The 139,211-nt window shown below is 43.4% G+C and overlaps 16 protein-coding genes and 2 long non-coding RNA genes across 23 annotated transcripts; 6 read left to right on the top strand and 12 right to left on the bottom strand.

Moving 5' to 3' along the window:
* Window positions 1–1,762: 1,762 nt before the first annotated feature.
* LOC4349245 (aspartic proteinase nepenthesin-1) lies at window positions 1,763–3,138 on the bottom strand. The gene has a single exon (XM_015757651.3). The coding sequence runs from the start codon at window positions 3,072–3,074 to the stop codon at window positions 1,890–1,892; it is 1,185 nt and encodes a 394-aa protein (XP_015613137.1). The 5' UTR covers window positions 3,075–3,138; the 3' UTR covers window positions 1,763–1,889.
* Window positions 3,139–11,953: 8,815 nt separating this feature from the next.
* Window positions 11,954–19,279, top strand: LOC4349244 (uncharacterized). The gene is made up of 7 exons (XM_015758860.3): window positions 11,954–12,329; window positions 13,085–13,831; window positions 14,471–15,628; window positions 15,751–16,078; window positions 16,729–16,984; window positions 17,075–17,255; window positions 17,672–19,279. The coding sequence occupies exons 1-7, from the start codon at window positions 12,057–12,059 to the stop codon at window positions 19,031–19,033; spliced, it is 4,305 nt and encodes a 1,434-aa protein (XP_015614346.1). The 5' UTR covers window positions 11,954–12,056; the 3' UTR covers window positions 19,034–19,279.
* A 317-nt stretch (window positions 19,280–19,596) lies between these two features.
* Window positions 19,597–23,438, bottom strand: LOC4349243 (tobamovirus multiplication protein 3). Its single transcript, XM_015758861.3, has 11 exons — window positions 23,117–23,438; window positions 22,775–22,865; window positions 22,619–22,671; window positions 22,440–22,532; window positions 22,282–22,353; window positions 21,588–21,660; window positions 21,159–21,204; window positions 20,610–20,673; window positions 20,472–20,525; window positions 20,306–20,383; window positions 19,597–19,922 (listed from the first exon to the last, which is right to left on the bottom strand). Exons 1-11 carry the CDS (start codon window positions 23,282–23,284, stop codon window positions 19,830–19,832), a joined length of 885 nt encoding a protein of 294 aa, XP_015614347.1. The 5' UTR covers window positions 23,285–23,438; the 3' UTR covers window positions 19,597–19,829.
* Window positions 23,439–24,079: 641 nt separating this feature from the next.
* On the bottom strand, window positions 24,080–25,019 carry LOC107277257 (heavy metal-associated isoprenylated plant protein 30). The gene is made up of 2 exons (XM_015758240.3): window positions 24,668–25,019; window positions 24,080–24,553 (listed from the first exon to the last, which is right to left on the bottom strand). Exons 1-2 carry the CDS (start codon window positions 24,900–24,902, stop codon window positions 24,231–24,233), a joined length of 558 nt encoding a protein of 185 aa, XP_015613726.2. The 5' UTR covers window positions 24,903–25,019; the 3' UTR covers window positions 24,080–24,230.
* A 401-nt stretch (window positions 25,020–25,420) lies between these two features.
* On the top strand, window positions 25,421–30,402 carry LOC4349242 (uncharacterized). 5 transcript variants are annotated; one of them, XM_015758977.3, is made up of 6 exons: window positions 25,421–25,766; window positions 26,713–28,283; window positions 28,548–28,646; window positions 28,748–28,919; window positions 29,012–29,995; window positions 30,099–30,402. In XM_015758977.3, the coding sequence occupies exons 1-6, from the start codon at window positions 25,472–25,474 to the stop codon at window positions 30,134–30,136; spliced, it is 3,159 nt and encodes a 1,052-aa protein (XP_015614463.1). In that variant the 5' UTR covers window positions 25,421–25,471; the 3' UTR covers window positions 30,137–30,402. The 5 variants fall into 5 exon arrangements, with proteins under 5 accessions (XP_015614463.1, XP_015614462.1, XP_066160829.1 ...); XM_015758976.3 differs by having other exon boundaries at window positions 30,092–30,402; XM_066304732.1 differs by lacking the exon at window positions 28,548–28,646 and having other exon boundaries at window positions 30,092–30,402.
* A 12,635-nt stretch (window positions 30,403–43,037) lies between these two features.
* Window positions 43,038–44,396, top strand: LOC107278273 (putative B3 domain-containing protein Os10g0537100). The gene has a single exon (XM_015758366.3). It carries the CDS (start codon window positions 43,159–43,161, stop codon window positions 44,095–44,097), a length of 939 nt encoding a protein of 312 aa, XP_015613852.1. The 5' UTR covers window positions 43,038–43,158; the 3' UTR covers window positions 44,098–44,396.
* Window positions 44,397–57,988: 13,592 nt separating this feature from the next.
* On the bottom strand, window positions 57,989–60,340 carry LOC4349240 (peroxidase 5). Its single transcript, XM_015757672.3, has 3 exons — window positions 59,800–60,340; window positions 59,511–59,699; window positions 57,989–58,833 (listed from the first exon to the last, which is right to left on the bottom strand). The coding sequence occupies exons 1-3, from the start codon at window positions 60,031–60,033 to the stop codon at window positions 58,240–58,242; spliced, it is 1,017 nt and encodes a 338-aa protein (XP_015613158.1). The 5' UTR covers window positions 60,034–60,340; the 3' UTR covers window positions 57,989–58,239.
* A 2,935-nt stretch (window positions 60,341–63,275) lies between these two features.
* On the bottom strand, window positions 63,276–64,738 carry LOC136351114 (peroxidase 5-like). The gene is made up of 3 exons (XM_015757606.3): window positions 64,397–64,738; window positions 64,141–64,329; window positions 63,276–64,037 (listed from the first exon to the last, which is right to left on the bottom strand). Exons 1-3 carry the CDS (start codon window positions 64,616–64,618, stop codon window positions 63,492–63,494), a joined length of 957 nt encoding a protein of 318 aa, XP_015613092.1. The 5' UTR covers window positions 64,619–64,738; the 3' UTR covers window positions 63,276–63,491.
* A 376-nt stretch (window positions 64,739–65,114) lies between these two features.
* LOC4349239 (protein CURVATURE THYLAKOID 1B, chloroplastic) lies at window positions 65,115–66,820 on the bottom strand. The gene is made up of 6 exons (XM_015757607.3): window positions 66,399–66,820; window positions 66,186–66,295; window positions 66,023–66,109; window positions 65,851–65,913; window positions 65,437–65,474; window positions 65,115–65,342 (listed from the first exon to the last, which is right to left on the bottom strand). Exons 1-6 carry the CDS (start codon window positions 66,562–66,564, stop codon window positions 65,288–65,290), a joined length of 519 nt encoding a protein of 172 aa, XP_015613093.1. The 5' UTR covers window positions 66,565–66,820; the 3' UTR covers window positions 65,115–65,287.
* Window positions 66,821–68,212: 1,392 nt separating this feature from the next.
* On the bottom strand, window positions 68,213–74,335 carry LOC4349238 (flavanone 3-dioxygenase 2-like). Its single transcript, XM_015758985.3, has 4 exons — window positions 73,590–74,335; window positions 73,246–73,493; window positions 69,420–69,744; window positions 68,213–68,851 (listed from the first exon to the last, which is right to left on the bottom strand). The coding sequence occupies exons 1-4, from the start codon at window positions 73,800–73,802 to the stop codon at window positions 68,609–68,611; spliced, it is 1,029 nt and encodes a 342-aa protein (XP_015614471.1). The 5' UTR covers window positions 73,803–74,335; the 3' UTR covers window positions 68,213–68,608.
* Window positions 74,336–86,526: 12,191 nt separating this feature from the next.
* Window positions 86,527–97,182, bottom strand: LOC4349237 (MADS-box transcription factor 56-like). The gene is made up of 8 exons (NM_001404063.1): window positions 96,970–97,182; window positions 96,560–96,855; window positions 89,827–89,905; window positions 88,039–88,100; window positions 87,840–87,939; window positions 87,661–87,702; window positions 87,504–87,545; window positions 86,527–87,191 (listed from the first exon to the last, which is right to left on the bottom strand). The coding sequence occupies exons 2-8, from the start codon at window positions 96,742–96,744 to the stop codon at window positions 87,000–87,002; spliced, it is 702 nt and encodes a 233-aa protein (NP_001390992.1). The 5' UTR covers window positions 96,745–96,855; window positions 96,970–97,182; the 3' UTR covers window positions 86,527–86,999.
* Window positions 97,183–109,004: 11,822 nt separating this feature from the next.
* Window positions 109,005–112,270, top strand: LOC4349236 (SUMO-conjugating enzyme SCE1). The gene is made up of 5 exons (NM_001425710.1): window positions 109,005–109,183; window positions 109,277–109,360; window positions 111,533–111,685; window positions 111,761–111,874; window positions 111,961–112,270. Exons 1-5 carry the CDS (start codon window positions 109,115–109,117, stop codon window positions 112,021–112,023), a joined length of 483 nt encoding a protein of 160 aa, NP_001412639.1. The 5' UTR covers window positions 109,005–109,114; the 3' UTR covers window positions 112,024–112,270.
* On the bottom strand, window positions 110,033–111,047 carry LOC136353753 (uncharacterized). Its single transcript, XR_010737161.1, has 2 exons — window positions 110,733–111,047; window positions 110,033–110,624 (listed from the first exon to the last, which is right to left on the bottom strand). It is a non-coding gene; the product is annotated as an uncharacterized lncRNA (long non-coding RNA).
* Window positions 112,271–112,558: 288 nt separating the features above from the next.
* On the bottom strand, window positions 112,559–114,102 carry LOC107277540 (putative expansin-A30). Its single transcript, XM_015759070.3, has 2 exons — window positions 113,879–114,102; window positions 112,559–113,454 (listed from the first exon to the last, which is right to left on the bottom strand). Exons 1-2 carry the CDS (start codon window positions 114,039–114,041, stop codon window positions 112,817–112,819), a joined length of 801 nt encoding a protein of 266 aa, XP_015614556.1. The 5' UTR covers window positions 114,042–114,102; the 3' UTR covers window positions 112,559–112,816.
* LOC136353752 (uncharacterized) lies at window positions 113,345–114,485 on the top strand. Its single transcript, XR_010737160.1, has 2 exons — window positions 113,345–113,472; window positions 113,846–114,485. It is a non-coding gene; the product is annotated as an uncharacterized lncRNA (long non-coding RNA).
* Window positions 114,486–115,140: 655 nt separating this feature from the next.
* Window positions 115,141–117,482, bottom strand: LOC4349235 (uncharacterized). Its single transcript, NM_001425709.1, has 8 exons — window positions 117,037–117,482; window positions 116,919–116,940; window positions 116,750–116,806; window positions 116,365–116,446; window positions 116,152–116,247; window positions 115,761–115,885; window positions 115,648–115,666; window positions 115,141–115,552 (listed from the first exon to the last, which is right to left on the bottom strand). The coding sequence occupies exons 1-8, from the start codon at window positions 117,137–117,139 to the stop codon at window positions 115,406–115,408; spliced, it is 651 nt and encodes a 216-aa protein (NP_001412638.1). The 5' UTR covers window positions 117,140–117,482; the 3' UTR covers window positions 115,141–115,405.
* A 3,817-nt stretch (window positions 117,483–121,299) lies between these two features.
* LOC4349234 (uncharacterized) lies at window positions 121,300–122,890 on the top strand. Of its 2 annotated transcripts, XM_015757832.3 has the most exons (3): window positions 121,300–121,783; window positions 121,873–122,138; window positions 122,555–122,890. In XM_015757832.3, the coding sequence occupies exons 1-3, from the start codon at window positions 121,435–121,437 to the stop codon at window positions 122,597–122,599; spliced, it is 660 nt and encodes a 219-aa protein (XP_015613318.1). In that variant the 5' UTR covers window positions 121,300–121,434; the 3' UTR covers window positions 122,600–122,890. The 2 variants fall into 2 exon arrangements, with proteins under 2 accessions (XP_015613318.1, XP_066161082.1); XM_066304985.1 differs by lacking the exon at window positions 122,555–122,890 and having other exon boundaries at window positions 121,873–122,356.
* A 12,545-nt stretch (window positions 122,891–135,435) lies between these two features.
* LOC107279194 (uncharacterized) lies at window positions 135,436–136,992 on the bottom strand. Its single transcript, XM_026021009.2, has 4 exons — window positions 136,897–136,992; window positions 136,485–136,767; window positions 136,268–136,386; window positions 135,436–135,638 (listed from the first exon to the last, which is right to left on the bottom strand). The coding sequence occupies exons 1-4, from the start codon at window positions 136,957–136,959 to the stop codon at window positions 135,624–135,626; spliced, it is 480 nt and encodes a 159-aa protein (XP_025876794.1). The 5' UTR covers window positions 136,960–136,992; the 3' UTR covers window positions 135,436–135,623.
* Window positions 136,993–139,211: the final 2,219 nt, after the last annotated feature.

The raw sequence follows: 139,211 nt of genomic DNA, 5'->3' as shown, positions 1-139,211 counted from the left end.
TAAAATTATGTTGTCATTGTAATATATTTAAATAATATAATGAGAAAACATATATGCTATTATATGAGAGAAAATATAATGATGCTAGCCCGCGCAAATTGCGCGGGCCACCATGCTAGTTCTGATAGTGAGAATAAAAACCGTTCATGGTGAGAATAAAAACCGTTCATGGTGAGAATAAAAACCGTTCATGAGTGGATTTTACTGTAACCATTGATAAATTGATAAAAACAAATAAAATTGGATCAATCTATCTTCTCAAAATTTAAAATTCAGTTTGATCTTTTTAATTAACCAAAAGAAACCTAGCAATTTGTGTTTTCGTCACATGCATGGATCTTTATAGAATATGTGTTGAGCACGTAACGTGGCAACTTTTGGTTGGCTACATAGTAGAAGTTTCTTTAGCAGTACTGACCACCTGTTCGCATAGATCGCGCCTCAACCATGTAGCTAGGACATTCTATCTCAAAAACCATTGACAACGACTGCACCATATCGGTGTCATTCTTCTCTAAAAAAAATACCGGTGTCATTCACACTATAAAGGTTCAATTATGCACATAAGTATCATTCAGACATCACTGATGTTGTTACATCCGAATGAATAATATTTTCTTCAGTTTAACCGTTCTCTAGTAAAAACTGTATATAGCTTTATAATTTTTTTATTAAATAAACCTTTCAGCCATGTCGCCAACCGTACCTTTGACCATGGCTAGGCAATAGTTTTTAATTTTACCATACTACGGTGGGTGATAGATATAGCAACGGCTTCTTGTCATGCCATTGTATTAGACATATTGGATTAGTATTGTAAAGACAAAATGAGAGTGTTCCATTCAAAAGGTTTTAGATTTGACAAAAGCTTATTATAAATATTATTGGAACAGGTTAAATGAAAAATGTTATATTTTTGGAGGTGAATTTTACGCGGTTTTCGGCGATTACCACGGTAACGCCCCCTCCCCCCCCCCCTAAAAAACTAAAAAGGATAAGAGCAGCCATGGAAACATGAGCTGTGGATATACATAGAATAGTAAGTTAGAGGATTTATTTTCTTTGGACTTGCGGTTACCACATTTACCCTGATCTGCTGGCTTCATGTTTGGTCTAGTCTACTTCATCTACTACCCCATTCAGTCTAAAATTAATAAATATAGTACAAGATGTGATACATTATAACATTATTATGAATTTAGTATGTTTAAATTCGTAGTACTTAAGAACCTATCTAGATTCGTACTATCAGAATTTATCACATTTTAGCGAAGTTTGTTTATTTTTAATGGAGCGAATACGTGGTTAGTTAGTGCGAGTGTGGTAGTACGTGTGAAGCGGCTTCTGGTGGAAAAAGTCGTCTCCAGCACGTGATCCAGAAATGCAAGGTGGATTAAGCATAAATGTTGCTGTTTTAGAGTTCCACTTGTCATATTTGGTGATTAATTTGGTATATCAGTTCAGTCGTCGTAACTCGTAATCCATGACTATTGACTAATTAGATTTCTTAGCAATGCCTCCCAACAATTGATCGACTTGAAGCTACCGTTCTGATTTAATTTCAGAGTGTTTTGCTAAGATAACTGAAGAGGCATGCAGTTTGTTTCTGAAGCTGTAAGACGAAACTTGGTTGATGAACCACATTTTTTTTTGAAAGAAAAACTGTAGGAGAGCATCCTAATTCCTACAGTGGTTGATGAACCATTAAAGTATTAAACATGGAACAGAGATTGAAATCGAAGTAGGCCAGATCGCCACAGAATAATAATAAGAATGGAGTATTATTTTCACCAACATGAGCATGCTGCAGCTCATGCCGCAAGGCTGCGTTATTCAGAAGTACACATACATATGAAGAAAGTAATTAAGTAGCAGCAGCCATTGATTAGCTAGGAGAGTTTAGTGCAGTCTGCAGGCTCGAAGGAGAGCGTCTCCTTGTCGAGGTCGAAGAGGAAATGGATGTTCTCCTGCTGCAAGCTTCCCAGCAAGCTCAGCTCCGTCGTCGAGTTCAGCCGCGCCGAGCTCAGCATGGCGAGGCACACCGTGCCGTTCTTGTAGTCGAGCAGGTAGTTCGTCGCCGGCACCGTCATGGCGGCGCCGCCCCGGAACGTGAACACGAGGTCCGGCGCCGCGCCGCTCGCCCCCGATTTCGGGAAGCAGAGGTCGAACGGCTCCACCGGCGTCGCCATCGGCGGTGCGCCGACGGCGACCGTCACCGCCTTCTTGACGGCCTGGTAAGCGCCGTCGACGAGGAAGCTGATCGGCGAGAAGGTGTCGAGCAGGACGGTGCTGCCGCTCGGCGGCAGCGGGATCATCGCGTCGCCGGCCTTCAGCCCTTCGAGTTGGACCTTGTAGTAGTTGCTCAGGTCATTGCCGTTGCCGGAGATGTTGACGAACGGCGTCGAGGCGGCCTTGCCGCCGCCGGCGAGCTTCGCGGAGGAGCCGAGGAACAGCGCGCTGTTCTTCCCGGCGTCGTGCGGCGCCAGGCAGTAGGAGAACGCGGCGACGCCCGTCTGGGTGACTAGCGACCACGGCGTCCTCCCTAGCCCGACGATCCCGGAAGGCCCGCCCATGGTGTCGATGTCGCTCGCCACGACGCACCCGAACGCGAGGCTCGCCTTGGCCGTCCCGACGGCGAAGGTGTCGGTGCCGACCTTGCCGCCGGTGTCCCCGGCATTGGTGGACGCCTCGTACGCGCACACGTTGCCGGAGCAGTTGCGGACGTCGCTCGGGATGGACTCGCAGAGCGGGGTGCCGCACGGCTCCGCCCGGTAGGTGTTCGACGCGGTCGGGTCGAACAGTGGCGTGCCCTGCTCGAAGCAGCGGCCGCACTGCTTGCACTGCGTCCAGACGAGCTCCCCGGCGAGGTCGATGACCGCCGACGCCGGCTGCGGCGGCGTGCCGATGGTGAAGTTCGCGACGTAGTTCATTGCCTGGGTCCAGTGGATGGGCACGACGGCGCCTCCCTCCGTCGCGGCGTCGGCGAGGAGGCGGCCGTGCACGCGGAACGCGGCGGCGCGCGCCGTGACAGAGATGAAGCACAGCACCAGCAGCGTTGCCACTGGCCTTCCCATGATTATGGCTACTGTTAGTTTAGTATCAACCAGCGATGCTAATGAGGGATTGATGCTTGATTATGATCGAAGTTGATGAGTAGCTAGGTTTATATAGGGACAGTAGCTGCAGCTGATTGGTTTGCATGGACGAACCACGAGAACATAGGACTGAATAAATTGATGTTAACTTCTGGGTGTGTTCGGGAGGAGGGGTTGCCTCCCGGCACATAAAACGGAACATGCATTATTGCACGATTAATTAAGTATTAACTATTGAAACAACTTTCGTATAAAAATAGTTAATACTTTTTTAAAACAACTTTCGCATAGAAATTTTTTTAAAAAAAAACACACCATTGAATAATTTGAAAAGCGTGCGTACCAAAAACGAAAGATGTGAATTAGGAAAAATGAGATAAGAACTCATAATCGTTAATAAGTGAGCACGAAATAACTGTGAAATGGATGAGACACTTGAGCCTTCATGGAGTCGTTGATTCTCTATATAAATATACTATATCTCCAATGGATCAAGTTTAATATATTGACGGCAATGTGCTTATTCAGCAACGTGGAATTTATATGTTCAGCAATGTGGCCCACCGTTGATTGGCTGGAGAGGTGAAGAAATTCAGTGCGTACGTTGTACTTACGACCTGTTCGCAGAGCAAACGTGGCCCTGTTGCTGCTAGGAGTTCCATTCAAACACAAACGTCACCGATCGATACAGTTACCTACAACGGTGAGGATAACATTACATTTTGAACCTTTAATTCTCTAGTAAAAATTAATAAACCTAGTCAAGAGCCATCTATGGTCTATAGCTGGCGTTGCCGTTTTTGGGACTAGTTGGGAGTGTAGCGTGGCTCGGCCCCTTCCCGCTGCTTGGAGTTTGTATTTAGCCGCCGTAGTTTTTTAAGCTTCAGCTTCTTATTTTGCTTTTTTTCCCCTTCCCTTTACGTAAGCCGGTCTGGCTGATTGTGTCATGTAACTATAACTCTTTTCTTCTAATATATTGATGTGCAATCTTTTTACGCGTTCGCGAAAAAATAAACCTGCTGGGATGGCCTGAAGTCCCCAGTCAAGCAGACCGTCTCCGACATGTTCGCGGCATCCACTTTCTTCGTGCCGGGAAATGGTGAGTCTATGCTCTTCTGGTCCGACCAATGGATCGATGGCCGCTCGGTGGCGTCCTTGGCTCCAGATCTCCTCTTCGTTGTTCCCCAGCGTCTTCCAGGTTCACGCACGGTTGCTTCTGGTCTGGCGAACAACTCCTATGTCTCTGACATCCGCGGTGCCCTCACTGTCCCAGTCATCTCCCAGTTTCTCCTTATTTGGGATGCGGTGCTTCACGTACAGCTCTCACCGGGTGTCGAGAATCGTCTCATTTGGTGTTGGACGTATGACCAGCGCTACTCTGCGCGTTCGGCATACCAGGCTTTCTTCCATGGCCAGCATTCATTTGCCTGAGCTGATCTTCTCTAGCACGTAAAGGGTCCTGCTAAATGCAGGTTCTTCCTTTGGTTTGCATTCCAACAGCGTTGTTGGACGACTGATCTCCTCCAGAAGCATGGCATCGATAGTCACTCGGCCTGCCCTTTTTGCACTCAGGATCTTGAGACGGCGAACCACATCCTCCTCGACTATGTGTTTGCTCAGTAGGTCTGGCTCTGTGTGCTGTCGCCTCCTAGCTGGGATGCCCTCTCTCCCCCGTGGCAGCTGGTTCTAGGACTGGTGGCCGTCCTTCAGGGCCTGCTAACCTGAGCATCTCCGCGCTAGCTTCGACTTCCTGGTGCTCCTGGTCTCTTGGCAGCTGTGGAAGGAACTGAACTCTAGGTTTTTCGACTTTGTGTTCTCTTCGGTCTCAGTGGTTCTGGAGTCCATCCACTCAGGAGGGCCATCTATAGTCTTTAGCTGGCGTTGCCGTTTTTAGGGACTTGTTAGGAGTGTAACGTGGCTCGGCCCCTTCCCGCTGCTTGGAGTTTGTATTTAGCCGCCGTAGTTTTTTAAGCTCCAGCTTCTTATTTTGCTTTTTCCCCCTTCCCTTTACATAAGTCGGTCTGACTGATTGCGTCATGTAACTATAAATTTTTTCTTCTAATATATTGACGCGCAATCCTTTTGCGCGTTCGCGAAAAAATAAACCTAGGCATACAATTCATGATTTTAAGAAACAAAAACTCATAACCACCATTTTGTCTATTCAAATAATTGTGTCAACAACGTGTGACAGGCGCAGTAGCGGTTTCCTGCAATGCCATGTTACCAGATTTCTATACTTCCTCCGTCCTAAATTATAGGGTCTATATTTTTTTTAAACAGACTTTAATAACTCATTTTGATCATTAATTTATTCCATGTTATGCTCCCAACAAATATGAAATTAGCATGACATTAAAATTCTTTTAAAATATGAATATAGTGATATAATTAACATGCATAATACTGGTTAGTATGATTATTAATCAAGAGTTACCAAGTTTGATTTTCTTTTAAAAAGATAGTGCCTTATAATTTGGACAAAGGGAGTACTATAGCATATGGCATCGCCAAAATATACTCCCTCAGCAAGAAAAAATGTTAATTTTAAGGATGAATATAATCTAGATATACCTGTATATTCATCTCTATAATTATTTTTTTTTACTGAGGGAGTATGTATATATAACTAAAAATCGCCCTGTATCGATGTTAACTCAATTCAACTCGTTGATCAAGCTGGCAGATCAGATCAAGCATGACTATTTGTCAGTCAAGTTCACTTTGTTGATCCCCGGCCTCAACTAAAAAAAACAAAAAAAAAGTTCAGTTGTTGACATTACGCAGGAAGTTTAACCAACGAAAGGGTGAGGAAGTTCATGACGTACGGTTTCACATGATCGATTGATCGATGCAAAAAAAAAGACGCAGGCTATCATGATATACCCATGCAGTAAACAACGCGTATCGGTCGGCGACGACTCGGCGCGGTACGTAGGAGTATATGCGAGGCATTTCCCGGCAGGTAGCACATGCGTAAGCATGCACGATCTGGTCGTCGTCATACGCGGCTACTGGCTAGGGGTGGCAATTTGCAGACAGTAAATGCGGGGGCGCATGCGGGGATAAGAGTTGACCCAAGAGGCCCCGAAGTCACGAGTTAAAGCATCTCCAACAGCCTTTTTAACTGGATATATGGTGAAGCTATCTGGCTGTCCAAAACACTTCCTCCTTTGGTCTAAACTTGTCAAGCCAAAGTCACTAGCTAACGGTGGGCCCCACGTGCATTTCTCCTCCCAAAACAATGGGCCCACGTGCTTTTGCCCCTACCTCTGCTGTCATGCCCCGAACTAGCCCCGAGCGAGACTAGCCCGTGACGCTCCAAATTAACCTGTTAATCGATACCAGTCCCAGGAAACAGTGCTGGTACCACAGGAAGACAGAATATCACAGCAACAGAGGTCTCTTTATTATAGAGTAGGAGTACAGTCATGTTGGGCTGCGGACAGATCCCGAGCTCTCAACTGCATTACAAAAGGGAAGCGGAAGCCAAGACTTGGACCAAACTTCACAGGCGCGACTTGGGAACTAGGCCGAAACCCTAAAACTCATCGTAGCCGGCTTGCTCCTGGAAGAACTCCTCATCAGCGGGATCCGCTTCATCTTCTTCAGCAACTGGGGGGGATTATTTATATAAAGCAAGGGTGAGTACGGGAGTACTCAGCAAGCCATGGGAAATAAGTGTTTAATGCAGGCTTCAAGGAAAGACTGTTATTTTTGCAATTGATTTTATTTGAACTCTTTTATGAAAAACCACTAAGTGAGTGCTTCTCAAACGACACGGATGAGACAGTGCGTCTCGTCCGGTCGGAGTATGTGCAATGTATCAGTCTTTTGAATTGATTCAAGGTTGGTACCCGGCCAACAACTTTCAAACGGCCACCCGGGCCAACAACTTTTAAACGGCCACCCGGGCCTAGCTGATCTCATCAGCTGCAGATTTTCTAAACATCGATCCCTTTTCCACAACAGCAATTTCACAAGACAATAGTCAAACAAAACTACGCTAGGAATCACCTCACATCTGCCCATGACCGTGGGCACGGCTGTTCGAACAGTTTGTTAACCTCTGCAGAGGGGGTACACTTTACCCACACGACATTACTAACCCGGATCACCCAGCCCGTGGGGATCAGCCACGTCGGGAGACCTCCAAGCTTTCATGACAAGGCATTTCCAAAGACAACACAGGTTTACCATATGCCGACGAGAGGGGTCCCAGACCAACAACAGGTTAGGTCCCAGACCATACTATGCCAGGAAGCCCAGGGGTCCTCCCCGACACCACCCCGACGAATCCACATGTCTCTCGGCATCAAGGCTCCCCCGATAAGCTAGTTACTCAGCCAGGGGTGTCCCATTCCACCCATGTGGTCGTACTTGTCTTATGTTCGGATGAAATTCCAAGGAAACGGTCCTTAGTGCAAGAGCGGGAAACCGTACACCCGGTACGTTCCCCGGTCCGCGGTGTTTGAAATTCATTTAGTTCGCAAGCACCGACCCAGGTGTCGGGTTTTCCAAGTCTTTTGTAAAACCCAAGTTTTACCCGAGAAGTTACTCAGATTTTAAGTTTGAAGGCGACCGTCGATACTCGCATAGAGTGCACGAATATCGAGGCGCAACTAGGTGGTTACAAGGGAACATGATATAACAATTAACAATGGAAGGATCAAATGCAACAAATTAGGTAGGTCCGCCAATCTGCCTTGCAGACGGGACAAACAGACTAAGTGCAATCCTATCAATGCATAATATTTTTCAAGCAACATAATTAAGTTCAAATATAGGCTCAAGATGTTCAAAGGTGGCTTGCCTTGCTCAAGATCTTGAGCTTGATCCTCGAAATCCTCGCACTGCCGGTCTTCGGGCTCCGAAACTACACGCAAAACGGGACAACTCAACAAACGGCGAAAATAAAGCCCTATTAATGACCTCTAAGCGTGCCATTAGATAGATCTCGAGATTTGAGGAATTTTGGAAGTTGAACGGAGTCAAACGGATTTACAGTTGGGAAGATATTGAATTTCTAAGATTATTGGATTTTTGGTCTAAAGGAAAAAGGATTTAATTAAACCCTTTTGGAAAAAGAAAAGGAAGAGGGAGGGGAAGTAGACTTCCCTCGGGCGGCTAGGGCGCGGCCCGAGAGAAAAGGGGCGGCTCGGCCGAGTTAAATGGGCCGGCCGGCCCAAGAGGACACGGCCCAATAGGGCGCGGGGAGGGGAGAGAGAGGCCGCCGGTGGACCGAGTCCATCTTGCGTGGTCCGGGGTGGGACCTGCTTGTCAGCGGCTCGGCTCACCGTGCGGAGGGAGCACGCGGCGCGGCGCTAGGGTGTGGAGCGGGGCGCGGTGCATGCGCGTGGTTCGCGGTGGACGCGGATGCGGCGGGCCCACACGCAGCCTCACGGCTCGCGGTGGACCGCGCCCGCGAGCGGGGCCGGAGGGAGCGGCTGACCGGGGTCGGCTCGACCCGGTCTTGGCCGAGCTGGCGCCGACGTGGCGCCTACGTGGCAGCCACGCGGGCCGGTGGGAGGTTGAAGAAGACGCCGGCCGGAACGGACGGCGGACGGCGGTGGCGAGCGGCGGAGCGAAACACGGCGATCTAGGCGAAAGCGAGTACACCGGGAAGTTGCGCGGGACGAGGGGAGTCGACCAAACGGCTCGGATTTGCCGGGGGATGCTCGACGGCGGCGGATTGCGGCGGCGGCAACCGGCGGCGGAAGAAGGGGGAAACGGTGACGAGGTCACGAGGGGCCGATTCCCGGCGGCGAGAGCATCTACGCGGCTATGGGAGTCCGATGCTAGCGTTGGATTGGGCGGAGCGGCGCCGAGCGAGGCCGGCGACGAGCGGCGCTTCCGAGCTCGGGCGGCGACGGTGGCGAGCACACGACGAGCGACGGCAGCCGTCGAGGCGGCGCCAGCTAGCTACGGGGAGGCTACTAATGCTACTACCCGAGTCTAAGGGGAGGAGATGGAGCGAAGAGGGAGAACGGGGAGTTGCGCTACCGTGCGGGCGGGCGCAGTGACGAGAGCCGACGGTGCGAAACGTGATCGTTTCGGCCTCGGGCCGAGGAAGAGGAAGATGAGGGCGCGCCCGGAGTCCCCTTCCGCGTCATCGCTCGTGTTGGCTCCTCCGACACGCGCGACGACAAACGGCGACGGTGAACAGAGCACGGGAGGCGGCGACAATGGAGTGGAGGCGATGGGACAACGAGAGGAGAAGAGAGGGAGGGCGCCTGGGCTTTATAGGATGGCAATGTCGGTTTGGGAGAGGGGAACCGACTTTGGACGGTCAAGCCAGCGAGCTGGCGCTCCGGCTAGCGGCCAAATCGGCGACAGGGCGGAGGGAGGATGACGCCGGCGGGAGGAAAAGGGGAAAAGGAGGGAGAGAAAGGGGGCTTGCCCCTTGCCTCTTTGGGAAAAGGAGGAGGGGAGCGGGGGCGACACGGTAGAGGGAGGAGGAGCTCTGCCTCCGTCCCTTGGAGACTAGCGCGTGGAGTGGCGGGGGCCGGGCGATGACGACGGCGATGACGGCGGGGGCGGTGTGGAGCGAAGCGGCGACACGGGCGACAGGCGCGGCAGGCGCTGACGGCGGCAGCGACCAGGCGGTCGGCCACCACGGCGTGCGCGCGCGGGAAGCAACGGGCGGCGCGGCGATTTGAGCGGCGCGGCTCGGGCACGCGTGCTGGCTCGCGGGGCTGAGCGGCTGCGCGGCTGCAGGCGCGGCAGGGCAGCGGGGCCGGATGACGCAGACGGCGCAGGCGCGGCACGGGCGGCGACCACGCGGGCGCGCGCGCGCGAACAACGGCGCGCGGGGGCCGATTTCGCGGGCGGGGTGCTCGCCAGGGATGGAGGCGGGGAGGGGGGGAGCGACGGGAGGGAGGAGGCGCTCGGCGTGGTTCGGGCACGCGCGGGCAGAGCGAGGGAGAGAGAGAGAGAGAGACGGGAAGGGAGATGGGCCGAGAGGGATTCGGCCCATCGAACCCGGGGGAGGCGAAATAGACTTTTGCGGAGGGATTAATTTGGAAGGATTTGGATTCGGGATTGAATTCGATGATAGATCGGGGATTTGAGATCTGAGATGGCACGGACACTAGACCACAAGCAAAGAAACAGCTTTCGCAAATAGGGTTTTTAAGAGATAGTTTTCCCGCTAGGCGCCACGACGGAACGGGCGCTACATCTGCTTTTCTTCACAGTTCTCTCTCTCGTATCCGTCGTCGTTCATTGCTGCCCGCCGGCTCGGTGGCTCGCTGCTGTTTGCTGGCCCTGCCGGCCATCGCCTCCCCTGCCAGCCGCCGCCACCTCTGCTGGCCGCTGTCGCCTTCCTTCTTCAACGTCGGCCATCGGCGCAACTCGACAAGGAGGGCGACGGAGCCGGTGTGCACCATCGACGGCAAGGGAGGGAGGGCGCGACGGTGAGGGAGGCTAGCAAGGAGTTGATCCCGTCATCGCCTCATGTGCTCGTAGTCGTCTAGCGTCGGCCATCGTCGCGTGAAACAGCAGTGGCGCCGCCGGCTCCCCATCCACTCGCCCCCTAGCCTTGAGCCGCCGCCTCCTCATGCACTGGTTGGGAAGAGGGCCGTCGGGTGGGTGGGGATGGGGAAGGGGAAAGATGTGGACTGTGGAGAAAGAGAAGGGAAGAAGAAGGTAGATATTGGCATGTGGGATCCACTGCCAGATTGGAGACCCCCCGGCGCTGCTACCCCTATTCAACATGTACATACGGTAATATGATGAACAATACTCTTGTGCGATCTGAATCTTTGTTATTCAATCTAATGATGGTTAGAGCAAGATTAATAATGAAGTAAGCAGCAGGCTATAATTTTCATCCGCATCAGATAGAGATAATTTACCGTCTCTAAGGTACTACTATAATAGCTAACTGCAATAGCACGATCAAAATTTTTATTTTACTCATGTTAATCTCTCTCCTATGCTTTCTTCCTTGTTCCTATTCGTTGGGCCCACATTGCTGCGTTGAATGCGTTGGAGTAGTAGAGTTCACTACCCGCTATTAGTCCATCTTAAAACCAATATATATATAATAAATTAACTATATTATTGTTTCTATATTTTCTTCTCACTATCTCTCTCACCTACTGTATTTAAAGTATTTGTCCTGAAGCACGTGTTAGCTAGATTTTGCATTAGAGCCAACACCTTTTATTTTTGGTTGTTTCACTATTTCGTATAAATTTATAGTCAGTTTATAGCTCGTTATTATTTTTGCTCTTAGTCACCCACACATCTCTCTTCTTAAGTTCTCTCTCTTCCATCTCGACAAAAATCTAACTTGGCAATTGCTATCATCGACTGATGTAATAATCCTATTACACTTGCTCCTATATGAATGCAAAAGTTGCATTTATACTGCCATGTGTTTGTGATCTCAATTCAAGTCTGTGTTTGGCAGCTGAGTTTCCCAGCTCATCTTTTTTTTTACATGCATGTTTTTCAAATAGTAAAACACGAATATCAGGGAAGGATCTAATATTAAAAAATTATAAGGGGTGAGACTTCAAACCCAGGTCGTCTAGCCCACCATCTTATTGAGCTAGCTGGAAGACCTCTGGGCGTTTCTCGTTTTTTAAATAGTTAAACTGTTAAAAGAAAGTTAATACTTGATTAATTAGGTGCTTCTTGTACGGTAGGTTATTTCCCAACTGCAAGGAACGAACTCAGCCGAGTAGCCGACCAAACCGGCTGAGCTGAGCTGAGCTGAGCTTGTGCCGGTACTACGCGTCACTGGAGCTAGCTAGCCTGTCCGAATCACGGCCGCCCAACCGTTGGATGCAGCCGTGCAGGGGGACAGATCGATCCATACTTTATTATACTCCAATAGGATAAAAAAATCCACCAAACAAAAAAAAATCCACTAAAACCTACTCCAATTTAGCCCCCAAATCTGACCCACCAATCGCGAGGCGGCGATTCCTTCCTCTCCCGGTCGCCGGCGAAATGCGGCGCCGCGGCGGCGGAGACTGGGGGCGCGAGGCGGATCCCGCGGAGCCCTCCTCCTCCCACGCGTTCGACGGCGGCAGGGACGGCGACGACGATGACGGCGGCGGCGGGTGGCACCAGGCGGCGATGAAGGCGGGGGCGGGGAAGGGGTCGTCGTCGTCGTCGTCGTCGGGGGACTCGCTGTGGCAGTGGCGGAGCCAGGGGCTGTCCGAGGTGGTGCTCTCGTGGTCGGTGGACCAAATCCTCAACAAGGACCTGCTCCGCGACAAGGTGACGCCACCACCTCCGCTGGCTCGCGACATCCGCAGCCTCCTCCTCCTCCTCCTCTTCCTCTCGAATTCGCACCGGTGGCACTCGCGTGAGTGGCCATTGAGCGGCGTGGATCTGACGAAATGCGTGTCAATTTCGCGTCATCGATTGGGTGGGACTTGGGGCCGTTTTTTTTTTCCCTCTCTTGTGATGGGGCCATTTTTGGGTTCACGCATCGCGAATGAGTGGTTAATTTTGTGTAGAACCGGTAATTGCGCGTAATAAGCGAAGTATTGGGTGGCTGCAAATCTGCAATCGTACCACTGATGCGCTTGTTGAAGTTTATTGTGCTTATTATTAGTGAAATAATGGGTGGCGCTGCAAATCGTACCACTGGTGCGCTTTGGAGTTTGTGCTTTCCAGTTTCTGGTAGAGCACACTAGAAGCACTAGCCCTTTTTTTTTGAATCTGTGCCAAGTGATTCACTGTTTATGCTTTGTCTGGTAGTATCTGAATTGTACTTACCTAGATGGCTGGAGTAGATTTCAGATTTACCTTCTGCTTGTGTAGTGCTATGGAGACAACCTACACCCCCTTTTTAGCCAGAGTAGAATGATTGCAGTTGAAATGCCATAAATCAAAATGTTAACTACACTAAGAATGGAACTAAGGAATTAGCATGACTGCTCTTATGTTGCTTAACTCCTCTGTGAACTCATTTTGCCTATTGCCATAAAAAGAGGCTGTGGATTCATGGAATGTATGTGTCGTCGCAGGTGGCTAAGATCCCAGAAACATTCAGCAGCATGGAGCAGTACATGACATCATTTTTCGGTCCACTTTTGGAGGAAGTCAGGGGTGACATGTGTTCAAGCATGGAGGACATTTCCAAAGCTCCATATGCAAGTGTTCTGTCTGTCAATGCAATGAGGAAGGGGAAAGGATCATATGAGATCAAGCTTGACAAATGGAGGGGGGTGTCTCATGGTTGTGCGATAGAAGGTTATAAGCCTAAAGCGGCAGATTTGCTACTGATTTCAGAAACGAGACCGGCAAATCAATCTGATATTCTCAAACAGTCTAAATCCTGTGTCATTGTATGGGTTGGTAAGGTCCAGGGTAATAAGATGACAGTCAAGGCATCACGGAGGATGGAGACAGGGGTTCATGGAGATGAACGACAACAAATGGGCATGAACAGGTATGACAAGTTGTATGCGGAAGGTTTTGACAAGTCTTGGGAAATGCTGGACCAAGAAGCAGTTGCTCCAGAATCTAGCAACTCATTTATGCATGAAAATGGGCGTAAAGAACATTCAAAAGTTCGAAAGTGCTTTGAGAAGTGTAGTGATCTGCAAGAACAGAATGAGATGGGGACATGTGGAAATTCATCGAAGCGATGGTCCTTCTGTGCTACCTACCTGACTAATATGATAACATATGATCGTGTTTGGGTTGTGCTCCGAAGGGGTTTGACAATGGATTCAAAAATTGTTCTCAGTATGTTTGGCAAAAAAAAAAAAGTAAGTTTTTCAGTTACAATGCTTCCTTCCATGACTAGTTTGCAGTGAACTGAAAGATTTCCATGTGAAGAATTAAATGTGCAGGCGATATGCTTTTGATAGTCAAGTTTAATGCTTTTACTGTAATATATCTTTTAAAACATATGTATGTCGTTTTTATTTACTTTCAAACAATTAACCTATATATTTTACCCCATAAACTTGTATACTCATTGGCATTGCAATTAATACACCCTGATAGTACTCATATGCCATTTTAGAATTTTGTTAAAGATTACTTCTCAGATCATGCCCTATTCAGACTATTTTTAAATTCTTGATTAAACTCAACTTCTTGTATTTACTGTTGACCAATTAGTCTCTTCCTAAAGTTTACAATTCATGTTCTTGTGTGTACCTCATCCATATCACTGTGTTGCCAACTTGATATTGAGCCTTATATCGATATTATCATTTTTAAGAGAATTTTTTTATTATGAGCAGTTAGCGCATTCTTAATGTAAAATATGAATGTAAATGAAATGTATGCTTCTTCATGCTGTTCCAGACTCTGGTACTTTCTCTGTTCATGTCTTTATGCACTGTTGCACGTCTTTTTTCATTTTCCTATTGATCACTGAGGTTTTCGAATTAATGTAGGCTACAGGGCATTGTAAGTACTGCGGAAGTGAAACACACGACAAAATCAAGGATTATCTCTGCAATTTTAAGCTGAATGACTCGCAGCTTGATGCAGTAGCAAGTTGTATTTCGGCAAGTGAATGCTGTCATAACTCTTCGGTGGGGCTAATATGGGGCCCTCCTGGGACAGGTAAAACTACAACAGTTTCGGTGATGCTACACATGCTTTTGATGAAGGAGCAGAGAATTCTTGCATGTGCTCCAACCAACATGGCTGTCTTGCAAGTGGCATCTCGTCTTATTGAGCTGATTCAGGACTTCTCTTCAAGTCATTGTTATTCATTTGGTGACATTGTCTTATTTGGTAACAAGGACCGTCTGCACATCGGAAAGGAGTTGTCAAAAGTATATTTGGATGATCGTGTCCATAAGCTGCTGAGGTATTTCAAACGAGAAGATGGTTGGAAGGCACGTGTGGATTCTGTCATGAAATTCCTTATGAATTGCATTTCTCGTTACCAAATGTCCCTAGATATACAGCAGGCAAGCAGTGATGGATGCAATCTTACCTTTAAGAAGTATTTCACAAGTAAATTCAGCACATTAGTAAAAGAATTAGCAAGGTGTATTGATACATTCTTTGATCATCTTCCAACTGATTCCCTGGGCAGGAATTTGGACAGGATGATGTTTGCCAAAAGTTTGTTAGATAAATTGCAACAACTGCTGTGTGCAGATGATGTCTCTGATGAGCTTCTTTTCACAATTTTCAAGCCTTCCGATGAACCTATTGACTCTTTTGATAGCCATGACCAGACAGATGATGCAACTGTTGATCTTCATGACCATGATATCTCCCTAGATGACCCTTTGGAGATAAAGTCTCTTTGTATCAAAACCCTGATGGATCTTTCAAAAATGCGGCTTCCTTGTGAAGACAATGAGAGTTCGATTCGGGACTTATGCTTGAAACGAGCGAAACTGGTATTCTGCACTGCTTCTAGTTCATTTGAGTTGTTCAGGTTGCAAAACGTGATGCCTATAAGCATCTTGGTTATTGATGAGGCAGCACAACTAAAAGAATGCGAAGCACTGGTTCCTCTCTTGCTCCCAGGGATAGAGCACATTCTGCTGATTGGAGATGAAAACCAATTATCATCATTGGTAAAGAGTAAGGTATGCCATTGGTATGGGATAATATACATGGACATGTTCTCTTTTATTATGAGTATATTGTTGCCAATAATTATTCTGACTTCTATAGCTTTGCTCATACTGTCTCCTTACTGCTACTCTAGATTGCTAAAGATGCTGACTTTGGCCGAAGTCTCTATGAGAGATTGTGTACAATGGGTTATAGAAAGCATTTGCTGGAAGTACAATATAGGATGCACCCTGGCATCAACAAATTTCCAAATGCCAACTTTTATGATAACCGAATTTCTGATGGTCCCAGTGTCCAACAGGAAGACTATATGAAGAGTTATCTCCCTGGCCCTATTTATGGTGCTTATTCATTCATTCATATTGAAAACGATATGGAAATGCTTGATGAACTTGGCCAGAGTTCCAAAAATATGGTTGAGGTTGCTGTAGCGACCAATATTGTTGAAAGACTTGCAAAAGGTACATCTAAGGGCTAAGGCCTCAGTTTTCACATAGTTGTTGAAAGAAATAAGTTTAAATATGGCTTGCCACATAGATAACCTGCTTGCTGTTGTTTGATAAGCTGCTGACTTGCTCAATATATTTTATTAGAGCTTCGACACTAGCTATTATATAAACTTTTAAGATGGTTTCCTACATACATAATTTCAAGGCTGTCTGTACACATTTCCATCAGCACCAGTGTTTTCTTCTTTGAACAGTCTGTTGATAATGGAAATAGGTTGAGAATAACACAATAAATAAATGCGATATTTTTTTTTTGCTTTCCTTTGGTATTGTGCTGGACATATGATGAAAATAGGTGTCGGGTGACCATGTCCTATCCATCAGAATCAAAATGTTGGATATTCCATGATGCTAAGTGTTCAAGGAAACATGCATATATGAAGTTTGATTTTTTTTTTTTGCAACTAATTTAAAGCCATACATGAAATACGAGTAACATGCTTAGTTGGTTAGTTTCATACTTTGCATTTGTTTGGGTGAAATTCTTTCTATTTTGATAATAAGAATATTCTGAAAATGATACTTTTATGAACTTGATTTAACCATGCCTCTGGATTGGATAAAGCTAACAAATGTTTGTATGGTTCCCAAAACTATTGTAGAGTGCTCTGAGAAGAGGCAGCGAACCAGCCTTGGTGTGATATCTCCATATACTGCCCAAGTAATTGCATTGCAAGAAAGACTTGGAAAACAGTTCAAGAATCATGAGTTTCTGTCTGTTACAGTAAAATCCATTGATGGATTTCAAGGTGGAGAGGAGGACATAATATTGATTTCAACCGTTAGGTCCAACAAAAATGGCAAAGTAGGATTCCTCTCGGATGCTGGGAGAATTAATGTGGCTCTGACAAGAGCAAAGTATGTTGTCTTAATTTAGTAACAGATTAATTTCAATTCAATATTTCCACTGCTTGTAATTTCAAAAGCTTACTATTTTCTTGGCCTCAGGTATTGCCTTTGGATCCTTGGAAATGGAGCCACTTTGCTGGCAAGCAATTCAATATGGGCAGAATTAGTCCATGACTCAAAACGACGTGGATGTTTCTTTAATGCCCTTGACGACAAGAATTTAGCAGAAATAATTATGCATGCAACCAAGGAGGGAGAGCAGAGGAACCAAAGAGAACAGGTAATAAAGTGGAACATTTTCTTTTGTCGGAAGGTAGGACTTATCATGTTTATTAGGGACATATGGTTACTAAAAGCTTGCGATGGTTCCCTCCAACACATATGGGTGAGGAGAGACTGTCCTGCTGCTCCTGGTGAAGCAATGCAGGCCTTGAAGTGTGCTGGGTGTGGTGCCAGTAGCAAATACTTTCTGATCTTGTTAGAACCTGTTCTTTGTGACCCCAATTTCCTAAAAGCTAATTATTTTGTTGTTTCTAGTCCTTTATTCAGTCACATGAGCAGTTCATGTTATTTAGGAATAATGTCCTTTATACACCTTTGGCAATTGGAGCTGTTAATAAGATTAACATGCTGACATATTTCTTGCAAAAAGTTCTCTTATTTTGAAATCCTTACAATTATTTGTTTACTTGTCAGAGGAGTGCCCACAATGCAAATCGATGGTCATCAGGGTCATCGAGGCATGACATAATTGCTGCTGGCAACAGTCGACCAATGAGATGGAGTCACTTTCCAGGTTCTGGAAACACAAGGAGAAGCAATGGCCACGATTCACGACTAAATGTGTGTCACACAAAAGAGGACATGCATAGAACACACTTTCAGCAACGCAAGTCCTATAGTGGTGACTATTCACAAGTTGCTCCTCCTAATCAATATTGGCACAATGGCAACAGACCATCCCGTGGCAGTTATGGTTATCTGGAAGTGTTTAGAGAACATCCAAATCATCATTCTGGTCAGGACTCACGTACTAGAAGTTATCATGAAACCATGTGCAGTACTCCTCAAACAGGCAATGGGAGGTTTCCTTATTCTGGATCAATTCAGAGGGAGAAATCACAGAGGCAAACTAGTATCCTTGGTGAACGGCAACCTTTAGGAGGTGACGGCAATAAAGGATTTCAGGATGGGACTTCTGGTTATCCATGCCGGCGCAATTCTTCTCAAATTAGGCCAAATACATATGAAGCCGGTGCTCCTGAACTTCAAAGTATGAATAAGCACAGGGAGTTCAGTAGTTATCCACAACAAGCACCATATAGGACTTTTGGTGGTCGGGGTAGAGGGAGACCTACATATCATGGTAGAGGTAGGGGAGGATGGTATGAACGGACCAATAACCATTGGATGGAAGAACCTCATCAGGTGCAGAATGCCACCTGTAACATGCCAGTTACTATGCAGCAAGGGATGAAAAGAAACTGGTGCGAAGCAGAAGCATCAGATTCACCCCAGCAGGTCAATGCAAAAATAAGATCCGAAAGTGCAGATCGACCTCATTTGCATGACGAACATGGAGGTTATGGAACTGCATCTCACCAACTGCCTGCAATTAAGCCCGAAGATGTTTCCGAGCAGCAGTGTGAGATGAAAACAGACAGCTATAAGGCAGAAGCATCAGAATCACCAAATGACAGCACAAGAGTAAGGCCTGAAAGTGTAGAGCAACCTTATTGTCAGGCACAGGGTGACAGTTCTGGAGCTGCTTCCCAGGAACCGGTTATCCCTGAGCAGAGAGGGATGTCAGGTGACTTGTGCGAAGCAGTATGCCACCAGAGCAACACGTCAGGTTCACCAAACAGGGGCAGTACTGAAGTAACACTCGAAGGTGCAGAACAACCTCATTGCCAGGCGCAGCCTGACGGTTCGGGAGTTGCTTCAAATGAAGCGCCTGTTCCTGAACAGCGATGGACGGAAGGGGACTTGGGTGAAGCAGCAGAACCTGGCCAGGGCAATGCAGAAAATAAAGCTGAAAGTGCAGAGGCAGATAGCTAGACTTTTGAGATCAGATACAGACATATAGATTTCCAGTCCTTTTTTTTTTTGCTCTGTATAGGATAGTGTTCCCCCTTTTGGTTTATATCCCCAAAATGTGTATAAGCAAGCACGTGGTGTGTAAATCTTTTTGGCTCCTCGACAGTAGGGAGAACCTAGGAACCAACCTGGGAAGCAATATGTAAAAGACTAGAAGGTAGCTCAATAAAAAGGAAAAGAAAGCGTAGAATTTTTTGGGCGAACAAAGTATTGTTTCTGCTTTCTGATTCAACTGTTCAAGTTTTTATTTTGTTTCTTCAGGGCTAAACTGGCCAGGGAGCTGAAGGTCAATGCTTGATACGTGCTTCATCTGGTACACCATCCTATTATTTGTGATATAATGGTAAATATACATCAGGTAGTTGTGTTTTGCAGGTGTGGTAATCTGCAGGTCTGCCTCAGAGGAGAAACTGACTCCTCGAGCTTGGGTGAAACAAGTACTGAAAATGCAGTCTTTTCGCCAGGTAAAAATGCACAAATATGCGAGGCACAGTTGCAGTGATGTGTACAGAGGGAAAACACTGTGAAGAAGAACAAAGGTATATATATATATATAAGTTAACACTTTCTAAATCTGTAACAACACCAGATTGCATTTTTACACACGATGGTACCCTGAGATTCTAAAGGCTTCCTCTTACAAAAGCTGGGGCAAGCTCGAAAGCAAGTGTGGTATCTTTCACATTGCCTTTTCTGTATTTACCACGCTGTATAGACTACTCATAAGAAAACCTCTTCTGTCCCTGCCAGGGCTGCTCTAATGAATTGGATGATATTGTGTGATCCCCCGTTTCGGTGGCAGTTTCCTTAGGATGAATAGCACCAAAGCTGAAGGTACGATCTCAACCAGCTGCCAAAAAAATTAGAGAATTTTGTTAGTATATAAGAACAGTAAACAAATATATATGATACTTCTGGAGCTATCCCGTGGTATGATTTATTTTTCTTTTAGAATATTCGCAAAATCCCTCTAATACAAAGCTGGCATTCGTGCCGCATTGAGTCAGATATGGTATTGTTCTTCATATGCAAACTGTACTATATTATCAACATCACATTATCCATGCTCCTTTGTTAAGTTCTGCCCTCATCTCGATACCTTCATAATTTGCTTAGTCATAACAAAATCTAAAAGTTGTCGTAAGTCATACTGCATAAGTTGAATGCTTAACATTTTGACAATATAAACGAACAAAAGCATACCAAGTAGGAAATAAATGAATCAAGACATACCAAGTAATAAAAGAAATTCAGAATCGGATGGTTCAGAACATCAAGGTCAGCTGCTTTATCAAATGTGTTGAGACACATCTGCAAGACAAGGCTCAACTTAGTATTTCTCTCCTGTTTCAGCAAGCTAAATTCTTTCAAAGACTCCAAAGAAATTCTACACACTTACCATGACACATCTGATCAAGAAACAAGTAAAGCAGATTGTAGTCACATAGCCAACCTACAGGAAGGAATAACATATGTTAAACATAAAATTTGTCGTAAACTAGCCTCCAAATTTCAGACTAATGAAAAGCAAGTATACCTCCTGCAATTTCTTGCGCCGTCCTTTCGATTCAACTGGGAAACGTTGCAACATCAGGAATAACCTACAGCAATAAACAAAATATCATGTGACAAATCATCTGTTAGAAATGGTCACTCCAGCCTATACTCAGCACAAGCTTTTCCAAGTGATAGATAGGACCAAGTTAAGTAGAATATGGAAATGAATGGTACATGGAAAGTATACTGGCCATAACCGTATATATTCTAGTGTAGAACAGAGCTGCACAGCACAATGACTAGCATATACTCGCTGCTACACATCCTGGCGGCTAAAGCAGGTCATTGTTACTGAATGCAAAAGAAGGCTAGAAGTTCACCATCCAAGTAATATAAGCATAGAACAGCTTACAATCTGACAGGGCAATAGTGTGGTCATATCATGTTGCATCATATGGTTAATTTGTCATATGGTACAAAAATGGCCCCATGTTTTTTTCTGTTGTGACCAGATCTAGTTTACCATCCAAACAGTACAACAAGAGAGCATCACTCTATCAGAGCAGTACTGTAGCTAGAGAAGTATTACCTCCCACCGTAGAGAAGAAACCCAAAAGCCGCAAACAGTGATACACCTAAAAATTAAAATATAGCATATTATTAGCTGAAAAGATGAAGTAGTTATCAGAAAGTATTTAACAATTTAGTGTGCCTGAATTTATTAAAGCTTTGTCATGTGCTACTTAGATATCTCCCTAACCAGAAACTAAAGACTTATATGAAGGTGGTTTCCAAAATTAACTTTAGCACGCTATGCTTACTCCTATTGCTCCTGGTCGACACTCTACAGTAGATCTGTTAATACTTTCCATAAGCTTTCACTCAGATAATACTCTTTAGTTGATAACTAACATAACTAAACAGCATAGTAGAAATGATGGATGCATATGCCCTAAATTTCCTATGTTCACTTAAAACATATGAATTGCTGGAGAGGAAAAGCAAACATAAATTCTACCTGCAAAGAACATCTTCGACAAGATGATCATAACTCGAACTGGTTTCCACCATAGAACCATCCATAATATTATCTGAAAGTAATGAATAATCAAATCATTTCATGCGTAAGCAATATGCTCCTTGTTTTCATGTGTTAGCTCAGAAATAGATAAGACAGATGGATTGCATTCCCCAATAATTAAACCAGGAACATCTTCAATGTGTTCCAGTTCCCATAAACATATACAATCAGATATCCCAACATCCCAGCCCATTGTATGACACATTAGGAAGGTTGTTTAATGGGGAATTGGGGATATCTTTTCATCGTAAAATCAAAGATCAATTATATCATGTACTTGCTAGTGGTTGGTATTAAAAGGAATCTGGTACTTCTATCAATCATTTTCTATATCAGGTAAATGTGCCTTACTGTATCCATCAGTTGAGAAACTGAAAGGTGTAATGGGCAAGAAAGTACAGCAATTATGTCTACAACTACCTTCAATCTGATTGGTCATAAGCACCACCATCATAACCATCTGAAAGAATTTCAGTGTCCGAACTTTATTCTACGCAACATTAAGGCAGCTGAATTCAACGGTCCACACAACATAATACCAAGCACCTCAAGCAGTACGTTTCACATGCGTATTAATTCATCTAAAGTTCTAAACCATCAAGTGCAACATGAGATCTTATACAGTACACACCTGAATTGCATAGATCACAGCATTGATCCAATAGAAAGTTGGCCTAAGCCCATCAGTGGACATTGCACGCGCCTAGTGGAAAATTTCACAAATTAGGAGGTGCTAAAGGCACTGATGAAATGTCACAGGGAACTACAAAGATCAAACCAGCCTAGCACCTGATAATAAATCTCGGCCCAGAAGAGCACCAAAAGTGCATACGTCGTGAAGAATGCGAGCCCGGGCATATCTAGAAGCACATGTTGAAGTATCTGCGGTAGAATATTGCTTAATACCACCATAACTTAAATGAACTGCAGCATCAATCTGATCATCAAATTAGCAACAATTCACAAACCTCTGGATGTATGAGCTGCACATTTCGTCGCAGCACAAACACTATGGATCGCACTGCAAACACAAACAACAAGCATTGTCATAGATCAATCGACAAGAGTACCAGACCGAACATCTAACATAGGCAAAGAAAAAAAAAAAACAGCTCGTTACCCACCGCCGTTCACGAGGAAGTTGAGGAAATGGAACACCTTTTGTGTTGTCCACCCGTATTCGGGCACCCTACATTCGATTCTGATCAATTGGACCTACAAGAGAAATCAAGCCCCAAAAAAATTTAGATTTCTTACAACGCTCATGACCCAGCCTCAAGATATCCATCAGAAATTCAGAAACACCCAAAGTTTAGAACCGAACGCCCACAGATCGTGCCGACGCGCACAATCGAAAGGGAAGATAAAAAAAAGAAAACCCAATCAAAACAGATACCACTGAGCAATCAGATCCAGCCTCCACAGATCGTAACGTAATGGAAGGGTGGAGGGTGGCGGGCGCCTACCAGCGCGATGGCGGAGACGAAGCCGTAGAGCGCCGCGAGGACGTGGAAGATGCGGTCCTGCCACACCGGCGACTCGTTCACGTCGCGCCACCAGTCCACCGCGCCGTTTGCCGCCGCCGCCGCCGCAGACGAGCCGGCGTCCGCCGCCACCTCCAGCATCCGCCTCATCGAGAACCCCCGCCCGCGACCACGCTGTTTGTGGATTCGGGCGCGGGCGCGCGCGCGCGCGCGAGCTACGCCAACGTGGGGGAGAGGAGGAAGGCGAGGCCTCTCGCTGGTCGAGAGGATTGGAATCGAATTCGGATTTCAGTTTCTTTCTTTCGCGAACTCGCGTGGAGGTTCGAGCCTTTTCGTGTTCGTGTTCCTCCTCGCGAAGGCGGTGACGTCGACCGGGGAGGGTGAGCCGATCCAGGGGGAGGGCCACGTGTACGGCGTTCGTGGACCCGGTCTACGGCTGTGGAACCCGCGCGACGGCGCGAGGGGGGATGGGACGAGGCTGTCGGTGTATGGACCGGGTGCAGGGACGTTTCGGTGGAAGCGCCTGGTTGGTCCAGCTCGGCGTGATTAGTTTAGCACTTTCGCTTTCAGTTTTTTTTTGCGGTGGCTGGGCTGGGCCCACCGGACAGAGTGTGCACGCCGGGCTTGACCGTGTTCTCACGTGTCCTAATCAGTCTGCCAGATCATTCAGGATGTCTCAGCATGTACTAATACAACGACCAATCGTCCTAAGATGCTGGTTACATTACACTTGGAGATGACTCAGCAAAGCATACCACAATAATGTAGTAGCAAAAGTTTCCATGTCAGCAATAGTTTGCTAACTTTAAGTATTATTACTCTATCCTTTTATAAAAAACCAACATGGTGATAAACATGTTAGTACAACGAATTTAAATATATCTCTGTTAAATATGTCACATCCAATTCTAAGATTCGTTTTTTTTTCTTTTAGACATAGAGTAGTAGATTGGCATATTGCTAAGGTAGGTAACCTCTACGATCCTCTCTTTTTTTTATGACAGATAAATATTTGATTAGATCATGCTAGACAAGCTCTACTAATTGCTAGATCAGCCACTCCGATACTGCTTGGGGCAAGGACACTACTATCATACTACATGATGGCGCAGGCGGCGGAGACGTCGTCGTCGTTGAACATGTTGCTGACGGCGTCGGCGCCGCGGGCGGGCTCTCGCATCCAGCCGTGGCGGTCGCCGTCGCCGTAGCCACGGCGGTGGTAGTTGTAGCTGCCCCTGTACGCCTCGCCGTCGCGGAAGTACTCCTTCTCCGACGTGAACCGCCGCGGCGTGCCGCCGCTGGGCCAAAACTCCGCCTTCTTCCCGCTCCGCCGCACCTCGCGCAGCACCCTCCCTCGGTCCACGTACCCCGTCACCCTCACCTTCTCCATCGCCACGTCCACCTCCACGCTATCCACCCCTTAAAAAAAACAACACGTACCACCACCAAAAAGCTCGAGACCATGTCGTTGTTGAAAACGATAAGACCGTGTCATTGTCCAAAACGATGACGCGGTTGCACGCTATAGCTCACCTCGGAGGTTGGCGAGGGCGCTCCGGACGACGCGCTCGCAGCCTTCGCAGCACATCCGCACCTTGAGCTCCACCGTCTGGAGCGACACGGGCGGCCTGCTGCTGCTTCGGCCGGCGCCGCCACGGCGGCGGCGCAAGGCGGTGTCGTTGTGCGCGCCGACGCCGCGGTGGCCGCCGGGAGGGTAGTAGCAGCAGCAGAAGAAGGACAGGAACACGTCGGAGACAATGTCCGCCATTTGTGCTTGGGTGAAGCAGAGCTAATTAACCTTGAGGTAGATCACGCTAGTATAGTTATAGGATCTGGATCTTGGCATCAATATATTTGGGAAGAAATGTGAAACTGTATATACACATATATCCTGGACATTTAGAAGTGACTACCTCCTGCATGGTCGGCTGTGTCGATCGATGTGTCAGTGCTTGAGGTGACAGTGTCATGTGCGAGAATATGGAGGAATATATTTTTTTTGCTGATGAGTAGGAATAGTACATAGCACAGAAAAAGTTTGCTCTGAATCCAGACTTACTGACGAAGCAATTTCACTGATCAATCAGCTCATGCATGTGTACCATCGCTCTGCTTCAGAGATCGGAAATGGGCCAATCATATTTCCATGCTTTACGTGGATCTAATTAGATTGCTACCACTATATGGGCCATTGGGCCCACCTTATTATGAGCTTTCCACATACGGCCCAACACGCTTTCCTCGTGCTCGTGCCTACCCAAACCACCAGAAACGCACACGTCGCGCACGCCTGAGCAGACGCCACACTCCACCCAACCACCGGTCGCCGCCGGCGAGATGCTGCCCTACCACGGCGATCGCCACCGGGGCTCGCCCCCGCCGTACCCCGCGGCAGCGGCGCACTCCTCGCTCTCCCCCTCGGCCGCTCCCTTCACCGTGGACTGCCCCCGCCCCGCGGCGGATCCCAGGGTCCGCAACCCCAACCCCCCCGGGCTCGATCTCCCCACCGCGCCTTCCCTCTACACCACCGCCGCCGCCGGAGACTGGGGGAGCTCGTCGTGGATGGAACCCCCCGCCAGCTACATGGCCCCCTCCCCCGCCGCTGCCACCCCCCCGCCGCCGGCGTATAAAGGTACTCGCGTTTGCCTAATTTAGAGGTCGATTCCTAGTGGATATGTGGTCGATCGTTGCGAGAATGCGTTGATAGGGTCAGATGTTACTGTCTCGTGGTTCGTGGTCTGTATAGGATTCGTTTGATCCGCTCATGATGCTGGTGTTACTTGCATAAGCCAAACTTTTTACGCTTTTGGATACTTGTATGCATGTGTGGTTCATCCTATTTAGCTTATTATGGAGATTTTGTGTTCCAGGGTTTGTCATATCAAGTGATCAGAGCGAATTAAACTTTTTACACTATTGAATACCTGTGTGCATGTGTGGTTCATCCTATTTAGCTCCTTATGGAGATTTTGTGTTCCAGGGTTTGTCATATAAGTGATCAAAGTGAATTAATTTCTATTTTATATTTTGGGATAAATAATTGAAGGCATCTAGCTCCTCGACTAGAATCTGTTTTTTCATTTATGTGCATGAGAGGCCTATCTAGACTAGCCACATATGCACAAATTATAAGAGGCATGCTTGCAAATATCTGTTGTGCGTAACTACTAGCTAGATGATTGCTGTCTCAAAATGGAATTTCGTGTCAAGCTGAGAACACATCCGAGCAATGGCTGGATATAATGAATTAAGCTGTTTCTGGCATCTGTTTTCTCCTCTTCTTCTCTAGATTTCTTCTTTGTTTATACTTTCTGTCCTTTTCTTTTTAGTGTTTCTTTTTTTTTTTGCCTCTTGGTAATATAACTCTTTGACTCTCCAGTAATGCAATGGACATAAGGCAGACTCTCCTCTGCCTTTTGCGTAAAAAACACACACAATGAGCTTATGTGTACATAAGCTCTATCTTTGTTAATAGGAGCTTTTGGTGAGTGTATAATTTGATTGGGATATTGCTGCCTGGCTTAACCAAAGCATGCCATGCCTAATAATTTTTTGGTGACTTCAAACATATTATATAGGTGAAGCTCCTGAAACTGCACCATATGGTATATTCCCTGGGACTTGTCAAATTGGTAACTTTATGGTTACACGTCCATTGAGATCAGAGAGCTCACAACTAACAAGTGCAAAAGGTCCTGGAACTTGGCTAGGAAGTTCAGAGGTTCTGCCCAGTGGTGTTGGGCCATCAGTTTTTAGTCCGCAGCAGAATACCTTTGTGCATAAATCAGAAGATGCAGAACCTTATCCTACACAGCGAGGTTTATTACAGTATCCTCCTCAGTATCCTGCATATGACAAATACATGACACAGCTTTCATCATGTTCAACAAATGTGCCACCTCCTGTCATGTGGACGCCACCTGCCAATTCTTCTGAAGTGGTCGAACAAATGTTTCCAGTGATGAATAAAAATACTGGGGAAAGTTCTTCATCCTTTTCTTCATATATGAATCCTTGTAGAATCAACCTTGATTATTTTGATTGCATGTGGAATGAACAAAAAGATCTTGGGCATCAGACTACTGATAAACACCATGGAAAATGGAGCAGCTCTGCTAGCAATGCGGGAGACCATTTGCTCAATTCTCTTGGAGCAGATCACCGTGCTGCAAGGTGTTTTGGAAATGGGAGACCTATACAGGAATCTTCAGAGATGAAATATGACCGGGGTAGCTTTAATTCCAAAGTTTCTCCATCTGAGGTTGGATATGTTCAGTCTCGTGAATTTTCATCCGAGTTGCCTGAGGTTAATAACCCCACTGTTGATTCACCTTGTTGGAAGGGTGCACCTATTGCATATCCTCCTTCATTTGGTATTATGAAAAATACCGACAATTCCCACTCTGTAAATGGGGTAGGTGGTTATCAAATCGAGCAATCACCCGAATGGAGTTTAAAGTATTCAGAGCTATTCTCCAAACATCAGGAAGTATCAGCTTCTGAAAGTGTCAAAAGTGATGCTTTGAAGACATTCAAGTTGCCCGAGACACGTAAAAACACTGAAGATAATAAAGAAGTACTTCCGGTCTGTATTGGGGTTCATAATGGTATTGGTAACAATGCAAGTTATTTTCCTGAAGAACAAAATTCCAGAAGACAGAAATGCTATGATTCTACAGGAGATTGTAAGAACATGATAGCTGCGAATCAACAGGAAAACCTTTCAGTCAGCAAAGCCAAACTCTTAGGTGAGGATAGTTCCAACCATATTGGGAGCATAACTGAAGAATCAATTAACAAAGGGCCTAGTCCTCTTGGCAGTGCTCCTAGGGCTCTTGTTGAGAATCTGAGTGAAAGCCTACATGTTAATGTTTGTTCTCAAGCAGCTGGGGCAGAGGAATGCACACAGGCTCAAATATGTGCAAAAGGAGGTCAGCAGCCTCGCTATTATTCAGATTCTGGGGGGAGCATGTTGAAGACGTCTTCTGAATCAAGATCGAAGTCTCGGGCAGAACTTCTGAAACAAATGCATGATTTATCGGCAATGCTTCTGTCCACTTGCAATAGCGTTCCATTACAGGGATATGAAGAGGAACTTCTGCAATTAGTGATTCAAAATCTTAGAGATGCTAGTTCCTGTATAAGCAAGGTATGCTCTGGAAATGTTTTTGCACAATTATATCACATATTTACATATCATGTACTATACCCCTATAACCATCATGTGTATGAACTTATTACAGTATAAAAAAATGGGCATATGTAGTTCGAATGCTTCCTTTGATACGTTCTAGTTTCTAGCCCCTTGAAGTTGCATACAAATGCAAAGCTGCTTTTCATAGACTAAATGTAGGAAAGGCGAAGCTTGTTTCATTAGCTTTTACTCATTTCTTTTTTTTTTGTCTCATACAAGGTTCAAAATATGAGTTGTTCAAGGAATAACTTATGGATGGCAATGCCTGAACACTCATTAGTAGAGAACGATTCAGAATTGAAGACCTCTATTTCACAGGTAGCTTCAATCATGATTAGGAGCATCATGCTGCCGTTTAATTTGAATTGATTACATCTTTTTATCCTCTATTGTGTACCTTATCCTTATCTTCCCTTCAGGCTGTTGCTAAGCTCCCAGAGGATAAGACGCTTGATGATATTGATGTCTCGCAATTGTCGATCTACAAAAATTTGTGGGTTGAAGCAGAAGCATCAGCATGTAAGCTCAAATATGAGCTTCAACTTACCCGTGTGAAGCTTGCAGCAATGGAAAATCACAATAACACACAAGGTGCTCAGACATTATGAATTTACATATTTGGATATGGATACTAACCTCTTAGTGTGCCCTACTAATAGATGCAAATCTTTTTATCAATGCAGTTCCTGTTGACTTATCAAAAGGCAATAAAATCTTTATCTCAACCATACCCAATAGTAAACCACAAAACAGCACTGCCTATCCTGCGAACTTGCAATGTCAGGGAGCAGATAGTTGTGACGGGCAACTTCCTGCAGTAAATAGGAGCATCATTGATGGTGTTGATGCTGAGGTGATTGAGCGATTGAAATTTTTACAGTCCAATTTGAAGGATTGTCGTGCTTTTTGCCAAAACAACTGTGAAGAGCAGGAAGAAGCAAGCAAAAAACCATGTGCAATTGAAGATGCTGTTATGGCCAGGCTAAGGGTTTTGAATTCGTGTCCTGATAATATAGCCTCTCTAAAACAGGAAAACAACAACCACCACCAGCTAGATACAAGCACAAACAGAGCAGATAATATTGATGATGCTGTTATGTCTAGGCTGAGAATTTTGAAGTCCCGTCCTGATAATGTAAACCCACTGGGTCAGGAAAGCAGCAAGCATGAGCCAGATGCAGCTACAGGCACAAATAATTTTATTGACAATGCTGTTATGTCTAGGCTGAGAATTTTGAAGTCCCGTCCTGATAATGCAAACTCATTGGGTCAGGAAAGCAGCAAGCATGAGCCAGATGCAAGCACAGGCACAAATGATTTAATTGATAATGCTGTTATGTCTAGACTGAGAATTTTGAAGTGCCGTGACGATAATATAAATTCATTGGACGATGCCATCAAGCAGCATGTAGAAGCATGTACTGATCAACCAAATTGGGATGAAGATGGTGTTGTGGCCAAAATACAAGCTCCAAATGGCGACACTGTGAGCACTGCTGACGGGTTCCAAAATATTCTGCATTCTAATAATTTTGTGAGGCACTCGGAAGGAAAAGATTCTGTCAGTGGTCTAGACTCTCCTGGTGATGCAACCTGTAGTGATGAAGATAATGGTCGCAAGGCACCTTCTGATGAAGTCAATGACAAAACTGCAGTCCAAAGCGAAGGTAGTTTTCCCATGAACATTGGTTGGCCGCTAAGTACAATGGACTCTCATATTTGTACAGCAGGGTCTCAAGAGACGCCCCTAATCTCCTCTTCAGTTCACAGGTATGATATATTTCCGCCGAAGTGGGAGCATATGCTGAAGGAGAACTTCTTCCATCCAGGCAAATAGGCTACCGAACTGAAAGCTATCAAGGAGATCAAGCAACTATGTTTGCTCATGTTCTAACATGCTTATTGTACATATGCTATCGTAATAACGAAACCTGAAAGATCCATCGGTCCTTTTCCTCTATCTGTGACCAGTATATCATGATACACAACTGGTCAGCATATAAACATCTCATACCGTACGATGTATCTATAATAATTGTGCATATTTTGGAGTTTTCATGAATTGTGTTATCCATATCCTCCCAGCCTCAGTATACGTATTTATCACTATGTGTTTGCATCAGAACTTGCATGGGGACCTGACAACCATGACTAGCATCAGCATGCTCATTCTGGGACAGAATTGGTCCATTGCTATATAATATAAATCATAACATCAATGGAGTAATCACCAACCTTACAATGTCCAATTCAGTTATATGATATATGCATACAGGACACTGTTCTTGTAAAATTCAACACGGCCAAGTTTCAGGTTCAACCAATCTGGAATTTTTATTATTCTCTCGTCTCATTTCCCTGGATTTAAGATTTCTATTGAGTTTGATTGCAGTGAGCAATTATATTACGGGAGAAATCAATTAAAATCCCCACAGATATATCACTTTTTTCCTTAGTTGAAATTCAGATAGCGATCGATCTGGGATTGAGCAGCTGTGCCGGTCAGCTGAAGATCGATTACTTATTATTGCCATCCACTGTGCGTCCAGGATGACAAGTAGTGCAGAAATGTCGGCTGATCTGGATGTGGGAGACACAGACTGGACCAACAACAACAACAACAACCTTCTACTACTACGCTCTGGCCATATCGATATCGCAACTGTGCGAGCAGATACAGGCACAGTACCACTACTCCTCCATGGGGTGCACATCCCAATACAACCGATCGATCGATGGAAGGACGATGCTTGTGCGAAATCTGATCAAAAGTCGTGGAAAAGGACGTGGCAAAGTAAAGCAGGGCAGGGCAGGCATGGCATGGCACATATGGCTGCGATCGATGCATGCACTGCAGTATCCTCTTCTAGCTTTCACGTTGACCCCGGCCGGCTACAAAAACACACCGATGGATGGAAAAGGGTGGCGTGCGTGCAGAAGAGAACGTGGTACGTAAGCACGGGGCAAAAAAAAAATGCCTACTGCTACAGTAGAGACCACACTGCTGCATGCTGCAGTGCTGCGACGACCTGGCTGCTGCGCTGCACTGCATGCCCTCCGATCGGCAGACGATCGATCGCTGCGACTGCTGCTGGCGGCGGCAGCTTTGGAGGCCGGGGAAGGAAACCGTCGCTGCGGCGAGTGATGATGATGATTGAGGAGCTATATAGCCTGCGAGAGGAGAGAGAGGCCGATCGTTGTACGTACGTGGCGTGGCGGGCGGAGGGAAGATGCAGGCGCCGGGGCGGGTGGCCTCTCTCTGCTGCTACTGTAGCCGGGCTGCAATCTCAGCTGCATGTCGGCCTCCCGTTGTCTCGTGTCGATGTGATCCTCCTCCGTTTGGTGTCCCCTACTCGAGAATTGATCGTTCGTCGTGGTATATAGAAGACATAAATTTTAGATCTATTAGTATCTATTGATACATCAACTATACTATACAATCTTTAGTATCAGTAAGTAATACTACACTGTTAATTTTTTTAGCATATGTTTAACTGTTTGTCTTATTCAGAAACTTTTGTGAAATATGTAAAACAATATGTATACATGAGTAAAGTGCACGGGCGATCCTTAAACTTGTAGTGGTGTGTCATCTAGGTCCCTAAACTCTCAAAATGCATATTCAGATCTTAGAACTTGTCAAAGTGTATCATCTAGATCCCAAATCGACACATCCCCTCTTAGATCCTACATAAGAGATCCAAGAGGGGTTGTGGTGATTTGGGACCTAGATGACACACTATGACAAGTTCTGAGACTTGGATATGTATTTCGAAAGTTTAAGGACCTAGATGATACATCGCTTCAAGTTTAAGGACTGCCCGTACACTTTACTCTAAGTATATTTAACAATGAATCAAACGATAGAAAAAGAATTAATAATTATTTAAAATTTTTTAATAAGATGAACAGTCAAATATATTTAAAAAAAGTTAAGGGCGTCAAATATTTAAAAAGTAATAGAGTACTAACCAATACTAAAGACTGTTTTTAATTGCGGCTCAACATTATCAGACCCCGTGTCAGGCTTCCCCGAGATCTCTAGTACTTAGTACGGGGGCGGAGACAGGGCGGTGTGGGGGACGGGGGCGCGCGTGGCGTCTCGCGTGGGCACGGGAGAGACCGTGACGTGCGGGCGCGCGGGAGCACACCGCGCACCGCCGTATCGTGCGGGAAATACGTACGGTATGGGGGGATCGGTTGGTTGCGGTGGGTGCGCCGTGCGCGTGCTGGACTGGTGGTTAGCCGCCGCGCGGCCGCCGCGGCGCGATGGGTTGGGAAACTTGGGGGAGTGCGTGGGTGGCCGCGCGCCGTGTGCCGACGCCCAAGGGCAACCAAAATTTAGCGGCGCGCGCGCGCGTGACGAGGCCGCGGGAGCGGTGCCACATCGCGTACGTGCAAAATTGCCATTTTCGCTCGCCAGCCGCCCCAACGTACAGTGGTAGGCTGCGGCTGGACGACAACGGGTGTGTGATAGACTGAATTTGGCGTTGATTATTGGGTTGACTGGCTGCATGCTCAGTGGTCAGTAGTACTAGTAGAGCTAATTAAGCTAGCTCTTCAGAATCCAGTAGCGTCATTGAAGGGTGCATATATAGCTAGTCGATCGATCTGATCTGAAACTTTTTTGCCTTTGAAATCGAATTGAGATGCTAAGAAGATAGCTGGGGTACGATACGTAAAGCTTTTCAATCTAGCTAGCCTACGTACTCTTAGCTTCATGTTCTGTAGTACGTGTTTGCTGACCCTCATATACTCCACCCTGACTTTTTTTTTTCTGTAAAAGGGACACATATACTAACTGAAGCAAATTAGCTGAAGAGATTGATTTTTCGAGGTATTATATTTTCTAGTATTAAATTTAGCATCAGAAAAAAGACACCTCATGTAGTGTATTTCTTTTTTTAAAAATAATCGGATAGCTAAAACCACTACAGAATTACGAAAAGGAAAAAAGTCCAAGTCATCCCAAACATCTTTAATCCAAATGAATTACCGCCTTGATCAGTCTGGAGTTGTTTTGGTTAGTGGTACTAATTTGATTGACGTGGTAATCCAGTCAACCAAAATAATAAAAACAAATTTAGCGGAGCCCATATGTCCCCATGTTCTCCACCTCTTCCTCTCCATCTCTCGAATCCAATCGCCAGCCCTCACTAATAGCCCAATCAATCCCAAGCTCAACCTTAGTGGGAGAACTTACCACCGCCATCTGTAGCTCGCCGAACACCGAGCTCAACCTCCTCAATGGCTTCGTCAGCTAGTGCCTCAACCCACTTTGTGCATCGAGTCTGCAACCTTTGGCGATATCTATCACCTCGAGTGAGTTTAAGCTTGATTTCAAACCATACCGAGATTTGCTCCAAATTTGCATACTTCCATCGTTGTTGGTTGTGCCATCGCGCCTGGCCGCCTTTTCGATCAAGATCAAGTTAATTTGAGGTCTGCCTCCACCATGAACCATTGGCCAAAGCCTCGAACAACCTAAGCCGCCGGCCCCGAGCTAGGCAAGATTCGCCTCCTGGAGCGAGATTAATTAAGTTTGAATTCTGCTCCACCATCGGCCGCCAGCAAGAGTATCTCTCAACCTCTACATCCCTCCCTGAGCTCGACAAGATATATCCATAAAGGCGGTCACTAGCCACCGCCTCCACCAACTTGTGCCTCCCTCCTTGATCTTGGCAAGATCCTCCTCTTGAGCGAGATCGAGTTGGAGCTCTACCTCTAGCGTCAGTTGCTAGCCGCCACCTTCAGTGACCTCTACCTCCCTGATCGCGTGGGCGGAGCTCGAGGCGTTGGCTCTAACTTGGCACCTAGGCCTCCGTTTCAATCGTGGTAAAAAGGGATGTAAGAGAATGAGTGATTGACAAGTGGGTCAATTTATTTTAATAAAATGATATACTAATATCGTTAATTAGATAACCATATGAGAACATCACTGTCACGTATATGCCACATAGGATCAATACTTTAAATAGATTAGGGGGGCATAAGTTAGGATGCCTAATGAATGTTCAGTTCTTAGTTCGAGAGCGTAAATCGGGCTACTTCAAAAGTTTGGGGTACCTCCATTGTAAACACATCAGCTGACTACTTCAACAGTGTCAGCTGGAACCCTCGACTGTTTGCAATAGCAGCAGCAGAAGCAACATTAGTGCGTCGTTATATATATGCTACTACCACCAGCACTATCCAATAACCAGTAAATAACACAGCTTGCATTGTGTGCATGCATGCCAGTGCCACCATCAAACATGTGATATGTGCTAGTACTACTATACGACTACACACCTCTCTCCCCCATCATCTTGCATTGACATTTCCTAGTGTGTCATGTGTCACCTTGGGCGATATAAGATGTGTGATGAGGTCCCCTACTGAGTAGTGAGTTTTGATCGATCTCGGCCATAACTAAATGCATGCCCTAGCTGGCCGTGGCTGCTAGCTCCTCCCCCACACACCACGCCCCGTCGATCGATATGTAAATCGAGCCCCTACCGCAGCGACCGGCATGCATAATCACGGCCTCACGGGGACCTCGATCTTGCCATGGATCATCTCTCTGATCTTTCTCTCTCTCTCTCTCTCACGGCGAGAGATCGAGCTAGGGATCGGGTCACTGTACTACACTAGTACGAATTGACGCATGTTAAGAGGGAGAGAGAGGGTAGCTAGATACTACGTACATAACTACATATGCATGAGTCACGCATTGTAAATTAAATCACTCTGTATTAATTGTAGATATATATGCTAGTAGTAGCAGTTAGCTAGCTCACTGCATGTGTGCTTAACTAATGTATATCTTCCCCAGAGCTAGCTTGCTATATATATATATATATCTACTACTACTTAAAAAATAAGAGGTGCTTCCATCGTCCATAAAAAAACCGGGTGAAAAAAATCCGGGCAGAAAAAACCAAGTTTGTCCGATCAAAAAAACCGGACGAAAAAAAAGTCCGATCCAAAAAAAAAAGTGAAAAAAAAACCGGGCGAAAAAAACACCCGTCCCTGGCAAAAAAACACCCGATCCCTTAAAAAGGGAAAAAAAAGTCCGAGAGACAAACCGTTTAATGAATAAAAAAAGCGAAAAAAAAGAGTCCGATTCCCTGGAAAAAAAAAATCTGATTTCCCTGGAAGAGATCCGATCTGTATTGGATTGGAGAAAAGAAAAAAAACACTTCTCTAGGTGCTTCTGTCGTCCGTCAAAAAACGGGAGAAAAAAACCGAGCGAAAAAAAAAAGAAAAGTCCGATAAAAAAACCTGGCGAAAAAAAACCGGGCGGAAAAAAAACAAATATGTCCGACAAAAAAAAGGAAAAAAAAGGAAAAAATACCGAAACGAATCCGACTACATCGACGCGGTAAAAAGAGTTTAAAAAAATAAAAAAAAAACTGTCCTATTCCAAAGAAAAATGAATTATATGTATCATGGAGCAAAAAAAAAAAAGAAAAGTCCGATAAAAAAACTTGGGCGGAAAAAAACCGGGTGGAAAAAAAACAAATCTGTCCGACAAAAAAGAAAGCAAAAAAAGGAAAAAAATCGAAACGAATCTGACTACATCGACGCGGTAAAAAGAGTTTAAAAAAATAAAAAGAAAACTGTCCTATTCCAAAGAAAAAGGAATTATATATATCGTGGTAAAAAAATCGACCGGGCGAAAAAAGAAAAAAATAGTCCGATCCGAAAAAAACAGGAGAAAAAAAAAATGGGCGAAAAAAAAATTTGTCCGATAAAAGAAAAGGAAAAAGCTGAAAAGAATCTGACTCCATCGACGCGGTAAAAAAAGGCGAAAAAAAACTTTCCGATAAAGAAAAAGGAATTATATGTGACGCGGTAAAAAAAATAAAAAAATCAGGCGAAAAAAAAGATAAAAGTCCGATAAAAAAACGGGGCGAAAAAAAAACAAATCTGTCCTATCCAAAAAAAGCCAAAAAGGGGAAAAATCAAAACGAATCCGACTCCGTCGACGTGGTGAAAACAGGGCGAAAAAATTCCAAAGTAAAGGGAGAAAAAAAATCAAAACGAATCCGACTCCGTCGACGCGGTAAAAAAAGGGCGAAAAAAATCCAAAGTAAAAGGAATTATATGTGACGCGGTAAAAAAATCGATCGGGCGAAATAAACCGGGCAAAAAAAAATCTGTCCGATCCAAAAAAAGGGGAAAAAATCAAAACGATTCCGACTCCGTTGACGCGATAAAAAAGGGCGAAAAAATTGTCTGTTTCTAAAGAAAAAGGAATTATACGTGATGCGGTAAAAAAAATCGAATCCTATTATATCTAGAAAGGTTTGACACTATGTGAAAGTGGTGAAAAAAACCCTTCGTAAAAGAAATGCACGAGAAAAAAAATTAAAAGGACGGAAAAAAGCGCGGAGGAAAAAAGTCAAATTTATATTCGTCGTTTTTTAGTCCATTTATATATCTTCTTTATCTCTAATCTAATCTAATCTAACTATAAAAAGAGAAGTTTCTACAGTATATTAAAAAAGGAAAAAATGCGCGAGAAAATAAAAACGGTTTAAAAAAACACGTGAGGGAAAAATGTCAGAAAAAAGCACAAAAGAAAACGCGCTAGAAAATAAAGTTTCGTAGTTCTAATTTTCTGATTATTATCGACATGGTTATGCATGAAAAACGTATATTATCATTACGTTTTTTCACCCGTTGCAACGCACGGGCATATTTGCTAGTATATATATATATATATATATATATATATATATATATATATATATATATATATATATATATATATATATATATATATATATATATATATATATATATATATATATATATATATATATATATATATATATATATATATATATATATATATATATATATATATATACTCCCTCCGTTTTTTAATTCACGGCGCCGTTGAAATTTTCAGATATGTTTGATCATTCGTCTTATTAAAAAATATAATTATTCTTTATTTTATTGTGATTTGATTTATCGTCAAATGCTCTTTAAGCATAACTTAATTTTGTTTTATATATTTGCAAAAAAAATGTGAATAAGACAAATGATCAGAAGTTTGCCAAAAGATTCAACAGCGACATATATGAAAAAGTGGAGGTAGTATATATCTATCCTTGATCGAGGCCTGGTATCCTATATACTACTAGATAGTATGAAGCAGTGCATCTATATGCACAGTAAATGGTGGCACATATATATGTTTCAATGTTTGGGTCATATGCACATATCTGGAAAAAGTTGCTTGAACTGACACTAACCAGTTGTACAGAATTCATGAGGGCTATATAGTGCAAAGGCTGGCGATATAGTAACTACACATTTCAAAAGGACTGTAGTGCTTTAAAATCATCAAAGTTGGATGTATAAAAACTAATTAAACCCACTAGATTTGTTAATGAAAAATAGTTCTCATAGTATACCACAGCTAGTACAGTGTATTTCTACATTCTATTGAAATTAATAAATAAGAAGTACAAGGAGTAGCACATTTGCATCTTTCTTTCAAAAAAAAAAAAAAGAACAAGAAGCAGCACACACTAGGCCAATTAAGTTGTACTCCCTCCGTTTCATATTATAAAACTTTCTAGCATTGTCCATATTCATATAGGTGTTAATAAATCTATACACATATATATATGTCTAGATTCATTAATATTTATATAAATGTGGACAATGCTAGAAAGTCTTATAATATAAAACGGAGAAAATATAGCAATATAGACAACTTCTAGAATTCAAATTTTCTTACAAACATAATACCCATATATACTACTCATTGGCTTTATTATTTATCCCAACTAGTCCCGACCCACACCGCACACACCCTAAGGCAAAACAAGTCCTTTTACATCTCTCTCTCCTTTATTTAGTCGTGCCAAGGATTTTATGTAACTTGTTATATTTTGGAACAGAGTTAGTACATTTTTATAAGCATGGAATTCTTTAATGTTTAGGATAGAGAGAATCTGCAAACAAATTAAGGATCAACTAAAAACAAGCAAATTAAATTACTTATCTATTGCAAGCAAAGGTTCTGCAATTTTGTTTTGCACATTTGTGCCGGGAGTATATAAAGTCCAAAATTTTGGAGCGGTTTTTTTTAAAAAAAAATGGATAACTTTTGACCGGAATTGATTTTTTTTTGCCAAATTAAGCAAAAAGAAAATGCAAAAAAAAAATCCTAGGCGAAATAGTTTCATGCCGGTGTGCCGTGTTTTTTTGGGGGCGGGGGAAGTGGGGTTGCAACTGGAATTTTGAACCAAAATTACAAACACTGGTTGCAATCTTGTGTATATAAGTGATCGATGCATATGTAATGACTAATGAGTAAATTAGGTGCCTTGCTATTTTATTGAAATTATTTGCATACACTGATCGTTAATGAAACCAGAGGAAAATCCTAGCTACCTAGCTTATCTCCTGAAATGAGGTGATCCTCCCAATCCCAGCATGACAGCTAGCAATGGAGCAATCTGATCTCTAGCTCCTGCCTCTTGATTTAATTTCAGAACTAAAAGCAACTGTAACCTTAAAAAATTACTAGCTCTCATGTAGCTTTTCCTCTCTCCTTGCTTTACATGTGAAGAGTAACAAAATTTTCATTCCCACAGGTGTCATTGTTTAATTAGCGGTATGCCCTCTTCACCTTCTTTAACCCAAAGATTTGTATATATGCCATGCATGATCAACGCATGGTTTCATCTCCAAGCATTATGATTGCAGGTGTTGGGTCTCCTGATCGAACTGATAACCTAATAATCCCTCTATCCCAAAATGTTTGACGCCGTTGACCTTTTTTAAAATGTTTGACCGTTCGTCTTATTTAAAAATTTAAGTAATTATTAATTTTTTTCCAATTATTTGATTTATTGTTAAATATACTTTTATGTATACATATAGTTTTACATATTTCACAAAAGTTTTTAAATAAGACAAATGGTCAAACATGTTTTAAAAAGTCAACGGCGTCAAACATTTAGGGAAGGAAGGAGTATATATATATATATATATATATATATATATATATATATATATATATATATATATATATATATATATATATATATATATATATATATATATATATATATATATATATATATATATATATATATATATATATATATATATATATGCTATCTCCTATCAACCTCAACATCTCAAAAGCTCAACCTTAAGAACATATAGTACGTACCTGCTACTACTATCTGCCCATATATATGAATGCACAGATCAATTAATTATCACCCTCATGAGCATCTGGTCATGGAGATATCGACACGTAATTGCTTCGAGACAAGATTTAGTAGTAGTGTAGTACCATTTAAAGCTTTAGACAGTAAAGACTGTTTGCTGCTTCTGTACAGTTTGTCCACATCAAATTAAGTTCTCTTCAGAGCTTGAGCAGCTTAGCTCCAGTTCGTTCTTCCTTCTCTCCCATATCGATCAATAATATATATATCATGTAGTACACCATACATGCATCTCCCAGCAGAGACCGGCCGGTCCCCTACGGAATCTGCTGCAATTTTTAGCTGCAATCGAGGTGAGTAAATTAGGGTTAGGAAAACGCCACGACCACATGATCCTTATCTCCATCAAGACATCCTGATCGATCGATCAATTAATCTCTCGCACACATAATTAAGAAAAAGGCAAGCAAATGCACGCTGTATCGATCTCTCTTTTAATTGGGACCTCTGATCTTGATGATATCTTAGCTCTAGTTTAGCTTGACCCACTTGTGGCAAGAACACCAGCCCATGCTAGCTCAGCTCTCAGCTCATCTCTGCAATGGTCAAAGTGATCTCAAGCATGCGACCGATCCGAATGGGAGCATGAGAATTATGACCAACCGTGAGCACCAGGATGCATGATCTCTCGAAGTGCATGCATCTTGATTCCTTTGATTCTTGAGGACCATTTGGTTTTCGCAAATTGCATGTGCCTGAACCTAACGGCAATTATAATTAATTTAGCTCGATAACTAGTACTGTGTGAGCTAGAGCTAGCTAGCTAGCTCAAACTTGTTTAATTTGACCCATAATTTAGATGAAACTGTCTCACGCAACTGGTTATTAGGCAAGTAATTAAGTAGATTCAGTTCGAGCTTTTCGAGCTGCTTCAGGTTAATTTACGAGCCAAATTGCACACCTCAGGGAACGAAAAAGCTAATTAAGTTTGGAGGGTACTAGAGACACAAATTGCAAAATTATATACGAACCAATAATCTGCACTTGAGCTATTAATTTCAAATAGAGTGCATTCAAATCATGTGCACATCTCAGCATGTTTACGCGTGCATGAGGCCATAAAACACGACGCCTCTGTACGTCAGCGCTGGGGGCGAATCAGGTTCACTGCTGCTTAATTATATTGTTCAGCACATGTCTACAGTTGTACATACACATGAGACATGACATCAGAAACAGATACTAGAACTAAATTAAGCCAAGTTTAACGTAACGGAATGGTTCCCCGCAAAAAAAAAAACGGAATGGTTATCTGTACTGTTATAAAAATTAGAGATGTTTTTGTCCATACTTTAGTACGCCATCCGTATTTAAGTCAGTTTTTAAGTTCATTCGCTTTTGGAATTACAAATATGTATTTTAGTAGGTTTTTTTAAGTTCGTTCACTTTTAAAATACAAAAGAAGACGTATAAGAAATCTCTTTAAAAAACTCACATGCTAACTTGAAACGATTAGACTTCTAATTGTATCTCATGATCTTGAAAAGACAATATCCAAGCGAATTTCTACAGTGAATTTTATCTTATCTAAACCGTATAACATTAATAGTAAGATTAAGATAGTCTTCTTCCATTGCAACGTACGGGTATTTTTTCTAGTCGATTGCTCAAATTGAAAACACAAAAAGTAATGCTGCGAACTAACAGTTTGAAATATACGAGTGAAGGACACAGACAGTAGCATATCATCAGTACTGGCGTACTGCTTATATCTGGTGCACATATAGTTGCCTCAAATATAAATGTACTCATGAGTAACACTGGATAGAATAATAATTTATGGAACTATGTATGATCATCAGAAACACTGACCGGATCGGATAATGCTATAGTTAGAAACAGGGTGGAACAGCTAGTTACTATACACAAATAAACTATAAGCATTTCTAGGATTTAAATTTTATACGCAATAGAAGTATTTTGAGGATACTGGTTCGAATGAACATGAATCCAAGAATTTTCAACCAATCAAGTAATAATACTTAGGATGGAAATCTCCAAGCAAATTCAAAATTTAAAATTTGACCAATCAGATGACTAAAAGAGAAAATCTTAGCTAAACAACATATAAATGCTTATATTTAGGATCGAAGGGAGTAAGATGTATATACATAGTTTTCCTTTGACTTAAAAGAAATCAAATTTAATTAATATATGTGTGAAATTAATTTTTAGATAGTGGAAATGTAAAAAAAAAAAAGGAATGGGAAGTCTAGTTATGTACTACTCCTCAGCAGTAATGCATACGGCAAATATGGACATAGTACATTAAACAACTCAATTCAAAACATTGTTGATGAAGAGCCCAAAGCATCTCAATTCAGTTTTCAACTCTTAAAACCAATGGGATCAGGTGTTACCACACACATGAAATATAATATTGCATTATCCCCCTGCTTCCAGTACTGCTCATGGGTAGTACAATTGCCTCTTTCTGGCCAATCAGCTGGCCCAGTTAATTATGGAGCTCATCACACCCTTGCCTAACTAATACTATAATCTAATCTAAGCTTGGGGCCCTCTAATGAGTTAGTACTAGCAGTTATCACTACTAGTACACAGCAGGAGCAGGGTGTTGCATGCATGAAGTACTATGAGTGAGGATATATATCGATCAAAGCTAGCTTCTCTGGCCGGTCAAAAGCTTAAAAATACCCTAATTAGTTTTCTTTTCTCTTCACACCATGCATGGTTTACTGATGCTGACATAGATTTTTGATGCAAATGTGGTCGGCACAAAATTGTTTAAGAGTGCTAGAGCCAATCAGAATCACACATCCATCCATCCATGACACCCAGCTGCTAGCAGCAGGGCTTGAGAGGGACATGCTCACATGATCTCTCTTCTCTCTCAAACCCAATATCATTAGTAGCCCCTGTGGGCCCCACACCTCCTCTCATAGCTAAGCTATAGTACCAAGTAGCTATATACCTAGCTTAGCTAGTAGCTAGAGCTAGATCCCTCTCTCAGCTTGCATTGCACTTTCTTCTTCTTCTCTTCTTCTCCTTTCCCCTCCTTGAGAAAGCTACTTGGTGGCTATATACCTACTTGTGCTTGTGTTGTGTGTGTACATAGTTGCCATCTTCTTCTCCTTCCATAGCAACCTCATACACACACTCTCTCTCTCTGGTAGTCTGGGTGCCTAGTTACACATACATTCATACTCCATGCTAGCTCTCATATATACACCAATCTAGAGACACCCCTAATTCACAGTGCCACATGCAGTGCTATATTATCAAGAGAGAGAGAGAGCCAATTAAGCAAAGGTAGGTAGGTAGCTTCCATTTCTTCCTAGCTTGAGTATCTTCCCTTCATTGATCTCCATATATTAATTAGAACCAATTTAGTAGTAGTAGTATTGTTATTCCTCCCCAAGAAAAACATCCACTACTTAAAGGAGACTCGATCTCCATGTTATAATAAGGTGATATATATATAACCCTAATCCAAGTCTCCAAAAATAGTAGTAGCAGAGAGTACACTGTTTCATATATCATCCCAACTTAGCTCCCGGAATTAGCGTACTAGTCAAAGTCAACAGCTTTGGTAGGAGGAGGAGCACGCGAGCTTAGGTAGCCTAGCTATGGAGTTCACCCCAATTTCGCCGCCGACGAGGGTCGCCGGCGGTGAGGAGGATTCCGAGAGGGGGGCGGCGGCGTGGGCGGTGGTGGAGAAGGAGCACATGTTTGAGAAGGTCGTGACGCCGAGCGACGTGGGGAAGCTGAACCGATTGGTCATCCCCAAGCAGCACGCCGAGAGGTACTTCCCGCTCGACGCCGCGGCGGGCGCCGGCGGCGGCGGTGGTGGCGGCGGTGGCGGCGGCGGGGGGAAGGGGCTGGTGCTGAGCTTCGAGGACAGGACGGGGAAGGCGTGGAGGTTCCGGTACTCGTACTGGAACAGCAGCCAGAGCTACGTGATGACCAAAGGGTGGAGCCGCTTCGTCAAGGAGAAGCGCCTCGGCGCCGGCGACACCGTGTCGTTCGGCCGCGGCCTCGGCGACGCCGCCCGCGGCCGCCTCTTCATCGACTTCCGCCGCCGCCGCCAGGACGCCGGCAGCTTCATGTTCCCGCCGACGGCGGCGCCGCCGTCGCACTCGCACCACCATCATCAGCGACACCACCCGCCGCTCCCGTCCGTGCCCCTTTGCCCGTGGCGAGACTACACCACCGCCTATGGCGGCGGCTACGGCTACGGCTACGGCGGCGGCTCCACCCCGGCGTCCAGCCGCCACGTGCTGTTCCTCCGGCCGCAGGTGCCGGCCGCTGTGGTGCTCAAGTCGGTGCCGGTGCACGTCGCGGCCACCTCGGCGGTGCAGGAGGCGGCGACGACGACAAGGCCGAAGCGTGTCCGGCTGTTCGGGGTGAACCTCGACTGCCCGGCGGCCATGGACGACGACGACGACATCGCCGGAGCGGCGAGCCGGACGGCAGCGTCGTCTCTCCTGCAGCTCCCCTCGCCGTCGTCCTCGACGTCGTCGTCGACGGCGGGGAAGAAGATGTGCTCCTTGGATCTTGGGTTGTGAGCTCGAGCCAATCTGAATTGGAGAAAGGCTAAGCTAGCACTGACGACGGCGACGGCGACGACGCCAACTGATCAAGATCAGGCAATGTTTGGAGCAGCTGCGTATATAGCTTCAGCAACTGCATGTGTAACAGTGAGATGAATTATTTTCTTGATGATATCTTGCTCATATTAATTATTAGCTAGTTAATTTGCTCTATGCTTAATTAGTTACTGCTCTGTTCTTCATTTCTATGAGCCTAATTTGGAGGAATTTGATCAGAAACTCTAGAACTGTGTACTGTGGGTTTCCTTAGCTTGCTACACTTCCAAAAAGGTGATCTTGGTTAATTATAATTGTAAATACTCTTATCAAGTTGCAGTAAGATAAGTACTATATTGATAACACTGTGCAAGTACCTGCATATGATAACAATTTAACCCCCAATTAATCTATGTATATATAACTTGATTAATTGGCTTTGTACTATATTGATAGTGCCGGACATTCATTTTTTTTTAATCTCTTGAAGAAGTTCCAACCTCTCAGAGCAGATCATGAGAGGCTCTTCTCCCAAAATAAGGCAGATTACTGGATGGTTAGAGGTCAGATATACTACTGCAACAAGATCAGATATGCATGCATGCATGCATCATGTACTCCATATACTATCCATATCGATCTGCAACTATAGTATGATAGTATGATCCCTGCCCTCTGTTGCATTGGTTCCTGTGCAATTCTTTTGCTGCTGCTGCAGTGCTGCATCTCATGTTCTGATCCACTCCTGTCTCCGTTGCTACTGGAGTAGCTGCATATGCTGCACAACCCTCTGTAATTCGTGTAAGATTCTTCAGAAATCATGCTGGCTCGATCTTACAGTTAATATCCAGCTGACTGATGCAGAAAATACTTACAAACCTAGATTCTACAACATTAATTGTGCATTTGTAGTTTTGTGCACACCCATAGCATACATGCACACAACAATAATGTTATAATTAATTGTGAATATATTCTTGGGTCATTTGCCAATTAAACCCTTTAAGAGAAAAGTGTAATAAAACTTAATTTGAGTATAAAAGGAATTTAAGTGCTATTACTCCTATTTTGCATCAGTACCTTACAAAAGAAACATCAATTGCTCCAAAAGAGTAGTTCTAGCTGAATTGAAATGATGAGATATGTGCACACATTACATACCGTCACATATTTTTTTGGGAAGACTGGTTATAGCTTTTGTTAAAGCAAAGGCCGGATTTTATCTGTTAGCTAAATAAAATTGTTGGAAAGACTTGTATATCATAAAATGATCAGTGATACAAAGGAACATTATATATACTCACTTGGAAAGGATTTGTGCCGAAATAAGTTAATTCTAGCTAATATTTAAGCATGTTTTAAATGTTGTTACTGTTATTTCCCTCCTGATTCTCTCTTGGATCAAGTATGCATACACCAGGGAGAAATATTTTATTTTATATTTATATTTATAAGTAGTAGTACATTATGGAACACTGGGCAGCCCAACATGCACTTTTATTTACCTTTAGGATAAGAGATGCACGCCCACACTAAGGACCTAAATGGAGTACAAAATAAATATAGCAAAAGACTCCACAAATATATACCTCAGTAGCTATTTAGTCTTCCTTCCAGAGAGCTGATCTTTCATCAATTATATATTCAGGTTTCCTTCAAACTCTGCTGGCTGCCTATTATTGAACTAAAGTTCATGGAAAGTACTAGCTGCTCCCATGCAAATATGTAGTCCTGCCCATTGATGTGTTCTTCTCAATATCTAAACTTCAGTGCTGTGCAGCACAAAATTGGATGCCTAATTATGTACATATATATGGTAGTGAAGCGTTCGAATTAGTTACAATTCACTAACTAATGGAGACAAATTATGTTGTAAATGGTCCTAACCACCATATAAGAAAGGATGGTGGAGTGCCATATTTTCCAGTGCCATTATCTTAATGCATGTATGGACCATCCTATACATATACATTTTTTAAAAGAAACGTGCATAATCTTGTACAAACATACATATACTCGATTCAATGTGTGCATCATCTCAATGTGATATACTAGCTTCGTTTTAGTAGGATATTTATAGCTAGCAGCCAGAGTTTACATTCCTTAATTGCACAAAGTTTGCAGAATTTGACAAGCATGTATACCTTAGAACGTCACTATATATTCTGTTGAAGTGAGGGTATAATATATAAAACTAGGTCTTCAAAAGTAGAAAAATAAAAGCACCTGATTTGCATCTCTCTTGAAGTGTGGCAATAATTAATTAATTAAGTCTATGTTTGATGAATATATGCTGTCATTGCTGAACACTTGAAAATTACGTATACCTACTACCACAACACACAACATCCTAGCTAGTGGAGACATATTATTTGTAGGCTAAAGACATTCTGTTTCATTGATGATACCGTAGAGAGTCGTTCTTTATGATCATATATATAGTAGAATATAACGTTTCCCTATACAGTTTGTCTAAAAAATATGGAGATATCCACAATTTTTTGTTAAAGCATGCACAAATCATTTAAAATGTTGTTCTAACATATCTTTATATATTTTTTTAGATAATGGAAATTTCTGCCTTTACTTCAATAGAAACTACAGCCAATTATCACATTATGTTGTTCATAACTTCTGGGCTGTCGACAAACCCTTAAAGAGACAGAATAACAGTAAAAATTCCAACCTACAAAATGAGATAACATAATCAAAATGAAATCATATTGCTAATTTTTTATCCATTGTTAGCATAAATCTGCATCACCGTTATCTCTAAACTTGCCACACATTTTGCATGATAACATCTCCTTATATTTAAATTAAGTTTTATCTGTGTGTGTTTTGCAATTCAAACACAAGTTGTATTTATTTGCAATACATGATCATATATTTTAGCATGTGCCGTGTTGTAGGGGTACACAATACATTTCATAATTGTAGTGCAGGAGGGGTTACAGTTATACTTCCGCGACCCTATTGCACATATATATATATATATATATATATATATATATATATATATATATATATATATATATATATATATATATATATATATATATATATATATATATATATATATATGTATATATATATATATATGCTCCCTCAAGCTTAAGCTACCTGGGGAGAGAATTTAAATTAATTAAACATAAATTTATTATTTCTTCAAAAAATGTTATCTCTTATATTAGATTGATTTCATATTCACAGATTCATTTGGGGAACAACTAACTTTTTGCCACTCCGAAGGGATGAGTGGCAATTCATTCAGCCAAGTTCTTATAATTAAAAGTTGGTGAGAAAAATATGAGATATATATGTACTCCCTCCGTTTCATAATGTAAGTCTTTCTAGCATTGCTCACGCTAGAAAGACTTACATTATGAAACGGAGGAAGTATATACTTTGCTTGCTAGCTAGGGTTCATAGCATTAATTAGTATACTACATGGGATAAAAACTTAGATGGCATGGGAGTTAATGTGGAAAGAGGCAAATACATAGTTTTGCATGAAAGCCAAGCTCAAATTAAGCAAACCCCAATACAAAGAATCAAAAAATATAGTGGGCATGGACATGAGTCTGATGAGCTTTAATGGAGAAGAGAATTTTTTTTGAAAGAAATAATGGTGATCTTTTTTGCAGGATGATTTTATAAATTATTGGGCCATTCTTAGAAATTGTGATATATAGGAGTACTAGGTCTAATATTAATGTATACTGTAGCGTCTAGTGTAAATGATGTGGAGATTATAGACACCACTGTAGGATCGAATAGAATAATATCATGCCAATTGTTCATTACATAATAAGAATTAAAAACATTTTGATTTTACAACCACAAATAGAGTAGTCATGCATTGGGACTGCTCTTACCTAGTCCCTCCGTCCCACAAAAAACGAATCTAGTACTGGATGTGACACATCCTAGTACTATGAATCTTGACATACTACGAATCATAGTACTAGGATGTGTCACATCCAGTATTAGGTTGATTTTTTACAAGGCAGATGGAGTATACTCATGCGTACACTTCAATATAAATTATTGCTATACATGTTAACTCAAAAAAAAATCCCATCACCTTGTCGAAATAACATGTTGGTCACCCAACCTTGGTATAGGTTCTAAGGTTGTGTTTGGAACTTCACCTCCCCGCATGAAAAACATGGTGATTTGTTAATGGATAATTAATTAAGTATTTGTCGGTGATATGAGCCCGGGGGTATCATGTCTAGAGGGAGGAGGCCACCCTCAAACCCACGTGGCTTCTCCAGAGGGGGATCGAACCCGGGATGGAGCGGTGGCTGCCCCCTCCCAGCTAGAGGGAGGAGGCCGCCCTCAAACCCACGTGGCTCCTCCCGAGGGGGATCGAGCCCGTGGTGGAGCGGTGGCTGCCCCCTTCCAGCTAGAGGGAGGAGGCCGCCCTCAAACCCACGTGGTTCTCCCCGAGGGGGATCGAGCCCGGGGTGGAGCGGCGGCTGCCCCCTCCCAGCTAGAGGGAGGAGGTCGCCCTCAAAACCACGTGGCTCCCCCCGCATGATCTGATGGGCCCCACGCAGCAGCCGACGCGCAGATAGCTTCTGGGCTAAGGCACAAGACATGTAATTAATATAGACAATATTTTCCCTTCTCCCTAGGTAGCACTCGCAGCATATGTGGGATCCCCTTAGAGTATAAAAGGAGGACCATGCCTAGCGAGAGAGGGGATCGGACTCTGGATCCCCAAACTAAAGCTTCTCTAACCCTAGCTTGTACATGGGAGATTCAGAGGCTTTGCAAGCATAGAAGAATCATCATACACACAGGAGTAGGGTATTACGCTTCATAGCGGCCCGAACCTGTATAAATCCCTTGTGTCTCTTTTGTCTTGAGAAACCTCGGATCTCACTTGCTCCCCCGGCCGAACTCACAAGGGGGGTCTCACGACCTCCCGCTAGAGAGGATCACTCCTTGACAGTATTAGCTAAAATAACTTGAAAATTGGATTAATATGATTTTTAAAGCAACTTTCGTATAAAAATATTTTTTGCAAAAAATGAACCATTTAGTAGTTTGAAAAGTGTGTATGGGAAAAATGAGAGAGGTGAGTTGGTAAAGTAAAGAAAAGAACTCAGCCTAAGAGATACTAGTTATATACCTGCATTCATATTAGTACCTGAGTGGTGGCAGTACGTACTGATAAGAACACGTATATACACTTAAAAAACAGAGAAATAGGAAAAATATAAGATTCTGATAGGAATTCTACTACAAAACAGAGAATTGTAAAACATGAGAAAAATACAAAAATGATTGTTTGATTGAACCATAGGAAAAACGTAGGAATTAGATGAGAGAGATAGACTCATAGGAGACTTTCCATGAGGTTGGACCTCATGTTTAAGATCCTCCAAAACTTGTATGGATTAAGACATTTCTTAGGAATTTTATAGGATTCAATAGTTTTCAATCCATTGTTTCAAAGGGCCATATAAGAAAAAAAAATCCTAAGAATTAGAATCCTACAAAATTCATATACTTTTACTTCAAATCAAAGGGCCCTACATCTGTACTTCTAAAAGACATTATTTGCTTGTTAATTATGTGCTAATTATTGTACGTTGGTGAAGTCCAAAATGTGATCAAGTTGGTCTCTAATATAAACAAACACTAAATTAGTCAGACATGGACAGACAACAAACTAATATTAATTAATTGTGAGAATATTCTGTTCTTGCTATTTTCACCAAAAGTAGTCTCTGTCAAGCCAGCTAGTTGTAGCCAAAAGTTCCCAAAGAGATACTGATCTCATGAACACTCAGATATTCCTTCTGTGGTCTAGAACACAAAAGCATTACTGGCACCATCCTTTTTAGAGAACAGTAAATGAAGTGACAATGTATACATCATTAATATATAATTTCTGTACTTGCTCCTAATTAATAATTAATGGATATCCCAATCGTGATTGTTGTTCAATTATACGCGTGACGATCGATATGAATAATATGATCGAGCTAACAATAATATGCAAGTCGGCCGCAAAGTGAGAAAAGAAATTAAAGCACATAGATCGATCACAGTAGTTGAGTTGCTAGATAACGAAAGCTAGCGAAGGCCCACTTGGTAATGCACCAATTTGGCATCCGATGCTGCTGATCCGAACAGTAGATCACGTTCTTCGATAGCTACGTGTGTACTGTGTAGATTATAGCCGGCTGGGACGGTAGCCTTTTATGTGGGGAAACCTTATATATATATACGTGTCGCCCTAGCTAGCTTTGATATTTGGCATCATGGCATTCATTGAGATCCACAAAAGAAGATGAAGTTGTTGACTTGCAACAATAATCCATTACAAGAAGACATTTTCTTACAGTTAGCAGCCAAGAAATCTGAATATCCCTAACTTTCTAGACTTAGTGGTCGAGCAACGGAATAAATAACCTTGGTTGTTTCATGTTATACTTGGCAGTTTTTGACCGCTAAGAAAATTACGGATTCTTGTAGTGATTTTATTTATTAGTTTCACGCGTCAAAGAACAGTACAACGCAAAGCTTAAACTGATAAGTAGTAGGTAATTAAAACGCTCATAATTCACTTATATTCCAACACTCTCCCTCATGTGGAGGCTCTCTCGATCCTTATATGTGGAATAGAAGTCAACCATAATTTTTTTATTTAGTTGTGTACCAAGTCAGAATTTGAATTCGAGATATATCTCTGATAATATATTGAGTTGCATTTACCGACCCCAATTCAACACAAAAGTTAAGTTGATAAGGAAAGATAAGTAATTCTTTTGTACTACAAAAGTTTCTCCGATCAACTCCATCAAATAAAAGCAATAGCAAAATAACTCTATCTGATTTTAAATATAAGTTGTTCCCCTTGCAGTGAAAATTCAGGTAAGTAATCTCTTCGCCAGGTGATCTTATGAAAAAAAAAATAGTGACCTATGCATGAGAATTAAGAAAATAGTATAAATAACTTTGTTGCCTTCTATTGCACGACATTGGTAAAGGTACACTATTTATTTTTCTAGGAAATATTCATAAAAAACCATTAAATAAGTAAAAACTCAATTTCATTTGGAATAAAAAATAGAGAAAATTTTGAAAACTTTTAGGTCCGGTTTTTATGGGTTTTCACATATTTCATGGCTTTCACCGAATATACTCCTTATTTACCAGCAGTGTAATATTCGCTTGACAAATACAAGAAGGGAAAGAGTAGAGGAAAAAGTGTCATCCCAATAGTTTCCCAGATTAAGACCATCAAATTAAACATATTATATATAGATACATGGTGGTTCTTCCTTGCTAATACTGTGCTCCATTAATTTGTGCGCATGCTCGCCAAATCAAACTAGCAAGGTCAAAGCACTAGTAATTGATTAGACGGAATAGCTAGCTGAGATGGGCACTGATCTAGCTATATCAAAGTGATCCCACAAGCTTTTTTCTAAAAAATCAAAAAAGAATATCAAAGAAAGCAGTCGCATGGCTAGCTAGGTTGCCAGTACTGTACATCATGCATATGGTCCATTCTCCTCGAAACAAAAGAGAAAAAGGAAGCTGTAAATAAAGTTTTGTTTTGGCATGCAGCAAAGTTGTAACTTTGAAATTTAATTTGTCTAGCTCGTAATTAATAAAGGTCCTTTGATAACTCTAAGAAACCGCAGAAGCACAATAAACTGGAACGCGTACGTGTACCTAGGAGTAATGCAATACCATCGTTCGTGAGTTTTGACCGTACAATTTTGAGCTTTGACCAACTATTAATCTAATAATGTTACTTTTAGGATGAGATTTGCTATAAAATTAACATCGTTGGAGATATGCTTGAAAGTATTATCTTGACTATGATTTTGTAATCGTACATTAAAAATGTAAAAAATATATATTTATAGTCAAAGTCCATCTTAGTCTCTGTTTTGAAATATAAATATTTCTAGGTCTATAATTTACGATTAACTTTGAGGGAGATGATTCCTTTTCAAACACGTTATTGGTTGAAATTTGAATTTTGATTGTTTAGATTCCCTTTAATCAAGCTTGTTGATTAAGAATGCTTTGATTTTTGTGCATAGATGTTAGTGTCTTAAAAAGGTTTAAATTGTGATACAAATTTTGAATATTAGAAATATTTATATTTTGAAATATAGGGAATATTTTTTTTCAACAAATGAAGTACTAAAGTATGTGTATTGCCGATATAATACATCGCCATTTAAGTTCCTATTGAAAATGTGAAAGATTTCACTTATCACTATGAATCTATTCCTACAAACTAATTCAAGCAAAGAATCTGGTAAGATTAGTGCATGTAAACAATAACATTATACAGGAGCAAAACCAAAGGAAAAAAATAATTAATAGTACTCCAGTAATGCACTGTATCATTTGAGAAAACAAACTGCAGGTCTCGTCCTGGTACGGGTACCCGAGAAATGTGTAAGGAGGTGGGGCCTCAAGGCAATGTTCTAAGGTCCACGAGTCCGTGGTCCCACCCGGCAGCGACAGCAGCAGGCAAAGGCAACAGTAGCAGGCATGCCTCGCCACTGCCGGTCGCAGCGCAGGCTCTCATTCCTTTTTTATACCCACCTGTCACCTGTGACGCCATTTAAGGGTACGTTTAAGGGGCTTCTAGCTCCTGTAGCTTCTCCTATAATTTCTAACTCCCCAAACAATCTAAATTGTTACCTAGATTTTAAAAATTTATAGTTGTAGAATCCAGAAAATAAACTACAACCTAAGCTGATAAAACCAGCTTCTCTAGATTCTCAGAAGCTGGCTAACAACTAGCAGATTCTCAGAATATTAAGCTTCCCAAACCGAGCCTAAATCTCATATGCCACTCATCTCCCCACTGCCATGTGGGCCCGCCATCCATCCGGCCTCACATGTCAGTCACACAGCTGGCGTAGTCTTCACTGCAGACAAAACTGCTCACCGTTAGCCACACTGCAGAGATCTTACTGTGGTCGAGTTGCCAATTTTACTGCACACGTCGACGTGGGCTCGATGTGTCCTCCGGGACCACCATGTCAGAGACACAGCTACCGAGGAGTGAAAAAAAATTAATAAAAATCTCTACGTACAGTACATCGCTGCCAAAACTCTGCATGCATGTATGCATGCTCGCGTGTTTCCTCCTCTCCACACTCTCGCTGCTGAAATGCAGGCAAAAGGGATGCTTACATAATGCATATATATGTGCAATTTATGCATGGGAGCATCATGGCCGGCTATGAACAGTTGTCCCCCCCTTTCAAAGGTCTAGACATAAGTGGGTAGATACCTTCATCTGTCTATGTACCCACCATTGGCTTATTCTCTCATTACTGGTCTAGGTAGGAAGGAGGTGAAGGAGGTGTGGGGTTGCAGCAAGTGGGGGTACCGAGTACTGTTCCGCGATCAATACCGGTCGACTACTTTCGTGCTCTATTTGTTCGTCCGTCGGTGCCCTGTGCGTGCGCGGTTTGCATTGGGTGTGTGGGTTGTACTGGTCCGGGGCGTATCCCGCGTGAGCCGACTGAATTAAAGCGGGTCACGAGTCGTCTGTCTTGGCGTGACCGAGAGAGACAGGTGATAGCTATTTTTGCGTGGAGGGCAGGGTATGTAGCGCCCCCTCTATTGGTTGGGAGCATCTTGAATCGGATGATAGGATGGTCCAATTTGTAGGCGTTGTAGGTTTGAATTTTGAATTAGGCTACTACTTGGAGTTTTCATGACTAAAAACACAATTTCAAGGTTTACTTCCCATCCATGAACTTCAAGAAATAATTACCTCAAATGCGTGATATATGGTTCATGAAAATTTAGGTGGTACCATGTTACTTCAGAAAACCCTTTTAAGGAAACAACCTTTTGGCATCCATCATGCACTTGGTCTGCTCAATGTATACCTCGAGGAAGTTAACTAAACTGCAAAGTAAAGTGGTTGTTAATCTAACTAAAATTTTTTATTTAAATTATATAGATCATTCGAGTTTGTAAAAACATGCCCAAACTAAAAATCAGCTAATAAAAAGCTCAAACTTATGACCAATTAATGGTAATATATCAGCATGTGCCAATTGAATGTTATTTCGAAAACCTATACTTATTGATCCACACCAATTTAGATATAGATCACACAGCAAAGCATACATACAAACTAACCGCAAGAAAAAAATATCTCTCTTTCTATCTAGCTTATGTCGATCAAATGTGCTATGTGTTCTGACAAAAGGGAGGCCACTGGACCACGGATAATTGAATATTCTCATCATGACTTCCCCACACAAGACATTACCAGGACAAGTGATTGCACTATTAAAGAGAGTCATATGAATCTTTTGTCACAATTAAGATGAAAGAAATGATGTCAAGTACTCCCTCCGTCCAGCATTTATAGGATTCAAATTTTGTATTACAGTATACTATGTATTTCTAAGGCACGTGACAGCTCGTTTCAAGTCTGGTGGCCGTCTTCTAGGACCTGCTTACCTGAGCATCTCGCGCCGGCTTCAACTCCCTGGTCCTCCTGGTCTCTTGGCAGCTGTGGAAGGACCGGTACTCTAGGGTATTCGACTCGGCGCTCTCCTTAGTCTCCGTGGTTTTAGAGTTCATTCACTCGGAAGGTTGTCTGTGGTCTTCCGCGGGCATCGCCGCTTTTTTTTTGTGTGGGAGGGGGGGTTGGGAATGTAGTGTGGCTCTACTACCACCCTCTCGTTATTTGGAGTAGCTTTTTCCCGCAGTAATTTCCCCTTCTTTTACCTAGTTACAACTGATTGTGTTACGTAACAAAAATTATTTTTCTTTTAATATATTGACATGCAATCGATTTGTGCGTTCGCGAAAAAAAGATTCTAATGTACAGAAATCTATACACATTTTCATCGGTGCTTGGGAGGGTAATCCAAACAATTTAATACTCAAATTTATCCATTCGATAATGGAAAGGAAATATTTTCCCCTTAACCTTCGTATTTTCTAAACAACTTAGAAATTAATACTTATATTTTCAAACGGAAGGAATACTTATTTAACTAAAATCCATGAAAGAAACAATTAACTTGCAACTCTATATATGTGTGTCTCTTGTTCTAGCTAGCTATATGATTTTCTGGGATTCATGCCATCAAACTTAACTCTCTAGACTTGTATTTTTCCTTCATATAATAGTTAATATGTTACGAATTTACCATTTTCTTCTTGATACTTAGTACTGCAGTTTTCCTACAATTACAAGATATTTACAATTACAAGAATGGAAAAAATCACATGAGAAGTAAAAAGGGTGTAAATAACTAATGAAGCGGATTCAAATCCTGATAGGCATGCACAATCACGCTTATATGAGTGCACTTTTACTTTTAATTTTGTGTAGAATGAGAAGTCGAAGAGTGCTATACTTTAGTACATGTATCTTGGTGTGGAGCACTCATCGATGGAGCAATCATCTCTGCAACCATATAACCTAGAAATTTTCAAAACGTACAGTGCCGTCCTTGTATCTTCCATTATTTTACTTATCCCCAGACCCTAGTTTTAAAGCTTTTTTCTAAACTTCGGACTTTCCATCATATCAAACCTTTCATACACACGCAACTTTTCTATCACATCGTACTAATTTCAACCAAACTTTTAAACTTTAGTGTGAGCTAAACACAGCCTGAGTGGCCTTATTTTGCCTAAGCACATGGTACGTATATAGGTTAGTTATGGGTAGCTACAAGTACGTACTCACTGTTGTCTACAGTATACATGTACGTACTACAGTATACAAGTACCTTTAGCAGGCAGCTTCCAGCCTTCCAGGCCATCAGCCATGTCCTCTACTCCTCTCTCTGTCACGGAATAACATCACCCAATTGTAAAATACTATCGTACGTGAGAATGATGTTAATGAAACATATGGTGATATTTTTTAACTCTATAACTCTTTTTTGATGGTACTAGTTAAATAAGTCTATCAACTTCTATATATGAATTAGGATATGACATTTATTCGTATATACAAATTGATTTATTTAAGAATGAAGGAAATTCAAGAAATATATATTGGCCACATGCAGAAATAGAGGGTACATACATATATATATATAGAGAGAGACACACACACACGCGCGATGTATCGGATATATATTATATGTTCTGCATGCGCAATGCGTCACCTGGACCATGGTACACGTTCCCATCAGATCAATACTACTGTATATGCATCTGTACACCCCTTCTCCTTATGTGTGGTACACTAACTGGTACTAAGTACATGACAACTACAAAAGAACAAAAACAAGGTCCATCCATCCATGGCATGCTCTACAATGCTAGAAATGTAGTCGAATTTTGCAGATAACTAAATAAGCATAAAATATTTCGGTCACTGTTCGGCAAGTTAATCATGGAGCTTCCCAGTGAAAGATCGAGTTATGCAATGGTGCACTTGTAGTGTCTAGTAATCTATATATCCAAAACAAAGAACCATTCAAAATGAGAAGTGGGCCAATTAAAGCAGTGGGCAAAGTCAAGTATGGCCCAGTATGAATCTTAACCGATTAAGCTTCGTGATGGGCCGCTCGTACACTTGGATGGGCCGTTGTTGAGGCCGAATCAAATTAACAAGGCCCAAAGATTTATATCTGTGTATTAGGCCCAACGAATTAGGCCTTGAGGAATTGAGGTTTCTACTTAAGGCCATTGGACCATTATCCTCCAACTTGCCTAACCTGGAAGTCGAGTAGCAGCCATGTCAAGGTTGATTATTATTTTTTTCTCGAATGCGCAAAAGAATTGCATGTTAATATATTAGAAGAAAAAAATATTTGTTACACAACGCATTAAGCTAGACCGACTTATACCAAGAGAGGAGGGAAACAAAAGACCAAGGGAAAAAAAACTCGATACTACGACTCCAAACAGTGTGAAGGGGACATAGTCCACTACTCTCCGAAAACCCCAAAATTAGCAATGCCAACTAACGACCAAAGATGGCCCTCTGAAAGGATGGACTGTAGGACCTCTGAGACCAAAGATAACACAGAGTCAAAAACCCTGGAGTTCCGTTCCTTCCACAGTTGCCAGGAGACCAGGAGGATTAGAGAATCGAAGCTAGGACGGAGATGCTCAGGCAAGCATGCCCTAGACGAATGCCATCAATCCTAGAGGCAGCTACCAAGGGAGGGAGAGAGGGCAACCCAACCAAGAGACAACAACACACGGAGCCAGACCTACCAAGCGAACACGCAATCGAAGAGGATGTGGTTCGCCCCGTCTCAAGCTCTTGAGTGCAAAAGGGGCAGACCAAGTGACTATCAATGCCGCGCTTCTAGAGGAGATTGGCCATCCAGCAGCGTCGTTGAAATGCAAACCAGAGGAAGAACTTGCATTTAGCAGGACTCTTCACATGCCAGAAAAGATCAGCACAAGCAAAGAAGTGCTGGCCATAAAAGCACATCTGGTACGCCGAACGCGCTGAGTAGCGCTGGTCATCTTCCAACGCCAAACAAGACGATCCTCGACACCCGGCGAGAGCTGGACGTGAAACACTGCGTCCCAAATAAGAAGAAACTGGGAGATGGCCGAAACAGTTAGTGCGTCGCGGATGTTGGAAACCTAGGAATTGTTCGCCAGGCCAGAAGCGACCGTGCGTGAACCTCGGAGGCGCTGGGGCATGGCGAAGAGGAGATCAGGAGCCAAGGAAGCCACTGAGCGGCCATCAATCCATTGGTCAGTCCAGAAGAGCATTGACTCTCAGTCCCCTGGCACGAAGAAGGTGGATGCCTCGAACATGTTAGAAACGGTCTGCTTGACTGGGGCTTTTCAAGCCATCTCAATAAGGATGCCCAAAGCGCTGCAGCCACATCCAACCTTAATTTTATTGCAGAATCAACAATTAATTAGCTTCTCTTTTTTTTAATTATTAAGCACCATTTGGCACACATGGCTAGTTACAACTTACAGTTCTCTCAAAAGACACACACAGTCACAAAGAATTAATACAGATCATCAGCCAAAGAATAGAGAGCTCTAGCTCTTGATGCACAACCAACCAACCATACACACACACGCACACACAAAATGCACGTTACATACATGATACGTCACGTTGTCACGGCGAGCTAAGCTATGGCTTACCGATTTGCATCAGGCGACCCTGCAGTTTGCCCTGACCTTGCCGCTGCTGCCGGTGAGCACGCCGACGGCGCCCATCTTGACCATGGCGGCGGCGAAGTCGCTCTGGAAGGTGGAGGCGTCGTTGGCGTAGGCGACCACCTGGACGGCGGTGTTCTTGTCGCCGAGCAGCGCCTGGTCGGAGGAGAGCAGGCCGCGGTTGTTCATGACGCCCTTGAAGAAGCCCTCGTCGAAGGCGTTGGGGGTGACGGCGTCCATGGGCACGAGCGCGCCGCCGCCGGCGGCGCCGCCGCTCTGCGGGCACTGCTGTGCCAGCTGCGCCACGTACGCCGGGTCCATGGTCGGGTCCTGCCCGCCGCCGGCGCCGCCGGCCGTCGTGCCCGCCCGGTACAGGCGGCTGCTGAACGAGCTGCAGTGCGACGCGCCGATGGTGTGCGCCCCGGACAGCGCCACCATCTCCCGCTGGCTCAGCCCCTTCGCCGCGAACATCTGCGTCAGCTGGCTCACGCTCGCCGTCGGCGGCGGCAGGTTGCCGCCGGTGTCCGACGACCGCGACACGCTCCCGTCCCGCCGCCCCGCCGGCACCTGGTACGCGTTCCCGCCGGTCTGCGCGCCACACAAACAAACTTCAGCATCAATCTCCCTTTTTTTCTGTAATAATGCAGGTGCAGCTAGAACAAAATGAGGGGGTTCCACTCGCTTGCTTTACTCTGGTTTGAATCAAATTTAGCTTAATACTGATACCTAAGTTTAAACTGACGGGGTATATATATGGTGAAAATAGATAAACTATAAGTAAAAAAAATTTTAAACCGAGTTCCTGGGCACCCCCTAGCTATACTAGCTCCGCCCCGTGCAGCATGCCAGCATCATGTGGTGAAGGCAACGTGCCAACGTGTGCAGAAAAGTTGGGGACATGACATGCATATATAGATCAGAATCACTCAAGATTAGCTTTTTTTTTCCCTCCCAAATCGTACGTGCGCTATATCTAGATTAAGCTTTACGTTGCAAAACCCATATGAATATATGATCATGTCTAGTTGCAAAAGCTGGCAGATGTAAGACTGAAGCAACGGCAATGGGTACGAGTAATTGACAAGTGCGATAGTGTGTGAGAGTGTGTAGTTACATCTAAGAGATTTTATAGTGCTTGAGAAAATACCAATAGATATCGTATTTTCTATTAAAAAAATTGATACCTTCGGTACTAAGAGTTAAGAGAATTTGCATTAAAAATTTAAATATCTCTTATGTACTGTAAAATTTCTCTAATTACGTACCAGGGCGACGCTGTCGCGGGCGGCGAAGGCGAGGATGTCGGCACAGGAGACGACGCCGAAGCAAGCCTGCTCGACGCGGGCCTTGATGCGGTCGACCACCTCGAACCCACGCAGGCTGGTGTTCGGCCCGGCGTCCTTCTCCGCCTGGTTCCCCTTCGTCGAGTCGATCAGCACCGACGCATCGCACCCCTGCACATCCAAAAATCATCCACAACCACATCACATCCAGCCACTCTCGCATGCAGCTGATCGATATATCGAGCAAGAATGGTGGATTGGCACTACTGACCCTGACGAAGCAGTCGTGGAAGTGGAGGCGGACGAGGCCGGCGGCGAGGCCCGGGTTGGCCGACACCGCCTTGCTCACCTCCTGCTGCACGATGATCTCCGCCGCCGGGCACGAGTTGTCGTAGAACCCCACCCGCAGCTGCGCCTCCAGCCCCGTCGCCATCGCCAGCAAGCTCACCGCCGCCACCTGCAAGTACCACGACAGCATCGTCGCACCACCGCCTCTCATCGCCATTGCCACTAAGCTCACACTAGCACACTCACTTTAGTACTAAACTGCTCTCTTTATATACGGCTTAGTGATAGTGCTCGCTACAACGCCTATCTTTTTTATACAGGAATGGACGGACACATCGATCACTAGCTATGGCTATGCTTCTTGGTTAAGTAAGGCGACAATGGAAGAGTGGCCGCGAGTGAGTTATATAGAAAATCATCAATGGAGGGTTTAATTAGTGGAATATTGATTGAGCTGGGGGGAGAGAGTGATGATGATCAGTGTGTGACAGATGCCGTCCATGTGCAGAGGGGATAGGTTGGTAGTGAAAAGTTGTGGTTCTGCTGCCAATTGGGGGCCTTTCTTTTTGTAACATGATTGGGGGCCATGGAAAGCGAGCGAGATCGATTCATCGATCGATCTGTGTAGGTAGAAGGAGTACTCCCCTGTTTTTATCCGCAGCATGCAGTAGTACATCTTGAGCACACAACGACGGATCGAAGCTGCCATTTGTGGTGTTCCGGTGACACTCTATGTCACATGACCAAAAAAAAAAACAGAGAGAGAGGGGGCAAGCACTCCGACTTAATATGTAATATATCATTCCACAAACATACAAGTTCAAATTCAACTTCTATAAATTATAACAAAAATAATAAATTTGACTAATAATTGCATATATTAGATAGAGTTTAATTTGTTATTTTTATTACAACTTGTAGAAGTAGAATTTAAAATTACATATGTGTAGAGTGATATATTATATATTAATCTATCTTGCCATTTTTTTTGAATTTTTTTATAACCATTTAGTTTACATGCAAGAAATGGGTGGACGTCCATCCTGGAGATTAATTAGAATCATCTCGCACGTCCCCTCAAAGGAACAAATAGACTTTCCCCTTGTTCATGTGAGGAATATTGTGTTTCCTGTGTTGCTACATTGACAGCATTGGATGTTGGCTATGACATCGTGTAGTTACAGCTGAAGCATCAGTAGTGAATGTTTGGCTTTCTGCTAGGACTGAATTCTGAATAAATGTTTATGGTCTCCTTTACAGTTTGGTGAGCCTTTTTTGTGAGCTGCTGGATAATCTTGTTCTTCTGATGAAATGATAAATTATTTCCTGGGGCTAACGCTGGGGTGTCGTTATGTTGCATTTGGGGGTCCAAATTAACAAATCCTCTATACAATTGCAGTATAGGATGGTCCAATCTGTGCCTTTAGTCCCATTTCAATGGCAGTATATGTCTGTAATCTGCAAGGAGAGGCAATTGGGAGAATCAGATACGTACCCAATGGAATAGAAAACTTGATTCCTGACAGCCAATTAAGTTCCAGGCAGTAATGTATACTGTAGAGTAGTGGCAAATGCTTCCCAGCTAGAAAGAATCCAGCAAGGATCAAATGATTGGCTCACTGCATGCTCGGTTTCATCGACGTTTGCTTGCTAGTTAATTAGAAAGCACCTCCTTTCTAATCTGTGTTTCCATATCAAAATGTTGATTGGAATTAACAACGTAGCATCAAAGCATCCAGTTTGGTTGGTTGGAGACAGAGGAGACTCTTCACTAATTCGTTATTACAGAACAGCAGTAGTATTAGTTTCTCCGTATGCTAAGAGGGTCATTAGACTCATGACTCACGAGTTCATACTTCAGATTTGATGTGTGAAAAAACTAGTGAGATCTACACATGCAGGTCCGGAAGATAAGGCTATGATTCAGTCAAGTGGAGTTATATTTTCAGCAAGAACATGTACAGAGCCACCTTGCAACGGCTAATCTGCTACTGATTCAGGCCACTGGTGTGAGACTGTGAGTAAGTGACTGAATGAGAGTAGCGACTGCGATGCACATGCTGCGATCGTGTTTGGTAGAGCTCATGTCCTGACAAGATTCTTCGATGTTAAACGACTCTTGCCGGTCAGAATTTTGACCTCAGGGTAAGGAATCAATCTTTATAATACAGTTTGGATCGGGAGCCAATCCGATAAAATATACTGTACATCCGTTTAACAACTGAATGCCTACAGAAGAAATGTCCTGATGTCCTATGGTTGGTTATCATGTACTAATTTAATATCTACTGAATATACAGAAAGCAGTAGTCACACGTATTTTCGTTGTCTAACCCTCACATCGTTTCGCATAGAGCTGATCATAACCGACTAAAAATATTTTATAGAAATACTTTTATATATGTCTTATTAGTAACTTTAAAGCCAACGTAAAATATAAACTACGATAAAAAATCAAAATTAATTTTAAAATTAAGATTTAAAATTTAAATTTTAGGTGTGGCTGATAAGACAAGGAGTAAAGAACAAACCGAAGAAGGCAGCTCACTGTTACATGTACACTGAACATGTAACAGTGTTCAGGTTGTCAAGAATGCTGAATCCAAAGACAGTATGAACGGCTTCTGCAAAACTGCCTCTCCTGCAGGTTGCAGCCTTGCTGTTCCATGGGTCCCCGTAATCTTCTTCTGCAGTACAGCTAGCGATCGATGCCTTTGATAAAAACTGTGAGCTAGCTAGCCAGGCCAGCCATTTTCCTTTAGAGCAGAGCAGCAGCTTGCCTGAACTTTCTGGTTCAGAGAACATGATCATCAAGCTATCAAGAAACGCTTTTACGAGATTATTAGGCTCTTAGCACATGACAAAAGCGCCAAATGCGCGTTGGTTTTGCCGGCTTGTGCAAAGGCGTATCCGGGGTTGCGACCACGAGATGCATGTTTGTTCACATTTGGGTCAGAATGGGGGCCACGCCGGCGGCGGCGAGGTCATGAACTTGCCGGCTTTCCGCCGCCGCGAACTGGGCGCGCTTCGCCGTTGGCCCGGCCGCCGAGGGACTCTGATCCGGCGTGTGAACTGCCGGGGCGGCTGGGCTGACCACGGCCCATACCCTGTTGGGCTGTATCTATCTGATGGGCCCTCGTGAGTTATGGCCTGCTCTTATCTGATGGGCCGTGCCCGTTTGTGCAAACTGCATCCTGTTTGAAGCAGTTTGACTAGAGTCAACATAATCTGAACTTTAGGAGTGAATCGAATATATCCTGTAAATGGAATAATATGGGCCAATGTTTATATCCCTGTTTGAGATAGTTGAAATTGATGGACAATTTAATTTATGTGATATGTTTAAGGGTATAAACGAATAAACTAACTACTATGTTATTTTAAAAAATATTTCAAGAAAATTTTTGCACGAATCACGCTATTTAAGTACTTGGGAAAAGTGAAAACAAAAATCCAGAATAAAGAAAAGAACAGTCAATCAAGAAGTTATGTGTACAAAAAATATTGTTGAATCTGAACAAAATGGTGGCGGTGAGCCAGTAAAAGGTGAACAAACAAATACAAGCTGAAACCGAGAGAAGAAGATTAATCGAGGAGAAAGTCATGGATGAAGCAATGAATTCAATCCGTCGATCGTGCCGCGCTCGATCTTGCGTGCAAATTCGCTCATCGCGATCATGTCCTGACCCGCCGGCAGTTGTCGCGGACCTTGCCGGCGTAGCCGCCGCGGAGGCCGCCCATCTTGACCATGGCGGCGGCGAAGCTGCTCGTGAACAGCGCCTGGTTGCCCCTGAGCTGGGTGACCCTCGCCAAGGTCCTGGGCGAGTTGAGCGCGGCGTCGGACTCGAGCACGGTGCGGTTGGCGAGCACGTTGGCGTAGTAGCTGGTGTCGAAGCCGTACTCGCTGCCGGCGTCGAGGGCGGCGACGTTGTTGGACTTGTAGTTGCACTGCTTCCTCAGCGCGTTCCGGAACGCGGCGTCCATGCCCTTGTCGCCGTCGCTCGTCAGCCTGTACCCGAACGTGCCGCACCTGGCGACGCCGAGCGTGTGCGCGCCGGAGAGCACCACCATGTCGTCCACGGTCAGGCCCTTGCTGGTGAAGTACCGCGCCAGCTGGTCCACGTTCCGCTGCTTCGGCGGCGGGAGGTCGCCGGTCATGCTCGCCCGCGACACCGTCCCGTCCGGCCTCCCGCCGGGCACCTCGTACTTGTAGCCGCCGGTCTGCACGCCATCAAATGCCAGCCGGCGATGAGAAAGAATGTGATTACAACTGAGCTGCGTGAGTAGGCGAGGATGTCGGCGTGTGGACGACGTGCTCTCTCACCATGACCCTGACGCTGTCGCGGGCGGCGTAGGCGAGGATGTCGGCGCACGACACCGTCTGCTTGCACGTCGCCTCCAACCTCGCCTTCACCCTGTCGACGACGTCGTAGCCTCGCAGGCTCAGGTTCGGCTGCGCGTTCTTCTCCGCCTGCCCGTCGCTCGCCTCCAGCAACACCGACCCGTCGCAACCCTGAAAATCAAACCGGCGTTACATCAACTCGGCGACGACCGGGGACGCCATTGCTAGCTTAGCTTACGTTGACGAAGCAGTCGTGGAAGTGGAGGCGGAGGAGGCTGGCCGGCATGCTCCGGTCGGCGTTCCACGCCTTCTGGACCTCGTCGAACACGATGGACTCGGCGGCGGGGCACTTCTGGGCGTAGTACTTGTACACGAGCGTCTGCGCGTCGGCGTGCAGGAGCATGCCGGCGACGGCGGCGACCAGCCACAGCGCGGCCGTGGCTCCCCTCTTCATCGCCATCACCGCGCTCGGCTAGGTAGCTTGTGATTGATTGATGCGAATGCAAATGTGATTTTCTCGCCGCTGGCTGGTGCAACGACGAACAGCTCGAGCGGTATATATATATATGCGAGGTGATCGATCATGTTTGCATTTGAGGCGAGCACGTATATATGCGTGATTTGACTAATCATGTGTAAGTTAATGGGAGCGAGGTCGATTAAGTCAAGAGGAAATAGTGGCAACTTTGTCCTTGAATCCGACGTGAGATTGTGTAACTGTGAACTGGCCGCGAATGATAATAAAATTGATTAGTGACGCTAACTCTCTGTCGGTTTGGACGTGCTTCCGTGTAAATTGTTGAGTGTTTGAATCTGCATTTCTTTGGTCCAATCATGATGGAACAGAGTAACATGCCCATGGCTATGGCTCTGTCCCTCTCCCTCTCTCTAAAAAAAAAGAGAAAGAGATATGCTACTAGCTTGACAGAAAAAAAAAAAGGACAATTGACAAAGAATTTCAACTCTGAGTAAACATTCTGAAAAATGTTATTTAGCAGTAATGTCCAACTTATATAGACATACATTGAGTAAGAGCAATTAAATTAGATGCTATGCTGTGATACAGTACAGATAATTAATCCAGTAGCAGCCTCCCTTGAACTGAAGTTGTATATAAGTAGTATCTCTGTTAACCGCTGATTATATCCTCGTAGACCTCCCTAACCTTTGCAAAGAAAGCTTCCCTGCAATTCAACACAATAGTTTGAGTTAGGACTCACATCTGTCAAGCCTTTGCACTTTGCAGGTTGGATAAAATAGTTGTGCTTGATGACGTACCTGTCAGGCTTGAACAGCAGGTTCCGGTATGCAAACCACTGCATCAGAAGCAACATATTATCAAGAGATGGAACTCGACGGAAAAATGACAGCAATGAACTAAGTAAGAAAATTCAGACTTGAACAGTTCCCAAAGCAGTTGGTATAATGCAGCAGTAATCATACTTCTAGAAACAAAGTTTTTTGCTCTGACGTGTATCTTACTCCCTCCGTCCGATTTTTACATTTTGCTTTTACTGTTTGACCATTCATCTTATTAAAAAAAATTTAGATTTATTATCCAAAGTACTTTAAATATAACCTTTTGTTTTTTTTTTATATTTGTACAAATTTTTTGAATAAAACGAGTGGTCAAACAATACAAACAAAATATCAAAATCTCTTGTATTAGGGGATGGAGGGAGTAGTTCTTACCCCGCTGTAGCCAATGCCAACAGCTTCCATGAGACCAGGAACGATAGGAAGCCTGTCAATTGCCTGCAAGGCAATCAAGCAAAAACCCAAGTTAATCACTGTATACCTACACAATTCACAATTAAGAAAGAAAGAAAGAAATGCAAGTGTGAGCATGTTTTTGAGTGCCGACCGATACAACTCCGCCGGCGCTCCACATCCCGAGCGACGCAGCGACCGCCAGCGTCGTCACCGCGTACTTGTCCTCAATCCTGTCCCACTGCACGCAACAATGGTATATACAAAGCGATTGGTGACACGTAATTTCAGCTGAGAGTGTGTTTGTGTATATCTACCTCTTGTTTGAGGGCGTTGATGAACTCGGTGATCTCCGCGTTGGCGGCGAGCGGCGCCGCCGGCGCCTCCCCCGCCGCCATGGCCACCACGTTCCTCGCCAGCCTCTTGCCTGCAAATTAAAACGCCACTTCGGACGTATCAGCACAACGACGCTGTGCCTACTATCAGCAGTGAGCAAGCAGCTGTACTACTGGTCGTCGGTGGTGACTCACAGAAGGACGCGACACGGGGCTGGCCGTGGGAGGCGAGGCCGGGCAATAATGGCGGAAGCGCGGGGAGGCCGAGGCCGACGGAGCGCTTCGCCGGCTTCACCTCGGCCGCCGCCGCCGTCGTCGCCGCCGCGGCGGCCGGGGTGGTGGTCGCGACGGTCGGTGTCATACTATACTGTACCTTGTACAAACCGTGCGTGCGTCGCAGCTAGCTAAGCTCTCTGCACGTAGTACGATCGATCGGTCGATCGGTGTCGTCAATCTGCTGGTAGTAATAGCGGCCGCGAGATGGGAGTGGGACGGACGGCGTACGGGCGGACGATGGGGGTGGAGGGATCGGAGGCCGGCGGCTTGGATAAAAGTGGGGATGGGTGGGATGGGTACCACACGTTGCGGGCGGGAAACTGATAAGATGAGGTTTGGGCATTTGTATGGCCTTGGATCATGCTATACTCCCGTTTTATTGCAGATCATCCAAACTGTTTCCGAGATGGTTGATCCATGGAGAGTACGTGTCACCTCACCTATAATCCCTTTTTCTTTTTTGGATAATGACCTCTCTCTAATCCATTACATACATCATTGCAAACGGCCAAACGCCACACAAGAACGTTCAGTGTGGGCACACGTACTTGCATTTGCTTGATGGATATGGATAGATGTGTCCTGAGGTAGAATTAGCAAACCTAATCGAGGATATGTATGCACAGAAAGTTTCTTTTTCTCTAAAATAAAGGGTTGTGTGTCTTATATGGGTCAATTTGACGTTGCCACAACGATAGAATTTTCAATATACTCGGGAGTTTATAAGATTATTGGTCTCTGGAAGCTGGTCACAGACTCCCAAAACTGGACCTCAAGCTGATGCGGCCACTCCCAGCGGTAGGCCCATGAACCGCGGCTGACATCTCAGGCCCAATTCACCCTCTGCTTCGGCTTCATGGGCTCGGCTGCTTCGCCTCCTGAAAAGCCCACCATAAGCTCACTAGGCCTGCAGGTTTGAGTGGGCTGGGGAAACGAGGTGGGCCCCCCGTTCTGGAGGAGAACCAGTTCGGCCCATGACATGCATGGGCTCTATCACCCGAGATGTACCGTTTTGGGCCTGCCCCACAATTAACCCACCTACACAACTGAACAAATCTTCGTGACTGCTTTCCCATTTCCAAGAATCATGAAAAAAGAGTTTTTTTTTTTTAGAAATCACCGTAGGGGAGAGGTTCCCCACCTGAATCTTCCATTGAAAGGAGTAGTAAGCTTGGGGTTACAAGGTTACATGAGCGTGGGCATTGCCAGCAGCGAGCCACTACAGATGAGTAGTTAGGGGCGTTGTAGAACATTTTTCCACGCTAGAACCACAATCCTATCGGAGCGCTTAATTCTTTCAGCCCATAGGGTCGCATCGTCAATACAACGTCGCAGTAATCGATGGAGACAGGGTTGTAGATGTCTGAAGACCATATCATATATGTGATTCCACAAACCCCAAAAGCATAGCAGGAAAAAGGATCGGAAGTGGGCAACAGGTATGTTAGACGGGGGCGTGATATTTGCCGAGTCCCGCAGATCCGTAGTAGGAACAGACGGCCTTATCTTTTCACTTATGCTTATATTTATCAGCCAAAATTTCAATTTTCAACCTCAAATTTAGAGTTAATTTTGAGGCTTTTTTCATCGAAATTTATTTTTTAGCTTTTACTTTTAGATCGCTAAGAACACATAAATAAAGTTTTTATTCATAAATTATTTTCCATTTGTAAATATGTCGTTTCGCTTATTCCGGGAATAAGCGAAACGATAGAGTATGATAAAGACTGATATTGAAAAGGAGTTCTACAACCACAAAGGATGCCATTCCCTTTGCAAGTAAAAAAAGGAATACAGAGTTACAGACACTGAAAGTTGTTCCACAAAAAGAAAGATACTAAGAGACCCTCCTAATATCCAAAACCAGGGACAAAAAACCAACTGATTAGGACCTTCAACACAATCCACACTTCCCTATGATGGCTATTAACGAAATCTCTTTGTGCTCTCTTTTTCCTTATAAGTGAAGCTAGGAATGGAGGCCGCTGAGGAATTTAGTGTCCAATTAACAGAGAGCAAATAGGCATCCAAGAGAGAACTCAAACTTAATTCGGAGGTGGTCAGGGTCACAGTGTGTAGTGTTCGCCTCACGGTTTTAATGTCGACTCGTAGAGTGAGCTTGCGATGAGCTAAGTCCTGAACAGCTCGAGGCAGTGCTCCTGGTCAAGGTTCCTGCTCCAGAACTTCTTGTAGTACTCGTCGTAGGTGTAGTTCCGGTACACCGCCGGCGAGTCGTCGGTGATGAGCTTCTTGGCCGGGCCGAGCTCCACGCTGTTGCACGGGCACAGGAACGACGCCACCGACATCCTCTCCCTGTCGGAGTTCACCACCGCCCGGTGCCACACGCTCCTGTACTTCCCGTTGCTCAGCGCCTGACAGAACCAGCAGCAATTTAATGTTCAGAGTTCAGAGTTTCAGACATCAACACGTTCTACATGCAGCTTTACTGAAAGATTCTCAGCCCTCTTATGAAACAAATTGAGAAGTGGAGGAATTTGAAGAATTTGCATCATATTAGGATTTTTCTTACAGAGACCTCTAGATCAAAGGGTTCAACCTTCGCCGTGTTTAGTTCTAAACTTTTTCTTCAAACTTCCAACTTTTCCATCACATCAAAACTTTCCTACACACAAACTTCCAACTTTTCCGTCACATCGTTCCAATTTCAACCAAACTTCTAATTTTGGTGTGAACTAAACACAGCCCTTATAAAATGGAGCAATCCATGAAAAATTTGGAAGAAATAAATCATGAGGTTCTACCTCATGTTTCCTAAGACTTGAAAATTTCTTGTGTTCTTCCTATGTGTCATCGAAATGTTAGTTCTAAAACTTTTTTGTGTTATTAATCGTCACTTTATTGCTACGTTTTTTCTGTCTAAGTGTTTTTGCAATCTTAGATATGAAAAGAGGCCTAAGATGATCTGAGAGGAATGGTCACCTGAAGTTGGTCGCCAATGTTGATGACGAGAGCACCGGGTTGCGGGTTGACGGCAATCCACTTGCCGTCGTTGAGGACCTGCAGGCCGGCGACCTGGTCGTCCATGAGGAGGATGGTGAGGGCGTTGGGGTCGGTGTGCGCGGGGAGGCCATAGGTGAGCTCCGGCTCCGGGCACTGTGGGTAGTAGTTCACCGCCATGTGCTGCTCCTGCTCCCCCAACGTCTCCCTCATGTATCCTCCCTCCAGTCCAAGGCTCTCCGATATCGCCTCGTATAGCCTGAACCCTAGCTCTCTTACCTCTGTGCAGTACGTGCCGATGATCTCCCTGCAATGTCATCACGAATTCGATCAGTCGCTTGATCAATTAAGTACTTCATCCGTCCTAAAATATAAAAACCTAATACTATGATTAGATACCACAAGTACTACTTTGTCATACTACTATATTTTGGAGTTGAGGGATACTCTCTCGTCTCATAAAAAAATCAACCAAGTATCGGATGTGATACATTCTAATACTATAAATCTAGACAAATCTATATCCGGTACCAGGTTATTTTTTTATGGGACGAAGGAATAAGTAATAATTATATTGAAAATTCTCTGTATTGAAGTGAGGTATGTTTGGACAAGTTAAGAAGCCAAGAACAGCACCTGTCATCACTGAAAACTGAATGGGCCTGCAGAGTACAGACAGACATGGATAGATTTTGGACAAGTAGTACGTTATCTTGAAAAAATATTTCTGCACGTGGTTGATCACGTTGTGGTTATCCTTGTATATTCTCACTTGTTCACATGTGGCCATGCATGTGCTTCTTGGTTTCTTAATCAAAAGATGTGGCCGCTGTTACAACCCCTGTAACCTTTGGATTCTGATTCCAATTCCAGAGATTGCAACGGGGCATTGTCTTCGATGTCAGTGTCGCATGCTCTGATTTCTTTAGGCGATTACATTAAACATTTGTGAGAGCATCAAGCAACTAACTACCTTGTTTTTCTTGCACGGTGCACGCAACTAACAACTACCTGCGCACATGGTGGAACCATGGCCACGCACAGTGCAGAATATATGGTCATTAGCTAGATGCTGAACTCTTATTCTAATATATTAACGTGGAGAGCTTTTACTCCCTCGGTCCCATAAAAAATGAATCTAGAACCAGATATGATATATTATAGTACTATGAATCTAGACATATGTATGTCCAAATTTGTAGTACTAGGATGTGTCATATCCGGTATTAGGTTGGTTTTTTATAGGACAGAGGGAGTACGTGTTAAAGAAAACAAGATTTGGAGAGGGACGTCCTTCCAAACATTTTCTAAGAAGAAATTGTGAGCGTGTTAAAGATTGAACACGAGACCACAAGATTAAAACCACACACTCTTTGACACTGCACTATCAAGTATATCTCTTAAGCTTTTACGTGTTTACGGGAAAAAAATCAAATTGATATAGACTATGAGACGACGTTCCTGAATCACGTGGTTTTGTTTGCCACCTTTGATGGCTCGTTTCTCTTGTTTCTTTCTTGGCTTCAGGTATCTATCTGCGTTTGTGCGCGCTAAATGTTCAGAGAAGCAAAGGGGAGCATATCTCTTAGGTTTTAGCTAGGTGATTCAGTGACTGCACATTCTTGAAAAGCTCCACCGTACGTGTAACATCAAGGATCGTTTTGTTGTTATGCATGCCAATCTCAGTCCTTATCAAAGTAGATGTATTCGAGAGCAAATTGCTCACTCTGACTTGTGAAAAAAAAAAGAGTAAAGTTCATTACCGGTCCCTAAACTTGTACCGCTGTATTATTCCGGTACCTAAACTCGCAAATCAACCGTTCAAGTTCTCAAACTTGTTTGACTGGGTCATCCCGGTCCCTAAACTTGCAGATCACTCGTTTAGGTCCTCTAACTTGTTTAGTTGTGTCACCCCGGTCCCTAAACTTGGATTTGAATATCATCTGGGTCAAATAGGACGGTCTAAAGACTTTATATTTAAAAATAATTCATAACTTTTTAATGTGAACTCTAATGAAGATAAACATTATATCAAATTTGTAGCCCTTGACACGGTCTACAACTTTGTAGTTGAATTTTTTTTTATTTTAAGTCATTTTTTGTCCCAAAATGCAATTTTAAAATTAAAATTTCAAAATCTATAAACATGCAACAATATTTTGGGACCCTAAACAGTTTTAATTCAAAAACTTTCCAACTAAAAAGTTGTAGGTCGCATCGAGAGCTACAATTTTGATATAAAGTTTGTCTTCATTAGAGTTCACATGAAAAAGTTATAAATTATTTTTTTGATATAAAGTCTCTAGACCGTCCTGTTTAGGGACCGGTGTGACACAACTGAACAAGTTGGAGGACCTAAACGAGTGATCTGCAAGTTTAGGGACCAGAATGACACAGTCGAACAAGTTTGAGGACCTGAACGGTCGATTTGCGAGTTTAGTAACCGGGATGACACAACGGTACAAGTTTAGAGACCGGTGATGGACTTTACTTAAAAAAAAAAATACATAGTGGAAGGTGACACGGAGCATGAAGCTTAGAAGCTAGCGTGATAAGCATTGCAATTTCCAAATGTTATCAATTTCATTTCGGTACCGGCCGAAATGGCTGGAATTTGGAATTATGGCACCTACCAATTCCAGTTCTAATACCAGCCAATTCCAGCAGTTGCGGTCCAGGTTGAGCCTAGGTTGTTCTTTTACTTTTCCAACTATTAGTGGTCCCTACTTCAAATTATCCTGCCAATTTGATATATGTGGTATTCGATCCTATTGCTATATATGGTTACAAAGTAAAATTCAGTGAAATTATAAATCTATGTTACTTTTATTAAGCTCTGGAACAGTACAATAGTTTCAATCCCATCAGAATCTTTTTCCAATTAACAATATTGTAGGGATGTAAGGGGCCCGAGCAAGCGGTGTTTTATTTTCTTCCGGTTATTACAATTGTAGTTGATTTTTTCTTTCAAACTTTATAGTAGCAAGTAGTAAATAAACTATAAGACAGTTTTTTATACAGGCAGTGGGTTGCCCGCTTGCATTCCTACATTCTGTCATGACCTCCCAAGTAGAATTTGACAAGATTGATGATATCCTTTGTCGCATATCTTGTTATTTGTGAACTTGTGATATGTGAATAGACTGACTGACTTGAGGATTGATCTTATGTCTGTGTAATAGACCGGCCAAACCTTTATTTATGCTTCATCCTCTCTAATGCGTCATGTTTTAAATGATAGCAAACCATTTACCTTTTGAAAATGTTTGCTAACGTGCAACTACAAAAGGAAATGGTGTAGAGTGTGTTCGGAACTCCAAGCTCCCAACTCCCTTGCTTCATTTTCCGTGCGCATGTTTTTCAAACGGTTAAACGGTGTGTCTTTTTTAAAAATTTTCTGTAAGAAAGCTGCTTTAAAAAATCATATTGATCTATTTTTTAAAAAAATTAGCAAATAATTAATTAATCACGTGCTAATGGACGCTCTGTTTTAAATACTTTTAAATTTTTTTACACTTTTAAATATACGAGTAAAATTAAATATGTGATAGTTGTGATTGATTGAGATGAGTGAAATTAAATAGGCAGATAATTTATTATATTCCGATATAGATTTTTAACGCTAAAAGTTGCTCCTATATGCTACTCCTATATTTTAGAACTAAGGGAGTAGAAATGGTCCAAAAATAAATTAATCGCAGTCAATTTCAAACGTGTTTTAGCAGTAACCGATACTGAATGGCGAATGGCAAGCATGAATGCAGTAACTAAATGTGTAGGAGAGCTGAGACAAAATAGAAATTTGTACTTGAAGGAGGGCGGATTGGAGGGCCAGTCGGGGACGAACTGGTGGAGAGGATAGCAGTGGAGGCGGAGGTAATCGCGCCAGTTGTGCACCGTCTCCTTGCGCACGTTGAAGCTCGTCGACAGCCGTATCTTCTTGGCCGGATCGTCGGAGTAGAGCTTCGCCTTCTCCTCCGCCGGCAGCCGGAAGAACTCGCGGCCCACCTCCATGACCGACGCGATCAGCGCCGCATCGATGCCATGGTTCACCACCTGGAATCACACGCGGGGATTTTGATCAGCTCGTCGTCAGCTTAGCTGCAATTTCTGCAGATTGTTGAGAGGAATTCGTGTTGATGATGATGATACCTGGAAGAAGCCGTGGGTGCGGCAGGCGTCGCCGACGGCGGAGACGACGGCGGCGCGGTCGGGGGAGGCGAGGTCGACGACGGGGATGCGGGCGTCGGAGACGACGAGGTCGAGGCGCGGGCGCTGCGACTCCGGGCGGACGTACTTCCCCGGCATCGTGTCGTGCACGGCCGTCGACAGCAGCTGGTGCTGCTGCTCCGCCTCCGCCGCCATGTTCACGACGGCGACGGCGACGACGACGTCGGAGGAGAAGAGGACGACAACAACGGCGGCGCGTGTGTGCAACGACGACTGTGGCGTGTGCGGCGACCGTCCGGCGACATGGCTCACCGGGAGGCGATCCCCGAGCTGGTCTTATAGCGGAAGGAGGAGGAGAAGGGATCGAAGCAGACGTGGCGAGAGGGTGAGGAGTAGTTGACTACTGTGAAGGCCTTCGAGTCGTTGGCTGCTTGCGTGCGTCACAGCCGCGTCCGCCCGTGACATCATTGTCTCGACTCTTCGCTCTCGTCAAACACCCAAATTAAACTCATCGATCAGCTAGTGCACGCAAGAAAGGCGAGAAGAATACTCTGTTCTGTTCGTTCCTTGGGCATGTGTCGGTGCTGGTGGTGGTGCTCTGTTCCTGGCTGCACAACGCGATCTGCGGCCATGTGTGTTCGACCGCGCGCGCGCGCAGGCAGAATCCGAAGCTCTGCAGGACGACAGAGTGTTTTGGTGGTAGCGTACGCGTGTGTGTGCGCCGTGTGTGGTGACGCTGCGGTTGGGGTTTGGGGTTTGTGGTTTGTTTTTGTAAAAAGCCAGATCTGATGGGTGTACAGGGGCTACAGTGTACTGGACCGTGATCTCTTCGCAGGATCGAAGATCGATCGAGCAGCTAAAAGTGGGGCGAGGAGAAGGTTTCAGATCTACTGTAGGTGTACAAGCGCAGCCCTGGACAGCGAATCCAGAGACAACCACAAGGACACAGGTGCGCATGCCGTGTCGTTGCCTCATCGTCATTTTATCTCTACCTTATTTTTTTAAAAAAAGAAACCCAGTAATCTAGGATTTAAATTTAGATAGACGGGTTCCACTGCAAGAATGTAACCATGTGAGTTACGTTCACTTTGCTATCTTTGCGTTATTTCTGTTCATGGGTTTTTTTCAATCTTACATTCCAAAAATGGTCTAAAAGTTCATCTGAGAGGAATAGTCACCTGGAGCTGGTCGCCGATGTTGATGACGAGAGTGTTGGGCTGCAGAGATTAACGGCAATCCATTTGCCGTTATTGAGGGTCTACAGATGGGCGACCTGGTCATCCATGAGGAGGATGGTGAGGGTGTTGGGGTCGGTGTGCATGGGGAGACCATAGTGAGCTCTGGCTTTGAGCACCGCGGATAATGTTTACTGCCATGTGCTACTCCTGGCTCCTTAGGTAGTGTTTGATTGGAAGGATGGGATGGGATGAACCCACTTTTAGGGGTGTTTAGTTTAGGGGTAAGTGGGATGGGTTGGTCCTTGGAGAGAAATATTCCTCTCTGATCTAGGACCAATCCATCCGGGAAAAAGGGCCAGACGAGCTCATCCCACTTAGGACGAGCACACGGTGTGAGCTCGTCCGCACCCGCCACCACCTCCGCATCCGCCAGCGCTCGTCCACGCCCGCTGCCATCTCCGCGAGCGACCGCCACTCCTCTCAGATCCGGGAGCCACCTCGCCTCCGCGACCACCGTCACTCGTCCACGACCCGTCTCTCCTCCGCAAGTGACCGCCGTCACTCGTCCGCTCGCGCCGATGAGCTCCTCCGCCCCCACGCTCGCCGCTCGCTGTGCCCTAGCTATTGGGAGCTAGATGGCACTAACGGTAGTGCAAAGCTGTTTATCCCATCCTACCTCAATCCCTTCTACCAAACAAAAATATATAACCATTACATACTATAAACCAAACAGACAATTGAAACCATCCCATCCAAAAAAAACTAGGATAGGTCTAACCCATCCCACTTAGGGACACACGCTTAGGGACTCCCTCATGTAGCCTCCATCCAGCCCAAGGCTCTCCAAAATGGACTCGTACAGTCTGAACGCCAACGTCCCTCACCTCTCTACGTATTTTGTTCAAAACACATAACACATGTACATGTTCTCTGTTGGGTTGTTCTATGGTACTCGTACCAGAGAAGAAGAAAGAAGAAAGAAAACGTGACAGAGATAACATGGTTCTAATTTCACAAAAGCTCAGTGACACCCAATCGATACCACAAATAATAATGGTATTTCTTTCCCAATTGGCAAATTTATAATGGCATCGATGTAATAACTATTTTTTTAAAAAAAATAGGCTCTACATGCAGAGGCTAAGAGTAAATATCAAAATATGTAATTTTCGTATAGTTCCTCCCGTGAATGTATCTGTATATGCATAATTATGTTCAGCCTGTAAGTGTAATTGTGAGATATATATACATACATACTCCCTCTGTCTTCTAATATAAGGGATTTTGACATTTTGCTTATACTGTTTGATCACTCGTCTTATTCAAAAAATTTGTGCAAATATAAAAAGTAAAAATTTGTGCTTAAAGTACTTTGGATAATAAAGTAAGTCATAAATAAAATAAATAATAATTCCAAAAATTTTTGAATAAGACGAATGGTCAAACAGTATAAGAGAAATATCAAACCTTTATACTAGGGGATAGAGGGAGTATATAATATAGTAATTTCAAGAAGAAACTACCAATCTACTCATGGTCCACATAGATTGAAAACGAAAAATGTGTATGCAATTAATTAAAGCCTAGGGGCATATGGATGGAGCAAAACTTAATGACATGGAAAGAAAAATGTGAAAACTAAGGGGGCAGAAAATATATTTGTCTTAAAGCTTAATTGAATTGATGCTCCAAGACCAACTAGACCTCACTAACTTCCCCCATTTCCTTTTTAGAAGTTTCCTCTGTCTCACATTTTCCTCATGTGGGATTATCTTCGGCTTCTGATAGAGCCAGTTCATCCTCTTTCTCACATGAAGACACCTTTACAATGGTTTCTATTGGTGGTAAAAGTAATCTTGATTTGTTCACCCTTTTTTACATATTGATCATGCATATCTTCTTATATTACCACCTCAACCAATAGCACTAGAATATTTTCACTGTTAGTAGAACTCATAAATCAACAGTTAAGATTTGCTAAAAATAAATGGTAGTAGAATAGTACCAACAGAGACCACCCTAAAGATACTCAACCATTATATTATCAAGTGCATGTGCCAACTAATTAAAAAAAACTTAGACCGAGTTATAATCAGCTTAACGGTTTAGCTACTTCCTCGTTTTTAGCGAGTATATATGTTCACCAGCTGAAGTGTATATACTAAAAAACTTACTGTGCAGAAGTTTTTTTAAAAAGGAAATCAATAAACCCATTTATTAAGTTTGTAATAGTTTTATTTTAAAGAAACCCAGTACAAATGTAGATGCTCACACACATGCACACTCACCCTACCTATCTCTAGGAGTATGTTCAGAAAATTGGACCGGTATATCTTGAGATTGACGAAGTCACCACTGACGCCTCGCTGTCAATAAGTACGTCACCTACCACTGAAAGAATAATTAGCCGTAAATACGAGCATATGTGTTAAGTCTATAACTTAAATCTGGGTGAGTTGGTTCCACCGCATGGAACCTAACCAGTTAAGCTACACTTACTTCACAAGTTTGTAATAGTTAATACTTAATTAACCATGAACTAATAACTCATCTCACTGTACATGTGAGGAAAAAGCTCCAGCCAACCTTTAGTTAGAGCGCAGCCTTAGTCTAAATAAAGAGACATATAGTTCGTTTATAGTGAAAAACACCATATTCCAAAAGAAGATGCTCAGATACATTCAATCATTATCAACAAGACGTTCACTTGCCTAATTAGCCATGAAAGAAAACGAAGTGGGCGGCTAAGAACCACGTCCGCGACGAAACATTCAAACGCTATAGGTATAGGCGCACGGCGGCTAATTTATTAATTAAGTGGAACTGGAAACAACGAAGTAGTGGAAGATCTAGCTCACCGAGAAAAACTCCAGAAAAAAAGCGATGGTCAAGCGACAAAGATGTGTCCTCCCTACCGCAGTCCTCGACAAGTACATATATTGACTGAAACCTTCCACTTCTCAACAATGGGGCCTAATTAACCAGAAAATTTTCACGGCTGATTCGGTAGTTTCATGCAGCAGATTGGCTTGGCGTGGCTGGTACGCGCGCGCCCGTGAGCCGTGACGCGATTCGCACTGCGCTAGCTGCGGACGAGATTCGCACGGCGGCTCGATCGATCGGTGGTTCAGACGATGTCTCTGATTGATCAGTCTTGGAACTGAAGCTGCGGATTTTCTATAGAACCTGGCAATCTGGCATTGTATATTTTGATGGGCGGTGGTTAGATTAGATACACGGCGCTGGCAGCAGCTATCGGGCCGTCAGCTAGTTGTCGTTTCGTACTGCCATGCCACATCGTACTTCAACCATGCATTTTTTGGAGTTCATGACAAGTGGCAACGGCAAACTTCAACCATGTCCTCTTCTGAGAGGAGAATGCGCACTTCCCGAGTTTTAAAACGGTGTGCTTTTGAAAAGAAATCTACATGTAATTTTTTCTAATTGTTTTAAGATTGAGTGTCTCACGTTTATACGAGCACTTGTGTTATCTACGTTGTGCGTTGTGCTGTGTTTTTAAGAAAAAAATGGAATGCAACTTTATAATATTTTATCACTTTGTTTATACTTTTAAATAATTACTATAAATCGACATGCTATTCAGCCAGTAGTACAAAATAATAGCTCAGGAGATGGCAACGGTTGCACACCTATCGAGTTTTGTTACACTATACCCATACCCGTGATGATTAAAAGTTCCCGCATCCGTGCGAGATTCTCACGGTAGCTACACCCGTGCGCGTAATGGGTACCCGTTAGATATCGATACCCACTACACCAACGTGAACATTAAATTTTACACAATAATCATACGATTACGACGACAACCATCAATATCATATTAGTAACCTTAATTTTAACATTAACAATCAAAAGCAAATAAACAGATAGTTAGAATTAGACTATATATGACAAGTAACGAACCATACTAGAATTAAAAAAATTTGCCCACTAGTACATTAAATTCATGGGTATAAAAATTAGACCATACACATGTACGTACTGACTCCTAAATCCCAATGGAGTAAAATCTATCGGGTCTCGCGTTACGGAGCCCCGTTGCCATCTTTCAAGAACTGTACAACTCTCCGAGTACAGCCTGTTGCTGGTCAAAATTTCGTCGTCGCCGGTGAAGATCCAGGAACAGGAAGGTCCCTAGGGCGGCCGGGGCGGTGAGTGAGAGTGACATTTGGGAGCTGGGAGCAACCGCGTGCGCCGACTGGCGATCGACGTTCCACGAACGCTAGCTCACCGCGAGCATCGCACGACGTAGGCACGTCGTCTGAACCCTGTCGCCGTCGTGCGGGCGGCGGAGCAGGACAATCTCTGTCGCTTAGCTGCGCGGCTTTTTACCCGTTCAAGCCGTCTCCCGTCGCCCCCGATCGCGGCCGGATCATCTCGCGAGAAGAAGTGGACAGATTGAACGCGTCAACCAGGCGACCGGATCTTCGTCTTCGTCACCGCCATTCCAAATTTCCAATCCAGTAGTAGAATGGTAAGCATCGATCGGTCCATTGACAGGAGTGAGGTCGTTGCCATGTTGTGCGTAATCGCCGTCGTCGGTTTCTGTTTCTCTGTGATCTCTTTCGATTTCTCATCCTCGTCCCTGTTTCCAAATGAACAGAGACTGCTTTTTTCCCCGCATCTGAGGAGGATGAATATGAAATCTATGGTTGTACTTGCAGTCTTGCACCAATTTCTTTTTGCTCACATGGTACTTATGGTGGTGTGGCAATGACGATCACTATTGTCTATTGAGACGGGAATTCAGCGATTCGTCGTTGTTAGGGTGTTAACTGCGTACGTAAATCTCGGCAGTTGACGTGCGAGGCCGCGTCGTTGCCAAACACTGTACCTTGCGTGCATGGAACGTTCTGCCCGGCCCGCGGTCCAGCCCGGAGCATCCAATTTTGGGAAAAGTTCGGAGAGCGCTACGCGCGGACATACGGCGCGAGAAGAAAAATCAGGCGCCCCCGCAACCGTCCGATTCATGCACAGGTGCACTAGCCATCCATCATGCATGTATCAAACGAATTTTAAACTATTTTTTCTCTCAAAATATTTATCCAAATCATGATCTGATTGCACCATTAAATTCGTTGCAATTAAATCTTTAAAACAAGACCACACATGAATATAATCCGATGAAAAAAAAATTTAGCTTATTATTGAATTATTTTTAAATGTTGCACGTTGTTGCACTAAGTATATCGGAATTGTTTCACTAAGTAGATCGAAAATATTTTATTGGACGCTGTTTCGCCTTATATGAAAATAATGTTTCAGCGAATAGCGAAAGGATGTTTCAACTCTCTACAACATTTGATTCATATATAGTAAAACATCATGAGTACATTAGGTAAAATATTTTTAAATTGAAAAAAAACGGATGGTCAAATGTTGCAGTTGACCAACAAGTAAAACATCATGTTATATATATGGTGAAACAAAAAAAATCAGCAACTAGAACATTTAAATATTTTATGAAACATGGTGAAGAAACACGTTGAAACATGTTGCTGTCACACATGAAACAACAAGTATTAACTGATTGAAACACATGTTTTTCTTTTATCAAAATATAATCAAGCAATATCTTGTTGTAAAGATTTAATTACAACGAATATATTGGTGTGATCGGATCTTAGATTGAATAGGTAAATTAAGAGAAAAATATTTTGAAGCTTGCTAAAATACATGCATGTATGTATGCATGAGGTGGAGAGAGAATAGTAGTAGGTAGTTTTAGGAATTTTGTGAAACACACTTAATACACATATTGAAACATATCACTATCACGTATGAAATATTTTGTTTTAACGGTTTGAAACATACGTTTTTCTTTTGACATGATATAATCATATGATATCTTGTTGTAAAGATTTAATTGCAACGAATATAACGGTGTGATCGGTTCGTAGATCGGATAAGTAATTTAGAAGAAAAAATATTTAAAGAGATGAGAAAAGAATGAAAAGAAACAGCTAGAGGTATATGCATGCATGGTACAGTACGACAGTACCAGGTTGCTGATCTACGGTATTTCCTTGACGTCAACAGAGAGAAAGAAGAAATTAGCAAGCAAGGACTGAGCTGATCGTAGGCGTCTGATGTTTTTCATCTGATAGGACGTTCGAAGAGAAGCATTTTCGGAAAAGTTCTTCTAAAATTTGACGCCGTATTTTTTTTACTGCTAATGTAAATGTAGTAATTTGCAGCGTAAAAAGTATTTAACTGATTTTGAGAGGCTGCTATACCCGGTTGATTCCACAAGCCGGTACTCATCAATACTAGTGTATCAGGTTGATACTTATCGCTATGCCAAATTACCGATACCCGTTGGTACTAGAAGGAAGATGAGATAGCTGCCACACACACCAATAAACATATATACCATCGCCCTCTTCCTCTTCCCTTTCCTTGTACCCGAAGATGGGTGACGAGATCATTGACTAAGGACAGAAGAGGTCTTGTCAGCCCGAGAGAAAGGGAGTTCAAGGAGGAAGAAGCTTGACGGAGGATGTCGAATCCGAAAAATGAAGGGACGGCGTGTTTGACATGGAAAGGGGCTAATTACTATCACCGCCATTGTCTTCCTCTTCCTTCAATTAGTATAGATATTCCACGTCACTGTTGACTCCCTATCTTCTTTTGCCACCAGACCAACCAGGTTGGACGGCTACAAGCCTCTAGGCATTAGATCCGACAATGTTAAGCTTGTGAATATCAGATTTGATAGCCACAATCTCCCGACGATATTGAACGGTGGGGCGAGGGGTGAGTGCCTATGGCCGTTGAGGCAAGTGGCGAGGGCAGGGTGTCGTAGCACCGAAGTTAGTGACGATATGGAGGCAACAACACGGAGAGGATGTGCGGCCCAAGTGGGTATCATGCAATGGACGTTCCATAGGATCCCGCACTACTGAAAAAACATTTTTGCATAGTGAGGGCTTTTTTTTCCAGGCGGGTATGACTTTTGGAGTCAAATGGCTGCCTACGAAAATATAAATTGAGGTGAAGCTCACCGTCCATCTACGAAAAATCAATTTTTCCAGACGGAGCTCTTAAGCGGTCCGCCTGCAAAAATACCTTTATTTTCACAGGCGGACTTCTTAAGTAGTCCACCTGAAAAAATTTGATTTTTGCAGGCGGAACCTTATGTGATCCACCTGTAAAAGTCATGCCTACCTAAAAAAATTCTAAGTCCTATCCTTATCTTCTCCTCCACCATCTTATCCTCCCCACTACTCGTTCTTTACCCTCCTCTCTCTCTCTCTATCATTTCCCTCCGGCTCGAGCGGCAGGCACAAAGGCTCCCTCCCCCGGCGACGGCGGCGTGGGCCGCCGGTGGAGAGGAGGGGCCGCGGCAGTGGAGGTGCGGCCGAAGGGGAAGCGGTGGCGACGAGGAGGTGAGGCGGCGACTTGGGCAGAGGGGAGGTCGGCTCCCCTCCCTCTCCTCTCCCTCAGCTCTACTCTCCCTCTGCCGCTGGCCACGATGATGATGACGCCGCCGCTTGGGTCCCACACCGACTGCAACGACGATGACGCCGCCGCCTGGATTTGCTCCCCTCTCTCTCCTCCCCCTCAGCTTAGTCTCCCTCTGCCACCGGCCGTGACGACGACGACACCGATGCTTGGGACCCACCACCGATTGCGACAACGACACTGTCGTCGCCTGGATCTAGTTCGCCTGGATCCATCGGAGGGGGAGTCCGGCGGCGCCGCCGATGGGTTGGGTGGTGGCGCTGGATTTTTTTTGTTAGTTAAAAATATTTTCGCAAGCAAGTGGATCTACCTCTTACGAAAATAATAGATACCGCCTGTAAAAAAGGATGCCCGCCTACGAAAATCATCTATTTTTTCAGTCATTTGTCTACAGGCGGTCCTTCCTCCGTCTGAAAAAACTATTTTTGGCCGCCTACAAAAAATGCTTTTTCGAGTAGTTTCGTTCCCTAGTATTTTTCTTTTATAAGGAATATAATTATATAAATATAGCTAGTCTCTCGTTTGCACGAATCATTTGTCTTTGGCTGTTATGTAAGCATAAAGTTCTGTTAGGTTTTCTTTTTTTTTTCTCTGCTAGAAAAAATACCCGTGCGTTGCAACGGGTAAAGATGTTTTTTTAGTGATATATTAAGAGAATAAGAGCTAAGTAATAAATTGAAATATTGGGATCACTATACATTATAATTGAAAAGGTTAATGAAAATCCTAATATCGGGATTGCTATATATAGATTATAATTAAAAAAAAGTTAATAAAAATCTTTTCTTGGTTTTGGGATGAAAACCTGCCTTCCTTTTCAGCCCTAGACCAATCCACTACCTCCCTCCATTTGGCCACTGCCTCCCTCCGTTTGACCTGCTTCCCCTATAACCCCAGCTCGCACCGTCCACTATCATCTTCAACCTTCCGAAGATAGTCCCATGCCCCGTAAACCCAGCTCGCATCATCCACTACCATCTTCAACCTTCCGAAGATAGTCCCGTGCCCATATGGTTGCCGGAGCAAATCTCCTCATCAAATCCGGCTGAATTTTTCTCGATCATCCAAAATTAGTTAAGGATTTTTGATCCACTCGATCTACTATTTCCCTTTTTCTTTCTAAAATCAGAGCATAAAACTTGGGATAAAAACGACCGGGGAAGATCGCCGTCATCATCGGCAACTGTTAAACGGAAATTAAATCTGACAAATTAAAGCCGAATCGAAAGGGAAATCATGGAGATTTTTGCAGACAAATTGGAGGAGAAAATGCATTATAACGGGCGAAAAAATAGGGACCAAAAGTGCCCGAAGGCGTGCAGTGAACAGATCGGAATAAAAAAAAGCGGACGAAAAAAAACCAAAACTTTAGCGCGTGCGAAAAAAACTCTTTCGCGTGAAAAAAAAGTCAGGATAAATACCGGTGCCAAAAAAAACGGACTTTTTTTTACTAGCGAGAGTATTTTTTTTCTTTTTTTTTTGGGAAGTCGGACGATTATTTTACGAGATGTTTTTAACTGACAACAGATGTTTTATTTATCAATTTTTGGGTCGGACTTTTTCTTTTCCTTTTTTACCTTTCTGAGTGGGATTTTTTTTTCTATTATACAGACTGCGGAAATTTTTTTGTTCTTTTTTATAGAGATAGTGATAGTTAAGAGATATAAATTAAAATAAAAACATAAAATTTAAATCGATTTAAATATAAATGACTTTTCAAAGTATCGGTAAAAATATTTTTAATTTTTATAATAGTAGAGAATCACGTGCGGTAGGTAGCCAGTCCATCGGACTGTACGCTGTAGCTTAACTCATGTTTTGGTTAAAACTATGCAAACACTCTGATCCTGTCAATTTCTTAATCACCACATGGGCAGCGTGAATATACTCTTGTTTCCTAGCTAATTCAAAAACTATATACACTGACACCGAGGATCTCAATCATCGATGCACTCATCTAATAACTATTTTGTTAACAGATTGATATTAGGGTTCTGTTTGGTTCCATGGGCTAATGTTTAGCCCTTACCTTTTAGGCTCAAATTAACCCTCAAGGATCCAAACAGGTGGGCTAATTTTGAGCTAATGTGAATTAATCCCCCTTAAAACATTAGTCCCTACAAGGGGTGCTAATGGGGCTAATTTTGTGTAGGGACCATAAAAAAGCAGCTCTCTCTCTCCTTCTCTCTCCTCTCTTTCTACTCTCTCTCTACGTTTTAGCCTTGAATTAGCCCATGGATCCAAACATACCACCCTAAACTAATGTTTAGCCTACCAATTTATAACTAAACATTAACTCTTAAAATTAGCCATGAACTAATCTTCCAAACAGGGCACTAGAACCTTGGGGGCTAATTTGGATTGACAGACCCTTGGGGGCAATCAAAGTCAATCAATTTGAATGATTGCATGTCGTCACTACCGGCACCCCCCATTACATCATGCACCATGCAGTCATATGCTTGCGTGTACAAGCTTCAAGATACCTTTTTTTAGCGAAAAATGAAAACCTAATATGGGTTGGTTCTTTGGACAGAGCGGCAGACAGAGATCCCTAACTTCTCATCCCTTGGTGGGAGCCTTTTACGAAAAAGCCCCTCAGCTTCCATATTTTCAAGCGCGGCCATATTCGTGAATTTTCTCTTCTTTGCATGAAATATCCAACTTTCGTAAGGGCCTATATGTAAAACATCAGCTTAGAGGTTTGTTTGTTAGGGGCCTGTATCGAATTACAAATAAACTGAAGGACTTTTTTTGCAAAAATTTCAGTCCGCACACTATACCTATCCGACATGGATGACCCCAGAATCGGCATGAGACACCGGCCTTCAAGAGGTAAATTTCTCTTACTATGTGTTGAGTTTAGAAAGATGGTTGGGTAAGTGCCAACCAACGGTGGTGATAACATCACCAGCTGCGGCTTCATGGGTTAGAAAAGAGCGGTGAATTGGAATTTGCGGTGGAGAAATATAGATGGTCGCACATGTAATTCTCTTATAAATAATAAAAAAAATACAATGGTATCTATTAGTTATCCTCTCTCTCCCGGGTTGGGTAGGGGTGGAGGGCGGTTGTGTCACCATCAGCATTGGAAGGTAAGTATTTGTACTATAGGGCAAGGCGAGGGGTGGGGGAGGGAGGGGCCAAGAGTGACAAGGGGATGTCCTTTTTCCGACGCCGTGCTAGATTGAGGGCACCGTCAAGACTCAAGAGCTCAAGCTCCTTGCCACCATGGAGAGCAGGAGAGAGGATGAAAGAGGGGGGGAGAGAATACCATTGTATTTTTTTATTATTTATAAGAGAATTACATGTGCGACTGTGCGTCCACCTTTTTTTTTACTAACAATAATGACAATTAAACGCCACATAACCCACCATCTAACTACCACGTAGAACAAAGATCATGTCAACATGTTAGGTAAGACAAAACCACCTATGATTGAGGAAGTCTTCATATAAATGGTTTTGCAGTTGGAGCTAGGATAAAAATTAGAATGGGGCTGTTTTTTAAAAATGAAAAAAGAGAAAGAAAGAATGGCCTGGGCTATAGTTGAGGAACGAAAATAGACTTTTTCTTAAACTAGCATCATCCGTTAGTAGGATTTACTTGGTCCCAGTATTCCATCGAGAAAAGGGGCTTTATTAACATTGGGCCAAGCTTTGTTCGAAGGCCCAGATTAACCCATTCGCTGCAATGCAGACAGGATCAGACGTCTGAACTCAGAAGTAACAAAGCTGCAATTCTGTTCGGCGGCAAACACCTACTCCTTCCATCCAAAAAAAAAGTAAATCTAGGACTGGTTGTGACATATTCTACTACAACGAATCTGTCTAGATTTATTATTCTAGGATATGTCACATCTAGTACTAGGTTAGTTTTTTATGGGACGGAGGGAGTACAACCATACCACCTTATCGAATATTCAAATCTCGATGGCCGAAATTAGGTTGGGTTCGTTTCTCTGACAAGAGTTGAATGAAATTTTGGATACTCGTGGCACGCTTTTCAAATTGCTAAACGATGTGTTTCGTGCAAAAATTTTCTATATGAAAATTGCTCTAAAATATCAGATTAATTCATTTTTCAAGTTTGTAATAATTAAAACTCAAATAATCACATGTTATTACCACCTCGTTTTGTCGTTTTGCGTGAAACACTTAATCTTTATCTTAATCGAGATTCAAACACCACTTAAGGATCATGTCGCCAGGTCGGCATAATTTCCATCCATCGGTGTCAAGAAGTCTAGGAATTTCGACGCCCAAAACTCGTGGCAGTTGGATCAGCTACAAATCAGTACTCCAGTAGTACAACATTTAGCTTCCACTCCCATAAATTAACAGCATCTACCTTCCTCTTTCGCAAGCTCAATTTACACAAACACACAGGCAGGTGAGATATGAGGGTAGAGGCAGCTGGAAGCGAAATATATACTGGATTACCTGGCATTTCAATTTGCCGATCTGGTCTGCTACAGCTTTGTTAATTCTTTGTTTCCGTTTGTGTTTGTACTTACCGGAAATTTTATTCCATTGCCTAAAGAAAAAGACAAGGACACGCATATAGCTAATAATGCGAGATAATAATTTACCCACCGAGAACTGCATGCCTGGGTTTCATGTGCGCATGCGTAGAGCTCTGGTTATTCTTGTGAGATGAACAGGATGTCACTGGCGTCGTTGCTGCTACTGCATGCTATATAGCAGCTGTTGCTGTGGCTGGCCTTCTTCAACCTGTCTCCGACCGGTTGGAGGAGCGCTCAGTGCCGGGCAATCCAATGTACAGATCAGTCTCCACGTCCATGGCGTCGGCGGCGCCGGCTGTGCTGCTCGTCATAGGCACGTCCCGCGGCCACGCCGCCGGCGCCGTCGTCGTCGTCATGTGGTTAGCCACCAGCGCCGCAGCCTCAAGGTTGCGATGCTGCAGAGATCAATTGCACATTTTCTCAAGATAATTAATGGAAATTGTTTATATCTCAGATTCTGCCATAAGTCACACAGCCTAAGTTTGTTGTAAAAATGAATCAATTGCACATGTAAATAATGGTGTGGTTGATGGGTCATATATCAATCTGGTTATTTGGATAATATAATTAGGCTGCACATCAGCACATGCATGAGATATCAGATATACTCTGTACGTGCAGCTTTACTGGATAAAAGAAGAAAAAGGTAGTTTGCAGTATATGTTGTTTTGCCTGATAACAGGCGGTTGTTCATAATCATTGATTACCTTTCCGCGTAAATTTTCGTTGTCTTTAAGCAAAGTCCGCTCCTAATATCAGAGAGATGCAAGGAAAAAAATAACATCCAGAGTTAGGGAAAAAAATATATGGAGTTTGATGTATTGCTATAGGGAATAGGAATATGCATTGATTGCGGCTGTATACCTTCTCTTTCAGCTTGGCTATCTGCTGCTCCAGAAGCTCGGTCTAGTGTTAACGAATAGATAATATAGAAGAATGCGTGTTAATAATTTCTGTAAACAGAAGATTATTCATAGTTTCTAAAAAGTTTGCCTTCAATTTTCTCATGGCCATTAGGAGTACTGAAAATAGCTAATATAAACCTTCTTTAGTCTTATCTTGTGGAGGCTCTTCTCAAGTTTCATTTCTAGACCACGCAGTTCTTCAATAGAGAATCCTTCTAAATTTTCTCCCAATATTTTCCTGCATCACATGTAATTCAGAGTGAACTACTGATTTTTTTTTTTGGCTCTCAGGATTATCATGTAATCATACTCCTCAGAAAGAGACACGATTGCTTACCGTCTGGACTCATCAAGAGCTTCAAGTTTCTTGGCCAAGCCTAAAGTATCATCTTTGACTTGCTGCAGTATATATGATTCAACCTTAGAAATTAGAACGTGCATGTTCACATGCTATAGTACTATACTCAAGAATATGCCCCAAAAAATATTGAAGTACTTCAATACTTCTATACATTTTTATACCGCACATGTTTTTTGGTGAAATTACAAATGGAATTTGGCACATATGAGTTAACTAGGAAAATATTGATTCAGCTAAGTCTCATGCAGATAATAATTATTTTTCATCTTAATAAGAAGTTACCTGCAACAATTAATTAATTGAAGGTGCTAAAGTGTAGGATACTAGGATGCAGGCATCCTATTTACTTATATATAGGGGTGAAAACGGTAACGGAAATTCCCGGCCGACTAGCGTTCGTTTCCGACTTTCTACCGGCCGAGCCATATGGAAATGGTAAAAAATATGAAAATGGAAACGGAAATGATTTTGCTGTTGTACCGATCGTTTCCATATTTACCGTATTCTTATGAAAATTACCGTTTCTTATAATGTGGTAATTACCGTATTTCTAAATATGTTGATATCTAAAGGGCACGTCTCTACTTGACCCACAGTTTAGAGATTGATTGATTCTTCAATCAAATCCCTAACTTGAGTGCATGGCTAAAATGGAGTTAATTTATAATTTATATAGTATAGCTTGAATTTATTTGTACATATAACATACTTATATATGTTTTCTATAGTTTAACGTTTTCGTATTTGTTACCGGTTTCCGATCTGTACCGACATGTTTCCGTCCGTATTATTCCGTTTCCGGTTTTCCGATATTTCCGATATCATTTTCGTTTCCGACTTTACCGTTTTTGATTTCATTTCCGAGAAAAATATGATTATGGAAATGGTTGAGGTTGTTTTCCGATCGTTTCCGACCGTTTTCATCCCTACTTATATAGTTCATCCACACTAAGTGTAGTTATTACTATTTCTCTCTTCTCTCATTAAGCCACATCATCCCAATTATTTCTAGCCTTTGGATGATAGATCTATGGTTCAAATTGTCTCTTCTTTCTTCTCTCATAACACCATGCAATCTCAATTATTTATAGGCTCAAAATTCATAAGTACCAATTTGTTTAGTTTTAATAATTATATTGCATCATATATGTACATATTATGTAACTTAATTTCCCGCAGCAACGCGGCGGGGTATTCATCTAGTTTAATTAATAGACATACCAATGGCAAATTAATAGGACTCCCAACAACCGATCAGCTGATGAACATGTTACATGTAGCGCTACTTTACAATGTGTTTGGTACTTTGTACTTTTATTGCTAAATTAACTGCAGTATGTTCTCTTAGCTAAGCTAGCACTAATAACTGAAGATGCAACTTTCAAAAAAAAAAACTGAAGATGCCGCAAAATGTACCACACCACACTACAAGAAAACAGAATGTTCTTGGCGGTCGAAAACCGCCAAGTATAGACTGAAAACCACCAAGGCTAATTATTCTGTTGCCCAACCGCCAAGTCTAGAGAGCTAGGGACATTCTGTTTTCTTGTAATCCTAGAGTCTAGAGCTATATTAACAAACACGCCATTGCTACGTTAAAATGCATGCCAGAAAGTTAAAAGTCAGCAATATAAAATTGTGCCATTAATTGCTAAATTGCAGTACCTTCTGCATCACGCAAGAACTCGTCAACATAAAAAGAAGGAAATAGTTTTCATATGTTGCATGATATATGCGGATTGTGTGTGGAGGCAAGATATTCACCTGGATATCTTGTTGAATTGTCTTATTGTTGACATGATCCTTTGTGTATGCTTTATAGCGGTCGATGGTTTTCTGTAGGCTGCAGAACAGACACAAGGAGCAAACTAAAAATCAGAAGATCGATGATATAATCGTTCTGGGGCAAAAAACATACATACTCTAATTTATTAGTGCATGCATGACTTGAGCTAGCTGTGCTTGTTCCAACCTGCTACAATAAACTAGCTAGCTCTGCTAGCTCAGCAGCTCAAATGTTTGTCTGTGCATATTGCGATGCTACAAACAGTGGTGGCTACAGGCCTATGGCCAACTATATCCAACCAAATTCTTGCCAAAAAAAAGTAGAAACAACGAGAGGTAGATATGTATGTTTCAATGCCAATAGGCGGCTGTTGATTTGACAGTTGCGCTTCCAGCTTTCTCTGAAAATATATCAACACCAGCACTAGCGAGGAACATTTTGTTACCTTCCTAGATATTTATTATATCATAATTCAGATGTTACATCCCAAGCTGTACACACGATAGCACATGCATGGACGTTCTATAGTTACCAATAAGTGAACGCAAGCACTTAAACATCAATAAAATTCAGGACTGCAAGTTAAACTGGTGCATGTTCTGTGTATATCACAAAACGTTCAATTTCAGTACATATGTTAAAAAATATATATTTATTTGAAAAAAAAACATTGCATAATTGACCATCTTTGAGCCAACTTTTTCAAGAAGCATGTCTACATTTGCCAGTATGACAGACATCCTTTGGAGCAATTTTGTTTTTGTATGCAGTTCAAACCAGACTAGGAAATACATCTACTTGTATTACATTTTAAAATGCTTTATTCTTTGTGTAAATTTGGTTCTAAGTATCTATCTTGTTCAAAAAGATTAGATAGTCAACATCTTTTGAGTTTTTTTAGAATCTTTCCTGGTAACAAAAAATTGGGACACAAACTCAAATTCTATCTTTTTAATAAAATATAAAAGGCATAACTGAGTTCCACTAAAATAATATTTCAGGTAATCATTCCATAGGCAGGGCAGGCTCAGTTTAACAAGAATAATGGATACTACGATAAATGTATCAAGTCGCAAAATCACATGTATTATATATAATATGAAACTTTTTCTTGACCGCTATATATTATGAAACTGAACTGTTCCTTCTGTTGTCCACCTAATTAAATGAACAATGCAAGAGCTTCACTCTTCCTAGTGATGGTTTAAACTTTTTGATAATTGGAAAAAAAAGCTGAGGATATATATTCTGGATCCTCCATTTTCATCATATCTGCTTCATTGCCATGCTGGCAATATCTTAGCTAAATAAATAATGCAACTACCTCAATGAGCAATCTTATGTGCAGTGCGCATGCATGTTTCTGAATCAACATAATCTGATTGGCGTGCATAGGAGTGTGCCTACTTAATTATTGACTAGCCTCCTCGCAAAAAAAAATTATTGACTTGCCAAAATGTAGTTGTTATATAGTAGAAACAAATATATTGTATTTGGCTATTCTTTGGGAATAATAACAAGATTCATCAGGTAGGAATTGTTCCAAGCATAAAAGTTTCAACCATATAAACCAACAAGAATCGAAACCTTGTCCAATATAGAATATAATTTTCATTGAAGGATAACACATGTAAGCTAACAAGCCTTATGGATTCGAAATTATTGGCCATGCCTTTTCTTTTTTGCATGAAACACATTCAGACATGCATAAATAGAGTTCGTGTGACCTTATCGGGCTAAAGCTCAAGTTTTCAATTAAATTTTAGCAAGAGCATACCTTCAACATCGGTTGTTGGCACCAACTCAGGTTCACTCAAGGTCAATTTAGATCATTCATTCAACTTGAAAACGAAATTGATGTGCCATGTGCTCAAGTTCAGCTCATTGACAACCCTACTATATGTTATGTAATATGTACAGAAATTAAACAGCCATTGATGGCACAACCATGTTAGAAATCTCAACGTCTAGTAACTGCCTGGGACAGTTTATTTTATAATTTGAAAATCTAGAAAAACATATTTGAAAATTTATATATGAATTTATCTTCACTTTGAAGGGTTATCTGTAGGTACATCTCTAATGGAAAGAGAGAAAAGATCAATAAGATATTTATGTGTGCTGTGAAATTGTGTTATACCTTGAATTACAATTTGAGAAGGAATAATATTGTGGTATGCCCTATGTAGGGGTTTTGTGATGGATTATTGCATTATGATTGTTCATGATGGACTTATATCTATTGATGCGTATCATTATTGATTTTTTTAGACTGGTCAGATCATTATTGATGATTATGTTTTAATAGTTTTCATCTACTTGCGATGTATTGTTTATGCAAAACTGTGCTTTCAATCATGCTGTTTTTCTCTGCCTGCAGGTTACTGAACCACAGTGAGTTCAAAATTTTAGATTTGAACATTTGTCTAATACTCCCTCCATTTCATAACGTAAGTCATTCTAGCATTGCCCACATTCATATAGATGTTAATGAATCTAGTCATATGTTTATGTCTAGATTCATTAACATTTGTATGAATGTGGGCAATGTTAGAATGACTTACATTATGAAACGGAAGAAGTAACAACCAGCAAGCGGTACGGGTATTTCCGGCAAAACCAGTATTGAAAGCTTTGGTTGCAGCACTTGTAGAATTGGGGCGTGTTGCCTGTACACTAAAGAATAGTTCGAGCTCAGCTAACTAATAGTAAGGATTATTACAAAAGTTAGTTTCACACTCATTTTTATGAGAAGAGTATAATACTATTAACACATATACCTTTTTCCCATTGAAATACAAATACTCTATAACCAAATTATAGATATTTTTTATATACATTGGGCCCATACGGCAAAGCTCCAACTCCACCTCTCCTTGAGCTAGAGCCCAACCAAACGGTTTCAGCTCCACCTACAAAGAGAGAGGAGAATGCTAGAGTGCTTTTATAAAATGAACTAGAGAGGTAGAACAGAATTTAGCTAGTACTTAGAGTTGGAGCCCTGCCAAACAAGCCCATTAAAATATTTGTAATTAATCATTTTCTCTTTGTTACTCCTACATATGGGTCTATGGGGGTACTATGCCCCTAGATAAGCCTTGTTTGGTAATGGACTTTTAAAGAAAGCTAATATCTGTTCGATAAACATATGAAGTTATTACTACCATTGAGCTGCTACTTTCTTGCTAGACCTAGTGGAGACTTTGCAGCTATTAATTTGATAGTACCAACATTGATTTTAAATTGAAGTTTTCCTGAAACGGCCAAAAATTCAGCTGGTATATATATATGCATATCCGGCTGCACCATCTGTTCTTTGTTCTTTGTGACAGTACTTGCATTGCCCCATTCTGCCCAGAATGGAACGGATTTGAAAAGAATGAACAAAAACCATAAATGTTATGCATAAATGTTATTAAGATTAGTATGTATAGTGTAGTTTATTAGGGTAAAAGGTAAGTTTGATTTATCCATATTTCAAATAAAGTATTTGGAAAAGAAGACAAAACTGACAACAACACTGTAATTATGAGCAATTGTATTTCAGAGAAATTAAGTATCTTAAACAGGACTAAAGACAGCACACCGATCATACTACCTCCGTCTCATAATAGATGTCGCTTTGACTTTTTCGTTACAACGTTTGACCCTTTGTTTTATTTGAAAAATTAGTGCAAATATAAAAAAGATAAGTCATATTTAAAATACTTTTGATAATAAAGCAAATCACAAATAAAATAAATAACAATTGTAAAAAATTTTTGAATAAGACGAATGATCAAACATTACAAATAAAAACTCAAAGCGACAAGTAATATAGGATGGAGGTTGTATATATAATGTTTACAGTTCACGTACAAAAGATCTCACATTAGACAAAGCAACTAGCTAGTTGCATTAACTCTCTATATATGGACTGACTAATTAGGTTGATAAATATCTAAATTTGACCATGAGAAGTGTGGTGCCTACACGTATATATATACTTGCTTGGAAGATTCAAGGCAAAGTAATTTCAGAACAAACTTTAAGATCATAATTAATATGTAACATTGGCCAAATTTGGCATGATTCAGTAATATACTCATGAAAGATCGATCTATGGACAATGTATTTTTTTCACATAGGTATAGATTTCTGGTTAAACGATATATATCAAGTACTTAGAACTTAGAAAATACTCCCTCCATTAACAAATATACACATGCCAAATTGTTTAGTAGAGATTAAAGTTGAGAAGAAAATATTTTGGTGCCCCTCATTAAAAGAGAGAGAGTTGGAGGAGAAGATAGAGAGATGGAGGTGGGACGGTGGTTGAGTGTAAGTTAGAAAGAAATTTGAATGACGGGTGATTGTTGTAATAAGTACTCCATCGATCTGTTCTAAAATAAATGAATAAGCTACTTTATCACTTATATATGAGCCAAATAATGAGGAAAGGCAAATGACCTAAATGAGGGATGTTTAGAAGTGGGAGGGTAGTTGAGGTAAGATAAGAAGTTTGAACAAGAGGTGATTAATAGACAAGTAGCACTGTAATGTGATCACTTATCTTGAAACAAATTTTACATCCAAATTGGTCACTTATTTTGGGAAGAGGGATCAGTAGTACTCTAGGAATAATCATCATATTTGTGGATAAATTTTAAATGCTTCAAGTGTTCATATATTTATGGGTAGGAGGAGTACTAAATATGATCAACAGATAAGAATTAAGGCACACGATAATCTGATGAAGTAACATAAGCATTGCTCACACTCTTAAAATTATTGTTTTAAAGCCAAAGCATTCTACGGATTGCGAGTTATCACATGCTATTCACAGTAGAATTAACTTCATTTGTACTGTTGTTTGGGCAGATCAATCGACGACCTATAAGACATGTCAATCACATGCTTACCAAAACTCCTTTTCCACTCAGCTTTACATGCTCTACAATCTAGCTTCTTGATAATGTTTATTAAGAAGTAACGTAAGTAATGAATGACAATCCATAGTTTTGCACTTACATTAGAAGAAAGTTCGTTGCATATCATAGCTTGCAAACTCAAGAATTTTCTAGATAGATCTTCCTAATTGAGAAAGAGGGAGAGCATACATATATATGAAGTGTGATGGAAATATTATGTTGTCGAGTATTGGCATGGAGTACTAATTAAGTTATGGAGTACTTAACATCACTTAATATCATGGAACAACATTGAGTGTTCCCTAGACTATGGTTTGGAAACTACATGCACGACAATGAATTAACTGGCAACGCTTTTTCACTGCCGTAGACATATAAGCCTGATAAAGAGATGGATATTAAGGTGCAACAAGCCATGTCTAAGAGATGATGATTAATCTATAATAAACGGTGCACCTGATCACCAAAATATAAGGATTATAGTACAGTGTGCGCCAGATAAGGTACGTACTCTCCACTCTCTCCACTCTCCAGCTGGAGTGGGTGCAAGAGAACTAGGAGTAAGATACACAATACGAGTACTATATCCACAAGGAAGAGGGGAGAAATATATAAATCACGGTTCCACCTAACAAATTCGGACCTGCTGAAAACTGAAAAAATATTCAGAAACAGCCATATCGCATGCTATGTACTGTGGCCAACGTCATACTGTGTATGATGGAAAGATACCCCCACACCATACCCTCGACGAACGGAGCTGATGCGACCAATCCGTGGTACGTTTTGCGAGAGAAATCAACTTGGCTAGCTCATCAGCCAGTGTACGATCGAGAGGGGAGCAGTGCAGTGGTGTGGATCGAGAGAGAGAGAGAGAGGGTGCAGGTAGGCGCCCAATGATCTCTCATCTCACTGACCGGATGTCACATTAGCTTGTTTCTCCATTTGTAGTCTCGCACGCTCGCAGGCTCGCAGCCTTCTTCCTACCCCGCAATTACTGGCCACGCACGCCGGCCGGCCTCCTTCCTCCCATTGGCTGCCATTTACTTTGGTTTTTCTTTGTATATTGGCTATCTTGGGTTTATTACCTCTGCCTTCTTGTACGTTTTTGTCCTTGATTTTATTCAGAGGTCAGGAGCCTCCTTTAATCGTCAATTTTCCCGCGGATCGAGAACAAGAATCGACGAATGGGGAAGGAAGATGCACAGAGACGCGCCAGAGAATCAATCCAGAGCTCGTGGACATGCTCCATGGAACAGTTGTTAACATGTGAGAGGAAGAAGAAGATGAATGAAGAAGAGATACTACAGGCAACTGGTGGTGACTGTGAGAGAGTGCTGAGGTGTGGGCATATCCATCCGGTCTCCAGGGCCGTACAGATATTTAGGGGGAGAGAAGGGGTCAACTTCTACAGGAGTTCACAGCTTCCAATAATAACAATAATAGCAAGTGAGAAGCAAGACGAACTAGTAGGCTACTAGTAGTGTGTGTGGCCGGCGGTCGCCGTCGCCGTCGTCTTCGTCGTCGCAGCAGCGGTGGCCAAATCCGCAGGTGCCAAATCCGAACAGAGAACCCATTTTTGTTCGACGGAATTAAGGGCAGGAATTCAAACTCTGACGAACAAGCAATCCCAACAGCCGAATCCTCAAACCCCCCAAACCACAAAAATCACCCGATTACCACAGAGAGAGAGAGAGAGAATGAAATCGCATTTGCATTTGATGCAGCAGCACGACGAGGGCGAAACGAGCGAGAGAATAATTTCCGGCGAGAACTTGCCGAGAACGAGAAGAAGGTATACCTGGGGGCGCTGGCGAACTCGTAGAGGCGGCCGCGGGGGGAGAAGACGATGAGGGCGACCTCGGCGTCGCAGAGGACGGAGAGCTCGAACGCCTTCTTGAGGAGGCCATTCCGGCGCTTGGAGAAGGTCACCTGCCGGCTCGTCGGGTTCTCAATCCGCTTCAGCTCCGTCCTCCCCCGCACCATCGATCCCGATCTCTCTCGACCGCCGCCGCCGACGACGACGACGACTCGACTCGAGCCGCCGCTACCCGCTACTCCTCCCCCTCCTCGCGCAAGCCCTTATAAACTACCCCCCTGCACACGCGTCGCCGCAAACCACCAGAAGTGAAAAATAGTATATTAAATCACCAGATCAAAACTGGACAAAAGTGGACAGATCTGAGAAAAACCGGAGACCCCCCCTCTCACCCGAAATGGCTCGACGACGACGGCGACCTCGCGCCGCCGTGGGTGCGGATTTGCGAACGGAAATCGCGGCCGCGCGAGAAGGCGAGAGGCCGGGTAGTAGTAGTACTAGCAGTAGCGGATGGGAGGTGGGGGAGTGGAGAGACGAGACGAGACGAGGGCGAGATGGGTGGGGAGGGGAGAGGAGGAGGAGGTAGCCAAATAAAGAAGGCGACCGCGCGAGCGACTTCCCGTCCTGGGAAACCCGCGACCCACGAGGCGCCCGCGCGCGAGCGCGAGTGCGACCGACCGAGACCGGCAATCGCCATTGGCCGTGGATCGCCGTCGTCTCTCGTCCCACCTCCTCGCGCGGAAAGGGGCGTAGGAACAAGTGGGCGAGGCCCCGCCCCAACACTACCACCAGGTGGCCCCTTTCCGCTTAGCTGGCCTCCGCCTATGGGGAAAGAGAGATCAGAGGGACCGCGCCAATTGGTGGGAAAGAATTCACCCATTTGCACCCCAGGTATTCCCGCCTAGGACATTTCTGGCAACTGCATTAGAGCAAGGCTAATAATACAGCCGACCTATTGGCTATAAGGTTCTTTGTAGCTTTCTCTCAGCCTACCTATATAATAGTTAGCTCTTTACAATTAATATAGGACCCATTTGTCTCTCTCACAGAGTTTCTTGGTTCTTATGCTCAAGCCGGCTGTAAGTCTACAGCCCGCTTCTCTCATCCACCTCAGCATTTAGCCGGCTTATAGCCTACTATTATACTTGCTCTTATGCTTAGATTGATGGTCAAGCTTTAACCATTTTGGTTCTTATTACTTCCTTCGCCCATTAAAAACCAATCCAGCTAGTCTTGGATGTAGAACGTGTCACATCCACATTCAGTCCTAGCTAGATTCATTTATTGCAGGACGGAGGGAGTATGTCCTAATGTACATATTATTGATTCTATGGAGTGAACCTCTCGATTTAACCGTGGATGTGCCCCTAACACATACTCGAAGAGACGGAGACCAGCGAAAAATCCCTAATCTCATCACTAAAATGAACTAGTTAAAGTTGTGTTAACATGTACCACAAGAGTGGCTCACATCCGTTTTCCGACCCAATAAAAGAATCTACCATTGCTAGAAATAAATAAATCAAACGGCCCATGAATGGTGGTGGGGTTTGTTTCTATCCTTGTCCAGACACCAGAGTGGGATATGTCAAAAGCAAGTGGCTAGGCGTATGGCTTGTTTTGTTTTTCATATATATGGCAATCGTACGTTAAAGCGTGGCTATCTGCCAACTATTTTCCCTGTGAGTAGCCCGTTAAAGTTTTTGCGGGCAAGAGCGTGAAATCTTAGGATAATCATGGCAATAGCGACATGCTTTGATTTCACATTCTCACGAAAACACATGTGCCTTTTAATTAAAACCATATGCATGGGCGTGGACTTTTCAATCAGAAAATAGTATCTGGCCATCTCAATGAGAGCAGTACTCGAATGAAAAGTTGTGTGCTAATCTTATATAAAAAGAAATATCTCAATATAATATTGTGAATGCCGTATCAATTTTATAGCCATTTGTACTTACAATCATAATTTTATTTACAACATGGGACAACCAAATTAGAACTCCTCTAGAAGAAACCAGGATTATATGCAGAAACCAAAAGAGGAAAGCATGTAGCAATCTATCTGAATTTCACAAAAAAAAGGGGTACAAATCATCACAATTGAGCCCTTGACATGCATAGTACGCATGCCATTCTTGTGCAAATCAGAACACAGCATCATTCCATGCTACAAACTCATTACCAAAAATCAGATACTACAATTTTGTTTTGAGAAATAATTCTACTGTTAAATGCGATGTAAACTAGTACTATATTTGAACCCATAAATCTGATGTTAACTTGTAGCCTAATCGAGAAACAAAACGGCACCTACCCTGGTGAGTGGTGAGTGGCAAGACCTAATCCAGCATTGCTACAGTGCCATCCATCCCTAGTATAGCACGTAACGTATATAGACCGTTGGATCCAAAGGCAGAGAGGAGCAGATTATTCACCTTTGTAGCCTGTACCGCATCTAGCAACAGTGAAAAATGTACTGTGCGTGTACTGTAGTACTCCATAATCCCGTCTCCGTCGCCTACGACAGCCCCACTCCTCCAATCTCCAAACGGGAAGTGTTCGCAAAAAGAAAAAAACCCAAACCCCAACTTGGAGCATGGGAACGAGCAGCTGTGACAGGTGGGCCCTAGCTCGGTGGGTCCCACTGTGGGGTCAGAACGATGGTCCGACGATTTCTGCCAATCCCGGGGGTTTGGTGGGGCCCACGGGCGTGTACGAGGGTTGGGAGCCGGTCGGGGGGCCTCACGAGCGGGTGTACGGACGGACCGCTGCGATGGCGACACGTAGCCGCGGTCAGGGGCCTGCCTCGTCATCCGGGCCATCCCCTGTGGGGATCCCGCACGTAGGACTCCCTTTCAGTTTTCACGTGACCCACACAGGTTGCAAAGACCGGGGAGACAACCTCGCCGGAATAAATGGGCCTGCTATAATTGGTGCGGTTCGTGGCATTTTCAATATCGATTTAGCGGCGTTCTAATCTCATTTGATTATATTCTAGTAATAATTTTAGTACCACTATGAGATTAGATGGTCGTCTATATCGATGAACAGCGATGCATCAATGGTAGACAGCAATATATTGTACTATTTTACATGGTTAATTGGTTGTGGGGGCACCCACGTGGGTTGCGTAAGTGATACGCAAACTAATATAATAGGGCGTAAGCTGTATATTAAAAATCTACAATATGCATATTATCTAGGCTTTTTGGAAGTAGGTCCGGTTTAGATTCAAAGTTTGAACCCAAAAAAGTCACATCGAACTTTTCTACTCACGCAAACTTCTAACTTTTCCGTCACATCGTTCCAATTTCAATCGAACTTTTAATTTTGGCGTGAAACTAAACCCACCCGTAGTATCACCTTTTTGTAAGGTCTATCGTCTTACCGCACTTTAAGAAATTGTTTTATATAGGTTCGGTATAAACTTAACAATATTTATCTTAAACTAGTTTTTAACTACTTAACAGTGTATAAATTTTGTCAAATATAAAGAACTTGTATGTACAGACGCAAATGAATATTTGTAAAAAGAAATTTAGTCAGTGCAGAGCATGAGACATATCTTCCTACTCACCTATTCATGCTTAAGCGCGGTATGCATGCCGTACAACAACATGGCACCAAAATAATTAACCTTTTTCACTTTGGAAGGCGCAGGGTAATATGTTTTTCACGTGAAATCATGTGTGCACGTATCTGGATGTGCTCCTTTTTAGTTTTACAGCCCCAAAACGGTGGTAAGCTATTAGTGGAAAGTGTCACTTCACAACTTTTCATACATTGTCTTTGAAATTTCTCTCTTTCTGTGGTCTCTAGCCATAAGGTTAATATGAAGATGTATTATGTTTTAAACTCTTGAATAGCCATTTAATTTGCGATAAAACAAGGGATTAGAGTTCAACATATTGGGTGGTTATTAGTAGCTAGTACAGTCTAATTACTTAAAAGGATAACCACACTCCTTGCCCAAAAAGAAGCCTAACAAGGATAACAACCGACGTCGGCTGATATTTCCAGTCTTTTTCTCCTAATATCTTATATTAGTATAAGTCAATAATATGTCATCATTGTGTGACAATTTTTCCTTGTCCTACTCCTATTGGAATTAGTGGATTGACAACTTTGGAGTAGCGTCAAATACTATTAGTGTGCTGTTATTTATGCTACCCTGCATAATCATCTGTTAGCTAGGTTAGTAGGTCCTGGATCCAATAGTACAGTAACAGTGACATGATCATCTGGAGATCTGCGTGCATTAAAAGTGTAGATATGCGTCACTTGTAAGTTTTGTGGTTCTTAGCCGCGTCCGCTGTTACTGTTGAGGTTTGCAGCCACTAGTAGTAGCGGTAGTAGCTGCGTGGAAAAGCCATAGCCAAGCCAGTCGAACATCCCTTTATAAAGACGTGAATATTAGGAAAAAACCTAATATCAAATAATTAGATGTGGTGAGGCTTTAAACCCAAGTCGTTGTGTAGCTAGCCAGAATACCTCTAGATGTTTCTCTGAACATCCCTTTATTGTTTTGGATGTAAAATATGACACGTCCTATATATATGTTTGTTACTTACTCCGTTTCAAAATATAAAGTTGTATGGGACACATCTTATCACTTCGAATCTGAACAAACTGCTTAATTATCTAAATTCGTAGTATTAGGATGTCCCATATAATCAAAACTCCTTATATTTTGTGATAGAAGGAGTATACTCGATCGAGTATACTTGGTTAATTACAAATGAATTATAGTTGTTAAGTGATGAACACATCTAGCGAACCTCTCCTAGTACAAGGGGTGCAATGATCTCCCCGGATTCCATCTGCATGTGCCTTTCACTGATGGCTTCGAACTACGCTACACAATCTGAAATGTCCTTTTATATCTGTATTTGGTAGTAACACAATAAGTTGCATTGAAGCAGCAGTGTACTGCTAGCTACTACTCCTCCATGCAAATAAACAAGGTGAAAGAAGATATTGAATGCTGAGTTTTGGGTAGCTAGGTTGCATTGTTGAGCTTGTGCATGGGAGCATGTAAAAACCAATGGGGAATAACTTCTTTTGAGATTTGTACTGGGCAGCTTAAATTAGAAGATAGTGGATTTGTGGTCCATGCAATTATAGTAAGTGTCTTTTTCTCTTATGTACTAATTAAAGGTTTTTCCTAGTACCTGACAGGTGCAGCTCGTACCTTTTGAAGCTTTTGTTCGGTTTCTTGTAAAATTTTACTATTGCGTGATTGTCCTTTGCACAGTTGTTGTACCAGTGAGTAGTGACCTCGCACTTGGGTTTCAGAGTTGGAATGAGTATACTTTGAGGTGATTGAGATTGACTAGCATGGTACAGAGGTAAAGAGCCCTTCCTACTGGAGAGAATCCTTGTAAATTGTAATGTTAAACTGACACAGTAGGATGTACAAAAGGAGTTAACCATGCTACCACTTCTATACTTCTTCCATCACATAATGTAATTTCTTTTAGATAGACACGAGTATTAAGAAAGTATGTAGCGATGAGTGGAGGAGAGTTGTGATTAGCGGAAAAAGAGAAAATAGGTGAAAAGAATGGTTGTGATTGGTTGAGATGAGAGGGTGGGTGAAAATATAGCTTTATTTTGGGAAAAGTTACTATGCTAGAAATAACTATATTTTAAGACGAAGATGACAAGATTGTGGTGAATACTGATAAAAAAGAGTAAGTCCCCAAACAAGAGATATTATGTACTCTACAAAACAATGGCCATGTTTTTAAAAGAAGGTGAGTGATACTTGTGATTGATTAAGATAAGAAAGTAGGTAAAAAAAAGATATGGTTGTGATTGATTTAGGTGAGAAAATAATACAGAAATACTTATCTTCTTGAACAAATTCCAAGCTCTTGACATCCTTATATTTTTTTGAGATAATAAAGTGCTTGTTCACTTCATTGCAAAAAAAAAAGAAAAAGAACTTATCAAATTTTGGCATTACCATTTTTTTTAAGGTAAGGTGTGGACAAAAGTGTTTATTTTGTTATCTTACCAGGTAAAAAATTTAAGAATGAAAAGGTTCAGAATTACCAAAATTTAGTAAGTTCGTGTTGGTAATAGTATGTTTAGTTTGGCCCTGTTTAGATTCCAATTTTTTTCTTCAAACTTCCAACATTTCCATCATATCGAACTTTTCTATACACACAAACTTCCAACTTTTCCGTCACATCATTCCAATTTCTTCAAACTTTCAATTTTGGTGTGGAACTAAACACAGCCAGTTATGTTACTAAATTTTAGCATTGCCAAATTAAATTTAGAAGGTTGAGAATGGCATTAAAGTGAAAAAGTTAAAAAGATCATTATATCATTTGTTTCAAAGAAACTACACCAAATTATTACAAAAGCTTAAAGTCAAAACAACTGTAAATTACAAATCACGGTTTGATGGAAAACAAGAGACCAACTATAACACCAGCCTAAAGACAGCGAGTAACAACCTATTGCCAAACCTTCATCCGTGATTAGCGAAAATTTGTATAATATATATGCATGTAGTTGTTGTCCTCCTCAAACCTTTGTATCATGGTCAAAGTCATGTCACTAAAGAGATCCATCGTCACCTAAGCTCCGATGTGTTTCTGGACAGAAGTAGTAGTACAGAAAATGATCAAAAACTCACCTTTTCTGGCTGTGTTTAGATTCAGGAGTGTAAAGTTTTGGCGTGTCACATCAGATATAATGACACACATTTGAAGTATTAAATGTAGTCTAATAATAAAATAAATTACAGAATCTGCCTGTAAACCGCGAGACGAATTTATTAAGCCTAATTAATCTGTCATTAATAAATGTTTACTATAGTACCACATTGTCAAATCATGGCGCAATTAGGCTTAAAAGATTCATCTCGTAATTTACACATAATCTGTGTAATTAGTTTTTTTATATTTAATACTTTATGCATGTATCCAAACATTCGATGTGACATGGTGTAAAATTTTGACAGGGAATCTAAACAAGCCCTCATATTCTTACCTTTTACTACTTAACCAGCTAGCTGTATCTTAGATTCTCCAACCTCACCAAATTAACAGGGCCAATATTTACTGTCATGCTCGTATGTTCATGACACGGCGCCACCGTAGGATTGTACGCCGTTACCGTTCTAGAAAACTGAATCATGCCGGCTTTTGTTTCGCTCGTACTTTTGACATTTTGACACAGAAATAACTGTTGGTACGAGACTATACGAGGGATTCTAAGCCGTCCAGTATAGATCCTCTACGTGGAAAGAAAATGGAATAAGCAACAGCGCAAGCTAGTATAAAGATATTGTACTCAACTCAACTCAACAAGCGGTGACCTAGCAATGCATAGCAATTTGTTCTCTTTATACAAGACAACAAGCTAGTAGACGTTGTGATAAGGTTGTTCCCAGCTTTGCGCCATATCCCTAGCTAGCTATCTAGCTGATCTAGTACGTTTTTCATCAGCTCCTTTTGCTTTAGCAAAGCCGCATTTTGGCTATTAATAGCTAATAACTTTGCTATAATTAAGAGTTTAAGATCCACATAAGCTCTCACCAGTACACCTTTTCTTTGAAAGATGCCGAGATATATATATCTCTCTCCACTATCCTCAGAGAAAGTGTATATCATGTCCCTTGACCCTTGCTTAAAAGATGAAAGGAAACCAAGAAAAGTAAACTTAAGCACATATCTGAAAGAAAAGCAAGGTGATCAGAGGCAACATAGCTCCTGTAGGAACTATACAATCTTCAGTGATCCGGCAGAATCTCATCCACCTTCCCATGTTGGCCGCCGAATAAAGCAGCTAGCGTGTCTGATTAGAGCGGGAGCCACTGAGGCTTTACTAATTCACCTCGCCTTTTTTTTTTGTTTCCTTTGAGTGGCAAACCAACTGGCCAATTAAGGACGGTTTCCTAAAACGGCCGGTTAATCCAAACAAATACTCCCACCATTTTAAGATGTATGACGTATTTTATTTTGTTAGGACAAAATTTATTATCTAATATATCATCTATGTGACAAAAAATATAATAATATAAAAGTACTTTTGAAGACGGGTCTAATAACATTAATTTTACTTCACAAAAATTATATTATAATAGAATAATTGTTGATCAAAATCTTAATCCTAATAAAACAAAATACATCCCCATTACTCGGTGATCGATATAATCGAATTGCCAAATAAACACACACCTAGTTAGGGCATCAGAAACTTTTCAACCGGCAACTACTCCATCCGCCTAAACGAACAAATCTAGAACTAGATGTGTTAAATATACTTTATAATGTATCTGCTTGGCCTTCTATCCATATTCATTATACTAGATTAAGTCACATCCAATTTTAGATTTATTTTTTATGCAAGGGTCTAAGGTTGGGCCAACCTACCTTCATCGTTTGCTTTTCAGCATATAAACACAACCAAATTTAAACTTAAAATTGAACTATTTAATTTTAGAGTTGGTGTCGATGTTTCTTTTATAATGGTTTATTTTGTAGTATTTTCATTTAAATCGCTAATTACACATATATAAAATTAAGTTTTACCTAATTTTATTGCTAATAAGCTTTAATTTACGGCTTATAATCAGTTCTAGTAATACTCCTTCTATATACAAATATGAAGAGTTTTAGGTTGTTTATGAGGTGAAATTACACCGATTCTCTTGACCCCGAAAAGTTCATGTTTAATGATATAACTACAAGTAAATTATTTCCGCCTTATAGTAGTACTATTCTAAAATCTCTTATATCCGCAGATAAATTTCAAAACTGAAAAATTCGTAATATTTATGGAATTAAGGAGGGAGTAGTAAGTATCCTTTTGGAAGGAAGGAGGGGATATTTATGGAAGCCATGCGAGAGATTGATCACGTCGATGGCATGGATGCAGAAGCTAACGGCTTTCCTAAGTTTCACAGACCGTGGATCGATATCTCAGCTTGGCTGTCTATGCAGGTCGCAGTTGCAGTTGCAGAGGTACAGTATAGTAGGAGTACGTACGTACGTATATATAGCAGCTGATATGACACGACCATCCAAACAAAGAGACCGTGATGCACACTGATGCATGATGCCCACAGCTGCAACTTGAGAAAAGTTGGAAGGGGTGGTAATATAGTTGGAATGATCGATCTGGATGAGGCGTGTGCTTTCTTTCACTTCAGGCTGACGTGCAGGGCCCCTCCTCGACTTAGGTTGTTACTGTAGCGTCATGTCACAATCGTCCTCGTCCTTCCTCGTCGAAAGATCGTGAGACGAACGTGGGTAGCTTCAAAAACATTTACTACTTCTGTTCTTTTGGTAAATAAATGTTGGCGTTGGAATTTGGAAAGGGTTGAATTCGTTCGGAGGAATTTTGATCCACCGTACTGCAATGATTCTTTGGAAAAGAGAGAGAGAACAACGGGACCCAGCATAGACTAAGGCCGAAAAATATGGCCGTAGAATCACAAGATGTGGGCCGTACGATCGCTACGAACGGCCCAACTACGGGCCCAGTACACTCTCATTCGGCTTGATGGTTGCTGACTTGCACGCGGCACTAGCAGGAGGCCCACGACCCCCCCGAGCCCGTTTGTCATCTCCTTCCCACATCGGCATAGTTCATTAAGGCCCAAGCTTTGGAACTATTGCGACCTTCTGAAGGCCCACTTACTCGATGACAGCCCATCAGTGGTCCAATTAGCATACGAATGGGCCACTACAGGCGCTATTAGCGAATTAAGGGCTTCGTTCACTTCATTGCCAAAATAAATCTTACCAGTTTCCTGGTATTGCTAATTTTTAGTAAGTTAATAAACTAGACAGATATTTTTCGTTGTAAATTTATTTTAACTTTTTCAAAATTTGGCATTACCAATCTCCTCAGCTTTACCAACAAATGATAAAGTGTATTTTGGCAATGAAGTGAGCGAGCCCTAAGTCTACTTTCCATCCCTTATCTTTATGTTCTTATTAGGACTTTCAGATTGTAGCCAAAATAAACCTTACCAAAGTTTGACACCAAACTAAACGTAGGCATTTTTTTGGCAACTTTGCCAAAAAAAATGATATGATTAAAAATGGCATCGATCTGAACAGGCCCTTAATTGCTTCCCTCAACTGTTAAACCGGGTGTAACGTCTCCCCGATCTTCAAAAGCCAATGCAAACCACCTCCTTTAATAGTTTGGGAAGCGGTTTTTACTCGTGTGGCAGGTTGACCATGATTGACGCATTGGGTCAATGGGTGAGAGTGGGATTCACATGTCAGCGACTTCCACATCATGTCATCTTCTCCCCCCCTCTCTCTCTCTCTCTCCTCTCTTCACTCGCACGTGCTGGCAGCCACACCAGGCACTGCACTCCCGCGCCCCACCAACCTCACCACCAGCTCCCTGGCCTCGAGCAGATGCTTCAGCACTTCGCTCTTGCCCACGAGCTCCTATTCCACGAAAAGGCTCGATGGGACTGACAGCGCGGGTGAAGGCCCTGCACTTGGCATTTTGACAAAGACATCCTACAAAGAGGCTCAGCAGGCCATGGAGCTCGTTGCGGAATCCGCTGTGCATGATGTATAGCTCGTTAGCGCGCGGTGGCCGGCGGGGATATCGGCCATATTGGCAATGATATTGTCAGCCGCGCTTGGGCTATAGGTTATTGGTGTGGTCATCACATTCTAAGACCTCGCGGTGGTGAGTTATATAAAACCTTTGGCTAAAATTGTAGGTATCTTACCTCTTGGACTTAAAATTCGTGAGTATTAACCTTACTCTCAAAAGGTACGTACATTAACCTCTCCACCCTTTAGTTATGTGAGTCATAGGCTTCGACCAAAATTAACGAATATGCTTTTGAAAAAAAATATCAAATATTTTCTTCGACCAAAAATTTATTGAATAAGCAAGCAACTATAAGGAAGAAGCCTATATAGCCGAAGAGACGTACCTAGTGGTATGGTTCGTTCGGCGCGCCAGCTACAGTGGACCGACAAACCGACGAAGCACTCAGAAATCTCCAACCTAGCTCCCTGTCATCCTCATCACCAAATCCTCCTCCTCCTCCCTCCCCGTGTCCTGCACCACCTCCGACGATCACCATAAAAACGTATCGCGACTGCGGGTTATGGAGGATGTTTCCTCCTCCACCTGCGGACACATCACAAGTGCATAATACGAAGGTGGTGTAGGGCACAGGCGCCGCAGATCCGACTCATCAGTGGCTCGTGGTGATGTGGAAGAAAACCCTAGGACGGAGAGGCGGAGACGAGACGAGGATCCAATGCGGAGCTCTAGGGTTCAATGTCGAGCTCGAGCAAGAGGTGAGGAGAGAGAACCGTTGCGGGCCTTATCTCCTCAAGAGAAAAACGGATGGGTCTAGTGGGCCAAACTCGGCCCAATATCGTTGACAATTATGGCCCACGTCATAGTCTACACCCTGCAGTGTACTCGTTCTTTTTCTTTGGAACTGTAGATTCTTCTTTATTTTCTTTTCCTCTTTTTTTCGTGCAAGGATTGAAACTGAATGTTCTAGACCAACATCAATTCTCTTTATTCATTTAATGAATCAATAGTCAGAAAAAGGAACTCTATAAAGTGAGGCTTGATGCACACGCCGAGCAGCCAAATTTGACTCACGAGTGACCAATTTCCCTGCTTCATTTTTTTTTCCTCTCCTCGTGAGGCTCTCGTCCCTTTGGGCAGAACAGAACAGATGCGAGATGAGATTGCAACCGAAAGAAAGAACTTGAGCAAAACAGATAGAAAAAGGCGGAGGTAATTCGGCACGCGAACCTGATGCTCCTCAACACAGAAAAATAAATTATTAATAATAAAATAATAAAATAATAATAATAAAACGTTGGAATCCACCGGCCTCCGCTACTTTTGTTTCGGTCCCACACTGGGCCGTTTGCAAGATGACAAAACCAAACGCAATCTCAGCGAGAAGATCCCCGCCTCACATTCTCCATTTGTTTATTACGAAAATATCGCCTTTCTTATAAAATATCCGCCTCTACAAGATTTCAAGGGCCTACTTGGGATTAAGATTTTAAAACACCTATTTTGATAGTTATGAGATTCTTTGGCTTTTCAGTTTTTGACTTCAAATTTATATTCTAAATTGTAAAAATATAAATTACTATAATGCAGGTGTAAAAAATATTATAATCTGGGTAAGAAAGCTATACTGCTTACCAAAACTTTTAATTATGGAGGAGCTTCAACTGTTAAAAGCTCCGCAACCAGATACTAAGGCTGGTTCACTTTGATGCTTATGAAATCCTATCAAAATTTTAGCACAATGGCTTGCTAAAACTTGGTAAGATTTATTTTGGATAGAATAATCCGGATAGCCTTAAAATACCCTTATCTACCTACCCCTCTGACACGCGGGCCCCACGCGCACGGGGATTTCCACGCTACCATTAACGAATTTCGTGGAAATAATAATACAAGAGACCGAACGACTAGAGATTAGAGAAGGCGGTGCTTCTTCTTCTTTTCCAGAGACTACCAAGCCCAAACCAGCAACCACCCGCCGCCGCCGCCATGTCGGGAGGGATCGCACGCGGCCGCCTCGCGGAGGAGCGCAAGGCCTGGCGGAAGAACCACCCTCACGTCGGTGATTTTTTTTCTATTTTTTTCGCATCTTCTATGGCCGCCGATTGTGTTTCTTCTGACCTGGTGCTTTGCTTGCTTGCTCTGGATCAGGGGTTCGTGGCGAAGCCGGAGACGATGGCCGACGGGTCGGCGAACCTCATGATCTGGCACTGCACCATCCCCGGCAAGCAGGGGGTAAGTAACCAAACTGCTCTAGCCGAGGCGCCGACGGCGAACCATCCCACCCCTCTTCCTGTTTCGATCTGTTTCGATTATGCTGCTGCGGATGCTGGTGTGTGCTCGGATTGTGATGCGACCACGCAATCGGATGCTTCCTCTGTGTGGGGGAGAATTTAGGTTTTTGCCGCGCTGTTCTGTTGGTAGGTTTGGGAGGGGGGGGGGGGTAGATTTGTAGATTGGATTGGTATCTGCACTGGAATCTCTATAACCTGTGGGAGAATTATGAGTAGTTATGTTGGTTGGAGGGTTTGAATGAAGTTTTTATTGATGGATCGTGTTGATTTGCAGTGGGGATTTGCTAGGGTCTTACAGATCTTAGTATGATTTTTTTTTTTAGAATTTTAGTGTTATCATCAATTGATCTAGTAGTACCTTTTATTTCTGGACAGCTGGGAGGAGTTTTCTCTGTTGTTTGAGTGTTAATTACGTGATTTTGTAGCATGAGTTGCCTTCAAACGTTCTAGGTTCAGCGTATCAAATAGTTCTTTTCCATCACTAGAGGTTTGCACAGTTGCCTGCGTGCTTTGCTTTACCACCTGTAAACCAGGCATGGAGCACACGGACTCATGAATCCCGATGCAATTGCACGGAGTCACGGGCACAGTTATTGAATTAACAGGGTACAAGGATCTGAATGTTGTAAGATTTAGTTGCTGAAAGATGGATTATAGTCACCATCACTACTGTCTTCATAATCAACATCACTTCCAAAACACTTTATCTTGCATATGGGGGGATATATAGTAATCTTCAGTGGCGGACCCAGGATTTCTTCATGCCCTAGGCCAAATCTAATTGCTACTATCCCATACCATAAATGAGACCCACACTAATACATAATAAGAAGTACAATACAAATTATTATAGTTTCGAAAGGAAAAAAACAACAACGCAAGAAACAGCATCTAACCTCAAAATGACAGCTATTTGCTCTTTGAAAGATGCATCTCCATCATACTCATCAACAAAAATGGCGGATTTTTTTTCCACCGAAAGCATTTAGAATGGTTTTACCCGTCTCAATTGCACAAGATTTACACTGTAGATTTTGTATTTTTAGTGAAGTGAATAGATGATTCCCGGGAGAATTTTGAAATGTTTCTGGTCATTAGATGATTCCCGGGAGAATTTTGAAATGTTTCTGGTCATCTTTATTCTTCTCTTTATACCCCATCAATCATCTATAGATTTCATCGCTAAGCCTCTTCACCTTCTATCTCTATTAAGTTTAAAACAAATTGAATGGAATCAGAAGATCTATAGGTGATCTAGGCCATTTAGGCATTTGAGAAATGGGAATACCAGAAATAGATTATGAAAAACTCACCTGTCAAGGTCCTCGTCCGCTCCTTGCCCGACAGAGTGGAGGTCTGAGACTCTGAGCACCTGCCGCTTGCCGCAGGCGCACCGTGCAGGGGGGTTGTGCAGAAAGAGCCTTGTTGCCGGGCCGCCGAGCCAGCGAGAGGAGCTGAGGAGGCAGTGGACATGGACGGAGGGAGGGAAGTGAGGTGGCTGGGCAGGGTGGTGGGTGGCTGGAAGCGGGGAGACTCACGTATGGTGGCGGCTGGCCTTGGAGGGAGCGAGCAGGGAGGGAGGCGAGGGGACGGACGCATCGGCGTCGGCGCATCTCCCACGAGCGCATAGCGTTGTAGTGGTAGCAGGGGGAAGTTAGGGTTAGACAATAAATAGTATTGGGCAATAGATGCTAGCCTGACGGGCCTCGGGCCAAACCTTTGTGAGCCAAAATTTCTAAGCTGTAACCAATGGGGGGATCCATTGCTAGTTGGGCCAGGCCCCAGGTTGTGGCCTAAGGTGCCCGGGCCTGGGTGCGCCCCTGGTGATCTTGTGTATTAGTTCAGCATGCTGCTGCTCAACTTCTATTGTTATGTAACAATCACTCTCTTGACAAACCAGCCTAGTAGGCTAACAAATACTAATTTTCCTTCAATAAATGTATTATTGTCATATACTTATTGCTTCTTTATGTTGATATATGTATATTACAGTGTATTTTTCACTCTGCCCATGGAACGCCAATTAGGGGTTGCTTTTAAGCTTTTCCTGTTTCTTTCCATCCAGAGTTCATAATTGCTTATGTTATTTGTGTGTATTGCTACATTTGTACAGACCGATTGGGAAGGTGGGTACTACCCTCTTACCCTTCACTTCAGTGAGGACTATCCTAGCAAACCACCCAAGTGCAAGTTCCCACAGGGCTTTTTCCACCCAAATGTCTATCCTTCAGGAACAGTGTGCCTCTCAATTCTTAATGAGGATAGTGTAAGTCTTCAAGCTGTTTCTTCAGTCTTATTTATTTCCAGTCTACCGAATTTATTTACAGTTGCATCTTCTCAGGGCTGGAGACCTGCTATCACTGTAAAGCAGATCCTTGTTGGAATACAGGACTTGCTTGATCAGCCAAATCCTGCTGATCCTGCACAGACTGACGGTTATCACATTTTTATACAGGTCGGAATGAAAAAAAAATGAGATTCTGGCATTCCTTGTTCTTACATTACATGTCATTCATTGACATTATTTTGTCTACTTTGCAGGACAAACCAGAATATAAGAGGCGTGTTCGTGTTCAGGCCAAGCAGTACCCTGCTTTGCTTTGAGGACATTGGCCTAATAAAGTTACTACCCGATTCATCATGCACATCCGCATAGTAGTTTGCAAAATCTCAGATTATTGCACCAGAAAATATCGGATTTTATGGGATATAACCTAAAATGGAATGTTTGAAGAACTGTCCAATATCATTGTGGACTTTTTGTGCTGTCATTACCATTTGTGCTGTGTGAAGAACAGAAATAGCTTTGTCAACTGTTGAAACCGCTTGAGTGATGGATGCTAATTTGGATAACAAATGAACTAAATCCCTGGTCGTACCAACTCTCTTGAAGAGAAAATTGCCTTGTACTGTTTTGCAATTCAACTTGCTTGTGAGTCCTTTCTTCGTGTTTCCATAATTCCATTTATAAAGCGTTAGTGTATCTAATCCAAACCATAATTGCGTTGTTTTTGCATGAAATGTGGTGAAGTTTTCTTGGTTATACCGAGGATGCTGGAAGTTGCAGCACATGTCTTTTTTTTTTGTTGTATATGGTAGCTTTGCTACAATTGGTGATTAGGTGGCCTATCACAACAAATAACTCGGCAAATTTTTTTGCCTTGCTTGCATCATCACAATGTAGTTTACATTCCAATATGGCAATATTGGAGTACATCATCAATGTTGTCGTCAAACCCCGCTGTTCCACATGACCATGTTGATGTTGTGGATGGGGGCAACGGGAGTAACTACGATACAGCGACAGAGCAGACGATAGAAGAGAGCAGCAGAGCCGAGCATTCTCACTTATCAAGAGTGAGTTCTCCTCGCTGCTTGCTGCTACTAAAAAAACGATCTAGGAGAAGTTCACGCGGGCCTGGTACGTGAGCCCGAAGCACCAGCTCGCCGGCGTGACGCCGGCGGCCAGGATGGTCTGGCCGGTGGTGTAGGAGGTGACCTTGAAGCTGAGCGCCTGGCCGCCGAGCTGCGCGAACGCCTGGTACGACGCGCCCCAGTTGTGGCTCATCCGCACCCAACCCCCGCCGCCGCCGGCCTTCACCCACATGTCCCCGACGTCGCCGGCGCCGGCGACGTTCATGACGTAGGCCAGCAGCCAGTACGGGTTCCCCTGCAGCGCGAACCGCAGGCCGCCGGCGCGGGCGCACGGCACGCGGCGGTACATGACGGGGACGATGCCGGCGCGCCAGTCGGCCATCCGCATGAACGCCGGCTTGGAGAGGTCAAAGTGCGCCCGCGGCGGGTTGCACCAGCCGCCGCCGCCGCGGTCGGGGTCCTCCGCCCAGTTGGGCGGGCACAGGTTGGTCGCCGTCACGGTGATCGCCGGCGAGCCCCTGTAGCAGGACGCCGTCCCCACGCACCGCATCTGGTAGCACGTCCCGCACCCGTAGCCGTCCTTGAACAGCGTCGTGCTCAGCGCCGCCGTGTCCGTCCCGTACCCGCTCGCGTACAGGTTGCCGTACCCGCACGCCCCACCTGCCACAACCCAATTTGGTACAGATTATTACACTAATGTACTTATTACATGATTATTTATATAAATTATTGTTTCTAGAACACGCATGGACTCATCCCTATGAAAATTTAACAAATATTACATTCATTCTGTATTACAAATCGTTTTGATTTTGGTCAAAGTTAAACTATTGTAAATTTATAACATCTGCAACATCAAATTAGTTACATTGAATTTATAATTGAATATATTTTTATGATAGATTTATCTAGTGTTGAATATGTTATTTTTTTTATAAACTTGGTTAAATTTGAAGCAATTTAATTTGATCAAAGTCAAAACGATTTATAATTTATAACGAAGAGAGTAGCTTAAAGCAAGATTTTTTTTTTACAAAAAATGTATTTTAAGGCGTGGGGCAAATAATCCGACGAGTGTACGTACCCATCGTCTCCGACGCCGTCTCGTCGCCGTAGAACGTGGCGTGGGCGGGAGTCCACTGCATCGCCCTGAACTTGGCGTCCACGGTGGTGGCAGCGCCGGCGAGAGAGATGATCACTGCCGCCAGGATGGCCGTCGTCGCCGTCGTCGATGAAGCCGCCGCCATTGCACCGATCTTGTCCTGCTCGTGGTCTTCTGCACCACCACACTAGGCTGAATTGCCGAGCTCTGATGAAGAAAAAGCATGCAACCACTGGAATTTATAGTGAGCATCGGATTGACCAATCAATCAATCAGAGTGATGATTAGTTGGAGAATATTAGAATAACACGGCGCACAACTTCGCCGGACGACGTGCCTGCACACACTGCGAATCGTGGAGATTGTTAGTACGAGGGCTTATCACAATCATGTACCGGACGCTACATACGTGCGGGCAAGGAACCGAGCTGTACTCTGTTTTTCTATCCATTTTGCCGGTACGGCAGATTGGGTGTAAGAATGTGTCTTTGTCTTGTGATCCCAATTTGTTACTAGTAGTGTCCTTGTTCAATTCAGATTGTGGAGAATGTGGTATAATTCAGCATTTCAATACAATGAACATGCCAGCCGATAAGGTCCCCCCCAAACTTATTTTATTGTTTTTGGAAAAAGGTAAACAGATTTGGGTTTGTTAAAATATTCAGTGCTGATAAATGGTCCACTGGTGTTAATCTCTACTACCTCATTGCAGAAATATAAAATGTTTCAGTAATATAAAAATATATTTTTAAAAAATATAACTGAAGTTCAACATGTTCATCACCCGTTCACCGGACCGATATCTATAGATGGACGGTCTAGATCATCTGAACTCAGAAAAGGTTTGGGTTTATTTTGTTTTCTTCATGAGACTTCTGTTTTTTTAGAAGGGTATTTTTACCTGTCTATATATACAACCGGATATATGTAGCCTTTTTAAATTAGGAACTTAGCCTATCGAATATAGAACTTAGCCTTCAAATAACCCAATTTGAAATTCAATTCTATGAAGATTTAAACTCAGAACTTTAGGGTGCTACTCAGATCACTGCAACCACTAACCCCTCTCATGAGACTTCTGTAAGGCCACAACATTGAGGTGACTATGACAGGTTGCATTACATCCCAATACTTCAGCATTTGCTGCAAACTACAGGTCAAGATGGACGCCTTCTTTATTTTTTGCAACATATCAGACTTGAAAAAGTAAGGTAGATAGTAATAAAGTCCATCGATTTTCTTTTGGAGGAATACAAAACCATCCAATGCCCCCAATTTTATTCACACAAGAATGTTTCAGGAACAGAGAGGTAAGAACCCACACCATTCCCACATAAAAATCGCAAGTTCAATACCAATCTGAAACATCTAAATCACCTAAAGAAACTAGAGACACTTCACATTCTCACAAACACTATGTATCTACTTGATCACCATCCTTCACTTTGCTACAGAAAATCTTGAGCATGCATGATCTGTATGTTGAACTCTTGGATAGCCACCATCAGGCTACCTGTAGTATGCTGGCTGTGCCTGTGGCGCATACCCAACATAAGGCGGAACCGGTTGATCGATGCGAGACATCTGCTGCATTGGAGGCACTGTCATAGGTCCAAACTTGCCGTCCCTCTTGTCCATCTCGACCTTGTGCTGTGTCTGAATTTACATTTTGCAGTTTCATCATAAGATATCAGGAATTTAAAGCAGTGAGATTATTCAGGAGGAAAGTAAAAAAAAAAATGTGCCATTACCTGCATACAAGAGCAAACCCTGCACATTGCAACAGATAACATCAGAAATACTGGTAATTGGAAAGAAAGAAATCAGATTTCAGAAGGATGAATACTTGAGTTGAGAGCCTTACGTCCAGTAGACCATGTTAGATATGCAGGAAATCAACTGCGAGGCCTCGGAAAGTTCTTCGCTGCCAACGATGCAAGCGACCAGCGAACAGATGCAGGCGAATTGTTGGAGACAAAACATGAAGCCCTAAAGTAACAAGACAGCTGTGTTTAATCGCAGTCTGAAACAAATCGGGTCGAGAAGAGTCCAGTGTCTTAGCTAGGATTTAAAGTAAAAGTGGTCCATCTATATGTAATATATCAATTAAAAGGGTGATCCACTATACAATTTTTACTATATTAACTAGCACATATACTATAATTTCAAATTTTTAGGTGGTCCGTGGACCACGGTGCCACCTAGCTGGCTACGCCCCTGGAAGAGTCGGATGAACAAGAGGGGAGTGATAGTACAATGATGCAGTTGTCGCACTGGGTTGTCTGAATGTTGAACTCATCTTGCAGCAGGAACCTGGTTGAAGCCACCGAGTTACCAAAGCAGCAGAACACCTGAAACAAATACAGTTTCATCAGCTGAATCGGTTCAGCTTGAATACATTACATGTCAAGATCATGTAGATCATCGAACTGATTCAGCTCGGGTGGCTACAGTACGCAGATGGCTACCTCGGTTGCAAGGCACACTTCGGGGCAGTTGCTCTCGCCGCATCTCCCGCTGCATGGCATGTACCCAGCACAGCACACATATCTGAAACACACACACGCGCGTGAAAGGGACTTAAGAACAGAGAACTGCACTGCTAGTTAACTATGCACGATGAACAAACATATTTATTTTTTCTAGAGAAGGGTAATTTTTACCCGGTCTCTATGTCCAATCGAATATATGTAGCCTTTCAAATTGAAAACTTAGCCCCTCAAACCCAATTTGAAATTCGCTCATATAGAGATTTAAACTTAGAACCTTGGGGTACTATTCAGATTACCGCAACCACTAAGCTACATGCCCTTTCGCATGAACAAACATATGGTGGAAAAAGAGCAAATTTACCTCGACATGTCATTGTAGAGCGCACGTTTGCGCAGCATGTAAGACACACATGGTCCGCTGGATAAGGAGAAATGGATCAGATAAGAAACATGTCAGACTTAGCAATATTCCTAAGCTGAAGATCGATGCAGCCATGAAGAGATTCAGAAACCTAGATGAACAAACTCACCACCACAGAGACAAGCAGCAGCCTGCAGGGAAAAAAAAGATAGAGAAAATTAGATCGACTCCCAAAAATCATCAGAAAACTAGCACTATCATTTTGCACAGGGATGACGAATGCTCACATGTGAAGTCGGCCGTGATGGCGTTGGTGAGGTCGGTGTGCCAGACGTTGCGGTAGCTCTGCCGGAGCTGCGCCTTGTCGAGGTACGCCTGCGACGCCGCCATCTCCGTCGCTCGCCGGCGATGGAGCTATCGATCTTGGTGGCTCTTGCACTGCCGATCGAACGCAAGCGCGTACAAACAATGGCCGTTGCTGCTTAAGTCTCTCTCGCCACGGTGCCCGTCAACATCGGCAGCTAATTAAGCTGGCCGGGATGTTTGACGGACTGGTCATCAGCCAAAAGTTCCAAGATCAAGGTCGTCGTTGGAAAAAAAAAGGTTGGGTGGAAGCTTCGATTATTGGTAGCTTAATTCGCGTTAAGCAAGCGATCGAAGTACGGCAGAGGAATGGCGGCATCGATCACCATCACCAAGTCTTTGCTGGGAAGAGTACGTCCGTGCAATGCGCGTCGTGGAATAGTTTGAGTAGTAGCCTCGATCACCATCTGTTTTTGCTCGCCCTTTTCCCCGTTGAAATCCAACCTAGGCCTGGTTTAGGGTGTGTTCGGGAGTGAGGACACTCCCACGCAAAACAAAGCAGCGTTTATCTCATAATTAATCAAGTATTAGCTAAAATAAATTTGAAAAATGGATTAATATGATTTTTTAAAGCAACTTTTACATAGAATATTTTTGCAAAAAACGCACCGTTTAGTAGTTTGAAAAGTGTGCGCGCGGAAAACGAGGGAGGTGAGTTGGGAAAATGAATTAAATATTGTGGAGTTGAAAAGGAGTTTTAAAGCATTGTCATGAAAAATTAACATGTATATTCATCCATAATTCATAAAATCAACAGAACTAATGTAACCAAACATGCTAAATACTTCCAACTACGAGAACACGATTCATCATTTACAAATCAACACAATGTTTGAAAATTGACAGAGATCTACTATGCAAAGGCCTCATCGGCTCATCCTAAAACGCATACACGTACTAAATGCGTATGTATGTGTACTCTAAAATCGATGGACGAAAATGCAAAGTACTACCTCCATCCCAAAATATAGCAATTTTTAGCTATGAATCTGGACACTTCATAACTAAAAATTGCTATATTTTGATATGAAGGTAGTATATAACTCCAACCCAGTTGGGCTAGATGCAAACATGTACCCAGTCCATATGATCGATCATAGAGCAGCTTGCAGAAAAAAATAAGAAAGATATGAATGGGATATAATGCTTAACCTCAAAGGAAAAAAATGAACTAGTACTAGAAAGTCTTACACACCAAGTTTCAATTGAGTGCAATTATTTGTTTTTCCCCAAGTTGTCACATGATTAGGATCGGCCAATGAATTATATTATTCGTGCACCTGTTCTTTCAAAACTAACAAAAATAAAATTAAAAAAAATGCATGCACCCTCGTTCCAAATGGCGGCTAACTTGTGAGCTCATAGATGAACACAACGTGGGCCAGCGCCTTGTCTGCTTCCTGAAAATCTCAACCTAACCTGCAACTGCTGACCGGCACCAGACAAGAAATTGAACGCCTCAGATGTGTCGAAACATGCTGTCGTTTGCAAAAATAATCTTGTCCATCACAACTGCACACTTCATTTTCAGTAGCGTCTGAATGGAATATATAGCTCCTTTTTCACCATTGGGGTTATAAACGTTTTTGGGCGAGAAATGCCCAGGAGTTTTCCGGCTAGCTCCACAAGGTAGTGGGCTAGACGGCTTGGAATCGAAGTCTCACCCCTTCTAATTATTTGATATTAGGTCATTCCCTAATATTTGTGTCTTTTTTAAAACGTTTTTCGGCTCTAATTAATAAAATTGATATATTATTATGCTGGCTGATTAAAAGAAAAAAAATGCGTCTGAATGCGAACACGTAAGTACAACAAAGTCGGGTAATAGTGATAGCTAGTTATTATAGCTGTAGACTGTAGTATAGGGATAATTGAAGGAATAATATTCCTCACTGATGGGGTCCTGGTTCACATTACAAAAACTGAGCAGGGTGTGTACAGGCAAGTTAATTAAGCCACACTTTGTTGGCTAATCTAGATTTGCTTGTGTAATTAACATCGAATTGAAGCATATCCGAGATGGCCATATGGCGTGAAAGTACATGTACTGACCATATACAATCCACAGTGGTCTGTGTACTTAACAAGATGGACAATGATAATTTATGCGCATGAAAACGTCGTCTGTATTGTCCATGCGACAGCTCTATCAATATGCTCATCTTCCTTGTGAAGCCAACCAAAACTGCTGGCCTAAGAACACTACTAGCAGCATTTAGTTATATATTTTGACAATGCACATATCCGAATCCAAATCCAAGTGCAACTGCTAACTGCAAATCGTCATCTACTAGAAGAGTTCATCAATTAAAAACCTCAATCAGATGCGGAACAAAGACAACATGCATATTAGTATTTCATTTTTCTTTTCTTCCATCAATTCGTCAGCTTTGGAGGTGGTCCCCACCAACAGCCTACTTGAACACTACAAGTCTACAACTACTTTTAAGAACGAAATATATTGAACACTACAACTACTTGATCAATCAAATTATACACTCCCTCTGCTCTAAAATATTAGTATGGAAGGTTTAACTAACATTTACTCTTAGGAAAAAATAATTCTTGACACAAAATTAATTTTATTATACTTATATTTAAAAGTATTTGCAATTATGCTTTAATATTATAGAAGAACAATTCTGGTGTAAAGTGTTGTCCTAATGAAGCAAAATAGATCTTATATTTGAGAACCTGAAGGAGATACTCTAGTAAACCCTTCCCTCATACATCTAAAATGAAGCGGTGCATCAACAAATGATTAATTAAGTATTAGTAAAAAAATTGAAAGATGTGTTAATATGATTTTTTCAAGCAAACTTTTCTGTAGAATTGTTTTATAGAAAACACACAATTCAGCCGTTCAGGAAATGTGCAAGTTAAAAAAAAGAGAGAGTAGAAGTTAGTAACGTGCAATATACTCTCTCCGTCCACAGATATATGGTTTTTTCGTTGAAAGTGATATATCATAGTACAACAAATTTGGACGGATTCGCTGTCTAGATTCGTTGTACTAGGATGTGTTACAAACATCTTATATTTGTGGATAGTGGGAATAGAACACACCTTAAATAATTTTGATACTTAATTATCATTGGCGGTTAGCGGTTGCCGTACACATGGCCGATGACGGCTGCTCGCTCCGATATCCAGAAGCCCACACACATGACACATCAGCCACGGAAGACGGTGACCGGACCTGGCCGGCGCCGAGCCACCCGTTCCTACCCCGGCCGCGCCGGCGCCGGCGCCGCCATGTGATTGGCGCCCACCTTCCCGCGTGTCTCGCCGACGTACCACGCCGTCATTCATGTGGTCCATCTTGGCCATGCAGATGCAGATACACATGCCTGCCATGTGTTACCACCGGCCACCCAAGTTTGGACTCTACTCTCCTCTAGTAGCTGCTGTTGGGGAAACTATTTATATCCCTCGAGGGGATATACCCTCGTTATCTATACGTTACATAAATGGTTATAAAAAAAATTAAATTAAGAAGATGTATTAACATATGATATATCGCTTCACAAATATGCAAATTCAAATTCAACTTATGTATCTCACAACGAAAAAACAAATTAAATTACAGCTAGTTAACATATATCTAGAGTTAAATTTGTTTTTTTACGATATTTGAAAGTTGAATTTGAATTTGCATGTTTGTGAAGTGATATATCACATGTTAATACATCTTCCCAAAACTTTTTTAATTTTTTTCAAAACTATTTGAGTGGCATGTAAACAACGAGTGGACATCGATTAAAATCCACTCCCGCTGCTGCTGCTACTCTTTTTTTTTTTAGAAAGTTTACTGCTGCTACTCCTGTACTCTTGTACAGTTGGGATTTGGTAATTCTGGCAGGTGAAAAACCTGAAGAATTTCGAATTTCTTCACCTACACGAACGAAGCAGATCTCACCTTTCCCCTTTTCTTTCACCTTTCTCACCTGCCGGTCTCCCTCGAGTCCGGCTCGGGTCCAACTACGTCGGAATTTTCGACCACGTTCCCCATGCGCAAGCCCACACGGTTAAAACTTAAAACACACTATTACAACCTTTTTTACCTAAAAAAATAAACTAAACGAGTCGTTTTTCCCCTAGCAGTTACCGCCGTAATTAAACGAGTCGCCGAAGCTTCGGCACGATCGGAGTAGTATTAAAGGGAGTTGCAGCTGCGGGCGCAGGGCAAGGTCAACCTCGCGTCGCGCCACGTCCCCCTCAACCGTCGGCCTCGACGCGGCGAAGCAATCCATAGCCCACGACTCTATAGCTAGCTCGCTCCGGCGACGGCGACCACCACCACAGCTGGCGGCGGGAGGGATATGGCGGAGAAGAGGCTGCTGCTGCTGCCGGTGGCGCTGGCGATGGCGCAGAAGCATGGGGGAGGAGGGGAGAGGGTGTGGGCGCGGCCGTGGAGGTGGGCCAAGACGGCGTTCTTCGTCGTCGCCATGATCGCGTCGCTGCTGCTCGTCTGCGCGCCGCCGGTGCTCGTCGTGATACTCGACCTCGCCCTCCCGCCCGCGCTCCTCTCCGCGCGCCTCCGCGGCGGCGGGGGCGGGGACGACGCGTCGTTCGTGGCGGCCGTCGTCGCGCAGGCGCGGGCGTTCGACTTCCGCTCGTCGCTCGTCGACCTCCTCGCCGTCTCCGCCGCGCGCGCGCTGCTCATACTCGGTGAGCAATCGACGCCCGCCACCTCTGTTCGATCGACCTCGTGTTCGTTCTCTGTCTCTCTGACCTCGACGGTTTCTTCTCTTTCGCAGGCGCGTACATGGCGTGCGGCGGCGGAGGCGCGGCGTACCTGTGGGTGGTGGCGACGAGCGCGGCGGGGTCGGTGTCCTACGTGCTGGCCAAGGCCGCCGCCGCCGTGCTCCCGCGCCGCGGCGTCGCGCCGGCACCGGAGGGGAAGGGCCCGGAGCCCATGCTCCTGCTGTCGGTTGCGCTCGCCGCCGCGCACCTCGCCGTCGCGTACCGCACCAGCTGCCGCGAGCGCCGCCGCCTGCTCGTCTACCGGATCGACGTCGAGGCGGTGAGCACCCTTCCCCTCTCTCTTCGCTTCAAAAGTGAAATCTTTTCGATCACGATACACGCCTAATTTGAAAAAAAAAAAACTGAAATTGCAACAATCAAATTGGGCATAGTGACAGCCAATCAGCCATGATCATGTATAATCTGAGTGCCTTGAGATTCGTGCAAGCCGAAAGCGCGATTCTCGAGAATAATCCAGGCATTTCTCTCTGGGTATATCACATCGACATGTTGCCTTCTGCTTTCGGTGAGAACGATGAGGAATCAATTACTAAGCTGCAATGCACCGAATATTTTAGGCAAAAAGGAATAATTCACAGCCTTAAAAAGTTTGCTTATCCTAATCAGCATCATAAAGATGGATTAGTCGATCAATTTATTTACTGAAAATAATACTTTGCTTAATCCATTATGCAGGTCAGGTTAAAAGGGGGCCATCAAACAAAGCAGTGTAGTGTCTGAGTCTGACATTGTGAGAAGATACACGTATACAGATACACAGATTTTTTTTTAGTGATTTTCTTCTAGGAAAATTTTTGGTCTTAGTTCTGCTTTGTGATGTACACTCCAACGCATGGCATGCTGTAACAAGTGAATCATACGTACATTGTAAATATGAAACAGTCTCTTCGTAGTTCGGCCTCCTGAAAATGCATTTGCAGGACGAGCCGTGTTGATGAACTCCTTGTTCAGTCTTCTTTCCTGTCCTACTATTTGCAATATAGAAGTTGTGATTGATAATTTGATATGGTACCCAATTCTTCCAAGATATCAGCTATTCAAGTCCGTTGTTTCTTCAGAACTAACCCTACAGAGACCTTGTGCAGAGAAATTTCCTTGCCGTGCCTACCAATTGCAGGCAATTTCGTGTCCATTTGCAGAAAGTTCAGAACAACACGCTCCAACTAATCTGGTCAGTGGAAAAACCATAACACCAATGTTTTTTCCACTGACTGCTACTAACGTTTCTGACCAACCGAGCGAATGGTACTAAACTGAATTAGACAGATATCTGTCTTTCTCAAAGCAGCAACATGCTGCTTCTAGAAGTCTGAACTTCTTTCATACTAGCTCAGGTTTGTCTTTGGTGAGTTTTGACTAATACAGTTCCGAGACAAGCTACAGTTTCAGACCAAAATCAGAGGTAATAACTATGAAACCGTCAGTTCATACTTCATGAACCTTTCAGCCTTCAATTATACTTTTTTCAAAAAAAGGACGGTTTCAGTAGTACCAAAATTTTCTGTGTAAAAGCTTCAAGAGACGGTATCATGCACTTTCCAAGAACCTCTGGTAGGGTTGTTGACTTGCCTTAATTCTCAAGGTCTATTGCGGATTTGTGATCGTGCAACCGTTGGATGAAAGGTGATTTTTATGGGTGGATAGCCCTGAGGTAGGACGTGCTACCTGCGAACTAGCAGGAGAAGTGGGAAGTGACATTCGTTTGGCAAGCACGTCTCTCTCTGCTTGAGTGGGATGCTCTCTGTTTTTTTTTTTTTTGAGATTTTTAGAATGTGAAGAAGTTGAGCCAGAATTTGATACAGAACACTTCTCTCCTGCCTGTAATTTCTGAAGGATTTGATCTGGAGTTGTTGATTGCTGGAGGCAGCAGCAGCAATCTGAGAGGATACACGATCAGTTTGGTGGACTTGTGGACAATAACAACCTGCCTGGTTAACTGGGCCCAAGTGAGCTAGTTGGGCCTAGCCTACCTTAGCAAATCAAGGAAAAAGTTTCCTTGACTATATACCTTATTAATTATGAATACCACCCTCGGTTCAAAAATCAACAAATTTTATCCTGCAATGCTTGTAGTGTAACTTCTCCTTCATTCAATACTTCTATGGGGGTACTCCCTATGGAGTGCCACCTGTCAATACTTTTTTTTTAATTAATGGGACACTTCCTTCATTCAATATTTTTCCTCTCATTACTAAGTTTTGTTATAATGGTTTGGAAATGGAGTATGCTTTCTCTCCCATCATTTGAGCTATGGTTGATAAGCCATGAAAAAAGCAACGAAGTAACTAAAGAAAAATTACGAGTAAAATTTTATATCTGTGTTATATCATATTTAAAAAAGCAATGTTGAAAAATAGGCTAGGATGAAACCCACACACCCCCTCCCCCCAAAAAACAAAATCTTTAAAAATAATGTTTTGATATTTAAATTTCATTTCTAGTCTGCACACTTTACTCGGTGTTTGGTGAATTACCATATAATAAGGCTTCGTTTAAATCTGCTTGTCGGATCTTTTTTTTTTAAATGCACAAAAGGATTGCACGCCAATATATTAAAAGAAAAGGAAAAGAGTTTTTGTTACACAATACAATCCTCCAGACCGGCTTATTCCAAGGGAATAGAGAAAAAGCAAAACAGAAACTGAAGCTTAGGGAAAAAAACTACTACGGCGGCTAAACGCAACTTCTAACAGTGGGAAGTGAGAAGGGACAGAGCCACGTTACACTCTCTAGAAATCCCCAAAAGCGGCAACCCCAGCTAAAGACCACATATGATCCTCCGAGAGAATAAACTTCAAAACCACTTAGACCAAAGGGAGCGTATTCGAAAACCATATTTTCAGTGACACCCGAAACTTAATTAGTACAAACTTAAAAATAGATTTATTTAATTTTTAAGTAACTTTTATATAAAAACTATTTAAAAATTATATCCTTTAGCAGTTCGGATTATGTGCTTCCGATAGGTGAGGGAGTAGCCAATCCGAGAATCAATTCGTAATGCAGCCTTAACTCTTGAGTACTTTGGACTGTAATTAAGAGTTTGGCAAAAAGAAAAAGAGTTTGGCAGGTATTTAGCTTGACTGCTTGAGGAGAGCAAGATGCACTTATCGCCTTATCGGTACACATCTGTTAAAGGCAAGGAGTATATTTCTTGGATGCGCCAGATCGTAGACGTTTTTTTTTTTTTGAGAATACCGTATACAATTGCGCATACATGCATATATATGTACTCGTCTAATATGACCAATGAACAGATTTCATCATCTAATAACGTGATCAATACTTCGATCTTGCAGAGCGGCTTGGGCAGCATGGCAAGCGAAACTTCGGACCAGAGCAGAGCATGTACACGCGAAATTAATTTGTGATTCGCCGGTTAATTACTTCGATACACTTCATAATTCGATAATTTATTATTCGTAATCTGTTTCAGGCATCGACGCAACACGCATGACGAAGCTGCTGCCGACGGCGGATCAGGCGAGACACGATCGCGGCGGCGGCGGCGGCGCGTCGCCGGCGGGCGCGCATGACATTGGCGCTGCTGGTGTCGTTCCCGGCGATGACGGTGTCCGCTGGCTTTCTGATGCTGGCGTGGCGCCACAGGCCTAATTTTCTGATTCGGGATTTAGCTAGCTTGATGAGTTTCAGTCTGTGTTTGCTCCTGTGGCAAGCCATCTTCTTGTTTTGTTTTTTCAGGTACTGTATCGTCGAAATAAAAACCTATAATCATTAGTTTGTTTTACGTATCAGATCATATGGTCTGATCAAATATGCATTTTTTTTAAACAACCCGACAGTGCGACGTTTCTATTGATAGAGCAGAAAAAAAAATACAAGTCTATAGCCCTGGAAGACTATAGCCAAAAAAAATAAAATACAGCCACACCACGCGTCTACGTCTGATCCTACTGTTAGAACAAAACAAGCACAAAACACCCGTAAGGAATGGGTCTTATGAACGACGCCTCCAAGGAAGGAACGACGCCAAGTGCGTCGCCGTCGCCCGTCCTGGATCTCCAGGAAGTGGTTTTCACCTAAAGAACCCATTGGGAAAGGGAAGGAAACGTAGCAAGGCCCCAAGGGGAAAGCGGCACCCACAGATGTCACCATTGCTGGCCCGGAATCTAGGCTTTCGCCCTAATTCCTACTCTCCTGCACTAAAGCGTACATGTCAGGTTCAACGGTACCACCAGCTAATCCCCTTCGACGCGCAACCACTGCGCCGCCTCGCTGCCGGCCGACCATCAAAGTGGAGTTTCGTCCTTCGGCGCGCTTCAACTCCATCCACGTGGTTGGGTTGGAGGTGGAGAGGGGGAGAGAGAAGAATGGATCCCCTCCCCCCTGCGCCCCCGCACTGGCCCGTCCAGCGTGGCCATCTTGTGGCGGCAAGCCGCCACCGCAAAAGGGCAAACACCTGGAGGGAAGATCGCCGTAGGCTTCAACACCCCTTCATGACGTGACCATCGTCGCCGCCTCGACCGGCTACCCGTGTCAACAAGCCGCTAGTCGCATCATCGTCGCATCCATCCTCCACCTGCAATAGCCTCGCCGCCACTGAGCCCATCGGCCGGGTCAACCTTAGTCACCGGCCAAGGCTGAGCCATCCACCGATGCACCCCGCTGCCAGGCAGCGCGCCTCCTGTCCATCGCTGTCGGGCACCAGGGGCTCCCCACCGCCATTGGCAGTTCCCGGACCTCGGCCACCTCACTGCGCCGGCGTCGCGCACCTTGCCGCGCCGCGGCGGCCTCCACCGCCAGCACCGCCGCCTTCTCACGCCGTGACGCCTCCGCACCACAAGGAGCCGTCACCGGCCAGATCCAGCTAGGGATGGCCAGATCCAGCGAAGGCAGCACGCCTCGTCGCACCGTCCTCTGCCGTCGCCGTCACCCTTGTCGCGCCGCCGCGCCATCCTCACACCTCGCCGCTCCGCACCGATGCCACCTCGTCGCCGGCCCGCCCGCGCTCTGGCTGGATCCAGCTAGGGGATGGCCAGATCCGGCGAAGGCAGCGCCGGATCCGCCGCCTCCTCGCCGAGATGGCTCGCCGCCGCCACTCCCCAGACGCCACCGTTCGCTGCCTCTCCCGCGCCTGAGAGAGGGCGCCGCCACAGAGAATAGCCCCGCCGCCGCCATCATAGCTCGCCCGCCGACTTTCCGGCGGTGAGCTCCGGCGGCGGCGAGGTGGGGGAGGGGGAGGGGAAAGGCGGGCGGCGCTAGGGTTTTCGCCCCCCGGTCGCCAGCGCGTCGGATCAAATATGCATTTTAAGTATGTTATGTCTCTCCTATTAGTTTCATAGTTAGATCGAATATATTTTTATGTAACATAATACTCTTATTTCATACTTTATTTTTTTTCTTAGTCAAACTTATTTAAGTTCCTCAAGTTTATAAAAATACATAGCAAGCGAAACCATAAACAGGAGTATGAAACGGAGGGAGTTGTCAAAGACCGAAGTTTTTTTTGTCTGGATATGTTTTAATTTTTTCTGTCGGATCTAACTTGCTTGTCGAATAATTAAGAAGAAACAGTGAGTGTGTTGAGAATTAACCATGGGACCTTGGGTTGAAACCATGTACCTATTGCCACTTCATTATCAAATGTATCTTGCCGAATCTTAATAGATACTTCCTCCCTTCGCAAGAAGTGTGGACAACTGAGAGAACATGCAAATTTCAGCTTTGGTAAACACATGCATGCATAATAAGAAGCTAATTGCATCCCACATTACTGTTTAACTTGCACCATATATTGTGCAATGGTGCATCTCAGCACATCGATCACGATTTCGGAGACGCCGCCGGAGCACTGGCAAAAGGGGGTCAAGCATCTAGTCCTCTTCCATATCAAGGAGATCCACGATTACACCGCGGCGGCCGTCGACCTCCGCAATACGAAGTCCTGCAGGCCGGCGACACGCACTCTGCCGCCATGGCACTTGGGCGTTCTGGACGGTGAGCGCCTCTGCCGCGCCTCTTTGAAGATTTCCCTCACCATCCGCCGCCGCCGCGGACCTACACCTTCCGCCACGGCCACGCGGAAGGCGTGGAGGACAATGACGTTACTCTCCAACGGGAGGCCCGCGACCAAGGAAGCAGAACAGTCCGGGATGCCATTGATCGTGATGGTGAACGACGCCATGGCGAGGAACGCCGCGACAGGCGCCGCGACGGCCGCGATGATCGTGGCGGCCAAGACAGGCGCAGAGGCCGTAACAGGAGATACAACAACGATCACCCGGACAATGATCTCCGCCGTGGCGGGCGACGCGACGACGACTACGACGACGATCGCGACAACAGGGGACGCGACGTCGCACGTGGGCGAGGTGGCATCCGCGGCCTGGACATTAACTTCCGGCGCGAACGCACGCGCTCACCGCGCGCCCATGACCGTGGCGACATGGGGCGGCGCGACGGACGGCTTCATCTGGCTGGCTGCGGTGATAAGGAAGACGGTGACAATGATCGCGGAAACGGCGACTCTCTCACTCCGACCGTTGCGGCATCGTCCTTGGCACGGAATGCTCACCTGACATCGCCCCCGTTCGACAAGGGGCCTCTGCTCCCGTCACGTCGTCCACACGATGGAGCGGGGTATGAAGCCCGGTCCGCTGCGTCCATCCCGGCGGCGCGGGTTTTCGCCTGCATCAACTAGGCCGTTGCGGCAGCCTCGGTGGAAGGGGCACTGCGACAGATGCTAGTTGCGGCCGGTGTTGCGGTGGCGCTCGACAAGCTCGCTGCGCCAGTGGCGCTCGACAAACCTGCCGCGAACGCTGCGGCACCATCGCCGCCGGTGATAGCCTTGGCATCGCTGGCGATGATCAGTTCAACTACAAGGGAGCTACTGCCGATCACGTCCGCAGAAAAGACGCTGCCGTCCCTGAACGCTGAGTGCGCCGCGGCACCAACTCTTCAAGACACGCTTGCAGCGAACGACTTGTCCCCGGTCAAGGACACCGAGACAGCGCCGACGCCTGACATCGCCGATTTCGACTCCGTTCAGGTAACCCCGCCGCGTGTCCTCTTCAAAGAACTTCCCTCGGCAATCCTCTCCACGCCGCAGGTGCTGATCGACATCGCCGGAGACACGCAGGTGCTGATCCCCCCCGATGATGCACTGGAGGTCGTTCCAATTCCAGTGGCTGCTGACATGTTGGGTGAAGGGCGGCGGAGGAGTCCAAGGCTAGCCCGACAGCCGGTGGCCGGCCTACTGATGTCGTTGCGGGCGCAGCTCAATCTCTGCCGGCGCCTGGGTACGGTTCCAGCGGAAGGAGTCCTCACCGACAAGGCACTCGCCGACTTCAAAGCAATGTTCAACTCGCCGCTGCCGCAAGACGCAATCGACGCCCTCACGCAGCTGTTCGGCTTTGACAAGGAAGACGCGAAGACGGTGGACCCGGCTCTGGCGAATTACCTGGGCCTCTCTGACATTGGCTGCCAGGAGGAGATTGCTGCGGCGTGAGCAAGCTGTGCTTCGCGCACTGGCAAACGGAGTCCTCTGTCTCCATGTATCGATTTCATTTGCTTCCTTCGTATCTGCGTGAGACTCGGACGCGTGCTACCGTTATGAGCGGCGACACCGCCAGACATTGCTACTCCCGCTATTCGCAGCAACTTCGCGAATCAACCTATCCCTTCTCGGTGCCGCAACTCCGCACCCAAACAACATCGATAATGTTAGCCAATTGCGGCGACGACGCCAGCAAACCCCCACGGCCGTCATGCCTCACTGACGGCCAGCACAAACGACGCAATTCTAAGGGCCCCAACGATAGCACTCTCTACGATTGTCGACGACTGGGTTGCTGTTTCGCCCCCACGTCCCCTCCTACCGCCCTCGATGCCAGGTGTGACACAAAAACGGTGCTGTCGCGGGCACAACGTGGGGCGACGCACAGCGCCGCGGTGGCGCGCGCGGCTGTCATCCCCATCAGTTTCGCCCTACAGCATCATACATCCCCGGCCCAAGTCTTTCTAGCCCAACGTCTTCTCAAACCGGCCCAATTGCATGTGGGCCCCCAACATGTCTTCCTGCCTGGGCTCATCTCCCCCCGACTGAACTTCGCGCAAATGGACTCGGACTCGGTCCATGAGCCAGATCGCCCCACTAGATTGGGCCGACTACCTTTCAGCCTGATAGCACCGACACGGCTGTCACCCCTCGGCTTCGTGCACAACTCCCACCCCCCCCCTTCCCCGAGGAATACAGGTTACACATGACATACCCGATCATCGACATCCTCTCCTGGAACGTCCATATCGCTTCAAGAGACCGGCCAGAAGAGCGACAGTGAGAGAGACTCTTCAAGAAGCCAAACCCCATATCGCTTGCCTTCAAGAAACAAAAATGAGCAACATTGATGCCAGACTGGTACATTCCCTTGGCGGGGGACGCCTAAAATCTTTTCACTTCAAGCCAGCGACAGGACCGCTAGGAACAAGAGGTGGCATCCTGATCCTCTGGAATGAGGATTTTGCCGAGCTCAAAGACTTTGTGCAAGGAACATTCTCACTTTCGGCCACAGTCTCCTTAAAAGAATGTCAGACCACCTTCCTACTTACAGCTGTTTATGGGCTAACCAGAGAGAGTGTGTTAACGACCAAATTTGGTAATATCAGCATTGGAAAAGGAGATTAGATCAAGGTGGAGTCGAAGGCGGAGATTAATCCGAGAACAGAGCAAGAATTGGCTGAAGTCCAGATCGGCTACGATTAGGATCGGCTGGGTTTGAGTCGGACTAGGTGAGCCGATGCAGCCGATTCTGACAGTATAATTTGGTGTATGACATTGGGTTGAATTGAGGTGCTTCAAGATGATTGCCGCACATGGATGTTTCTATTAATTAGGATGTTTTATGTAACTTCCTTAGAGATATGTTTGGGCAAAAGTCTGCCACAAAGACTTATGGTATCTTAGAGTTTGTTAGAGATAGTGGTCGTGTCCGGTATGGACATATCTTGTAATTCTCGGTTATAAATAGACCCCGAGCCCTATGTAATTTTTAACACACACGTTCAATACAATTTCGGCGCATCGCCACCTTTTCACTTTAGTTTTGCTTCGACGAGTTCTTGCTTTCGGGTTGAGCTGCATCGGTTTCGATCTTCAACAAGAGGTAAAACTTGTTATGACGACTTATGTTCTCGAGATTAGTGCTTCCATCTTTATGACACTATAATCTTGTCTATATAATTCGTCAAGTTATCATATATCTTACATAATCTTTGGCAATATCATCATCTAACCTACAATCGGCTAACATCTGTTAATAGAAGGCAACCGATTAGGTTAAATAGCGACGTTGTCCTAAATTATATAAGATATCTACCACTTTATGAAACACCCAGCGGCTTGATTGTCTAGATATTGTTCTTCTTTTCATACTTAATGCTGCATCAGTTGAGTTTGATCTATTAAGTCGTGCTTAGAATATCAATCTCTAGCCTGTCCTCTGGTTACCGATTAGGGTAGTATCGGAGTTTCAGCCGATCTTATCTGATTTAACCATATTCGATCTATATGCTTCAATGACATGTTAAATCCGCCCTTTATGTCAGGATCTTATTGCATTTAAGTATATTAAGCTTTTGTTTGGTATATTATATTTGTTTTGATATCTTTATATAAAGTAGTATCGGAGTATTAGCCGATACATGCTAGATCTATCTGATCGGCTATGCTATAAATATATATAATCCTGTTATTAATATATATTTCGATCTAAGTGATTTATGCTGTCTCGGCATGGTGACCGATCTATCCCAATCACTTGATTTAAGTATTTATTAATATAAGAACTATATATCGTTAATATCTACAGTCGATCGAATAGATCTAGTTCCTTACTATCTATTTATAACCGCCGATCGATTCATATATGACATCAGCTCAAAGATAAATGATATGTCATCGACACCTAGCCGATCGGCTATCATTTATAGATTTAACCACGAATTCTTTGTCTCTATTTCTTGTTGATTACATGATCAAATCAACTGGCACGCTCATACATTTGAAGGCGAGCTTTGGACCTGCACTGGAGTTAAGCAGATCTCCCAGGCCTCGTGTTTTCTGTCAACAGAGTGCCAAGCAAACATTCCTGAGAGAACTACGGGACACCAAGCCATCTGACAATTCAAAATGGCTGGTGCTCGGAGACTTCAACATAATCTACAAGGCTTCCGACAAAAACAATGCAAACATTAATCGCAGACAAATGCGAATTTTCAAAGAAACCCTCAACGCTTGCGAGCTCAAGGAGGTTGCACTTCAGAATAGGCGATACACCTGGAGTAATGAACAAGACAACCCAACCCTCGTCAAACTGGACCGGTTTTTTTGCAACGCTAGCTGGAACACAGCATTCGAGAGACATCTTTTACATGCCCTATCCACCTCACTCTCAGACCACTGTCCGCTAATGCTAACCGGACAAGGGGAGGCCCCACGATCGAGAACTTTTCGGTTCGAGAACTTTTGGATCCACCTCCCAGGCTTCCACGAGGTGGTACAAGAAGCCTGGATAGCACCCCAACCCCATCATGAACCTCACCATAGACTCTTTCACAAACTGGGATGTATGGCCAAAAGACTAAGATCGTGGAGCAAAAAATTGATTTCGCAGGGGAAGCTTCATTTACACATGGCGCTCGAGATTATTCTTCAATTTGATATAGCCCAAGAGTCAAGGCAACTCACTCAAGCCGAACTCACGCTAAGAAGGAACCTCAAAGACAGAGTGCTGGGTCTTGCAGTGGTGGAAAGAGCCCGTAGAAGACAAGCTGCATGAATCACCAATCTCAAAGAGGGGGATGCAAATACGAAGTTCTTTCATTTGAGGATGAATGCAAGAAAGAGAAAAAACTTCATTCAGAGGCTACGAGTGGGAAACATGTGGAAAGTAAAACACGATGAAAAAGCTACTGTTATAAAAGAGCACTTTATAACACTTTCAGACCTTCATGGCACACCTAGCTCCACGCTCAAAAGATCTCGACTAGGACGCCCTGCAGTTACCAACTTTCGAATGCTCCGTAATTAGCGGCCCCATCACGGAAGAGGAGGTTCACGCGACACTTAAACAGTCTCCCAGCGACAAAGCGCCCGGTCCGGACGGCTTCACAAGTGCTTTCTATAAAGCCTGTTGGGAAACGATAAAAGATGTCATCATGGCAGTCATTCATTCCTTCGACCGGCTACGAAGTAATAACTTCCCGATCCTCAATTCAGCAAACGTGGTGCTCATCCCAAAAAAGGAGGGAGCAGAATGCGTAGGAGACTACAGGCCTATCAGTCTCATACACGGAGTTGGGAAGCTAATTTCAAAGGTACTTGCACTGCGCCTGCAGCCTCACATGGGGATCCTGATTAGTCACGCCCAGAGTGCTTTCATAAAGAAAAGATGCATACATGACAACTTTATGTATGTGAGGAATCTGACAAGAAAATTCCACCAAACAAGAACGCCGACTCTTCTGTTGAAGCTTGACATAACCAAAGCTTTTGATTCGGTTAGATGGGATTACTTAATCGACCTCCTCCAGAGAAAAGGCTTCACATCTCGGTGGACTAACTGGGTCTCAAACATCCTAGCCTCGTCGACAACAAGGGTCCTCCTCAATGGATGCCCAGGATCGCCTATAAAGCATGGAAGAGGCCTCCGGCAGGGTGACCCCCTCTCGCCGCTGCTATTTATTTTAGCCATCGACCCACTCCACCACCTTCTAGAGAAAGCAACAAAATTAGGACACATGTCCCCTCTTCGCGGAAGAGCTCCCAGATTCCGAACCTCCCTCTATGCAGATGATGCGGCCATATTCGTGAACCCAAGTGTCCAAGACATGACAAATCTCACTAGCTTTCTAAGCGATTTTGGGCAAGTGACGGGCCTCCGAACAAACCTCAACAAAAGCCAAATTGCCCCTATCCGGTGTGATAGCATTGATCTCTCCAGCATCATTGGGATCTTCCCAGCAGGCCTAACAAACTTCCCAATGAAATACCTTGGCCTACCCCTCGTGGTTGGAAGGCTCAAGAAGGTCCACATTCAGCCCTTAATGGACAAGTGCCAAGCGCGTCTCGCTCCTTGGCAAGGCAAAATGATGTCGACCGTCGCTAGAATCTGCCTAACGAAATCAGTCCTCACGGCGTAGCCCATCTACCACCTAACATCACTAAAGCTACCAGACGGAACCCTAGAGGAGTTGGACAAAATAAGAAGAAAATTCCTTTGGGCGGGGGGCGAAAACATCTCGGAGGGAAAATGTAAAGTCAACTGGAAAAGGGTCTGCAGGCCAAAAGTTTTGGGTGGCCTAGGTGTTATGAACCTGCAATATTTCACATCAGCTCTAAGCTAGGCTCAGATGGCTTTGGAACGAATGGGTGGCGCCGGATAAGCCTTGGGTGGGATCTGTGCTACCATGCAATCAGCTAGACAAATACCTCTTCGCGGCCACAACAACAATAACGGTGGGAGATGGCAAAATTGCACGCTTTTGGGGCTCAAAATGGCTAGACAATCAAACACCGCAATTGATTGCCCCAGATATTTTCGTGGCCTCTAGAAGAAAGAATAGAACTGTGCATGATGCCTTAGCAGAAAACAAGTGGATACGAGATATTGATGTCTCTCGCATCTTCGAGGCGAATCACCTCCAACAGTATATCCGCCTCTGGAGAATGATCAGAGATATGAGGCCTCTAAGAGAAAACCACGACAGCATCCGATGGAACCTCACAGCAAATGGGCAGTACTCGGCAAAATCGGCCTATCGACTACAATTCCTTGGGGCTGCCAAATCTACCTTCTATCAGTCAATCTGGAAGGCATGGGCGCCGCCGAAGTGCAAGTTCTTCTCTTGGCTGGTCACGCAAAATAGAGTATGGACGGCAGACAGGCTGGAAAAAAGAGGATGGCAAAACCAAAAGATTTGCCCACTTTGTTATAATGTTGATGAATCGGCCCTGCTTCTCCTGGCCAAATGCAAACTCACAAAGAGGATATGGGCAGAAATGCAGAGATGGACTGGGACTGACCTTCAGATGGACAACTCGGAAAGCTGTCACTCAGTCGAGCAATGGTGGACACTCGTAACGGAATCTCCAAACACCCCATGCAAGCCTCTCAGGACCCTGGTGATTTTAATCTCGTGGGAAATCTGGTGCGAAAGAAACGCAAGAATCTTCCGCAACAATGCATCTACGCCATCCTCAATTCTAGCAAAGATCAAGGAGGAAGGGAGAGCATGGGTCAAAGCAGGGGCTTCAATCCTGCAAGAGTTCGGAATTTTGGAAGATATCACTTAATCCCTGCTTTTTGCCTCTCCTCTTGCGGGTTATTTGTTTCGTTTTTTTTCATCTAACCCTGTATATATCTCGCTATATTTTTTCCTGCTCTATTAATATATTCAAGGCAAAGCTTTTGCCTTCCTTCAAAAAACAAGCAGCAGAACAGGTAAGAGCTGCAGCAGTCACATATATTTCAGATTACTACTACGACTCTAGGAGTATCATCAATAGAAACCATGCCAACTAGTACTCCAATTGGGGGTTAGTTTCTAAGAGTAATTTCTGCATATAACAATCCATTTGGGTTGTTGCAAAATACATAGCATATCAGAACAGCCAAGGTATCACAAATGATGCGGCTGCCATCATGAAGCAAGTATTGTACTACCGAAACCTGATCGGAAGAAGGATTAAACACTAGGGAAGCCGGTTGACATCGCCCCGTGTTCGTCACGGACGCCAGCACTGGAACAAATGAACAACAAGATAAGCACATCAGTTAAGCAAGGGTTGGTTTATATCACATAAACTGGTGGTAAACCGAGATCAACAAAATGCACAATGATGGTAAAGGGCATGGAGCTAGAAATGAAACAATTAATTAAGCCATATGAACTTGACATAGCAGTGACCAACGACCATATAGCTAACTAAGTAACTATAACAAGATGAATGCACTGTAACTGCAGTTGGTATTGATCTAGGAATCGAATCATTAAGCTGTAGGCTATAAGCCTATATATAACGGCACAAACATGCATGATTAATTAGTCGAGTTGCGCACAATTTTAGTTGGCAAACTAAGTCTCTTTACGGCAGAACAATCGAAGTGGAAGCAACAACTGTTCAAATGACATGAAACTGCTTGGCTAATCATACAACCACAACAGAACTGAACATTAGAGCTTCTAAAATTGAAAGCGATCTCACTACTCATCGCCAACCAATGAAGCTGTACAAGCAGCAGATGAAGTCAGCAGAAAAAAAAAGTTAAATGCAATAGAATAACACGAATTCAATGTAGCAATAGGATTATCATACTACCATTGTCAGGTTTCAAAAGTTTGGGGTGGAACAAGAAAATAATGGCTAACCTGCAACGGTAACGAGAAAATTACAGCGTCCATAAAAGTTCTGACGGCTGTGCAGATGAAGGCACCGAGTACGGTTAGCATGAAGACGAGAGGGAACACCATGAGAAACTGGTGTTGTGCTATAGCAAACGTATAGTGAAAAAAATATATGAATAAATCGGATAAAAAATGTCACCAGTACTCTTTAAGCAAAAATGAAAATCTAAATTAATTTTACCAGATGAGCAATTAAGTTTAACGAATTCGATGTAGCCTATGAAGCTGGCATTGATCTTGAATACGACGTATGCCAAAACCATGATGGTGTCCAAGATGTAGACAAGGTGGTCATGCCGAATCCTCCAAAGAAACAGACGAACCCGAGCCCGAAGAACCCGCAGATGCCACACCCACATGAACCGCCTGAAATGCACGCGCAGCCACCATCTCACGACCAGCTGCCTGAGAAGCATACGCATCCACAACATCATGATCACCCGATTCCTCAGCCTCCTCGAAGCCTGCAAGAACCCAGCCACATTGACATTGCCTGGCTGCTGCGCCATCGCCATGGCTAACCCCTGCTCCCCCCGGATCCCCCTCCTCCACCACAAGCCCCCTCGCAGCCACGCCTCATCCAGAATACGCACCTCGAGAATGGGGAAGTAGCCGTCGTCGTGGCCCTCTCCGCGCGCCGCTGCCTCCGCCGCCATGCTCGCCGGAGTGGGTAGCTGAGTTGAGAGCCTGGGAGGAGGCTGAGGCCGGAGTTAATTTGTGAGAGAGTGAAGGAAGCTTGTCTCGGACGCTTCACGGCGATTCTCGAGTGCTGCTGCTGATCGCGTGTCTGGTCCGTCCGATGGGCTCCAGGTGGATTTTGACCGTCGGATCAAATCTGCAACGGTGCCGGCTGTGTTTGGAATTATGGGTTCCAACTCCTCTCCATCTTATTCCACGCGCATATATTTTTCAAACTGCTAAGCGATGTGTTTTTTTTTAAAAAAAATTCTATACAAAAGTTGCTTAAAAATCATATTGATCCATTTTTAAAAAAGAATAACTAATACTTAATTAATCTCTCACTAATAGACCGCTATGTTTTCCGTGTGTACTGTGGATATGTTGGGAACAGCTCATTCCAAACACGTACACACCCACCAATCCTGCACCCGTTTCACTGCACGTGGGCCATGGATGGAGCCTATAGTCCACTGACTTTATGCTGACGTGCATGTATAGAACAGCCACAGCCACAGGCTTCTCTAACAAACCTTTTACTACATTTCTACGGTACATTTTAATACTATAAATCTAAACTTTTTAAGACTTTATTTATTTTCAAGGACTCCTAAAGAAAATCTCAATTCCTCTAGAATAAGCACTGTTCATGCATTCGATTTGTAGGATTCAAAGAAAAATTTTCCGTAGAAACACTATGCCAATCCTCCAAAATGTACTAATTCCATAGGAATGAAAATATCCACTCCAACCTCTTTTGTTTAGCTCAGTGTAGAAAAAATTCATGTGTTCCAATCCATTGTTTTGCACGTGCATTCCTATATTATTACTACATTTTTTCTATTCCTGTGATTTAAAAATCCTGTGAACCGAATAGGCTCTTAAATTATTACATTTTGAAACGAAGAGCGTAGTAGTTGGTTTCATATCCAAACGGACCTGCATACGTCTAGTGATGTTGTCTGAACTCTCACACTGCCTGCCCGTCCTGATGTGTATATCAACAGAGCATGGGCCAATATAGCCAATTCGGGCCCATAATGAATGGTCAAAGTTTACGAAGGCCCGTCGGAATTTGTAAATAAATGCATGTACTTTCTTAGAAACTAAAACTTAGAACGATTGATTGTGTTACATGTCAAAATTTTGTAGTTAGATAAAATATAGTGTTAGTATATTGTATACATCTACTTCACTGTTATGCATGTCTATCCCAACTGTACAATATTTTCGACACAAAATATAAATTCTCAAACACATAATAATCTTTTGAAAAAAATGATAGATATGCATTTTAATTTCATTTTTAAATCGGTGTTGAGATACGTCTTTAATTCAATCCTCAAGTTTATGTTGGAGATCGACCCGTTAAATTAAGATGACCGGCCCAAGCCTATAGTAGTATATATCAAGCCTACTGATTGGACCTTGCGTGTCCAGTACTATTTAGGCCCACTAAGTTTCAATTCGTTTATTTCCTTTAGTTAGGAGTTGATGTCAATTTAAACTTCTGATGTACCGACATTTGAGAACAAGCATTATCTATACAGAACTTTTTCAAAAAAATAAATGCACACTACCAATATTTCATAAGTTAGTTTTACCTACTCCCTACGTTATATTTTGTGAAACAGTTTATATATTTATATTTAGGTCACACATAGGCGTTCGTTAGAGGGTTGGGAGCCCTCGCTCCTTGCATGCAAAATAGAGCATATGATTAACAAATGATTAGTTAAGTATTAGCTAAAAAATTTAAAAAATAGATTATATGATTTTAAAGTAACTTTTATATAGGATTTTTGTTAAAAATATATTATTTAATAGTTTAAAAAGTGCGCGCACGAAAAACAAGAGGTAAAAGTTGTGGAGTCTCCTAGCAAACACAACCTTATTGTGTGTTAGAAATGCTACTGATTTTTTTATATATAAATCTAGCCAAACCAAACTCAAAATGTCTTATACTATAGCTTCGGTCCCAGAGCTATAATCTGGTTGGTTTTCTCTTAGATGGAGTACGACTACTAGAGCTTTATTATAGCTTAGCACAAATAGTCCTTTTAGATCAATTATGTTTTCAAATTTGTTTTCCTTTTCTCGATATAAAGGAATTATATATTTTGCTGCATTTTAAGGATTTTCGTGATATACGCACGGCTAGATATGCTGTTCTGATTTTTGTCAATAAACAATAACAACTGATATATACACACTAGCTGATCCCCTGTCC

The sequence above is a fragment of the Oryza sativa genome, chromosome 10 (assembly GCF_034140825.1).
Source record: "Oryza sativa Japonica Group chromosome 10, ASM3414082v1".
NCBI classification, from domain to species: Eukaryota; Viridiplantae; Streptophyta; class Magnoliopsida; order Poales; family Poaceae; genus Oryza; species Oryza sativa.
This window is presented reverse-complemented; position numbering and strand designations above follow the sequence as displayed.

Excerpts from the sequence above, each read along its gene's own strand:
- LOC4349245 (XM_015757651.3), bottom strand. The coding sequence starts at position 3,074 with ATGGGAAGGCCAGTGGCAACGCTGCTGGTGCTGTGCTTCATCTCTGTC.
- LOC4349244 (XM_015758860.3), top strand. The coding sequence starts at position 12,057 with ATGCGGCGCCGCGGCGGCGGAGACTGGGGGCGCGAGGCGGATCCCGCG. Across the intron at positions 16,079-16,728 it reads TGTTGAAAGACTTGCAAAAG|AGTGCTCTGAGAAGAGGCAG; the intron begins GTACATCTAAGG and ends AAACTATTGTAG. Across the intron at positions 16,985-17,074 it reads GTGGCTCTGACAAGAGCAAA|GTATTGCCTTTGGATCCTTG; the intron begins GTATGTTGTCTT and ends TCTTGGCCTCAG.
- LOC4349243 (XM_015758861.3), bottom strand. The coding sequence starts at position 23,284 with ATGAGGCGGATGCTGGAGGTGGCGGCGGACGCCGGCTCGTCTGCGGCG. Across the intron at positions 22,672-22,774 it reads CAACTTCCTCGTGAACGGCG|TGCGATCCATAGTGTTTGTG; the intron begins GTGGGTAACGAG and ends TTGTGTTTGCAG. Across the intron at positions 21,661-22,281 it reads CTGTGATCTATGCAATTCAG|ATAATATTATGGATGGTTCT; the intron begins GTGTGTACTGTA and ends CATTACTTTCAG.
- LOC107277257 (XM_015758240.3), bottom strand. The coding sequence starts at position 24,902 with ATGGCGGACATTGTCTCCGACGTGTTCCTGTCCTTCTTCTGCTGCTGC. Across the intron at positions 24,554-24,667 it reads CGCCCTCGCCAACCTCCGAG|GGGTGGATAGCGTGGAGGTG; the intron begins GTGAGCTATAGC and ends GTTTTTTTTAAG.
- LOC4349242 (XM_015758975.3), top strand. The coding sequence starts at position 25,472 with ATGCTGCCCTACCACGGCGATCGCCACCGGGGCTCGCCCCCGCCGTAC. Across the intron at positions 28,284-28,547 it reads CTAGTTCCTGTATAAGCAAG|GTTCAAAATATGAGTTGTTC; the intron begins GTATGCTCTGGA and ends GTCTCATACAAG. Across the intron at positions 28,647-28,747 it reads TGAAGACCTCTATTTCACAG|GCTGTTGCTAAGCTCCCAGA; the intron begins GTAGCTTCAATC and ends TCTTCCCTTCAG.
- LOC107278273 (XM_015758366.3), top strand. The coding sequence starts at position 43,159 with ATGGAGTTCACCCCAATTTCGCCGCCGACGAGGGTCGCCGGCGGTGAG.
- LOC4349240 (XM_015757672.3), bottom strand. The coding sequence starts at position 60,033 with ATGGCGATGAGAGGCGGTGGTGCGACGATGCTGTCGTGGTACTTGCAG. Across the intron at positions 59,700-59,799 it reads TCCACGACTGCTTCGTCAGG|GGGTGCGATGCGTCGGTGCT; the intron begins GTCAGTAGTGCC and ends TTGGATGTGCAG. Across the intron at positions 58,834-59,510 it reads CCCGCGACAGCGTCGCCCTG|ACCGGCGGGAACGCGTACCA; the intron begins GTACGTAATTAG and ends TGTGGCGCGCAG.
- LOC136351114 (XM_015757606.3), bottom strand. The coding sequence starts at position 64,618 with ATGGCGATGAAGAGGGGAGCCACGGCCGCGCTGTGGCTGGTCGCCGCC. Across the intron at positions 64,330-64,396 it reads TCCACGACTGCTTCGTCAAC|GGTTGCGACGGGTCGGTGTT; the intron begins GTAAGCTAAGCT and ends TTTGATTTTCAG. Across the intron at positions 64,038-64,140 it reads GCGACAGCGTCAGGGTCATG|ACCGGCGGCTACAAGTACGA; the intron begins GTGAGAGAGCAC and ends GATGGCGTGCAG.
- LOC4349239 (XM_015757607.3), bottom strand. The coding sequence starts at position 66,564 with ATGACACCGACCGTCGCGACCACCACCCCGGCCGCCGCGGCGGCGACG. Across the intron at positions 66,110-66,185 it reads TCAACGCCCTCAAACAAGAG|TGGGACAGGATTGAGGACAA; the intron begins GTAGATATACAC and ends TGTTGCGTGCAG. Across the intron at positions 65,343-65,436 it reads CTGCTGTTCAAGCCTGACAG|GGAAGCTTTCTTTGCAAAGG; the intron begins GTACGTCATCAA and ends GTTGAATTGCAG.
- LOC4349238 (XM_015758985.3), bottom strand. The coding sequence starts at position 73,802 with ATGGCGGCGGAGGCGGAGCAGCAGCACCAGCTGCTGTCGACGGCCGTG. Across the intron at positions 73,494-73,589 it reads GCACCCACGGCTTCTTCCAG|GTGGTGAACCATGGCATCGA; the intron begins GTATCATCATCA and ends GTGTGATTCCAG. Across the intron at positions 68,852-69,419 it reads ACATTGGCGACCAACTTCAG|GCGCTGAGCAACGGGAAGTA; the intron begins GTGACCATTCCT and ends TGGTTCTGTCAG.
- LOC4349237 (NM_001404063.1), bottom strand. The coding sequence starts at position 96,744 with ATGGTGCGGGGGAGGACGGAGCTGAAGCGGATTGAGAACCCGACGAGC. Across the intron at positions 87,703-87,839 it reads ACAAGATAAGACTAAAGAAG|ACCGAGCTTCTGGAGCAGCA; the intron begins GTTTATATTAGC and ends CGTTAACACTAG. Across the intron at positions 87,546-87,660 it reads TAGCCAAGCTGAAAGAGAAG|GAGCGGACTTTGCTTAAAGA; the intron begins GTATACAGCCGC and ends CTCTGATATTAG.
- LOC4349236 (NM_001425710.1), top strand. The coding sequence starts at position 109,115 with ATGTCGGGAGGGATCGCACGCGGCCGCCTCGCGGAGGAGCGCAAGGCC. Across the intron at positions 109,184-109,276 it reads GGCGGAAGAACCACCCTCAC|GGGTTCGTGGCGAAGCCGGA; the intron begins GTCGGTGATTTT and ends GCTCTGGATCAG. Across the intron at positions 111,686-111,760 it reads CAATTCTTAATGAGGATAGT|GGCTGGAGACCTGCTATCAC; the intron begins GTAAGTCTTCAA and ends GCATCTTCTCAG.
- LOC107277540 (XM_015759070.3), bottom strand. The coding sequence starts at position 114,041 with ATGGCGGCGGCTTCATCGACGACGGCGACGACGGCCATCCTGGCGGCA. Across the intron at positions 113,455-113,878 it reads GACGGCGTCGGAGACGATGG|GTGGGGCGTGCGGGTACGGC; the intron begins GTACGTACACTC and ends GGGTTGTGGCAG.
- LOC4349235 (NM_001425709.1), bottom strand. The coding sequence starts at position 117,139 with ATGGCGGCGTCGCAGGCGTACCTCGACAAGGCGCAGCTCCGGCAGAGC. Across the intron at positions 116,941-117,036 it reads CATCACGGCCGACTTCACAT|GCTGCTGCTTGTCTCTGTGG; the intron begins GTGAGCATTCGT and ends TTTTCCCTGCAG. Across the intron at positions 116,447-116,749 it reads CTCTACAATGACATGTCGAG|ATATGTGTGCTGTGCTGGGT; the intron begins GTAAATTTGCTC and ends TGTGTGTTTCAG.
- LOC4349234 (XM_066304985.1), top strand. The coding sequence starts at position 121,435 with ATGGCGGAGAAGAGGCTGCTGCTGCTGCCGGTGGCGCTGGCGATGGCG. Across the intron at positions 121,784-121,872 it reads GCGCGCGCTGCTCATACTCG|GCGCGTACATGGCGTGCGGC; the intron begins GTGAGCAATCGA and ends TCTCTTTCGCAG.
- LOC107279194 (XM_026021009.2), bottom strand. The coding sequence starts at position 136,959 with ATGGCGGCGGAGGCAGCGGCGCGCGGAGAGGGCCACGACGACGGCTAC. Across the intron at positions 136,768-136,896 it reads GCTACTTCCCCATTCTCGAG|GCTTCGAGGAGGCTGAGGAA; the intron begins GTGCGTATTCTG and ends GGGTTCTTGCAG. Across the intron at positions 136,387-136,484 it reads TAAACTTAATTGCTCATCTG|CACAACACCAGTTTCTCATG; the intron begins GTAAAATTAATT and ends CGTTTGCTATAG.